We start from the raw sequence: 121,383 nt of genomic DNA, 5'->3' as shown, positions 1-121,383 counted from the left end.
CCTGCCCTTTCCAGTAAAGGAGGGACAAAAGAGGAGAGACTATGGGTAGAGAAAACAACTTCCTGAAAACATGAAGTGATAGAATAAGATGCACACAGTACAATTCAAAAAGAGAAGGTTTTTTACCCACCAGGAACAAGAACAGAGGTGGCGGATGCTCCCCGTGGGTTGCATCCATGTGGTTTCCCCAGACAAAGGCAATAGGATGATCATTCCCACACACTGTCCACATGGTAGTCGTGAAACAAAGACAGTGTGGTGGGGAGCTCCCATGGCTAACATCTCCCAGGCCAAAACAATAGATAATAGTGATAGACAAACCCCCTGGAAGCTGGGTCATCTGAGTGCCGCTCAGTGCCGCTCGGCTACTCTGCCGAGCTCAGCTCTGCGCAGGTGCCTCTGCTGCTGCTTCCAACGCTCCTGTACACCAGGGCAGGGGAGAATGGTCCCACTGGGAATGCCAGCTTTGTGCTGCCCCTGATCACTGTCCCTGCAGTTCCACACATGGGAGCCACACCACAGCCTCGCCTCAGCACCGTATCCCACAAAAGAATCTGGGATGGAGTCCACAGGTCATTTGCTGTCACCCTCCTGCTGGAGCAGGAGAAGCAAAAGTGGCCAACACCCAGTAGGGGCGCCTGGCTTTTCCTGCTGCGTCTATGTCTGGGTGATGCTGTGTTTGGTGTAGAATAGCAACTCAGTCACGTCCACACTGCTAAACTCTCTAACCAGGACAGATCATAACACTCATAAAATGAAGGAAATTGTGTGATCATTGGAGTTGACCAGTTTGCTTTCCAGGTGGAAAGTTTTTGTACCAAAGCCTGTGTTCTTTCCTGCTCTAGCAATCAATATGAGCTTTGCTAAAAATGTTTGTCACTTTTCCCAAAGATAAATGAGCAAAGTGTAATGGCTTTAAAAATTAATCAATGTTGCTAGTTGAAGTAAATGTGAAAATAAAGCAACTGCCATCAAGCAATGGACAATGTGACTGGAATTTAAATAGCATAAAATTGAGTTACTGTACAACAAATTCTAATGCAAAATATAATTTTTGTGGCTTTTACTACTGTTAACAGGAAACTCAAAGCCCAAAATGTCTAGTTGTTTTTCTAGCTCAGAGAAATATTGTGCTAAATCTTTGCAAGAGGCTTAATTTACAGTTTGATAGGACTGCAGTGAGAACTTATGAATCTTCTCTTATACTTAGAAATCTGTGTGAGCACTGAAGGGCAGATAGAGGAGAGAATTTAGGAATGATGTTCCTAGTATGGTAACAGCCATACAAATTTCCTTTGTGCTTCCTTTTCTTGTCTCTGAAATAGGAAGATTTGGTCTAAATCTAAACTTGGTCTGTTGGCCTGTCATTTTACTTTAGCTGCATACATAAATGCAAAAAAAAAACCAACTCCAAACAAAAAAACCCAAAAAAACAACCAACCAAAAAAAAAACTCAACAAAACACAAAAATCCAAAAAAAGCAACAAAAAAAACCCACACACAAAAAAAAACCAACCCCCCAAAAATCCCCTAAAAAACCCCAAAACAAAAAAAACAAGAAGGAGAAAGCAAGAGCAGAGGCAGGTAACCAACTCATTCAGCATCAAATTTCTGCAGAGGCCTGATCCTGGAGGTACTGACTTCAAACAATGTTAGCATTCAAGAGCCAGGCAACCTCAGCTGTTAATTTGTGTTTTGTCTCAGATCTCCAAACCTGACTTTGAACAAGGATATTCAAAATAATAAAGATAATAACTTAAAATGCAAACCTGGTTAGAACATGATTAAAATATTAGAAAGAATTACTGTATTTGTATTCTGTAGCAGAGAAATCTAGTGGGGTTATTTTTTTGAAATTTGAGCACCTTATTCAAAACTTGAATTCTCTTAATTATTAAGGAAGATTAAGTAAGCTTCCATGAACTGATAAAAAATGGAATACAGCTGCCAAGAACTTAAACAAAAAAAAGATCTACTTAGAAGTCCTTAATTAGTGATCACCTCTCAATACACTGACTACTTTTACCCAGCTAGAATCTCAACATGAGGAGCTGGGTCTATGTGCAGTCTGTAATGCTGCTGTCCTTCACGGACACCAATTTATCTGCATGCACAAGTACATAGGGAAGATTAAATATATAGAACTCAAAACTTTTATGCCATTTAATGCTTGTAAAGTGTTTGTAAAATGTGTGTTCATGTTAAACTCTTTTGCTCTATTAAGTTTACAAGGGAAATAGTGATTATTTAGGTAAAAATACTAGAAAATTCACATAAACATTGTCTTTAGAAAGAGCCGATCATCTGAAATTGTGTTATGATCAGGATTGTTTATTTTTTCTTGCATGCTAATGTATGAAGTTGTAATTTTCCTCAGGTTTTGGCCTCTTCTTTGCCCACCTCTGAGTCATGACAGAGCATACAGGACTGGTTTCTTTCTGGCTCTTGCACTGAAAATCGTTGCTCAAGCACGTGGGGAATAACCTGTTTTGTAAAAGAAACATTTTCATCTTGCAATTTGATTTGTATTAAGAAGATGTGTTAATGTTTGGGTAGTAATAAGTTGCTTGAGTCATGCTTTAAAACTTTCAGCCTCCCTGAGGTGTTTAAATGGCTCTTGAGGTTTTGCACAAAGGGAGCTGGTAGGTCCCAGTATTTACTGCAGCCTGGGCTGGTGTGATGGAAACACAGCCACGATGGCCCCAGCGAGTCTGTTCTTGGGGCAGGCTGTGTGAGACAAACAGGTTGCTCTGACCTGATCCAGCTGAAGATGTGTCTGCTTATTGCGGGGGGTTGGATTAAGGGCCCTTGACAAGGTCTGTTCCAACTCAAACCATCTATGATTAAAAAACTATTTTCTTAAGTAGAATTTGTATTTCTAGTCTAGGCAAGTATTCATGTGAGTTTTCAAGTGAGTATTCCTGCCATGTTGCTTGTTGGTTTAAATCCATCACCAAAAAAATCGATCCTAGGCCTGACCTCTTAGTTCTCACATATTCACTAGGTATGGCTTGATCCCATTTTGGGTTTTTTCAGAGTCTTGCCCTTTGGAGAGCTATACTCAGTGAGAAGTGATGGCTAGAACATTTCTTTTCCCTTGGTAGGGATTGATGTTTGCCACTGATGAATTTCTCTTTGTCAATGTTCCCATTGCTCTGATCTCTCTGGATCATTTGCATTTTGAGTCTGCCTCCCTTGTTTGCTCTCAGTCTGACCTGGGTGCCAGCAGCAAATTTGGTGGGTGTTGAATTTAAACCAAAGAACCCCGTGGCACGATGAGGCTCATGGCTGGGTCTGACCCCGCTGCAGCAGCCCAGCAGGGGCAGCCCCGGAGTTTCTGCTGGGCACTGAGAGTCAAAACGCTCCTGCTTCAGCTGTGCCGGCATCCAGCTGTGACAACGCCGGGCCCAGGGGCCGCACCAGCTGCTCTCTGATGTACCAAGAGCACGGTGAGAGGCACAACGTGAGGCTGGGTTACAGGGTTGTGTTAGGACACATTTTGCATAAACTTCACATGAGAGAACTACCGCCGGACTTCTACCTGTGACCCCTTCAAGATGCTTGTCCACACTGGCAGAAAAAAATTCCTAGGTAAGGAAGTTGAAAATGTTATTTTCTTTAGGTTAGCCTGCAGAAAAAAATTAGAACTTTTTATATCTTTATCTCTTTAAAACTGTCGGGGTGTAAAATCCACACGGGTGTTTTGAGATTAAGAAGTCGTAATCCCGTCTGCCCTGGGAGCTTTTTGTGCGAGGGAAAGATGAAGGCAGCGGACAGCCTGCCCACCCTCCTGAGCGCCTGACCCGGGGTCGGGCTCGGCGCTCGCCTCTCCGGGGTCATTTTGGGCGTTGTTGTGCAGGGGAGGGCACAACCCTCCCCATGGCCCCAGCTGCTGCCCGCAGCCCCAATTGGGAGCGCAGCCGGGGCTGGAGCAGGGGCTGCAGGCACAGCACGCTTCTTGCGGGTGTTCGGGTGCTTCCAAATATGCACAAAAATGTTTTGATTTGGGTTAATTCCATATGCTTTCTCTTTGGGGGATCCGGCTCTCAGAAAGCCGATTTTAGAAGCAGGAGGAAGATGAGCAGCGGCAGAGTTGTCCTGCCGTGCTGTGTAAGTGCTGTGCGCAGCGCGGTAGCCATCCCCGGGTCCTGTCCAGCCCTCCGGCCCCGCAGCGTGCTCATGGCCATTTGAGTTGTGAGTCTTCCTCTACCCCCAACAGACAAGGATAAACAAGTACAACTACTGATAAGGTCTACAAGGAGGTTAGGAAATGTTTTTTTCTTTGCTGGTGGCTCTAAAGCAGATAATGCAGAAGTGAAAAATACAGTTTGTGGTAAGGCTTCATCACACATTAAGATGTTTCAATATTATTTGCAAATACTCTTTGAGCCTGCTTTGGCATTGTTTTGTGATCTTGGCTACTTTTGCTGGGCAGTTTTCATAAATCTACTTTTCCATGTGCACAAGTGCTGTGCATATTACAGTAACCAAAATTATTTTGCATATTACATAAACTAGGACAGCAGGATCTAGAAGCAACTTGAACACAACTGTGGTGAATTGCTTCTGCTTGCAGGCTGAGTATTCCACTCCAGGAGAGAGCAGGAGCTACAAGAGAGGCTCCTGCAGAGCAGAGTGGGTGAATGCTGCAGTAAACCTGGTACTCTGAGAACACCTGTGTCAAGGACACAACTCTCAGATTTCAGCACGTTTTAGTTCTGATTTGAAAAAGCCTCCCAGCTGTAAAGACAGTAAACGTGCTGCTCAGGTGAAGATCTTGATCGTTTGGGGAAGGAGGAAAGAGTCATGAATATGCACTGCTATGGTGTTCGGTGCCTATGGGAATGAGGTGATGGCAAATCCCTTCTAACCTAATGGTGGGACTGTGGCACATTATCAACCTGGTACAATACTGTAAGTGCCTTCAACCTGAAAGAAAAACCCCTTAGTTTTGTCACATGTGCAATTATCACTGAATCCAAACAGAGTATTTTTGAGGCCATCAATCTGGTATGCCAGACATGTTTAACACGCTGAATCAGTTGACAAAGCAGCACAACAAATTTGGTTTATGGACAGCAGTTTTTTACTTCAAATTGGACAACCAAATTCCCAGTTACTTTTTCTTTTTTTTCCCTCTCTGTTTACAGACAAAGATGCCTATACAAATCTTAAAAACAGGTTTTTGCTTTGTCTTGTGAGGCAGTCTACTTCAGTCTTTTATTAGCTTTTATAAGTACCGTCAAATTTAACGCAGTTAAAGTGGCCTAAATTAAGTGTGCTCTAGCTGTAACCAAAATGCCTGAGTACAGATTATACGTTATGTTATAAACCAGCAAAGCAGCCTGAAGGAAACTATTAAGTACTACACACCTAGCAAAGCTCACAGCTACCTATTCTGTCTCTTTTTTAAATTTTTCTCTTCCTCTTTTCAGAGTAGGGAGCAGTGATGTGTCTTTGACGAAACTTCCTGTTGGAATGCCTCACATCAACGCAGCTGCTGCTCTGCGGATTTCCATGCTGCTCTTTGCTCTTCCTGCACAGTATTTCATATGTCAGTGGTATGGAACGGATTCTGCCGAGCGCATCCAAATAACAGAAAGGTTGTAAGACTCACCTTCCCTACTGCATTTATTTGTAAGAGAGTTCTTTTCTCATCCCTAATGACACTTTGTCCTGGAAAGCTGGAGTGTGGGTGGATTGGCTGTTCCTATACAAAACCAACATTTAAATCATATCTCAGGCATTTTTGTGGTTTAATATGACTGTATTTAGTTTCAAAATTCAAACAGCAATTATTGTTTTCTTCACATAAAAATCTTAATAAACTGCATGAGCACTTTAATCTTATTCTTTTTTTTTGACATTCCAATATATGTTACTAAGGGTTATGTCCATTTCAAAAGATGAAAATTAAGCATTGATTAAGTAACATTAGTTCTGATTTTCTGTCACCTTTTGACATTTACTGTTATAAAATATTTTCTTGCATAGTAGACTCAGTACACTCTTAACCAACAAAATCCATTCACAGTAAATTACTTAAGGCAGTGACACTGAAGAGAGTTAAGTAAGGCATGCCATTTTGTCTATGAATTAAGAAGCTGTGTATTGACAGAATCCCACACATGTATCTCCACATAAAAAGTGGAGACTATTGCATCAGATGCAAATTCTTGATAGCATTGTCCATTGGCAGACATTAGCATCTTGAAAATGAACCATGCAAAGAGAGACTCAGTTGTACATGTGGCCTGTGCAGTGTGCTCGCTGTGTGGTTCGTCTGTGGAACTCAAATACATGAAGCAGGAAGAGCAAAAGATTGGCCTGATGAAAACTAAGAGAACTAAGTTGAACTAAGCTTGGCTTATGCATAAAGACCCAGAGTGAAATAATTTTCAGGCCTCATAGCATGAGCCAACCACTTATTATTTAGATTTATGCAAAAACCTGCAAGCTTTTTTTAATAGTCTTTTGATTATGTACACCATTTTTAAAATATCTCATGCTCACTAGTCTCAAATAGCAGTTGAAGCTGCAGAATCTGAATGTAATTTAACAATTCCTGTGGTCTGAGTACAGGAAGAAAGCAATCTTGTAATGAAAAATGGTATTTTCCAAAATTTACATATGGTTTACTGGTACAAGTGATGACTGAAAGAATATTAATTTGCTGTGTTGATATTAATCTTGAGGAGAAATCGTTCATGGTCACTGACCCTTTCTTCCTTTTTGCTACAGAAGTGAAACTTCAAAGTTTAAATATTAAAAATCTGTGTAAGAATACTAGAGAAGGTTTTAAAAACAGTATGATGATGATTTTTACTCCTAAAGGGTAATTGCCTCTTGGAGCATCTCAACAAGACCTTACTTGGCTCTGGATGAGTGGGCAGATCATTTAAAGCAGTGGCTCTCAAAGATAAGGTAGGGTGTTACCGTCTGCACTTAAAGAGGTTTCAGACATGATCTGTTCTGAGCAGGAAGGTGTGTTGGTGGTGGGGGAAATAAGTGACAAAGAGAAAGTATCTCTCATTTGCTTCTTGAGACTGATCTGGAACTTTCTACCAGTTTGAAGAAAACCTTGTGCTTTTATTTAACACAAACATCAAAACTGAACTCCATGTGAAACTAAACGTAACTCATGTCATGGCAGTAATCCTGTACATGTTATCCTTGAAATTTATCTGAAGGCAGAACACTTAGCCAAATTAATGACTGTAAGCAACTACATGTTCGTAGGATCAGATGCTAAAGCACCTGGATGGGTATCTTATGCTGTATATTGTAACTCAAGAAAATCTGAATTAGGAATCAGACAGAAAATCTGTGGGCTAAGAAGAAGTGCAATTTTGATATTTGGCCATGTAACAATGACTGGTCTAGAAAAAGTAAAATTATATCTGTTTATACATACATACATACAATTTTAATTTAAGAAGATTGATCATGGATTTCTTTTGGTTCATTGAAGGGCTTATTTGTGAGATTTAATTCTTGTAGAGTAGAAATACTCCAAAGGTTTTACTTTGCATGGACCTTCAGAGGTTCTTTACTCTCGATGTATGTACAATAATCAAGGGTGTCCAGTCCTCTGAACTGTGGATGATCCTGATGTAGTTTCCTAGCAAAACCCAGGGGAATGATCTGTGAATGGAATTAGCAACTGTGCTCTTCTTAGGTTCACCATAAATTGCTTTTCAACTTTGTGGAAAGCTCCATGCATATCTAAAGATAAAGCCTACAAAGATCACATGATCCACTGATTATTTGTATATAGTTGGAGCTGTTTGTGTCTTCTGAATATTTTAAGAAGAATTGGTTATCCTAAAAATAATGTCATTTGAGACCTTCCATATTAGCTGCTGTTTTTAACAAAGCAGTTGGACGTTAAGATTTTTCCCATACCTCTTTTTGTTAAGAGGTATTTGTCAGCTTAAAGTCTTTTTACACATTTGAGCTAAACCAAAACTTCTGTAAAAAGCATTGTTTGCACAGGAACCTGCTCTCACTTTCTTCCAGGCAGGGTGAAGGGAGTTAAGACTGAAAGACACCATCAAGGAGTAAGGAGACTTGGACAAACCTGTAGTTCTTTGGCACCAGTGATTTGCTGGCTAGTAGGGATGGAGGATGTTACCCAAACACCTCTGTTCATAGACAGCTGCTGTTACCTTGCCAGCAGAAGGAAATGTTCCATTTTCTCATTGTTTCTTTACACTTTCACTTTTTCACTATAGCAATGAAAAACATTAGCCATTTCCCCTCTCTAAATATGTCCCCTACACTGCCTCCACCTTTTAAATTCAGATGAAATTCAGTCTAGTGCAGAAGGAAAAGCTATGCCTACTGCAGCCTTAGGCAGAGACTCATTGTCCATACCAGCATAAACCAATTTTTAAAGACTTTACAAAAGATACTGAAGAATCATGCTGTCAGAGTACAGAGTAGTGTTTGCTTACCTCTATAAAATTAGTGGGTTTCCTCTGATATAAAAATTCTAATGCAACTGTAGAGTAATGTATTCAAAGAGATTTGATTCATACTCATTTTTTTTTTCCTGTTGGAACAAATTCCTTTCTCTAGTGCATTCCCTGGAAGTGTTTTTAATGTAAAACTCATGCAGGCTTCAAATTGTAGAGAAGTTTGTATCAAAGGCTTTGCAGTATTCTGCTTAAGACAATTAACCTTTTGATTATTACTAAAACTCGGCTTCTAAAGAAGTTTTTTATATGTTGAGTTATTAATGTTATATTTTAGGAATTGGTACTATGGAGAGAACAAAACTAAAAGTGGTGACAATGAAGCAAAACCCCATCCTTATTTTGCAGGTATTGAAGTTTTTGCAATCCTTTAGTATTTTACTCATGATGTTGTCTATAAGGCTTCTATAGTGGATTTCCATACTTAATTTGTAAATGGCAGACTGTTTCTTTTTTTCATCTCTCTAAATATGATTTATAATACTCAGTAAACAAAACAGAAGATATAAAATTTAAGGCCTTTCCCCCGTGGTGTGTAATAGTATTAATATGATCTAATTATGTGCATGTATTTTGTATTGATCTATGAAACAGTGGTACAACTTTCACTTGATTCAAATGAACTGATTTAGATAAATTTCATAAAAGGAAAAATAAATAGTTGACCACTTTGTTCCTAGAAAAAAGTACCTAATCAGACTGAACAGAAGAATTTTGTGACCTAAACTGGCAAAAAATGTCAAAATAAGTAACCACATGTAAGCACTGTAATTACTGTGTGTAAGTAATTAATAAGTAATTGTCAATGCATACAAATAGAAAAGTGTCTTTCTTAGTGGGTATTCCTCTGTAAAATATCCTAATTAATATTCTGGGGGGAAAAAAACTGTTCTTCTTTACTTCCCCTACTGATCTAACTGTCATTTCTCTTCAGGTAGAAGTCAGAATAATGTCTGTTAAAATGTTTACTATAACTGATCAAACTTTTATCCTTTCTTTCTTTGTTAAATTAGAATCAACTTATGTTCACAGTCCAAAACCTGAATATGTTAAGTTCAGTGTGGGCCAGGTAATAATTCACAGAAGATTTGGTTACTCAGGAGTCACTGTTGGATGGGATGCAAAACCTAATGCTCCAAAACAACTACAACCCAGATATCCTCCAGTGAAACAGGTTTGAATGTACTAAGCTCTTGCTTTATTAATATATACACAGAATAACTCAGGTTAAAATACCCCCACAAACCTGTTACAGACCAACTTTCTGCTATCCTAGTGGAAAATACTCCAGAGTTCTGTATCACCTGTGCAGCTGAGTGGTACTGCTGCTTCTGCACGGTGGTCCCAGTACAGCTGTGCTTTTATACCACTGAGTGGCTAAGCTTTGCTGCTCAGGGCTGTAGTGGACATACCTCAAATTAAAACTACTCGCCTTTTATACACAGTGTTGTGTTTCAAGTACCAATGTCTGGTACTTCAGACATCTATGATGTCTAAATGGATTTCTCCTGCTGTGTTACTTAAGTTGAGAAGCTGCTAAGTCCTTTATCTGGTTAGCCATAATTGGTGGCATCTTCACTGCACCTAAGAAATGCAAGTAATCCTCTGTGTTTAATGAGTTTCAGTGAGAAAGCAATGTTTTTGAGGATCTGGTTACTTAGACTGTAAATCTATTTAGAAACACATCTTTGTTAGAATTCTTAAAGCCTTTGAATTTCTCTTGCTTAAGTCCTTGTATTTGAAAATCAGATGCTAAATCTTTGTTGACAGTTCTAATCTGATAATGCAGTGCTGCATACTCTGCATACCACTAACAGGCTCCTTAAGTGGCAGGAAGACACTGTCATTAAGTCACAGGACTGAAAATGAGGAAAACATGAAAATCTTCACCTATAGCAGAAAATTCATGTTCAGCTGGGAACTGACATTCAGTCCCATTTTGTGCATTTAGTTCCTTCCCTGATGTAATTTTATCCAATTGTTGCTCATCTTTGGCTTCTAAAAGACCTGCATCCTTGCTTTCTTTCCTCCTCTCAGTAGTGTTATCACCAGCTGAACCTCCAAGAATTTCCCAGCAGACACAGATTCTTTTTATGTACCTTACATTGTTCTGCTGTCCCAGTGGCCTTGTGTTCATCTTTATTGTTTTAATTTCAAGAGCAATGACAAGGTGTTTTAGTGTCTTTTGTTGGTTTTGGGGTTTTAACTGCCCTTGCTTAACATGTCATAAGCACCTTGCAAAATGCCTTCTGACATCTAGACAGCACCTTACTAAGCTTGGTCCTTGTAAATCCCTCAAAACATCAGCCCAACTCAGTTTTGAGCCCAACTTTTCCTTGCCTTCCTCTGACTTCCAGATCTTTATGAAATCACTGAACAGAGGCCACTGCCTGTTCATTGATCGATACTGATTGCTTCATAAACTCCATCTGTATTCATCCATCACTTTTTTGTGTTCAGATTGTGGGTTACTTTGGGCAGGAATATTTATGGGTAGCAGCGAATATCCCTGGTGGCCTAGGGTTTGTTTTCATAGGCGCTTCTCTGTTTGAAGATTCATATATATATATACACACACGTATAGAAGTTGCCTTAGCTCTCTCCAGGATTGGAGCCATGGTTGTTGGAGGTAGCGTTGTGATCTGAACTTGTCTCTTCCTCTCTGGAGTTCAGTTGTCACTTGTGAAGGAAGAAGGGTGGTAGCAGATGGCCATGGGGCCTATGTACAAAAAGCAAGGATATTGCCTTTGAAATATCTTAGCTTTGAAATGATAAGTCTCATTTCTTGCAAGGTCTGTGGGAAAAAAAAGGTTAATTATACTCTTGCTTCTTAAAAAACATTTTAGGTATGCCAAGAACTTTGTGTTGCAGTTCTAATTGCTTTATATTTAATTCTGACATTGGTAAAATCATAAAAAAGAACTGGTTGTATATACACACACATACATATATATATACACACACACACACATATATATATACATGTATTTTGAGCAGATTTAGGTTCTGTAAGCCCACTGAAAGTTAACTGATTATAATATGTAATCTTTAGTCATCTTCTCTCTTTGAGGCTATTTATTTTCTTTCTATTTTTGCAGGATCTAAAAGATACTCCTCACTATCGAATTCTAATTAACAATGCAAATGGATCTGGCAAATCTACAGCTTATGTTCCTGAGGAAGAGATAACAGTTATTATGGGATTAGAGGTAGTATTTATTTTTATTCAGTTGCAACTTGATTGTTATCCTGTATGTTTAAAAGTTGGCTGACCTTTGGCTTAATAGATACTAGCTACGATGTGAAGTTAGTGAAAATGAATACAAAAAGCAGATAAACAAATTACTGCTGTACTTTCAAGCATAGGTTTTTGGAAGCTGAAAAATGACCAAACTCAGGTAATACCACTTTAAAGTATCCAACTACTGAGGTTTGTAGTCTTTGAGCAACTTGATTCCCATTATGTATAGGCTGTTGCAGACACAGACTTTTGTTTTGTGATTTCTGGGCATCCAGAGCATGTTGGTTTCAGTTCTGCTCTGAAAAACCTGCAAGTCAAACAGCTCCTCCTCAGCTGCTACCCAGACTGAAGAATGTCTCCTTTCTTACCTGCAAAACTCTTTGAGAGCAAAAAACTCTGTTTTGTGTATCAGGGTTGAAGTAGCTTTTGATTCCCAGCTTATGCAAGGCACGCTGTTTTTTAAACTAGTCTGAGGCTCTGATCCAGAAAACAGCCCGCAGGCATGCCTGCCACTTACATGTGGCTTTTTGCAAGGGACCCCTATGCTGCTGTGGATGCCTTCTTTGTGGATAGTGGCAGGGTGTATATTTAAAATAACAGCAAGTAGGTGAACTATTCATCTAACAGGAGATGCTTGGTCTAGTCAAACAGAGCAGATTCAAATTGGGATCTTCTGCCTTTTGGGAAAACCTCCCAAAGGAGTTGTGTAAGTCAGACTGGCCTGAAGACTCTCATGCTCTCTCTCAAAACTGTGCCGTTGCACATAAAGGACCCTTCTCAACCACAGTGTGACACAATCACCTTTTATTTGGGAGAAGCCTTAGTTCAGTCCATTCTGTTTAAGCCACCAACTGTAATACAGACTATGCCAACATGCCTGAATTTAGGAGCACAGCCGATGCTGTTCCAGATGAGTATCATAAATAATTAAAGCTGGATTCTGCCCACATTGTCTAAAAAATGCACCTTTCACTATGCCAGTTAGCTGGCTACCTTCAGTCTCCTTTATATTCCATGGAGAGAAACAGATACTTCATCTTAAATATTTACCTTGTGGAATTAGCTTTTATGGTATCAAATTGCTTTATTCACCTGCGTGGCAGGTTAATTCTCCACACAGACTATTAGAGAAACTGCTGGTAACAAGCTCACAAAACCAGGTCTTTCAAAGTTGTCTCGCTGAGATTAATAACAGATGGTGAGTCATGCCTCAAGTTCAAAAGGTCTGAAGACTGTCCTCACTCAGCCTTTTGTACAGCCTAATAGACACAGTAATTACTTGAAGAGTTGAGAGATCAGAAAATGCTCCAGACTTGTCATGACCCTTTCCCAGCTGACAGTTCTGAGCCGTTCCCTGTGGGCTTCCTGCTTCAAGACGAGGCTTGTACTGTACTTGGTGGGTTTGCATCTCCATGTTGGACCTAAGGCCATCACCTGGCTCTGTCTTCACCATTTCCCCCACTGCTTCTTTACTCTTCCTGCTGCCTCTTGGATTAGATAACTGATCCAGCTAAAAGAAATACCAAATACCTCTAACAGCAACATGAGTGGGAACTACTTCAGCAAGAAACAGTGCTGATTTTAAGCACTGACGCTGGTGTAAATCTAGCTTGTAACATCTCATGAGATCTGTTCAACATTTGGAGAGAGCTGCTATTCTGATGACAGAAATTTGGTTATGGTACACAGAAAGTGGCATTGGAAGTACCTCTGTGTACATTAAAAACTCATCAGGAGTTCAGGAGTTTTCAAACAGTGTAGTAATTTCAATAATTTGTTTAAGTATCAGTTTATACTTATTGCCAATTCTGATGCTTCTTCAACTTGAAATATTTTTTTCCCAGGTGTATCACTCTGATATGGAAACCTACTTCAGTGGATACGATGGATCAAAATACATTATGCAGCCATGGTTGAAAAAACTCTACCCTCATGACTGAGTACTTCAGAGCCTGTACATGTAATGTATGTCCAGATGACAGATGTCCTTTTTAAACTTGAGCAAACAGACACCAGGATAAAATGTGTATTTTTTCCTGTAATTAAATAAAACATTCCTAAGCAGGTTTTATGTTGAACACTCAATTTTGTCAGAAGTGAACATGTTGCATGTTCAGTTTGCCATGACTCAGCAATGGGGATTAATTTCCTTCCAGTTTTGGAAGGAAAGGTATAAATGTAATGCAGGTTCAGCCAGGAGTGCCAAATGTTTGGCACATCAGGTATCTCACTGTTTTACAGGGACTAGGGGACAAAAATAAGCAGCTGTGAGCCGTACTTTGAGAATTAACTGTAACCTTAATTTTAAGGTATGGACTTAACATAAGTATGAAGTAAAAAACCATCAAAAAGCACAAGAAAGCATAAAAATTTTATTGAGAAAATGCATAGGATTTGAAGGTTTCTAGAGCATCTTGCTTCTCCTGTTTTCTTTTCCCTTTATCTCAAACACAGCAAACACTCTACAAGAAGCATAAGCAGTAGCATTCTGGATTCTTTCCTGCAGAGTCTGTGAATCAGCAGAGTGTGACAGGTGACTGTCTATGTGGCCTCCCCATTCTTTTGTTTCTTCTTCTTTTATCAATAAAGGCTTTCCCAATGCCTGGCCAAATAGTCGACATACTTCCTGGGCTTTCCGGCGCGTGTTTCCAACGGCAGTGACACATACTTGACGGCTGAGAGGTAGAAGCAGCAGCACAATAACATGCAGGTCCAACTGATGTTAAAAAAAAAAGCTTGGCAGGAACACTGGTACATGGTGGGTTTTGTAACTGCAGAGATGCTAAGGCACACCACCTTCCCCCAGCTTCTGGGCCACAGCTTGGGTGAGGGGGGAGAGTGTGTGGAGGAAATGTCAGCACCCTCACTAGTTCCGATGAGATCAAGCATTTCTAACGCCTGTATGCTGCCGGCATCCACGCTGAGTCGTGCAGAGCAAGAGTTCAACCCCTGCTCCGGGCATTTCAGTGGCTCAGCTGCAAGGCATGCTAACACCTGCTTAACCTCACTGGCCATATTTCCTGCTCTCCTGTAGATACCTCTGTCATTCACTTTTGGCATCTCTGGAACCTTTTACAGCAGCTAATTAAGCTTGCTTCTTGGACCAGGCAGTTCTATTCTGAAAAGAGGCAAAACCCCAACCAAGACTTAACTTCCTGCTGTCCCTCCCACTCAGTGGGAGCAGCCTGGACTGTGAATAGTCAATGCTTAAAAAACAGACCAAGATTGTGAGCTTCAGGGCAGGATGTTTTGATGCTGAGGAAGTGCCACACATAGTTCTTTCCAGATCATGTCAGCAGCTAACAGTAATGGGAGTTGGCAAGGGTACTTAAAATTATCTACACCTGGTAACACACTTGCAACCTCATGAATAAATACAAATGAAATCTACACATGATGATGTAATCAAGGCCAAATTCTGTTGACCTAAGATTCACAGCAGATTATACGCCAGTGGAAAAATAATTTTTTATTACATTCTGCTTTTGCAAAGACACAAGAACAAATTCTATCTTCTAGGCTGAACAGCATTAATTTATAAGTTATACTTAAATACTGAAATCTCTAACATAAATATTAATAGGTGTGAAGGAAACTACTTGCTCTCATTGTAAACAACATAAATTATGTATTAACTGAGGCTGTAAGATTTTTGGCATGTGTGAAAACTTACCGAAGGGTGTCTATGGCTTCCGGTGTATGGTAGAAATGAGGTGGACTGATGGTAACAGAGGTTCCTAACTTTTCAGTGAGTAGATTGCAAACATTCTGCATTTTTCCAAAATCACTGAATATGATACAGACCTGAGAGTGAGTGAACAGACATCACATGAGTAACATTTTCCATTATGATTCAACACTTTTATTTAAATCAGTATAAGGCCAGACATCCATATGGTAACTAAACATACTAGTCCTGTATACAACTCCAACATTTATGAACTTATAAGACTTCCATATAGCCCTAGGGACTAGTATTAGGTTTGCAACAGAAAGAAGTTCATTAAATGCTTTAAAACTGAGGATTAAGAAATCCCTTTATGAGGAAATACGGCATTCTTGGAATGCAGGCAACCTGAAGAATGAACGTGCTCTTTGGTGCACATGACTATACACATCCTGGTTCATCACTTCTTAGATTGCTAGACACTAATTATGCAGAAGTGCTCAAGCAAAATGATGTGGAAAACTGTGCACAAAGGAAAACTACATTTTAATTCCAAGCATTAGGTTAAAGAAACCTCAGCTATGAGATTAAGCTAAACCAAGCCCAGTTCAGGTTGCAGTGGGCTCCAAATCCTTTGTTGTCTGAACAGACTCACTGCAGTGCTTAGAGGGAACTGGGCACTTCAGAGTTGGATTAAAAACAATTTAAACAGCCAGTTGTCTCTGGCTTTAAGAAGCATTAAATAAAGATGCATTAGGAATTCAGCTCCTTCCCAAATGCTGTGAAGCAGGAATCACTATCAGCCCTGGATCTAGAGCCCGGTAGTTTTCCTGGTGGAAACTCCAGCCAAGTAGCAACTTTCCAGGTAGGAGCCAGCTTTTCTCTGTGGCAAAGCACAGCTGCCATGACTAAAGGAAGCAACAACACTAAGCTGATACAGCATTCAGCAATCAGAAATCCTGGATCCCTGACTCTACATTTAGAAAAACTAAAACCTCACCTTCCAGTACAGTGCTCTCACCATGAGTCAGGTTCACCTTCCCTCTTATCCCCAGCGCCCTTCTTTTTGCATACTAATACAGCTTCCACAAAAGTCAAAGAAAAATCCTACAGTAAAGAAAATTCGACTGCTAACACCTGTGACATACAGTTGTCCCTGTGGCTGCTGCAGTCTATGGATCACTCTACCCCAGTGAAAGGGTATGACACAGAAATCCAAGTAACAGCGTGTCAGATGCACTGCAGCAGCTTTCTGTGTGAATACCAGAGATCTACCTTGTGGTGAATGAGATAATTCAAGGAAGCCGAGTCCCTCAGTGAGTGAGGAGGGAGATACTTCACATACAGAGTAAAGTAAAATGTATTCATTGGCAATTATCACAAAGTAATTAATGCTCTCATCTTGTTACCCTTGATAACCTTTTGATGCAGTACCTGATCCTGGCTTGGATCCTTGCACTAGTTCAGTGGCTCTGAGAGGTGCAGTGTCAACTGAACAGAGACTGAAGATGGATCTACACCTACAGTTTTTTTTCAGTGGGAGTACTTGCCATACATATAAAAAGCATACATCCCCCTGTGATGTTTTTCCAGAAAACTGTCATAGCTGTATTTTGTGGAAAGAGTCACTATGAGGACTGTCATTGTATTTTCCAGATTGCCATCAGCATTTACAAGATCTGTTCCTTCCAGGAGATGAAACAAAAGAATGATGAAACATAAGAACTATGGGTCTTAAGCAGGAGATAAATTGCTCAGACTGGGGCACTTCTGGGCACTCAGGAACTTCACTTTTGAAAAAGAAGCACTTGATCAGGTACCCTCAAGGGCAGAAAACAACTGAGCTACTTTATATAAAATAGCTACTTTAGCTGTTCCCCCTCCTACAAAAATCACAATTTTCATTTAGATTTACATCTAATAAATTACATTTACAATTACAGAGAATAGTTGAACATTAAAATGCGAAGAAGTGTTTTAACTTCATCAGTTATTAAGGTTAAAAAGTCTGAAAAAGTAACATGAGGCTATGCAAAACTATTAGAGAAATTCCAAGGTTTCGATAAGGCTGTAAATGACAAGAAGTTATGGTTTATAAGGAGGCAAGTGTATTAAGAAATTCATAAAACCAACATAATCTTCCTCCCATGAGAACATCATGCAATAAATGAACTATTATGATAAAGATATTACAGAGCTTTGTGATCTTATATGCAACTTCATTTTTCTGCATATTTTCCTTTGTTATAGCATGAATTAAAATTATCTCCTTACAGTTGAAATAGTATCTTCAATTCTTCATTATACTTTTAAATAGCTATTTGCCTGGGAATTTTTCAGTCTTCTAAAATCTTTTTACAGGAGACAAATGGTGTAGAGTTTGTAGAATGAAGCAACACAGGATTTCCAAGACTTTACATGTAACACAGATATAATGGCAAACTCTTTAATAGAGAACTGAGTGGAAGTCAGTTTTAAATTCATTTATATTGCTAAAGTAGGCAAACATGTTGGCCAACAGAACTTCATTGGTTTATGAAGCTGTACTAAAGAAACAAGGATATACATAAATGGAGAAGCAAGGAGAGACTGATCTCTGCATTAAGAGTGGCCACACTGCTACCTCAGTGTGCAAGGCAGCCAAAACGGCAGCACTGTGGCTGGATTCTTCCAGTTCCAACTCCCAGGTCCCAGGCAACCACACAACTCTGCAACAGCAATTACAGCTGGTCCAAGCTGCTTACAAATCAACACTAAATCCAAGCAATTAGCTTCCCACATTTAATCCTTGTTGTATAAAAACTAATAGCAGAAGGTGGATAATTGGTTAAGTTACCATTTAAGACTGAAGTTGTAAGTCTAAGCTTGTCTGTAGCCTAAACAATATTTCATATAATAATTAATAAAAGAGTTTCATTATTTTTTAAGCAGAGGTCATCTAAAAAAATGGTGATTTAAGCTCTCAAGGTAGTAGGTGTCTCCATGAGAAAGCTGAAATCATTCAGAACATGACACTGAAGCACACCATTTAAGTATCTAAATCCAAATTTTATTCTCCAAATTTTCAATCTTTTCTGCATTTATTGGTGTTATTTAGATGACAATATGCCTTAAAGCAAGCAAACTAAGGAGACTGAACTTGTTTAAGAGGACTGTAAACCACAGCTCTATAAAGCAGCTATCATTTTATTGCAGGCTTCTAGGTTTACTTTGAAAGAATCTCTAAACTTGCTGGGTAGTGATTAAAGTTTTATGATCTAAAAAAATACATTAGCTGAACACACATAATTTCCCTCAGTGAATGTTTCAAGAACAGCATTTATTTCCCTACTATGGCATGAATGTGCAAATATATACTTTCTTTAGCAGATACTGAAGTAAATGGGATTATTCCCATAATATCTGCATTTCACAGAGCACTTTTTACCCACAAAATTCTGAGCCAATTACCCAGAAACAATTAGCTTTACTTTACTCAGAGCAAGCTGATGGCAGAGTTGTATAGAAAAGGCCAAAATCCAGGTGCTGTGCAGCTGTGGTCTAAGCAGATCTTGCATTTGCTCCCAGTTCAAGGAGCTAAAATAATGGAAAAAAAAAAAAAGAAAAAAAAAAAAAAGAAAGCTGAGCTGGGAAAAAACAAAAAGGGTTATTAACTGGGGCTTTCTGAACTCACCACCTCCTTGCAAGAAGCAGAGGGGAGGAAGGGCTATGGGTGAAGGAGAGTTAAGAATTGTTGGTTTGCTCACACTGCCCCAGAACCAAATACATCAGTCTGTAGCATCAGGTAATATTTAAAATGCACACATTCATCTGAGAAGAAAACAAGTTCTGCACACAACAGAGGACTGCAGCTGAACTCTGCTATAAACTGCAGCCCTCAAATAGTTTTTCTGGACTATGCTGCCATTATGCTCCTTGGTCTGGGAAAAGATAGTCTACAAATTTTTACAGGTCACTGACACACTTCTTATACTTTTGGTTAGGTTGAATACATACCTCTGCTTCCATTTGGTAAGTATTTTCTACTCTACTAAAATCTTCTGTTACAGTCATGTTTTCTTCCTAAAACAAAGTAGAGGAATATAACCTTAAAAGACAGAAATTAAGCATCTGCTGTATGTACATGGTGTCCTATGAAAGCTGAACTGTTTTGGCATATTACTTATGACTTTGCAACAGAAATTTTGAATTTTCCAAGCAAATATCTTCAGTTAAAAACTAGTTGGATGCTAAAGACTTCTTGCATTATTTTAAGTCAATTATACAGTAGTGCTATGATGTGATTTTGCTGCTATTCCCTTGAAGAGAACAATTAGGTCATAAAAGTGGCTGCTAAGTAGAAGCTGTGTGTATTAGAATGTAGCTGTAAATTCACTTGGTACAAGAAATCTAGAAGCTTCAATTGCTTTCAGAAAGTTAGTATGTGAGAAGTGCTTTTTAGACCCTTATTTTAAGATATTTTAGCAGCAGCAGCAGCTTGTAGCAAGGTCATATGAACAAAGACTGAACAGCTATTATTCTGGCATAATGGTAACCCTTGGAAAAGACTGTTCCACCAGTGATACCTCGGCATCAACAGCAGCTACACTGGTCAACATAGTGGCTGCACAGAGCACTAGCAAATCCTGTAGGACATATAAATAAGATACTGAACTCAGGAAGATACAGAATAACAGTGGTTACTTGTGACTAGCTTGCTACTGGTCTAGCAGTCATGTATCTTTCACCCACTTCACTGCAGCAAACAGTCTGAACGAACAATTTATTGTTTAATTACTCTAGCACAGCAAAAAAAAAATCACAGCCTACAGTTTAATTGCAGCTTTGCATGTAACACCCATGAACTGTAGTAAAGCAGATACCCAGCCTTCCAGTTATTAAAAAAGTTTTATTTACTAAATTCATTTGCATTGAAATTTCAAAATTTGTATTGTGATTGATTGGTAGTGCTCAAATTCAAGCACGACAGTCCTATTTTTAGATATTTTCAGAAAATCTCTAGTAAGGGCAAGGATTAACAAGGGCCAGTAGTCCATAAAAGCTGTATTTTTTCTTTAATGTGGCTGGCTGGAGTTTGCTAAAGAGTGATCAAGACAGTCTAGCACCAACAGCTCATTTAATTTAAAAAATGGGGCAAATCTTACTATTTATGATAGAATCCAATTACAATTGCCAAGAAAGATTTTTTCCCTAGAGGTCTCACACGTCTTATAGGAATTACCATGCAGAAAACACAAACTTCTACAACTTGTATCTTACAGAAATAGCTGTGCTGCAACACAACTGTAAACACAAAAAAAAAATGCATTTGCTTTCCCCTGTCCCCTCTCCCTAATCCTTTTTAAAAACAGGTTCTCTTTCCTGCTGAGCAAATCCAAGCCTTGGAATTTGGCTGTGCCCTCCCAAGGTTCCTGTGTATTTCAGGACACTGCCATCCTGTGGCACCAAGCACCATGGCAAGATCGATACTATGGAGTGAAAGATCATTTTGCACCATGTATTACAAAATTTCCTTCAGAGCTAATTTTAATGCCACCAAATTTGACAGTAGCTGTATGTGCTACTGAAGATAAATGGAAGAAATAATTGTTGACGTCATAACAAGGTGGCCTTCTGTGATACATTTTCTGTTAGATACTTTACTTCCATTTGTGACTGTGTTCACACAAAGATATGAAAAAGATAGGTAGGAGACAACAGAATTTTAAATTGGAATCAAGACTGAGACTAATTCAAAAGCAAAATTTTTTCTTCCCTACTGTTTATGCCTCCTATTCATATTTTGGCTAAGGAAATACCCATTTGATTGCAATAGCCACAGAAGAAATATTTTTCACTGTGACTTAGGGAAAGCTGTACTTCAGGTGTTCTGGACATCTGGAATAACTTTCTCCATTTTCTAAATCTGTGGGCCAAGAATCACAGAAAAAAAATAAACTAATATAACAATATTGGTATCTCAATAACCTCAGAAGCCATTGAACAACTCTTAACAGAATCACACTTGAATTTTGCTTATAAAGCCCGTTTTTTATGTGGCATCACATCACCGCTGCAGGCAATCTACAATAAACAAAGATGAAAAAGATAGGCAATATCCTATCAAGCATATTAAGTCTAGAAATATGCTTTGCTTTATATTTTTACTCTTTTCAACTGAGCACAACTTTATATAGCCCTTCTCCTATCCGCTACTTCTGAACAATGTCTTCATCATGGGCCCATTGTGCCCACCCTCATGACACCGGCTGTTTATAGGAATGAACTGCTTTTTTCCCTAGAAAAAAACTCAAAAAAATAAACGAGTAAGTTAGCAAAAGCACACTTCAGGGAGACAAGTATGTAGCAACACACTAAGAGAACAGCCCATCTGCACATAAAATTATGTGTTCTGCTCCTGGCTAATGACTTACCAAAACTATGAGATCTTTTTATGACATACAAGCCAAGCCTGAGCAAGGGAAAGTGTTTATAGTTTGGAATGTGTGCTAATGCTCATTGAGTAATGTATTCTGATGTGTAACTGTAAATAAAAAAATATCTGGAGACACTTGAAAATGTGTCTACTTGTATATTTGAGCTGATATATCCAGTATAATTTTACAGTATGAAAAATAAAGATATCTGAACAATCAAAGAGTTAGCTTCTCCCTCTGTTCATGGCATTTTTGTTCTTGGCACTATGGAAATGGCTAATGAGAGTCTTGAGATATACTCCTGTCTCCTCACAGTCATCCAGCATCATCTCCAGATAGTTAAGGATGATGAACACCTTCTTATTGGTAGCTGTGCTCCAGCCTCTCATTCCCTAACTCTGTCTGGCCTGCTTGGCATGAGATGACAGAATGATAACCCAAAAATCTACAGTGAAAAAGTTTCTGCTGCTTAATGAAGAAATAACAGAAGTCTATGTAACAGCTATTACAAGAAAAGACAAAAAGCACATTTGTACTCAGCAAATGAAGGGTACTCTGGGTACACTATTTCTTTAAATATGTGGCAATATAAAAAAAGTGATGCCTTACACAGGTTTTTACCTTTATTCAGGGATATATTGACATTGGAAGATTTTGCAACTGAGTGAGCAAACTTTAAAACCTTTTTTAACTGATTGTATGGATGTGCACCCATTACTGTGACTCCTGAATAAGTTTTGAAATATGGAGAATACTGCACATAAATCCAAGGGAGATATCCCAGTTCAGACAATCTCTAACCCAGAGCCTACCACATATAGTTTGCTAGATGGTGTGCTTTGTCCAATAACACTCTGACAGGTACAAGAAATATTATCACTGTGATTTTAAACAAGGTGCCAATGCCTGCTGTTAGATATAGCCATTAAAGAAAACAAGTGTCATCTCCACACCACTCCCCAAATAAATCATAGGTGGCAAATATAAAATCTGTTTGCTTTTAGAGAAAGAGAAGAAAATGTTACTTTTGAGCAGCTGGGCTGATTAAGGGAGATTGCTTTGAAGGCTGCAGGGAAAGTAAAATCAATGGGGAAACCACATTCTGTGCTCTGAAGTGTTGCATATACTTAGAGCATTCTATAAATAAATGCCACTATGTGCATCTATTTCTGATTAAAATCCTGTGTAAATGTATATGGAAATCAGGTGCTGCCCCCAGGCATCCTGAGAAGCTGCTAATGCAAGCTCCTGCTGCTGCAAAGGTTATGCACTTCTGATCTCACAGACTTCCTACTATAGCAACAATAATGGTTAAGGAAATTGTTCAGTGGATTAATTAAAAATAAATATATAGCATAGTGTAGTTAGATGATTTCTAAAGAGGCCTTAGATAAGCCTGCAACAACTAGAACCATATGGAGATTGTGAAGAGAGATTAATTTTACAGTTGTCTAGAATGGTATTAGCTGCAAGTGAAGTTAGCAAACGCAGTTAAGAACAAATTGCCAGCAGTGAGAGTTGTTAGTGGAAAAGCTGCAAGGCAAATAAAAGCTCCAGCAGCAGAGTGATTTAAAACTGGATGGAACAAAGCACTAAAAATTATACCGTGGGGAACTACTCTGAAAAAAAAATAACTTCATGTTGTTTTTCTCAGAGTTCCCTAGAGCTAACACTTTGCTAACACTGAGAAACCCACAACTCAACCATCATTTCACAGTCTCTCAACTAAGTGGAAAGAACATTTCCATTCTCCAGCAAACAGCATCTCAAAAACAGAAAAAGATTACTGTGAAATTATTGTAACTATAATAAGACACTGAATGCTCTCGCATTGTAAAAACAGCCCACTCTCAACCCTGCTTGTCTGCTCACATTATATTTCTGAACCTGACAGTTATAAACCCAAATAAAACCATTTGTCTGTCCGAGTTGTACTTCAGTTTACAATCCTTTTGTCTAGCCTGGAGTAGTACACACAGCCCCTCAAAAGCAAACACACCTTTTCTAACACCCTTCTTACTCCTGTTGTGTGCCAGCCACCACATGTTGGATGCTCCATGCTATCCAATTCAGTCAAAAATTTTGTCTCCAATCAAAATGGGAATTCAGATTTTCAGATTCACTGTAGGGTAAATACCTTCAACTAACTTTTCTAATCTGGCCAAGCTCTGAAGAGCTATTTAATTACAGTCAGGAAAATGCCCCATAATCTGACAGCTCACCATGGTGGTGTGTACAAAGCTTAGTATTTTCTCTATTAATAAGAATGAATGCATGCTGAATTGTTTTGTCTCTCCTTCCTCTTAAAATCCACCACTTTAAATTCCTGCAAACTCACTTAACAGAAACTGAAGGCATTTAACCTGTAATCTCTTCTAAAAATGCACCAGTTTTGGCTGAATAAGTCATCCTGATGGCAATGGAACCCATGACAAGTGCTGCCCGTGACAGACATGGACCCAGCCATGATCAATACCTAGCCTAAAGCAGCCTCCATGTCCCCTTGCCATCTAGTCCCAGAGCTGCAATATGAGGTTTTTCAGGGCCTAAGTGGTCTTCTTTATTGCCTTCTTTATTCCTGAACAATTTGTATAGATGCTACAGCAACTGCCTAACAGTTAAAAAACCCAAACAAGTAATCCTATTTTGTTTGGGAAATGAAAAACTGAAGCCAGTACTTATCTTCAAAACCAAACAGCATCTGAAATGTAGGCATGCAGTTTTACTATGGGCACATCACTGTTTAGGCTGAGTAACTTACTCTCTTACTTTACATTTACTAACTCTGACTTGCACTGTAACATCCTGCAGTATCAGGAAACCCTCCTGCAATTCCTTTTTACTCCATCGAATAATCTGGTGCTCATAGCAAACTCTATCATCTCCCTTTTTCCCCAGCTTATCTGTTAAAATAACTCAAAAGGCACAAACTTCCTAGGGAACTTCAGTAAGAAGTAACTTTTGAAAAACTGCTTATTCCATAAAAGATCACCTTCTTTTTCTGTTTTTAAGAGCCCTATGTGTGGAACACTGTCCAAAACTCTTCCGTGAAATCCAAAAACATCATCAACACAATTGTTAGGACAAATAGATCCCTTATGGAGGATCTACTGTTTGGCCAAAACTTAAAGGCAAGACTGTGCTTTTTTCATTGTTACAAAATTACTTCCAGAGGCTAAAAAACTCACTGTGGTAAAGGAATTTTTGGGTCCACAAGGGGCTTCTGTCACTTCAGCTATCTTGATAATAGCTTGTGTTTTTCAGAACATCTCTACTTAAGCAGAACAATATAGAGAGACGAAAGAGCTCTGTTTTTGTTGCTAAACTCTGCTAATCACAGTTAGTCTGACGCACACAGTATGCTGCGGTATATAACTTTATCAGTTTCAACCGCATGCACGGGCGAATGCTGTACTACACGAACAAATCACAGAATTAGGTTGGAAAAGACCCCTGGTATCATCGAGTGCAGCTTCTGACCCAACACCACCGTGCCGACTAGACCGTGCCACTGCGAGCCACGTCCAGCCTTAAAAGCCTCCAGGGACGGCGATTCCACCGCCATGGGAGCCGAAGCAGGATGGCTTTCGCATGCTGAACAAGCAACCTGTTGGAAGGCCCGGGTAGCGACATTCCACCTTTTCCGCTGGGACTGGCATGGCTGCAGCTTTCCATAGACAGGCAGGCTTTCCCAGCAGTGCCCCGCGGTTCCCGGGGCAGAGGACCGAGAGCTCCAAACCCGTCACTTCCCTCCGGCACCAAGGCCCTCCACGGGCGCCTTTCCTCAGGGCCGCTCCGGCGGGACAGCACCGCACCCCGCCGGCTGCCGAGCGGGACCGGGAACTGCCCCGGGAACCGGGAACTGCCCCGGGGACCGGGAACTGCCCCGCCCGCTGCCCCCCCTCGCCTTTCCCCGGGGGACGCCTCGGCGTCTCAGCGGGCCACGGGCGGCGGAGCTCACCGGGACGCCGCGCAGGCGGGCGCTGTGGGCGATGTACTGCAGCCGGCGGGACACGCTGCTCCGCGCCTCCGCGGCCGCCTCCTTGCGGCTGCCGAGCCGCATCGACACCCGTGCCCGGTCCGGGCGGGCGCTCAGCTCCGCGCTGCCGCTCACATGCACCTCCCGCCCGGGCAGCACCGGGGTCCCGACGCGTCCATCCGGGACCGGGGACGGGGCCAGGTCGAGCTCGGCGAAGACGCGGGAGGGGGCCGGCGCGGGCGGCGCCATGGCCGCGGCTATGGCGGCCCCTCACGGCACCATGGCAACCCTGGGGCGCCACGTCACAGCGCCCGCCCGCTCCCGCCCGCCGCCGCGCGGGCCCGGAGCCCGCCGCTCCCGCCGGGGTCGGCGTCGTCACGGCGTCCTTAAGGTTGGAAAAGAGCTCTGGGTTTATCGAGTTCAACCTGTGACCGGACACAACCATGTCAACTAAACCATGGCACAGAGTCTTCCCTAAAACAACTCCCGGGACGGTGACTCCCCCATCTCTCTGGACACTCCCTTCTTTATAATAGTCACCCTTTCTGTGAAGAAGTTCTTCCTAATGTCCAACCTAAAGCTCCCTTCTGCAGTTTAAGACTTTGTCCTCCTATCCTGTTCCCTGGGAAGGCCCTCTGCCGTCGCTGAGGGGACACTGCCCCGGCAGTGTCCGAGGGAGGCACCCAGCCGTGGAAGTGGCTAAGCACAGGACAAGAGAACAAGATTCATGCCCCGGCCCAAGCAGGGTCAGCCAGAGCAGGTTGCCTAGGTCCATGTCCAGTTGAATTTTTAATATTTCAGAGGCTGGAAACTCCAGAACCTCTCTGAGCAACTCAAGTCTGACCATACTCAGAGTAAAAAGAGAGGGTTTTTGTGTTCACCTGGGGTGTCGTGTGTTTTAATCTGTGTCCGCTGTGTCCTGCCACAGGGCAACACTGAAGGCAGCCTGGCTTCTTGTCTTCCATCTATCAGGCATCTATGTATAGACTTCTAAGTGCTCCCCGATCTTTTTCTAGGCTGTAGTTCCACCTCTGTCAGCCCTTCCTAGTAAGAGAGATGCACCAGTCCCTTCATCATGTTCAGGGCCTTTTGCTGCACTTTTTTTGTATGTCTATATCTTCCTTGTTTTTGGGGAATCCAGAAAACACTCCAGGTGTGCCTCACCAGTGCTGAGCAAGGGGGAAAAAATCACTTCCCTTGACCTGCTGGAAACGCTTCCCCTAATCCAGAGCAGGGTGCAGCTGGCCTGCTTTTTTATCGTGGCGGGTCCAGGATCTGCCTGTTGTCCCTTTCTGCTTTCCAGCCAATGAAGCCCCCGTGTGCACTGGTGCACAGCATTGTTCCTCCCCAGATGCAGGTTTTGGTGCTTCCCCTTGCTGAACTTCATGAGATGTTTCTCAGCCTAGTTCTTCAGCTGGTTGGAGTGTCTGAAATGAGTAGCTCAGTGATGAGCTCTGTGTGTCTGGTCTTGTTTGTATGAGGATTTTTGGGAAGGACTCTGGATATGTCATTGCTATTTACATATGTGGTACCTTGTGTTTTGATTACCTGAAATCTGTAATCTAGCACAGAGGCTGCAATGGTACTGTATGTTTATACAAGGTCTTGCAGCCTTCAAAATTCATATTGCAAATGTTGGAAAGTCTGTGTTACGTGATATAGATAAATATTGTTATACTCTCCTCCTAGGTAAAAACATGACATGCAAAGACCTCAAGATCTGATTTTAACACTCAAATGAAGATTCCCTGGAGATGTCAGGAAGCAGAAATATTGAGGGTGTTGAATCTCTGTCTTTTTCCCCCTTCATTACTCTGCTTGGTGTGTGCTTCATGTCCTGTCATTAGACAGCTTCTTCTACAAATTTCCTTTCTCATCATTAATATCACAATTGCCTTAAGAGGTGTCAGGGACTTCTGCCTGCTTCATGAGTACTGGAGTCTTCTGCCTTTGAATCTGGTTTTCTCTCCATATTTGCTGAACACTTAAAGCTTCAAATGAAACAGATTGAACCTCTTAGGTATTCATTACCTCTGGAGATGACACTTCATGTTTCTCAGCAGGAGCAACCAGAAGCAGAGACTCCTAAAACTTTGAGTGCAAGTGACTTTGATCAAAGTTACATGACAAGATGAAGTCTTGTAACAGAATCCAAAAATATCATTGCCTAGTCACTTAAGATAAATCAATTTGAGAGCTTGCATGAATAAATTCTGGGCACTGCTGGCCTTAAGAAACAAAATACAAAAAGGAAAATGAGTACAGAGGAAATTATAAGTGTATATTCCTCAGAAATCTTTCATTAAACAGAGTTAAATGCTTTTGTAAGTAGTCTGTCACACTTCTACTTACTTTTTTTTGTTTTTGTTTTTGTTTTTTGTTTAGCCAAGATGTTTGTAGAGGAATTACTTAAATATGTAACAGTATCAATCGACATACTCTAAGTATTGAATCTTGCTTATCAAGTAATCATTAATAAAGCTTTTAAAGAACTCTTGGATATTGTAATGAAACCAAATTGTGTACTCTCAATTTTTTTTCCCATGTTCAAGATAACTCTGATTTAACCATTGATTAAAAGTGATTTGCCTTTTTATGAGACAGCCCATAGCAAACAAAATCTGTTGCAGTATTTATGCTCAATACTAGATAATATTGCAATGAATATAGATGTGCAATGAAATCTCATAGGTATTACACACTTTAAAATTCAGTGCTGTGTGATTTTTAAATTTTGAGGAACACAGTGTGTCTTGTAGAAATATTACATAAAGGTACCATATTTAAGAGCTTAATTGGCTGAATCCCAGAAGATCTTTCTAAGACCAGATATAAAATTACCTGAAATGCAAACTAATCTATGGAAAAAGACCTTTCTGTGAAACAAGGTCAAATGTGACTGAGTGGTTAGTATGCACTATAAGAACATCATACACCAGGGATTGTTTGATTACTATAGCCACATTTTTGCTTTGCACTCTTTAAAGGCACATTGCAAAGCTCAAGTTTAAGTGTATTGAGAGTCTGCCACTCAGAATTTGAATACAGAGCCAAATCTACAGATAATAAGCTTTTCCTGACTTACATTTTGAGTAGGAGGTGTCTTTTGAATATGATGGATTAACCCATTGTTTTAGAGTTGGAAAAGCTAATTTAATTGTGGATATCATTCTGCTAACTTATCATTGAATTAAGAAATTGAAAGCTTAACCACAGACTGAAGAAATAGAGCCATGCTAAACTGTGTGTGGGATTTGTTTTTTTTCCTTTGGAAACAGATGGTTTTATGTTTGGATCTATTTCTGTATGGTAGCAGTGAAGTGCTACATTGCTTATGACTTTTAGCAATGGATCTGGATTTGTTTAGTTTGTTTAGAGGTAAGACTTTTAAGGTTTAGAGTGTGTGTGATGAGGAAATCTCTGTTACAGCTGCTGCCAAATGCTGTTTTTGTGAAAGGACAATTTGCAGTAGCGATGTTGACTGATGTCTTTCTGTTGTCATGTGTCTCAGCTCCTGACTTAGTGTGCTGCAAAACATTTAATGAGCAGAGGCTCTGTGCCATATTTATGTATACTTGGTTATTCCTTGCCGTGGTTTTTTGCGAAATCAGTCTGTCACTCACTTCTTACATGGCACTGATAATCGCTCTGTAGGGCAAATAAATATCCCCCATAAGCCTGTTTTGTTACCTATTCAGAATCATATGAAACTCAAAATTGTGAAGGTAAAATCCAAACAAATGGAAAATACTGCTTCAAAATTTAAAATTATTTTGTCAGAATTCTAAATTACTGAATTCCAAATAACAAACACCAGGGAGCTGTAAACTTTTCCTTGAGTATCTTTTATCTTTTAAGAAGAAACATGGAAGAAAATCAGACCAATGCTAGTAGTTCTGTCCCTGTTGGTGTTTTATTTTCAAGATCAACATTAACTGGATAAGATGGAGCCAATGTAGAATTTAGACAATTTCTGTAAAATCTCCTGTATTAAGGAAATGTGTTTCCTCTGAGGGCTTTTTTCGCCTCATGGACTAATAAGAAAAACAGATTTGCCAAGGTTTGAGAGGAACATCCTAGGTTTAAAGAGAAAGGGAAATGCCTGCAGACCTCTCACTTTTGCTCTGCCTCCAGAATTTCCAAGGGCTGTAAATGATTTCTGTAGCTGAGGATGTCAGTCAGTGTGTCTCTGCTCTGGATGTCACTTGCTGGAAAATATGCTCCAGAATTTGCAGAGTAGAGGAAGTATCTGGAAAATTTTCCAGTATTGCTGGAAAATATGAACAGATTCATCACATTTTTACTTTACTTTAAACAGACTTCCTCCTAAGTAGTAGTTTGACAAGATAATTTGTTTTGGACGTAACTCCATGCAAAGCTACTGTCTCAGGCTGAGTGCAGATGTAATTTGACTTTTTTTCTGGTTTTAAATTGGTCTTATTAATACAAGTGGCGATTTCTTTACTCTGCTTTTCAAAGTGAACTTTAACATAGCATGTGAGCAGTTTTCTTGTCCTATAATTGTAGTTAGCTGTTGGTGTTGATTTAATCTACTGATTGAAAGCTCACAGTACAAAAAAGAAGTAATTACGTCATTCTTGTTCATTTCTGCAAAACTGTAAAGGACTTAATACAATTGCTACTAAAATCAGTTAAGAGACTTGTTGTCTTCAGTCATGACTGAATGAAGCCCTAAATCATGGAACATACTGGTATTTATACTGCTGTCAGAGGGAAAGTTAGGTTTGAGACTAGTAGAACTAAGACTTAAATGTATTGCCTCTGGTAGACATCTATGAAATGTCTTACGTTCTGTGCTCAACAGCAGCTAAATTTGTGAAAAGTCACAGTCTCTGTTCAAGGGCATGAACACTACAGAAAGGCTAAGTGGCTCCTTGGAGTGGTCTTCAGCATTGCATTTGTAGGAATTATTCTCTGTAAGCAATAAAACTTTGCTAAAAATATGTGTGTAATATTAAAAAAATAATATATAATTATAATAATAATAAAAATAATATTTAAAAATAAATGATAAATAAAATCATAACTTGAAGACAGTCTTAGAGAATGTAGTAATTACAATGTAATTTTAAGATACTGGCTTATACTAAACTCTTTTATAGTAAATTAAAATTTACATGCCTAATAATTTTAATACAATTTATTTAAAATGTTATCTTAGCTTTTGTAAGTTTTAAAGGAAAGAACATATATTTTCTCCAGTCTATAAATTCATGTTTTCTTAGAAGCCCATGATAACTGTGAATAAACAGACATGTATGTTTCTCATATAAAAGTGCTGCTAAACATCTGGGTATTAATTTTCCACAAATACTCCTTTTTAGCAAGGCAATACATCTTGGTAATTTCACCACCGAGAACCTGACAGTTACAGCAATTATATGTTCAGCAGGAACACATTAAAGAAGCTTTGTGGAGGCAGCCATACAATTGGGGAGAATTATGCAGTGTTGGATTTTAAGAGCAAAACTCCTGTGTTCTGACCTCGGTAAAAGGTCACACAGCTTTCAAAAGTTTAGAAGTAAATTTACCTTCTGAGGACTCTGCTGTCTTGATGTAAAGATTTCATGTTATGGAGTGCCTCTTGATTTTCTTGGGCAGATCTTTATTGATTAATTATTCTGATTGATAAAAGAGGATAAAATTATACACCACCTGTAGAAAATGCAGGCTAGAAGAGGTTGGGAATTAACAAATCTATTCTTTTCCAAGCAGCCCTTGGCAGATTTTAGGCTACCCACTTCTAAAAAGAACCTCTGATATTACTGATTTTTTCCACATCCTTATCTGTCCTCACCATCTCATGTTTGCACGTCTTTTTGATTCAAGGAATGCACTGATTCAGCACTTAATTATAATCAGCATTAAGGAAGAGACGCTGTAGTTCATAGTCTCCCTCTGCACAAGCAGAGGTCCTTAATATAAAGCAAAATTCCTTCTGCACCATTTCTGTGACTTCCCTCTCTCACAACCAGTTGCAGAGACCTTGGTCCCAGCTTTGAAATGCAAAGGGAAGGAGTTTTTATCCCAAATAGATTTCTTTCTGGGACTCAGTTCCTAGGCCCTGTTCTTTGCTGATAGGTATAGTCTGATTTGCCAACAAGCCTTAAAGTTTGAATGGTCTGGACCCAGGGCTGTTTTTTCCCCAGGTCATCTTTTATCAGTCCTATTTGTAGAATTTGTCTGCTCATTCATAAGTCTTTTAATGTAATGCAAATGACACAATAGAAAATAGGTCTTTTAAAAATCAATACTTAGATTTGTTTATTCAATCTTGAATTAGGAAATACTTCTAAAAAAAAAAATTAAGAATTGTTCTTTCCTTATATATTATTTAATTAACTATACTGAGCCTATCCCACTGTCACATTACTGTGTCACAGAGAAAAAACAACTTTTTTTTTCTGCAGGGAAAGTTAGTTTCATGTCTTGAAGAACAAGATTGATTATGGGATGCAACAAATTTTGACTTTAATTAAATTACCCAGGTACTACCCCAAATTTTGAATCTCCTGAATCGAAGAAATCCATATTTTGATGCACACAGACTGAAGATTTCCTTTCCTTAGTCTTAGTCCAAGGTATCAATTTAGAAGAGATCTTGCTATTGCACAGTTGGTGGATGAAGAAGTAAAGAGCTAGTGGCTTTAAATCTAGGCCAGTCATTGGGTGATCTTCACCTTTTCTGAGAGGAAAAAACAAAAGAGTACATGGCCTCACATCTTTTAAATATTTGCAATAAGATGTAACTTTGGTTTTGTTATGGATCTTCATAATGACTTTAAGATTAATGTTAATTATGCCTATTGATCTGAAATAATTAATAAACAATAAACCTGTAGAGTTGCATGTGACAGATACTTCTTTCAAATATGCACATCCAAAGATCAAGCTGTAGATGAAAGAAAGAGATGTGAGAATTGCTTTGGGAGGTGTGAGGATTCAGAAATTAGCTGAAATATGGTGTGCAGGAGTTTAGGTGCAATGTGGTAGCAGAGATAGGAGGCTCAGACCGACCAGGGCAGCTGGCAGAATAAGGCTGCATTTGCTTTTATGTACTCAGGTAGATGAAAGTTAGACAGAGAACAGGTAGTGACACAGTGACAGCCTTAAGAGAGTAAATAGAATGGTGTTATGAATGTCTTCCTAACTTTTGGGCCAACACTTTTTTATTCCCACACATTAGAAGTTACTGGAAAAGGCAACAAAAATTCTTTCTCTGTTTTTGGCAAACGTTCATTAGTTACCTCTCAGATTTTCCTTGGTGAGAGTCCAAATTCTCACTTTTGAAGACTGAATTTTGTCTGTGTCCTCTGGGTTTTGCTTCCCTCCATTTCCCTGCTCACTCTACTCAATCCAACTGACATGTTTTTCATCTTCTTCTCTACCTTTTACAGATTTTACTCTCTGTTCTGGAGTTCCCTCAAGGACTAAATTCACTGTGTTACCACCCTCTTATTTATGTCCTTCCTCAGAAAATGTTTCCCTGGAAACCCTAACCCTGTTTTCTCAGAAAAGTTAATCCGTGCCATTTTACTCTATATTTACGCTTCCTCTTTAATAAGGTCTTTAATTAATTAGGTTCAGATCTGTGGAGAAAAAATAAAAGCTCCAATATTTTGAATGACCTTGAGTATGTATGACTGTAATATTTGTATTTTACAGGAGGGACCCTATTTTGCACCTGAAATGATGAATTAGAACTTTAAAAAGACAGACCACAGGGACACATACAAACACTAAGGAAAACAGATAATTGCAAGATCAACCATATGCTTCTGTTTATACAAATCTGGCATGTTTTGGGAATTTTAAGGTTAGATTCTTTACTTTTTATCTTTGCAAGTAAGCAGAATGCAGCAACCTATAACTTCAGATTTCACCACACTGTAGTGTACCCCAGAACAGAGGGTCATATCAGGGCCACAATCATGGAATCATAGAATGGCCTGGGTTTGAAGGGGCCTTAAATATTGTGTAGTCCAACCCCACTGCCACGGGTACGGACACCTTTCACTAAGCCAGTTTTTTCAGGGCCCCATCCAACCTGGCCTTGAGCTCTTCTAGAGACGGAATATTTTCAAGAGACTTCTGTGTTCTGGTGCCTCACCATCCTCACAGTAAAAAATTTCTTCGTAATATCCAATCCAAACCAACTCAGTTTAAAGCCGTTATCACTTGTCCTATCTTTACAGACCCTTGTAAAAAGTTCCACTCCAGCTTTCCAACAGACCCCGTTAAGATACTGCTAATGAGGTCTTTCTGGAGCCTTGGCTTTTCCAGGCTGAGCAATGCAAATTATCTCAGCCTTTCTTCAAAAAAGAGGTATTCTGTCCCTCTGATTATCCCTACAGCCCTCCTCTGATCTTTCTCCAACAGGTCAGTGTCCTTCCTATGCTGGGGAGAGCAGAGCTGGATGTGTAATCCAAAATGGAGAATATCACATCAGTTCGTCTTTTTTTTGGGTAATAATTGTCTCTCAGGAAACCGAGCATGGAAGAAGGTAATTTTACTTTTAAATAGTAGGATCCTACTACATTAAATAACTCTCCTGTGTATGTATTACTGAGATATGGTAATTGCTACATTTTTAGGGAAAGCCAAATATTGAAATATTTTGCAGCTCTCATTTGACTGTACTGTCCTTGAAGGTGATCACTGAAGTGTATTAAAAAGGAGTTATTGTATCACATACTGAAAAATAAGTACAAATGTTAGTTGTCTTGCAAAGCTGTGCTATGGGATTGCAATAAGTAGGAACAGTTGAAGTCAATGCATGTAACAAAAATGGAGTTTATGTGGCATAAAATATATATAATGCTCATTATAGACCATTATATTTCCTTGTGCCTGACTCATTTTGGTGTTCTGTCATTTAGTGCTGTTTCGATCAGCAACTTAAATAAATTATTTTTGTGCCAATGATCTATACCATGAATCTGTTTTCACCAATTGTAAGGCATCTCTTCCCCCTCCTCCCCCCCCCCCCCCCTTTTCTTTTTTAACAGAAGGAAAACTACACTCCTTTCTTCATTCATTTCATAATCTCTGAGCAGTACTGGGAACCATGGAGCCAATCAGTGAAAATGAGTCAAGCCCTGTATCTGAACAGCAATGAGCTACTGAAGAAATAGTTTTGAAGGGAAGACCTTTTTTATTAACCTTTCTAGTGCCATCCTCAAAGGTACTGGGGATTCTCAGTTCTCATCAACTTCAAGGACAATTCAGTGTTCAATATTTTCTTGCAGAACTGGGGGTGCAGAGATGAGGGCTAGATGATAATGTACTGATGGGATCACAAACACTTGTGAAAGGCAGCTCTATATGTAAAAAACCATTTTTTTGGCCAATTTTTAGTATGTCATGGGTTGTGCAATGACAAAAAATGGCATAAGATGGCAGTAAGAGCTTGCAAGATACAGTGATTTCACATGTTCCAGTGAATCAACCTACTGCCTTGAAATAAGGATGATTGTATAACTGGTGATAAATGGGGATTTCTGGGCTCCTTTGGGACATTGTTTTCTAGCTTTCTTTTTCCATTTTTCTTTTCCTCAGAGGAATATCTCCAGTTTATCTGGCTGTGAGAAACCTGAATAGTTTTTCACACTGCATTGCCATTTGTGTGGAAGTGCTTGAAATTCACTGCTCATACTTTTTAAATCTGTGCTGTATGAAAATCACTCCAAATTTAGCATTATATTAAAGATGGTACCATGTGCTGGTAGAAACAGAATAGGGCGAAACAACCATGTCAGTAATGCACATGCAGCTTTATAGCCTTGCTAGGGCAGCAATATGGACAAGGGGCTGTTTAGTTTATCCACTGCTAAACTCCAGCAAGGAGAGCAGGCTACTGTGGACCCTGACTTGTGCTGGCAGCTGTAGTCAAACCCCAGGAGCTGGTGGAGCTGTGAGCCCTGTGGGAAGTTTTGTTAGGGGTTTTCATGACACCAAGGCTCTAGGGTCATCTCATAACTTTCCAGTCCAGGGCTATAATTTGGAGGTGCAAAACTACCTTCTCTTGGTTAGAGAAATTACTTTTGAATACATAAATAAATACTGCTTGTGATACCTATATGAAAAATTGAGAGCTTTATTTCTGGAGACTGATTCCTGTAAGATTTTTCTGATTTAAGAATTACTAAGATAGAAAATGTATGGATTATTTGCAAAATTATAGGTGTGTGATTTCTCAGTGCTAATGATTTCATTAGGTCTGTGTTGAAACTTTCAGTAACAGTTTTACATTAGTATATAAAGCTATGTTCTGCAGCCCCAGTGCATACTTTAAGTTCCTCTCAAACAGAAAGATTTACATTTTCTGAATCCTTTCCAGTGGTGATGATGATAGCATTTTTAGCTAGTACTTTTTGTCCTTAGATCTGTAAGTGACTTATAAGTGTACATACCTCTGACCAGAAAGGGCTTTATGTGATCAAACAAAGTAAAATTAACATCAAGCAACAATGAGCAATACATGTCTTCTACAGTGACTGGCAAGGTATTGCCTAAGCTCTGATTAACTGGGGAAAGGTAGATATGGAAGAGACCTTTATGTTTGTCTAAGTTCATTATGACTTTCCCTCAACAAAATTATTCTTTTTCAGCATCTGTTTTAATGTAATTGCTGGGGAGTTAAGTGGTTATGCAGGATTTTTATCTGATAGCTAAGCCAGAGGTTAAAGCAAAAAACTGACGTTTAGAAAGTTGATGTGGATTTGTTGTGCTCTCTGAAGGCCTTGGTCTGTAAGCCAGGAGATGGATTACAAGAATGAATATTTTCATCTTTCACTGCAGTTCACATGTACCCAATTACTTCCAATGAAGATTTCAGCATTTTACGAAATAAAAAGAAAAACTCAATTGATTTTATTCAGCATTTTTTTTAATAATGATGTTCCAGGAAGGTCAAGTGGACATTCTGTTATATGTCTTTTCAGGACAGTATTTGATCATATGTGGCATAGGAGCTTCTCTGCACTGGAGAACTGGGTGCACCATTTAAAATCTATGTGTTCATTAAAAGAGAACTAGTAGGAAAAATGGAGTACAGCTTGAAGTTTAAATCATCCATTTACTCCAAATTTGTAAGAAAGACAGAGTAGTTTTAGAAGTAATGTAGTTCTTTCTTTCTTTTTGTTAATTTTTTTTTGGTGTTAAAATCCTCCTTCATTATAATAATAAATTCAAAATAATGAAATTACAGTAATGGTACCTTTTATGGCATCTTTAGCCAGTTAATTCTAATGAGAATTAATGATAAAGTCCCTTAGTTTTGACTGAATTGTGTAAAAAACATCGAAGTTTGGACTACTGAAGTTCACATTTTTGTGTTTAGCTCACATGGATTCATAGGAGCCATTTGCATTGGTAAACATACCTGAACTAAAAGTGTGAATTGTTTTCCTTCAATATGCATAGAAATGATGTTAAATTGTGAATAGGTTTTCTTCACAAAATTGCTATTATTGTTGACATGGTAGATTTTTGAAAATTCAAGTGCAATGCTGCTTTTTATTCTTATTCTTACCCTTTTGAATCCGCAGAATTGGAAGCTCTCAGGTAGGCTTCCATGGCTTTTTAGGATTTAACTGCTTACCCATCTTTACCCAATAACAAAGATGTTTCCGTATTTCAAGTTTGTATTCTGATAAGAACTGTCTTCCAGTTAGAATTCTGTTAATATATGGAAATAAGAAAGTTGTCTGTATGACAACGTTTTATCATATGTGAGGAGAGAATGGATGCTCTCAAGTCAAGATATTTCTTTTTTTTTTTTTGCAATTTTTGTCTTTCAATACATTACCATGATTGACAGCTTCTTTCTGCTAATGACATGTTTTCAGGATCATTTTAGCCTCTCGCTTCTCTTCCCCATAATTTTGAATGATACAAGATATTTTGAAGCACAACACAAACTATTTCTGATTTCAGTAAGAAATCCTTGCCATTGCTCTTGCAGTGGAAAATTTGAGTTTTCATACATTGTCACTGAATGCAGCCTCAGGATGATTGCTTTATTTGTGTACTGCTGTATGATACTGGAAATAGCTGACTGTGGTGAACTGGTCCTCTTGTCAGAAGAGGGCAAAAATCACTAAATTAGTCATGTGATTTCACCTCAGTGATAAACATGAACATCTGTTAACAGCAACATTTTAATGTATTACCCAAATCTATTAACTTCTGATGAATTCCAGAACAGAAGGAATTCTAGAATTCAGGTTGAAAGTTCATTTTTCATCAGACTATTGCAGAAAAACTCTTGCAATACAGTATTCTGAGTGAGTCTTGCACATTTCTTTGGCCTTTCTACTGGCCAGAAGTGAATGACAACCGTATGGAGCAATTTTGATGCAGTTTATCAGGTTATGCATGGCAGCACAAGATATGAAGTCAAAAACTGCTAGAAAACTGCTGAAGTGGGATAAGCTATACATTGGCCCTGTCTTAAAGATTCAAAGGAGAACTTTTCCTGCAATGACTGGACTAAAACGTTTTGCTATTCTGTCATGATCTTGATAAGTGCCTTTGCCCTCATATTGATTTTCCCTTAAGGTCTGATCCAAAGATCGTTCACAGAAAAGAGGATCTTCCAGTGGGCTTTGGCTCATGTCAGTGAGTGGGGTCAGGTCAGGCATCACAAAGCTTGGCAAGAAAGGGAACCAGGTCACAAAGACCACAAAGGCATAGAAAATCCACAAGCGACATTTCAGAGTGGAGTGAAAAATGACACTAAGTCAGAATTCATCTTGACAAAGTCAGACGTCGAAAAGTTACTTGTCATATTTTCTTCATAGCCATAGGATAAGAAAGAAATGAGCTAGTGATTCATCGAACCTGTCTTAGATATCTACTTTAGGTTGAGATGAATTGCCTCCTAGAGATGCCTCTTTCTCTCCTTCAGCTATAAAGGAGCCCAGAGGACTAGCTGACATTTAGGGAGCTGACTTTTAGGTAATAAAGTTAGAAAATTCCTGTCAAAGGAATCTGTGGAAGTATCTCTCTTTTTCTCTCTACTTTGCTTCCTCCTAGCTATTAAGACAATATTACAGGTAGGTCTTCTGGCTTGAAAAGGCACCCTCCTGAACCTCTGGTATGTCTGGAGACTATGCTTTCCTCTAGAAAAATCTCAGCTAGGAAACAGACATCTCATAATTTGACCTGAAGTAAGTTTTCCTTTCTCTGAAAATCAGGATTTTTCCAGTTCAAGAGTAATAATTACAATTGAATAAACATCTTAGATTACTTAAAGTGAGAGTAGAGCTCACGATTCAACTGCACTTCTGTTTTCTTCCTAAACAGTATAAATATCCCTTATTATTCCATCTCTTCTAACAATACATTAGCATGAATTTAAATAAGGTTTTCCTATATCCCAGCTGCTGCTCTAACTACTACACTAGAGGCAGGGTCCAGGTAACACATTCTTGTTGAAATCAAAGACTCAGTAAGTTGACTTTGTATTTAATGTGTGTCTTTACAAATCTGGACCAACATTTATCTGGATTACATGCAGAAATAATTTTGTTTCTTTCCTCATATTGTTATATAGAACAGAGTATAGCTGTGTCCTTCACAGAGAAAGAAAGCACTTCAAAACAAAATGTATCTTGTGTTTAATGCTGTAGAGGAGAAAAACTGACAATTCCTCCAGACCATTTTTTTACTGGGTTGGGCTGAGTTCACTTTTTTCACATTTTCAAAGGAGGTGTTTTACAAGTAGCTTGAATCTTAAAGGTATTTGGGTTCAAAAAATATGTGTTGCTCCACAGCAGGTTTTTTTACCTCATATTGCCTTTTTCAGGACTAAAATATTTGGTAATTCATAGTCAATGACATTTAAGCATCTAAAATTAATTAAAAATGTATTTAGGCTATTAAGGGAGTTAAATTTTATATGCTTTTGAAAATTTAGATTTATATATTTGGTCAATTTATGATTTTGTACTCAGTTTTGAAAGAAAGTTATTTGATTAAAAATACTGTTTTTTTAAGTGGACCATAATTCTTCATTCGGGTGTTACATATTGGTTCATTGCAAACAAATATCTTCAGGAAATTAATAGTGTAAATGGAGGCATTTCTTATAAGACACTCATGAGCTGCTTTGGAAATGATTGTCGCTTGAGATACAGACTTTGGTTTCTCTACTTTTTTCCCATTTCTTTTTAATCACTGAAAGAGAGAGAACAAAGTGTTTGTTACAGCAAGGCAAGAAAAGAGAAGAAATAACTGCAATTAAAATGGATCTGCTCATGAAGTATGGTGAACAATGTGGTGGAACCATATGTATTTTGAATTTGGCAATTGCTAAAACATATATGGACCCAGATTCTCCAGAATCAGATATGTAATTTAAAGTCACTGTTTTTGTAGCAATCCTACCTATGCTACCTATTAAGAAAAGGTTGGCTCTGGAACAAATAGAAATATTACTTTTATTTTTAGTTACATGTTCATTGTTTGATTCTGAACCTATGGATACACCAAAAAGTAGAATTTAGATTTTTAAATTTAAATTTAGACATTTAGTATGATTGTGAAGACATGCTTCTTCCTGAAGTTAATATGAGCTGTCTTCAAAATATGGAAGCAAAATATATAAAATTTAAAACAGAAGTCCATTTTGTATTTTAAAATATTTTAGAATATTATTATAATTAATTAAAATGATTATTAGTAAAAGAATTTGCCAAACATGAAATTAAGTTAGTTTCTTCCCAGTGCAATTCACTTCTGGGTTAGCCAGAATTTTAAGCATTTTAAGCGTTTCTGGGAAAGCCTCTGTGTTAAGATATATGAAGGTAAGTTTTGCTTTATCTGTTTCATTGTCTTAAGAAAATGCCTAGATTTCTGGTCTTCAGAAATATTTTGATTAGTGCTCATAAAAAGAGTCTTTTAATATCCTTTCTGAATCCCTGCATTAATTCCTCCAAAGCTTCAGGATTAGTTTGGCTAATAAACTCAGCTCTGAATAAACTTACCATTGCTCTTCATTGCTTATAAACCTGTCTGTCGACAACAATGAATCAGCCAAAAGCAGGAAGGCCAGAGGAATATTAAAATCCTTTCTCATATTTTATCAAGAAGAAACAATATTTTGCTTTCTCTCTGAAGTTGGTTTTGAGGCTAAGTCTTGAAAAAGTGCTAACAATTCTCCCTGGCGATCACACTCTTCCCTGTAATCCATGGTTTCTGAAAGAGAGAATTACAGAGCAAAGAAGACCATAATTTACAAAATTAACTCTGAAAATTACATACACATTTTCCTCCTTGGGTTTGATCTGGAAGCTAGAAATATTCTTGTGTAAAACAGTTATAGCCGTTCCTGTGTTGATTTGCCTCACTTTACCTTTGGTAAAGCTGGTGCATAGTCCATGCCATGTTCAGTGAGAAAATTTAAAGACTTTGCAGACTGTGGTTGTTTCTCTCTTGCTGGATTTGGATGACAAATACAAACATTTTATTTAAACATAAACCTGGCACATATCTCCTGCACAGAGAAAAATGCAGTTAAATAGTTTATTAATAATGTGAACACAGAAAGTAAAACTGATTCCAGATGGCTTTGTAAACTTCAGTAGCTCAGGGAACATTAGATAAATTGTTCTGTTCATTAGTCTCAGTAGATGAACTAAGCTATTAAACAGGAATTCGTAAAAAACCCTTATTATACATATAATTTTGATCTATTCAGAATTTTAGGCTCTCATGCTGAGCCATTATTTTAATGCAAGTGCAATATTCTGATGAGGGGGATAGAAGACTGACTCTGCTAGCTTAGTTTTGGATTTCATACTGGTACAAATAACCCTGGTTCATAAGAGATAACAATTTGGAGTACAAGTCACAAAACAAGATATCTGAATATTAAAGTTGTAAACTCCATGAACCACAACTTTTGTTGGTGTTTGCAAAAAGCTGGGAGTGAGTATGGCAGATATAATTTCCACAAGCAAACATTGTTTGCTCTCCCAAATATTGAATGGGGCTTCATGTACTTTTGTTGTCCTTAGTCATGTTTGATATAATTCCAGCAGTATCTTCCCAGATGGAAGGTTTTGGCATAAATGACCGCTTCACTTCCTGAAGGTGAAAGAAGCTGTTTTCTCTTCTGTGTTCCCTTCTAGGAGCACATTCAGGCCTTTGAAATGCAATTTTCATCTTTTGAATGCATAATAGGAAAAGTGTCCCTTTGTCTTTGGTGATGTATATTTTACCTTTAGACTGCAGGCTGAGGAGTGCTCCTCTGTGGGCATTTCTTGATACCAATGTAGCCACTAAATTTCAGCTATTCCTTTGCTGTGCCCTGGTTTAATAAAAGTAATGTTATATCAAGTTTCCAGGAGCAAGAGAAAGTTCAGACAAGGAGAACTTGGTAAGGGACTGTCGTTTACATCAATGATCCTGTCTGATTCTGTCCTTGCTCAACTGAGAGGTACCTCCAGGAAGATTTCCCCCGGTGTGTACATTTTTTTAGGATCGCTTATTTTCTGCTATTGGGTGAGTTTGTGGTGGGTTGCAAGCTTGGTCTGGGATGGCATTGTTTTCCCTCTCCTTATGACTGTACTTCCCATAACACGTAGGGTCTGTGCACAGGGCACAAAGCCATCTTGTGCCAGATAGCCCAGGTGAAGGGCTGCAGTTTCCTGGACAGAATGGCTGAGATGATGTGGGAGCCGTCCTTGCTGAGGAGCAGAGTATCTAGGCTATGGTAATGCTAATATGATCTCACTGTTCCCAGGGACCAGGCTAGGCTGATAATTTGGGTAGCATGTCCATCTTAATTTGTATGCTTATTCTTTTGCTGTTTAGAATGGCTGAAGGAAATTCCTGTTTGCAAATCCAAGCATCAGTAAGTTGTCCACACATTAATGCATTTAAATAAATGTTCTGTCTTAAGTATGAAAGTCAATCCATTGAAAGCATGGTTGCTATGGCTTCTTTCATGGATTTTGCACTTACTGTCTGTAAAACACAGTACCTATCTGTGGTCTCCACACAAGGTGTCTCCAGACTCCCAGGGAAGTGATATTCAGCAGTTTGTGAACAGGCTGGGCACCCAAATCCTGTATCATGTTTTACAATGGACCCAGTGTTACATACCTGTCCTGGAAATACAATTCTTAAGCTCATGCTATGTACTTAATTTTGTTCTGAATTTAATAGGGACCCTTGGGTATGTAGGATTGGTATTAGCAATAGACAGCCCACAGAGGGACATTGAAACAACCTGTGGAAATTGAACTGTCTCACTACCTCCCCACCCTCTTGATGCTGGGGTAGGAGTGGGATTTGTGTCCTAGAACTATTAATGAGTTGGATAAGAAATATATGTGCTTATTGGGGAGGAATAGAGGTGCTTTTCCTATTCATCAAAATTCAGCTCTCAGCTGAATGGACAGCACTCTTCTGCTGGGCCAGTAACCACTCTAAGAAAATGCTCTCTGCAGTTGTCCCATGTCAGACAGACCAATGAATATGCAGGAGTGTAAACTTCCAGGGATGCAGGAAAAAGGGACCTGACACAGGTTGGGTAATAGTAAGAGCCAGTTTGGCAGAAAGGTGTCACTTCTATCATTACTCTTGCATTTTATCTAATTGCTTTCTAGTTATAGATGCATAAATATTGTTGGAATAGAGATTATTACCTAGGACTCTTGGACTCTTGACTCTGTTCTGGTTTAACCCCAGGCATCAACCACACAACTGCTCTCTCAGTCCCCCATGCACACCCCCATGGTGTGTTGGGGAAAAGAATCAGCAAAACAGGTAAAACCCATGGGTTGAGATAAGAACAGTTTAAGACTTCAAATACAGTAAAATATAATAATATGACTAATAATAAGCACAACAACAACAACAACAATTATTTATGGAAAAGGAGAAAGAGATATAAATAAAACCCAACAGAAACAAGTGATGCCCAACACAATTGCTCTCCACCCATGACTGCTGCCCACCCCATTCCCAAGCACTGACCTCCCCCTCCTGGCCAATTCTCTCCAGTTTAGATTCTGGGCATGACATTCTGTGGTATGGAATATCCCCTTGGACAGTTCAGATCAGCTGTCCTGGCCTTGCTGCCTCCTGGCTTCTTGTGCACCTTCTCATTGACACAGCATGGAAAGTGAAAAGACACAATCATAGAATGGATGGGGTGAAAGGAACCTTAAAGATCATCTTGTTCCAGCTCCCCTGCCATGGGCAGGAACACCATTCACTAGACCAGGTTGCTTAAAGCCTCATTTAACCTGGCCTTGTTATTTTTTTTTTTTTAACCTGAGAGTTTATTACTGCAGAAGATAAAACAAAAAATGAACTGAAATGGACACATTTTGTTTCATTACTCAAACACAAAATTGTTGGGCTATCAGGGAATTTACAAAAACATATTATTTCAAAGTAAACTTAGAAAGTCCTAAGCATTTAGAAGTTCTAGCAGAGGTGACTTAAGAGGATTTCTTTCCATTGCAATCTTTTTTGTTTCATTTTTTTTCAATTTTTCAGCTGCTGTTTGGTGTAAATAACTTTTTTCATGTATTCTGGTTTGTGAGTGCAGAAGCTGCTGATGTGATGTTATGTCCAGAGACACTGGCAGTCTATCCAGATAAAATACTGCTGGACTGTGAGGCAGAAGTTGCTACTGCTGCATTAAATGTTCTAAAGGCTGTAAGCACAGTGCTTGAAGAGTTCACAGCAGAAGAATTGCTTGGCAAGGATGTAGCCTCAAAAGCAGAAGGATTACAACCAGCAGAAGTGCTCTCAAAAACATCAGTTTCTAGATGATGATGCACTGGCAAGACTGGAAATCATTGTAGAGAAGAAACTGGTAGCACTGTTACTACTGCTCTCCATGAGAAAGCTTGGCAGCCCAAAACTTGATGTTTGCAGCCCTCCAGATTCAAAAGAAGGCAAGGGTTGAGTGATTGTGTTTTTTAATTCAGATGACACAGCTTCTTTTGTCAATGCAGTTAAAGCTTTCAACTGAGGCAGCTGATTTTTCCATTGTCCATTCTGCTGGACAGAATTTATATAGAGTTCTGAATGTTACTGTTTGCTCTGCAGTCATTATGCTTCAGATGGAACTTCTCTGGCAAGAAATCTGAGAAGCCTGAGACATTCAGCTTTTCTTTCAATGGCAAGTAAGATGAAACTATCCATTGTCCTGAAGATTCACAAATTTTCATGTCTTTCACTACACAGTTAAGAAGTCTCTTCATCTTTATAGCCATCAGCAATATTTTGACTGTTCATAAATGCAGAAAATCTGTTCTGCAAAAAGCCCTTGACCTAGGGTAAGAACTAGTTAGCAACAACCAAAACATCAGTGTGTTATCAATATTATTCTCATACTAAATCCCAAACCACAGCACTAAACAAACTACAAAGAAAATGAACTCTATCACAGCCATAACCAGGACACTCTCAGAGAAGTGTAACTTTACGCAAGTTCTCTGGCATTTATGTTACGGTGTCATCATTCCTGACATAAAAATAGTAACTGAAGAACAATGATTCAACTGGGGGTAAGATCCATTTCTTTTAATGTTAATTGCTTTGGAGTTAATTGTTGAGTAAGAAGAAAGTGATCTAGGCTTTTAATTATTGGACAGAAACAAATTGACTCAGCCCATCCTGAAATGGGATATGCTAATGAATCACTGAGCAGAAAGATACCTACATCAAAAAATGCTCTTTTGAGTATGGAGGAAATGGAGAAGGCTTGTTTGCCAAAATTGTTGAGCTTGAGGACAGATGAAGTGGTGGGAGGCAAATTGCATCCTAGGTTTGCTATAAATCAGGGTTTGGGTTCCCTGTGAATCATACCAGGAGCACCTTAATGGGATTGGTTTTAAAGAGCAGATGGGATGTCAAAGGAGGAGTCCAGTTCTGTGAACATAAAACTGTCCAGTCTTCCTCCTGCATATGCGAAAATTAAATGATTGTATGGAGGAGCTGTGCACCAAAATAGCCTGAACAACATGGGATGCAATTCTGGTGCATACAATGAAGCTGCAACCAAAAGCCCAGGCAGCTTTCAGAGGTCTGGAGAGCCTTCTGAGATGCTAGCCCTTCATGTAAATTCAGTATATATATTTGAGGTGAAGAAAGCCATTATGGTTATGTTTTATTCATATTTATCTTCTGCAGAAAGGTAGCAGTTTTAGAAAATGAGACATGCTGTGCCCCCAGGGGAAAATCCTCCTGTAGATATGTCCTGTACAGGCAAGGACAGAGCAGGTCATCTGGTGGGCACACTGTGCATGTGCCTTGCTTGGTGGAAAATTGCAAGTTTAATTGGGTTTTTCTCCTGCTGTTTTTTTAACAGTATTGAACCTGTCACTATGCAAGGAACGTTGTATATGAAAAATGCCCAAAAGAAATTAAGGTAAGTGACATCCTAGTGTGTTGTTTAGTGCTTAGGGCATAAATGGCAAATCTCAAAAGACTCTGACAACAATAGAAATAATGTGAAAAAAAACAAAGCAAAAATTACCATACCGTATAGCTTAGTTGTATGCAAATCAGGCAGCGTTAAATGTCAGTATTCTAACATTTTTAAAAAAAGAAAACACAGAGCTAACAAAGAATGTTAAGCTTCCTGGTCCCAGTGGTGACAGAAATCCTTTCAGTTCCCATGTGGCATCAGCAGCAATGTAGATTTCTGTATGTTCTAGTCTTAGTGTGTCAGTGTCAACCTCAGGGGTTCTCCAGGAGACACAACACAGTGAAGTGAGCATTGCTCTGGGTCCACCAACACATTTGGGTGCTGGAAAACTGTGTCACTGTGCATAGTCCAGCTTTAAGGTTCCTATTGCCATACAGGAATTGACAGCCTTACAATGCCTGTCCTCTCTGCCCCACCAAGGATTTTATGTCTAATAAGGAATTCACAGTCAGCGCTTGGAGGGGAAAGTTATCTCAAATCACTTTGAGGAGCTATGGTAATAAGCTTCCATCCTATCCTCATCCTTGCATGGACTCAAAGTCATCCTGCCTGTGCCTCCTGAAGGGTTCTTCCTTCTAGACACACTGATATAAGTAGAATTTTTTTTTAGAAATTAAGTAAATAGAAATTGTCCTAGAAATTTTTTTTAGAAGTGGAATAGTAGTCATCTGTAAGACATAACCAGAGGAAGTATCAATGACTTCCTTACATGTAATCTATAGAATATAATTCTGAGTGGGCAGAATATATGGGATATAATTCCATTCCCTTCTCCACCTGAAATAATTCCAGTCACCTTCTGCCACCTAGGTGAATGTCCCAGTCAGCAAGGTATAGATGCTCTGGCTAATGTTAAAGGAAAGAGAAGGGAGAGAAATAGAAGGAAAAGGGCTGCTAGATACATTTTTTTAAGTGTTACCTAAAATTGAATGGGACCAACTTAATTTTTAAGATATTTCTGTAGGATAAGGGTCCAGTGAAAGCAAAACAACTTGTCCAGCCTGGGGCCAGCCAGCCAGGAGTCACACTTCTGCATGAAAGGCAAAGTTCTTTTACACTGTAGTTTCACCTGCCCAAATTAAGTGAAAACTTTTGAAACATATCCATGTCCTCACAGTTAGAAGATCGTAAGACTTAAACCTCTTCTTTTACAGTCATTCCATTTTTCTGGCACACCTTGCTTGGAAATACATGCTGGTTAGGTCTCTCCCATGTCCTCTCTCTCTGTGTTTTCAGTGTCTCTGCTATAGCTTTTAGCTGTTCTTCCATTCACAGAGCTGTCTTTGATGTCTGTTTATTCCTGGTACCATGCAGTGTCACATAATCAGATGCAATAGCCTCACTGGACAAATCCTTCTTTCCAAGCAGAAAATATTTCATGCTGTTGGACCTAGATAAAAGTATTCTCTCTTTTTCAGGACCCATATTTCCAGTGTCATTTCTGGACAGCTAATCCCATAAGGCAAATTCTAGGAGTCATGGAAATAGCCCCAGATAATTAATTTTTTTTTTTTCTGATGCAACAGCATTTTTTCCTAAAAAAAATAAATTTTGCAGGTCCAATGTGAGAATAAAGAGGTCCTAGAGACAAAAGTAGAATTCACACCAGTTGCTTTATTTTTTTTTATTACATTATACTTTTGTCTTTATATTTTAAATGACCTAGTAGAAAAAATTTCTTATTAAATGTTTAAATAGCTGCTATGGGTCTTTTCATAACTTCATGCCTTTGACTTATCCACAGGTCAGAGCTTAGTGGTATGACAGGTGTCATCAGCTACCATAACTGTGTTTTGCTCCAGAGAGTTGTTAACTAATGACAGAGAAATAACACCATGATTTCAGCATACATTCTGCACAAACTTAGGAATGTATTTTCTAAGTTAGCTGCAAAGAACTTATTATATTTGGGAATCTTTATAATTTACAATGTTCTCTGCAGTGGGTACAAACCTGCAAGAGAAATGGATATTATTAGAAGCCTAAACACTACTTTTTGTCTGTAATTACGGAGAACTTTAACTTTGTGTTTACTGTGTATTTGCAATTTAGCAACAATTGATAGCTAAATTAATGTACCTACTGCATGCTATATTACAGGAATGTTAAAATGCTGGGAATTTTCATCTGCAGATATCTATCACTCTCTGAATGTATGTTTATACCCATATGGTTCAGCCATTTGACTTAATGAATTTTTTCATAGACAACATTGATTAAATTTGGAATTTCACTTCCTTCTCTAACTTGTGCTGTTCTCAGATGATGATGGCTGCATTTGGCAGGGACTGACAGCACATGCGTTTTATTTCAAATATGCCCAAATGTAACCATAATTTGGTTTAAGGGGAAACTGTTACAAATACTTGTTTGACCTGCTATTTCTTCATACATGACCTCACAAAATAGGCTGCTAATTAATGGGTTTAATTTTTCTTATTGCATTGTTTTCCTCTATACTTTTGTTGACTTATATATCAGTTAGAATCTCTGTTAGGCAGGGAGTAGTAAGTTTTTTAGGCTGCGCACATCTTGAGATTTTTTTTTGAGATTATCTGTGACTTTATTTTTGTAGCTCTCAAAATAATAAGCATAATTTATAGCACTTTCCTGTGTTGTAAGGTTGAGTTATTCCATCAGATCTCAATGTGAAAGTTACTTCAAAAGGAAACTGCTGGTTAAGAACACAGAGATTTGTTAACTTGTGAAGTGGTTTGACTCCTGAAGAGAACCTTCCTGTTTAAAAAATACTTACATCCTTTTGTAGTATTTTTTGATCTTATGTTGAAGATTTTAATTTGGCTTTTGAACCCATGCGCAGCATTTTCTAGAGCTGCATTAATTGTAAGTTTTATGTTTTCTTTTTCTTGAAAGATTATTCAGTTCCATTTTCTCCTTATAAAAATGCCATAAGGGGCTCCTGTGAGTCCACAAGAGAAAATGAAAGCTTTCAGTTAATAAAATGCATTTACCTGTGTGTGTAAGCTGTGACTGACTGAACTTCCCCCAGCACTGCTGTTATTATATACCATACATCTCCCACAGATATACAAGACTCAAGGTCAGTGGGGAACAAAAGTTTTTGTATGAATGCTGGCATGCAAGAATCCTTCATCTTCTGAAGCTGTTGTGCCTGAAGTGTAAAATGGCCATGAGAAAAATTGCTAAAATAAGTACTGTTTGCCTGTATACTCAGCTGCTTCTCCCAGAATGACACTTGCAGCTGCAAAGGATTTCAGGTGCAAAATGGTTGTGGCTCAGCCCACAGAGATTTTATAGTAGAGGGAAATAGAGAGGAAGGGAAAGGAAGGGTAGGGAATAATAGAATGGCTTGGTTTGGAAGGGGCCTCAAAAACCACCTCATTCCAACTTTCCTGCCATATTCAGGGACACCTTTCACTAGACCAGGTTTCTCAGAGTCCCCTACATCTTAGCCTTGAACATCCTCATGGACAAGGCATCCACATCTTCTCTGGGCCACCTGTTCCAGTGCCTCACCACCCTCACCATAAAGAATTTCTTCCTAATATCACATCTAAACCTACTCTCAGTTTAAACCCATTCCCCATTGTCCTATTACTACAGGCCCTACTGAAAAATCTTTGTCTTTCTTATAAGCCCCTTAAGTACTAAAAGGTTTCTCTGGAGCCTTCTCTTGCCCAGATTGAACAACCCAAATTCTGCTAGCTTTTCCTCATAGGAGAGATGCTTCATTTTGGACTTGTGCTTTAGCAATGACCAGTAAACTGAGGTTTTCTGTGGAAGGAAATGGGTTCCTCCTACTTATCAGCTGAGGCTTGTTTTAAATTGCTCATGCTGCTTTTAAGGACAGGACTGCTAGTGACAGTGCTCACTTTTTCTAAGAGATGTGTGTTCCAGTATCACTTTGTCTTAGAGATGATAACTAATGTGTACTTACATTCTTTTTAATTCCTCAAACCTCCTTCAGATTTGATGCATCTCAATGTTTTTATGTCTTCCAGTCTCCCACACAATCATCTCCTGATTACTAATAACTTAAATATACTAAATAGAACTGGCCCTCTACAGCTACCTTTAAATTCTTACCATTTATGTGCCTAAATTCTCTACCTTTGTATCTTTTAATCAGTTTCAAATCCCACCCAGATGATTTGACATTTAACCCATGACTAACTTGTTTGCCTAACAGTCTTAAAAAGAACATAATGAAAATCCAAATAAATTATTCTGTACCAACCTATTTTATCTATTATTTATGTTGTAGACATAATTTTCTTAAGCAGAATTGCTTTGTCTCCATTGCCTTCCCTCTAAAACACACAGAGTGGAAGCCACACTTTCAGCATCACTTAACTAATTTCTTTGAAGCTGTGCTATTTTGCATCTATTGAGGACTTGACCACAAACCCACAAGTCTAAGAACCTCATCAAGCAATCCCTTCTCAAGCAATTAGTCCTTAATTATGTGGGTAGCCCCATTTAGGTTAGTAGTAAGATAGAATCATATGTTTTGGCAGCTGCAGGCTTTTGTGCTGAGGTGAGTCACAAAAAGGTGCCCAAATCTGCAGGAGCACATACTTAGGTGAGACATCTCAGTGCTGCTCCCCCAGTGCTGGTAGCTCTGTGAACTCCCAGAATTTTCCAAGCTCAGTTGTTGTCTGCTCATGCTGCTGAAGGATGAGATACCTAGAATGGAGGCCCTTCTGCCCACCTTTGGCCTTTCTCTGAAGGCTTATCTCAGCCAATGTTCTTCATTAAGGAAATGGGATTCCCCATCCTAAATACCAGCTGCTGGGTAGCACAGCTACCCTCTCAGTGCATGCAGCCTGGGGTATGCCTCTGACCCACCTCTGACCCAGGGAAGTGAGCACTTAAATGTGTGTTCCTGTGATGCCAACTATGTGCACGCTATAAATTCACTGACACTCATGTTGGTTTTGTGGTTTTCCTGTGAGCTGCCTTAGAAGCTTGCAGGTACACACTAGTTATTAGTGGTGACCAGACTCTACTTGCTTTCAAGATAGCTTTTCTCTGTATTAATTGTGAAAATCTTCCTCAGGGTTTTATCTCAAACCAAACCTGCAAGCAGCATGCTAGTTGTTGGGTTGTAAGAGTGATGTAGTGTCAAGTGAAAGGGAGATGTTTCCTGAACCCTTTATATTTGAGCAATCTATCAGTGCCCCCAGGGAGGATGAGACCCTTGTGCATGACTAGGCTGTCAGGCCTCTGTTATGGGGACCCTAATAAACAGCCACTGTGTCAGAGGGTGGTGTGACCAATAATTCAGGGTCACACACTGAGAGTGTCCCCACTCTTTGTCGGATTTTTATCAGTTTTGTCAAGCATGTCATCCACTGCCAGAAGCTGCCAGCACCCTTGAAGGACTCAAACTCACACTTTATGGAATAGCACACTATATTATCAAGCACACTGGTAACAGAAGACTGTGACAGGTTAAGGTTCAGAGATTGCCATCAGTACTATACTGACTGCAAAAATGAATCTGAAGCAATATCCAGACAATCTCTAATCACCAATGAAATCTTGCTCAGCATAATCATTTGGTGAACATAAAATAAGGTTCATACCCACCTGGCAACACTACGGGGACAAGACAGGTTCAGCCCATCCATGGATCCCAGAAGTTACAATGGAGTCTTATCTAACCTTTACCCTAGTTAATGTATATTTATATTATTTTCATTGCAGGAGGAGAAAATGTGAAGTTTCATGTTTAGGTAGTGTAGGTAGTGTTTGAGTGACTTTACTCATTAGCTTATGCAAGCCGTGAAAAGTAATATATATACTTAAGTTAATAAAGCAAAATTCAGCTTTTGATTACCATCTGGATAATTCCTTTGGCTTAGTTCCCCTTAGCTGCATTGTTTTCAACAGAGCATAACTGCTTGCTGCTCCATCCTTTGTTTCATATGTGCATTGATTTAAACAGAGCACGACTGCAACACCTTGGTGTCACTCTGTCCTTTGTTTCAGGGCTTCCTTGGAGGGATAGACCCACCTTCCTCAGTGTTCCTGCTTCTAAGGTGGGCAGGCAGTTTGTACCTGGTGAACTACAGCCAGTGCATGCACTCCTTGCTGAACTTTGTGTTTTGGTTTCCCCATATATTATGTATATATTTGTGTGTCTATATATGTTCTTCTGTCCATTGCTATTTGTTATATACTTGAGTGTGCTCAGGGTAAGAAGTAAGAGCTGTAATTTTGAGTTGTAGATGCCTGAGTGGTGACCCAGAGGATTCATCAGCTTGGTGGTTTTGTGACTCAGGCAGCCCATGATGAGCAGAACCCCATGTGGACTTCTTGCGGGGCATCCCAACAAAAAATGTTTTGTATTATACAACAATATCAAATAAAAATATCAGTTTAAAGCCATAAGTTTCTCAATAGATAAATATGTCTGAAATTATCATCATTTTATTTTTTAAGAGGCCTGGGTAAAATGGCCTTTAGAGTTGATAGGTCTAGACATAATGCTGCTAGAATGAATGTACTTAAAAGTAAATGGTTGCAAATCCTGTTATTTATATAAAAATATTTGGCGATGATGAATTGTGAATAGAAATAGTTTGTCAGCTTCATTATCAAAGCAATATCCAGTGTTGATAGCTGGTGAAACAAAAAGTATAATTAGAGAGAGATAATGCTGTGTTTCTGTTTTTGTAAGTAAGCACTGAAATGGTGGTGGTAAATTCAGACAGAGTATTTTGTGTAGTTACAAAAGGATTCTTTAGTGTTTTCATTCCTTTCTGTTGGTCCACTCTACAAATGGCAGCCAAAATATTTTCACAACTGCAGATGAGCAGAGGGCATATGCCATGAAACCTCTCAGGCAGGAAAAATAACAGCATGTGGCAGTATAAATATGACATTAAACATTTACTGGTTGCTCAGAGACCCATGATAAACCCAGAGCAGAAATATAAACCTTCCTTCTTCATTTAAGACTATACCTAAATAATGTAGTCTCATCTTCTAAGTTAAATAGTTTTTTTGGTTTTATTTTTGAGGGAGGGAAAGGGAACAACTAATTTGCAGAAGAGTAAAAGAGCTAACTGTCTTGAATTTTTAATTTCTGCTGTTATATTTGAGGTGACTTAGGCATAGAATGCTATAAAACATGAGGCTGTATAACTGATCATGTGTAGGCAAATAAGGGCCCTTTTTTCACTGCTCAATATTAAAAATAAAAATCTCATAAAGCATGAGACAGAAAACTCAATCAAGTTCATATGTACTGTAAAAACTCATATGAATATGAATACTTTTCTACCAGTAATAAAAGTCAAAAATGAAGAGGTATGAGCTAGAGTAACTGATATTGAATGAAGATACTGACATCTCAAATTCAGCAGGAGAGAATTACAGGGAGCCCAGAGAAAGCAGGGAACTAAGCTTAAAATAAATTCTTTTCACTGGCATTCATTGGGGAATATGCCCAACCATAAAGCCTTCCTTTATAGGAGGTAAATCTGAGGAACTGCCTCAATGTAAAAAGACAGCAGAAGAATTTTAGAAAATTCAGTGGAAAAGGAAGAATCAAACTGATGGTATCAGGCAGTGTGAGCCAAGCGTACACCTGTTGAACTCAGGGTTGTTTGTTGAACAATTAGTTGTAGGTTCTACCTTATTGTTTAAAACTATTTTTTCTTTTGGATGGTTCAGGAGTGGCAAATGTAACACTAGCTTTTATCAAAGGGTTGCAGAGAGAATTCAAGGAACTACAGAACAGTACCTCTGACTTTTGTGTTGGACAAATTGGTAGAAGCTGTAACAAATGCCAGAAAAGAGTAGAGAGGTAAAATACAACACAGAGGAGAAGGGTCAAAGCAGATTTCATAGACTGAAGTCATCCTTCACAAATCTATTTTAGTTCTGTGAAGAATATGTGTGTAAGGGTGATGCAGTTAATTTTTTTTAAAAAAAGGCTTTCAGTGATATTTTTAACCAGCGTCTTGATGATATTAAGACATCACAGATTAATAATTGGTTAAATGAAAGAAGCCACAGGGTAGGAGTAAATTATCTCTATTTCACAATAGAGAGGAGTATGCACAGCTCCAGCCTCTGTTCTGTTTAGTGTATTCATTAATGATCTGAGAAAGGGGATACATGATGTGGTGACTGCTGCTTGATCAGACAAAATATTTCAGAATAACCAAATGACCTACTGCAAAGAGCATTATAAGGATTTATTTTTATTAACTGACTGTAAAATAGAAATGGCTGATGAAATCTAGGACCCAGATATTTTAAATAATGCACCTGGGAAAACTAGTCTCAAGTATACATATGAAATTTTAATTTCCCTATTAGCTATGTGAATTTGAAGTTATTATACATAATTTTCTGAAAAAAAAAAAACCAATCAATATAATTATTGATAACTGAAAAGCAAATGGGATGTTAGAAGTTATAAGGAAAGGAATAGAAGATAAAGTATCTCTTGGTCACTGTTACATATATGGAGTGTTGAATAGAGAGCTCATTTCTGATCCCTTAGTCTCAGGGTGATGTAGTAGAAATAGAAAAGATAGAGAAGGACAATAAGGTTAACCAGAAATTTGAAATGGCTTCTGCACATGGGGGGATTAAATAAGTTATGGTTTTTAGCCTGGGAAAGAGACTACTGAGATGTATGTGGTGCAGTTCAGCTGGACATGATCATTCCCTGTCTCCCCCAGCCTGTGCAGTATGGACAGTGTAATGGCGCTATTAGACATCTGGCCTAAAACAAACAAGAGGAAGTACTTTTCCACACAGCCTGTAATAGAGCTCAGGAGCTCACTGCTACATGATGTGTCAGATGCAAAAGTAGAAATGCAGATTGGATGGATCTGGAGAATGAAGGCCACTGAGAACAAACTCTGGCACAGAGCAGCCTCAAACACCTGCTTGCTGGGGATATCAGCCGTGGTCAGCAGGGCTCTCTGCGTGCCATGTTTCCTGGCGGGAGCATCTGCTGATAGCCACAGCCAGAGGCTGGCTACAGGAATGAATGGACCTTTAGTTTGACCCAAGTGTCTTAAAATATTTATGGTTATAGCCATTCCATCAGATATATGGAGTTAATGCTGTTCTTCACTGTTGACTGACTGATCAAAGGCTGGCCTGTGTCAGAGGACTCAGGTGGCTGCTGTGACTCAAAACCTTCTACTAGCAGGAGGTTGTGGCTGTGCTGAGCTGAGCCCTGCTTTCAGGCTTCCCCAGCACTTCTGCTCTGTCACTCTCCTGGAATTTCTTTTTTCCCTCCCAAGCCTTGATTTTCTTCAAAGATGGGTTTTAAGTTTTGATCTTTGTAAGGAATACAAGTACATGGTGCGCCTTGAGGAGGCACATGAGCATGATTCCAGCACATCTGTGTGTTGGTCTCATAGCAAAATACCTTGTGTTACTTCCTGGCTTGCAGTGAGCAGCTCTGCTGTCAGGATCTTTCTCTGCCTGCTTGCTGTGGAGGAAGGAAAAGTGCCCATTAATGAGACAGGTGATTCATTTTGGCATGAAACAGACTGACTAGGGCTCCTTTGTAAATAACTTCTGGCTGTGTTTTCTGTCAGACAGGTGGAAGCTTCTTATTTGTATGCAATAATGACATGTGCTTATCAAAGAGTGATAATGCAAGGAACAAACAAATGACATATTCCAGTATTAATATGTAAATTACATACTAAGAAAAAATGATCAAGCACTCCTGAATTACAGCAGCAAGCACTAATTGCATTCCTTTCCCTTCAATATGCTGTGCATTGTAGATAGCTCTTTTCCCTAAATGAGCATCTAAAACTTTAGGTTTTTTTCTGCTTCTTCATGCCTAAAGATTTCAGATATATTTTTCACTAAATTTGTTGCACTGTTTGCATATACTGCTTCATTGTACCTCATAGAAAGGTGATCTGACCAAAGGTTTGCTAGAACAGCCTTTGTGTTCCCTAGAAATGTCTGTAAGTTATTCCTAGCTTGGAAACAGCAGGCAGAGTGCTGAGGTGGATTTTTGTGTGAGAAACCATTCCAAATAACTCTCTTTTGCAAACACATCCAGCCCCATCTTGAGAAGATAGAACTGCCTTGATTGGCGGTTTTTGTTTTGTTCCTAGTACATTTTTTCTGAAAATCTGTTCCAGAACTTCAGTCTCCAGATGGCTGGAAATCTCATTTCTTAGTAATCATTTTCTTCATATGTCAACACTGTCCATGAATTTGGAAAGGTCTTCTCTTGTGTTCTCTCCTTGAAGCATTTGTAGCACAGTTGCACCTTCTATCTGGATGTGGCATCTTTGCTTATTTTTTCGAGCTGAATAAGTAATTTTGTAATAGTGTCCCTTTATAAGATGAATCCCCATTTTGCCAATGTTATAACCACTATTCTCTGAACATGTCTGAGCTTCTTTCTTTAACATTAGCTGTTAGGAAATGTCTATATTGTGTGAGCTGGGGCCTTCCTTATCAGAACTTAACCCAACAATGCTGCTCCTCCACTGTCTGTACATAAGAAGTAGGATGACTATGAATCCTGTGGAGATTATGAAGACTTGTACAAAATATCTTTCCAGATCAAGCATCTCCGAGTAAAAATCTCCTGGTAGAATAGGAAAGAATACCTCAATATTCAAAATAAATTACATGTAGAATATCCAGGGATGAACTGAAGGAACTTATGTAGGACAATTCAGGTTCATCTTCGTTCCTGTCCAAGGCACTTATGCAAGCCCAGACTGTGACCACCCAGCACAGTGCTGTTTTGGGTGACTCATGACTGGGAATGTGTAGTATGCTTTTTCCCTTACTCTAGCTGTGAAGAAAGATTACAAGGGGGAAAGATTGACATCCTCTTCTAGCAGCTACTTTTGTTGGCAGAAAGAGAGAATTGCAAATCATTTCCCAGCTCCTGTATTCCTTTGCCTGGTCATTGGCATTCGCTATGGAGAACTGGTAGATAAGGAAAAAGAAGGGCTTGGTGGGTGAGACTTACCAGAAATCTTCCCTGTACAGAGAGGGAAATTTGTATTGAAGTTTTAGTTATATTTTTACATGATACCCTGCTGTATCTATTGCTGGAAGTGGTATAAATTAAAGAGAGAGGATTCCTACATGCAAGTAATAATGGCAATTAGGATTGGCAATAGCTAGTAGCAATTCCTACATGTAAGACACCTGAAATGCTACATCAGCCTTCACTTTCTGCAAATGTGAGGTACTATTTGTTCTCACTTGCAGGAGGCACAGCATTGCAATGTAGTGGCAGCTGTGCGAAGGAGTAGATTGGACACACCTGGTTTAAGGTAGTTTTAAAGCTCCTTAAAGCTCAGTCAACTCACCTGTACTCATTGCACTTGTGTTTGCTCTCTTAATTTCTTAAAGATGGCTTTTACACTAATAATTGCCTTTTGCTTTGAAGTCCTGCTTCTGGATGTAGCAGTGAGGTGCTAGAAAGGGCTGGGGAGAGTGTTTTATTCATCAGGAAGCTAAAGGGAGACTTGAGGTGATGTTTCTGCCACTGATGAAATTAATTTCCTTATCTAGAAGCTCTTAAATCATCCCTGGCAGAGGTGACATTATAAAAATAATTCTGAAGAACAAAAGTTCTTGCCCTTGGAACACACTGCATTGCACCAAATAGTAGGTGTTTATTGCTTTTTTTTTTTTTTTTTTTCTTTTCTTTTAGGGAGTCTAGGTGGATGCTTCAGTTTCCTTTAGATTTCTTTATTCAGTTTTTGCAAGCTAACAGGTGATTTTTCACCCCTCAAATAAATACCTTATGAAATGAACTGCACAAAAGATAGCTAGACTAGTGACTGAGATTTACTTGGGGGGCTTTGGGGAACTCGGCCTTGGCTTGCCATTCACCACCTCTGAAGTGGTCTGATGGCCTTCCTCTTTCTGGTAGTATAAAAAGGTGGAAGCTGACACACTCAGGTAAATTTGTTCATAGAACTGAGGTAGTTTATTGGTTTGGGTTTTTTTTTTTTGGCAATGAAAGAAAGACTTAAGGTGTGCTAAAGGTGAATTATGTGCAAAAGGATTTATGGAAAGCCTCCTAGTTAGAAGGACACTAACTTCTGTCTCTTTCTGTGGATTATTAAAAAAAAAACAACCCAGACTCTGGGAGACAGCAAAGAAAGGATGAAGATGGTGAGTCTATGCCGTTATATTTAATGAGGACCTAATTCAGCCTGGATAGATTTATGTACAGATAATGTTATTTTGAAGTAACTTCTGTTGTTTGTAGTGATTTTTAAGGATGTATTTTGGAATATCCCTTGGTTTGATTTGTTTTGGAGGTATATCAAGTGTGGTTTAATGAGCTTGTTTAAATTCTGGTCAGGAGTTTTTCTCCTGTATTATAACAGAGTATTTGAACTCTTCTATTATGCAAAATATTTAGTGTGTGAAAACATAGTAAATAGCTTACTGGTTTAAATTTTGTGTGTCACTAGAGACAGAAAGGGGTTTTTGGGTGGCTTAGGTGTCCAAGGCACCAGCTCAGATTTTAGTCAGAAAGATGAGACACATTTTAAAGAAAATCCACAACTTAACCAGGAGATTTGACTGCAAATACACCCTACGATCCAAGAAGCAAGTAAACAAGTAGAATAACCTGATCTCTATAGTTTTTATATATTTTAGATCACCAGCTTGGTGCAGCTTTCCTTTTTTAATTTTTCTTTGAGTATACTGCAATGATTTCTGCCGCACAGTTTTGATTATGGTTTCCAGAATACCACAAATGGCTTGAAACAGGAGCTGAGAGTGACAATGTCTCAGCCACAGCAGCTACTAATATCCTCTAAGCAGCTGCTCAGTCTTAGTGACAGCTGAGGGCTTCTGATAAAAAAGCCATTTTATTGTGTACACCTGATTCATTTGCCTGGTTTACAAAATGTGACAAGTAATCCTCACCTTCAGATCACTTCTGAGACACAGTAAGATGTTGAGAGGCCTTCCAGCAGCAAAGGTTTTAGCATAATCTAACATACAGTATGGTGTTCTCTTTAGCATAACTTAGCTTTACAAATTGTCTGTTTCTGACCTTGATACTCTCTCATCTGGACTGTGATAATGGTGAACTTCAAGAGTACTCCTTGTATCTGATAAGGGAAATGCTGTTTGGGAATCTCAGGGCAGTAGTGATCAGAGGTGTCTCCTCTACAGACAGCTTCCTGCTGTATGGAGAGTGTTAAACTCACTTGGGTTTGTTGTGTTTTGTTTTTTCGAGACATGATGGCCTCTTCAGGGAACTTCTGAATAGGATGAAATCATTGCATCAGTTTTACCTGCCTCCTGGTTGCTGGTTTGTGGGTTAAGTCCTTGGATATCAGGGTGGCTTTGGAAGGAGTGAGCAGGGAGGCTTTTCTGACATGTATGGGGGCAGGAGAAGGCTGTTCCAGAGGCTTTCTAAATCTCTACTGTAACCCCTAGACTGTACACATCTCAGCTTCACTTGGCTGCTTTTGTTAAAAAACTGCCAGTGATGTAGCATTCAGCTGGATGTGGCACTTTGAAAGAGCTTTCAGGTGGGGAAGGAAAGCAGTACTGTGTTCAAAACTGCCATCAGGAGTCTATCAAACCTAAAGCCTTCATGGGGCTGAGGCCATGCTGCTCTGTCCTAAAGGAGATGTGTTCATGCACTGGAGAAAAGCCACTGACAGCCTTCTAAGGAAGCATGGGAAGCTGGACATCCAAAAGAAGAAGCTTGTGGTCTTGACTGCAGTAGGTTCCATGTAGGGAGTAGCCTGTGGAGTAGTGCAGTGCACTTGTGAGTGAACTGGAACCTTGCTGTGTCATCAATAGAACTGCTCTCAAAGATACTGGTGACCTTACTGGAGTCCTATATACACATGGGGCCACTTGTGTGAAAGATTTCTGTCCCAAATGTGATAATGAGCTGGTATGTCATTATTGTTTATGTTTAATTTTTCCATGCACCAGCGTTACTGATTGAAGTCATCAAGCCAGATAATGAAACTGAGGCCTGAGACCCTGGTCTGTGTCCCAGAACAGTGGTTTGGACAAAGTCATGGTGGCAAATTTCCATCTGAATTCAAAGAAGAAATTTTCATCCATAGCAACAAACTATCCCCATCCCTAGCACTAATAGACTAAAACCATTATCTTAACTTGTCATGCTTTACCTACCTCTTTATTATAAAATGTCTTTCATATTGTAAGCCATTCTACAATATATATAGAGAGGTAGTAAAACAAGCAGTGATTCTGCTAAAATTCACTTAGAATGATGACATATCATTCTAAATTTTATTTTGTGTGACTTCCAAGGGGGGGGAAAAACATTAAGAATTTTTAAGAATTTTGTGTTTGAACATTTTCCTTAAAGAGTTTCTCTGACAGATGTAAGATCTTATTTGATCCTGCTATTTTATTTTTCAAATAATGTAATTCCATATATTTAAGGGAACTAATTCAAATCACTTAAAACCAAAATATTCCCCTCATCAGATACTAAAAAATGTCTTAAGATTATTTTTCCTTGTTTGCTTTTGATTTCTAAGGCTTAAAAATGTAAAGTGTGAGTCGTTGTGTGTGGAAGCTCTGTTGTAGGAAGGTCCAGGTAATTTTTCTGAGAATGGAGAGGTTATGTGTGGAAGTGCAAGGCAAGTATGTATATACATACACACACACACATATATACATACATATATAAACACACATACATTTAGGACAGGTCCTTGTAAAGAATATAACAAATAAATTTAATGAGGAAGGAGACAATAAGGGAGGAAGGAAGGTGGGAATGAAACCACAAGATGATATAAATTATCTGTAGACTCAGCATGGTGTTTGAGTCATTGCAAAACACCTTTAATAAGAGGTGTGGGTTGTCCCTGACTGCTGTTAACATGTGAGGATTATTATCTGGCTGATAGATGTCACAGCAGAGTTAGGTCTTGAGGAGAGATTTGAAAGAGAAGATTTCTTTCAGATCTTTTTCAAAGGGTACATTTTCTCCTTTACATCTGTTGGAGTTCCCAGAGCTGAATCATTAATAAGCATTTTTTTTCTGATGAAGTTCAGAGACCCACAGCACTGAGAGTGGGATGAAAGTAAAGCTTGAGAGATTTGCCATGTACACAACCCCACAAGGGCTCACTCTTCCAATAGTTGCCTCATGTTTTCTGGAGAACTGTTGTGCATAGATGAATCATGGCCACGCAGTATAATTCCCCTGCTCAGCATGTTCTTGGAGTGTTTTTCAGGATAACATGAGACAGGCTGCAGTCATGGGAGTGACCTGAGGAGGTTGGTGCTGCCAGCCCTGACAAGCAGAGGACTGAACTGGTGCGAGTCCTGCAGCAAATCAGCAAGTCTGGATCCATGGCAAAGCTTTTAAGTACTTCAGGAAGGAAAACACCATTTTGCTAAGCCTGATTTCTTAGGTCTGTAAAAACCCTTTCAGAGTACATGTATGCTGCACAGAACCCAGTGGTACTGTTCTTACAGGATTGTGTCTCAAGAAGAAAAGTTGGTTTAGTTCAGTCTTCAAATCCCTGATAAAAATTTGACTTTTATGTCAAGTTAATAAATTTTAGTTAGAGATGGATGGGACAGGTAGGAATTTCTTTTAAAATTGGTTTGTTTCTTTTAAATAGGGTTTGTTTTTTTAATCTCGTATGCAGGATCTCATCTGTACAGCTTTAGGGATCAGAGTTTTACAGGTAAATATCTACATAACTTGCTGAGGATGGTATAAGGCAGGTGCCTACCTATCACTAAGGACATGGATTACAAGTAACACGTTCCTTCCTTTCTGTGGACAAAGACAGGAGATCCACTTGGACCCATATCTAGCCTTTTATACCTTAACCTACGTCTGCTCATTCTGCTGAAGGAAGGATTTATGAGCACCCTTTTTGTCATGACAGCAATCATGCAGTTAAAGTAGGGGCCTTTTCTTACACTTGCCACTTCCATGGGATGTGAACTTTTTTTTTTCTGAGCAAATATGAAAACGTGCTGGTGATCAGTTGTCTGTAGTCCTGCCAACACTGGCCTAAAACATTTTGACACATGAGTTGATTTCATCAAAGTTTGCCAGAAATGTAAAGAAAAGAAAAATAATAAACCCCCAACGAAAATAATAAACCTCTATATGAAAATAGCTGGTAGAGGAGGCAGAGGGTTCATCCCCCATCATGGGGGAAACTGATGAGAAATCATGTTACTTAGACATCAGATAGTCCAGAGAGAGAACAGAGACATGTTTCATCATCTCTGCTGCTTACAGAGCGAGGGATTTGTCTTTCCTGAGAGAAACTGTTCTTCTTTACTCCCAGCATGTCATCGGTGCATTTGAGTATTTTATTTATTTATTTAATTATTAATTTCTTTATATATTTATTGAACTGTCAGTTATGATTAATTTAGGTTTTGTTGATGCTGCTTATTGCATAGAAAACTTCTGACTATGGCATCCACAATGTGGAGTCTGTCACCTGATTTTTCTCTGCTATTTTTATGTCTGTTCACGTATCAGAGAAGAAATAATGGCTGTGCTCCTAAGAGGGAAAATGACTACTAATGGATTAGGTTGTATCAAATGGATTGTGAGAATGAGATAACCAGCCATAACAGGGCTGAGGTACCCAACACCAACTACAATAAACCTGAAATTTATTGGCAGCAGATATGAAATTCATAACCCAGAGAGGAAGGTAAAATTATATAGACTCAAATTGGCTATGGAATAATAGTCCCATTCCTTCTTATGTTTTCTCTCAGCTAAGAAATAAACCTTTAACATCACATCTTTTTCAAAACATCATTCGAAGATAAAAATAAGTGATTTTGTTGACATAATGTCTATTTCCATTGAGAGCTCTAGCAAAAGAGATCAAGTAGATATCATCTTTCTGGAAAACTCAGATTAAAATCTACTGTCTGCCAGTGCCTTCCAAATGGAAGGATGTGTTAAAGCGTAAGTGAAGATAGCTATGAATTTACATGCTTACTTTAACAGGGTCCCTAACTTGTGCTTCGGAAAAAGGTGGCAGTAAAGCTTTACTGTATCAGAGTTATGGGGACGTATTTCTTTGGTTCTCCCTGGACAAACTTTCAGCTTCCATGGTGTCAGACTTGGTAGGACTAGTAACATCTAATATCTAAAATTTTCATAAAGTGTTGAGGCTTTAAAATGCTACAGTAATTATTTTCTTCTGTCTCAAGATATTTACAGTAAGTTTGTAGCACATGGCAATGATTCAGCAAGGGAAGGGTGGCTTCTCCTGCACAAACTATTAATGAGCTGAGTTTATCTTTTACTCACATGTTTGACTTCTCTCATGAAGTATTTTTGTGGACAACCTTTTTTGGCAAACTTCAAGAGATCAAAAAAGAGGTAGGAAACAGGGAATATGTTAGCGGAAGGAAGGATGAATAACACTGGTTGAAGCTGGTAAGAAAAAAATAGCTGGAGTTTTTTCCCTGAATTTTTGAATTTTATTTATTTTGCAGAAAGAGGGCGCCATATCAAAATATCACACTGCAAGCTGTCTCCCCCTGTGACTTCTATGTCCATTAGACAAAACTATTCAAAACTCAGCTGTCAAAGGAAAAAAAAACCCATGAGCCGTAAGTGGGAGTATATTCAAGTCTTAAAAATGTTTCTTTTGGTCATAGTGCAAAATTAATATCTCAAAAATGATTTGGATTAAAAATATTTAGAGCACAAGCTCAGATAAAAACGTACGACGGTTTAGCTTAAATTTGAAAACAAAATATTTGAACACAGGTATTTTAACTTTATTCCTCAAATAAAACCTAACAACAATTTTTAGCAAGTTAACGTGGGAATCATTAATTGAAAAATGTCTCTCCTGCTCCACAAAGGAGTCTTTGATTGCATCTGTGAACAACACTCTCTGAAATGGAGGAGTTGTGCTCTCTGCTCCTCCTATCCTCTTTGTGAGAATGGCTACTGCATGCTCAGAGCTTCAAACAGCCAGTGCTGTCACTTTCAAGAAAAAACAACAAATTTAACTGCATCATTTATCAAGATATTATAAAAAATTCAAAACCAAATTTTTGAATAATGCTTTGACTCATGGCTTCTCTATTGTGAACTTAGTTTTATATGATACTGAGCACTAGTTAAACTGTTTGGAGATGAGGCAATAAAAAGTTATGGATTACTAAGGACTCTGCATAGCCAGACATGTTTCCTTCTTACATACCCCTTGACAGTTCCATTGTCAAGTGATAATTGCCAGTTCTGCTGCCATGTATCCATCTACTTAATGGTTATTTCACATCATCATGAGCCAACTTGCCCTGTCCTAGTGCTGCCCGAAGGTGGAATAAAAAGGCAGGCTCACACTTTTCTTTTTGTTCTCTTTGGAAAAAGAAAGAGGAATTATCTCTGGAATAAGAGTGACAGGATCAAGCAATATTGCAATGGTCACAGTCGAAGTGGAACCACTGAATGTGTCATTTTGTCAGTGTGCACTGTCTGAAATCTGTCTAGCTTTAGAGCTGAAATAAATCCACCACTAAAATAACATCTTATACCTTAAAAACTTTTCTGGCTGTCAGTAGCCCAGAGGAAATTTTTAATCTCAATTTTATCAATCATATCAAAGTGATATGAAAGTTTACCAACTACTGTGTGTGCTTACTAAAGCTATTCTGAAGACTTTACTCAGTGATTGGAGGAGAAATAAAAATACATTAAATCTGTATAATCACCATGTTGATATATTAGCTGATACCACATATACATATATGTATATATTAACACTTCTTTATTGATGTAACTGTCCCTGCCTGAGCAAACTGCAGTAATTTAGTTAAATTAGTGTTGCTATCAAGGCAGCTAAATGAAGGTAGAAAAAGTAAATGCTAGACACCGAGAAGGGCAGGTAATTTCTGTCACTCCTTTGAAAAGTGGCTTTTCTAACCAACAGCAGATTTCTGTGAACAGAGTAGGCATTCTTACAAGACTTACAATAAATGAAATGTCATTTTTATGGATAATTTTGCTGTTTGCTCTAGAGAATCCTACTTCTACAAGGGCTGGTTCAGAACTTGCTGGTCTTCTCTCCATCAACCTTGTGTACCTCTGCATCAAAGATGTTAACTGAGTCCTATAAAGTAAATATTTAAGGATCTTGGGAATCATTCCCCCAAAATTTTGCATGAGCTTTTTCAGTAGCATCACTTTTTTCAATATGTACTTGCAGTACAAGAGAGGAATGATTTTCCCCTTGCAAGCAAGGAAGCCTTAAATTATTTTTTTTTATTCTGCCCTTGATAGAGCACAATGTTTTTTAGGCTTTGTGTGGACTACATTTTTACTCCCTGAGAGCACCCAGACCTGCAGAAAAAGAAACAGCATTGCACTAATTCAGTTTTCTTGTTTCCTTTCAAGTTTCAGCATCGTGACAGTGCTTAAGCAGCTGGACCTGTTTGCACTTCTGTCAGGGGACCAACATGCTCCCACACACTCTTCCTCCCCTCACCCCTGCCTATTTCCTCCTTACCTACACCCAGAAGTGACTTTTCTTGAGAAATGGGAAAGTTATCAGCATGTCCCCCTGCTTCCTGGGCAACTTGCAATCTGCCTTTGCTCTCAGAGGTGGGTGACATCTGCTTTCTTTTATGGGCTGCTCAGAAAGCAGCAGGCAGAACTGACTGCAGGAAGGCTGGAGCTGTCCCTGTGCTGTGTGGGTAACACAAGGGCATGGCTGTGGAGGAGGAGTGATGGGAGGTGGTGGGTGATGGAGCAGAGCCCAGGGCCACCCACCGCCGACCTGCTCAGCTGAGACGAGCCTTGAAAGGCTGTAAAATCTTGCATGGTCAGTGAACGCTGGCAGAGAAAGGGAAAGGCATCCAGCTGCTGTGGCTGCTCTCTTTCTGGAAAAAAAACAACCTAAAAATTCCAGTTGTGCTTTGAGAATGACTTGTTGTTGCCCTGTTTCTCTGCCTGTTAAAGACATTTTGTTTCTCTGCCTCTAATAAAAGTATTCCTTGGTAGGCCATTTGTTTGCTGTTTGCCAGTGGGGACAGTTTGCTCCCCGAGTCCTTTCCTCTGCTCACTGCATCAGGATAATTTTTCCTGGTTTCTGGGTGAGGACTCTTGCTGCTCTAGCAGTGATTTACTTCAGATGTGAACCCACCTATTACCATTTCCACCCCTGGTAGAATGGTTAAGACGTGGCTCATACCAACCACAGTGTTTATCCAGTACCTGTTTAAGAGGTAATGGTTGGTGTTGCCTTCCAGACTCACCCAAACTCGAAGTGACAGCTGGAAGGAGAAAGACTTTGTATCCTTCTACCCAACTGAGGTTGGCGGTCTGTGCTGGGGGGAATGTATTTGGGAGACAGCAAGACCCAGCACCTTTGAAGGTGATGTTTCTCTTGTGCCTAGTCCTGCTTTACCTGCTGAAAAACTTTCAATGAAACAGTTGAAAAGAGTATGTTAATGCCCTTTCACAGTGTGACAGAGATTTAAATCACAGATTTTTATTTTTTTTTTTTAATAAACAGAAGGTTGTTGAATTTCTGCCAAAGCTTCAAACCCTGCTTAGAATTTCAAAACCAGCTTTGGACTGGAAAAAATAAATCCAACAAAGGAAAATATTCAAATCCTCCCCCACACCCCCCCCAAATAAAAGGAAAGAGGAAAAAAGTGATATGTCACTTTAATATTAAAGTTAAAAGGCTTTGAGAGAGAGCAGAACTTTGCAGAAGAGAAGATGATGGGGGTGACAAATTTTTAAAGTAGGGAAAACGGAGTACTATTTTTAAAATTCTTCTATTCTATTCAGATTGTGGTATTTTGTAGAGCCTTACAGATGACAAAGCAGCTGCTTCCCCTGAGCCTCACAATGCTTTCTCCACACACCACTGGGCTGGTGTTTTTTTTTTCTTTTTGTGTCACATTGATCTTTTCTTGTTGTGCTGCCTCTAACATGCCATTAGATGCCTCTGGCTGCCAATAGTGAGGAACATCAGGTTCTTGTGGGTAAACTGCCATTAGGCTCTTCCTGACATGACTTAAAACATTAAAGTTTGTGTTGACTCTTTGAAGATATTTTGAGAGGTTAAGATTACCTTGTTACTGTTTTTGCTACTTGTACTGGGGTTTCTAGGGGCCCTTGTCCAGATCTATTGTACCGGAATTGCACAAATGGAAATCAAAAGGCAGCCCCTGTCTCCCAGAACTTGCCTTTGAATGAGTAAGACACAAAAAAGGGAATTATTATCCCAAATTTACAGTAGAAAGTTTTTCACTGCTGCACAGAAAAAAATTTGTACTACAAGCTCCAGATAGAAGTAATATGGACAAAGGACAATAATACTACATCTATCCTAAAAAACCCACCTTCGTACAACCTTTAAGGTGAAATGATATGTTAAGGCATAAAACAAGGTACCCACAGTGGCTAAAAACTGCAAACAGTTAATCAGTCATGTGAACCAGCTTGGCAGCTCTCATTCATTCTTAAGATGTTGGTTGCTGCCCCTGGTCCCTGAAAATCAATATTACTTGCTCGTCTCTTTTCAGGAGCACACCAAAAGAGCTCATGCTGCCCAATGCACTGCAAAGTAACTTCTGTAAATATGTGCAAAACAGCTTTATCGTTCCCCCACTTGGATCTTGCCTTAAAATATCCTTCTGTGTCTGTAATTCCTGCCAAGACTTGATGATGATGTGCCACTGGCATGTGGATGCTGTTGTCTGTCTCACCGATTGATTCTGTCTGCTGGGTTCCTATCTGCCTGTGAGGGCCTGTTGTCTCTTGCTAAGGCTGTGGGTGGCCAGGACAACCAATGTCCAGGCTGTAGAGCTCTTCACACAACAGAAATCTAGTAAATGTTGGTTTCCTAGGTCCTGAAGTAATACAAACAATAATTAATAATAATAAGCTTCGAGAAATCTTTCTTTGACTGCATCTCTATGCTCATACATTCAAATACCCTTCCCCTGCCCCTGATTTCTGCCACCCTGGAACATGCTTAACAAAGCCTGCCATGTGTGGGAGCAATTTGCAGCCACTGATATTAAAGATGCCTCTATTTAATAATTGAAAAGAATTAGCATAATGCTTGACTCATTGAATTTCTGTGGGGAAACAGTAACCTCCAGTGGTCATTTAAAGTCCAGTCATGTTCTAACAGACTTCAGTGAGTACAGTATTAGGTCCTTAATTTATACCTGGCTTTAAAATTTTCCTTGAAGCCCTAAATTATACATTCATAAGCAATTTCTCATAGAACACATAGATGCTAGAACTGTGCTCTTCAAAAGGTTTATTTTGCAGTTATTTACCTTTGCCAAGGGCCTTGAGATTCAGAAAAAAAATTGCTGTGAAAATGAGAAATAATACAAATTTTCAGTGAAAAGTGAAAACTTTTTAAAGGAAACAGTACAATCCATATAGTGTCTGAATTTGGCTTAGGAATGTCATCTCAGTGCTAAGTGAATAGATCTTTTTAAAGTGGGAGACATCCTTCAGTGAGAGGAAAGGCTAAGACAATTTTCTTATGCATTTTAAATTGGTTAGAGGTTAGAATCTGAAGTGGCTCATCCATTTAGGGATGCTCTAATTTGACCAGTCAGCAATCATAGGGAACAGGGGTGGCAGAGACCTTGGGAGGACTCCTACCCTGTGTTCTTCAAGGCCAGGCTATCCCTGGTAAAACCACATTACTCCTCAGCTTCCTTCAGGCTGCCATCCCACAATACCGAGGGAATGGGAAGGTCAGTAAGGTTTTATGCTCCCTTGTGGTTCCTTCTTGTATTAAAGACCCTGACTGATTCTGGCATGCTACTGGAGCTGCTGTGTGTTGATAGTGATGAAAGGCTTGCAGGAGCTGGCACAATTGTTCTGTTTCCTTCAGGGAAATTACTGCCTGAGAGCTCAAGAGGCTAAATCTTCAGAGTGCTACCTGGGGTTGCAACACATTAATCTGGCCTAGCACTGCATAATTAGCTTTTCTGTGGCTGTGTTTTCAAGCGGCTGAGGGTACACTGAATATGGCTTGGGTGGGGTCACATGTACTCCTCCAAAGTTTCTAATGTTGATTGTCCACAGGGTGAGGTAAATTGTTATCATCTCCATTTGAGAACTGAGAACCATGCATGTGTTTTTATTTATGCTCCTGGTTGGGCGTTGTCTATGTAACTACTGCAAACTGCTCAGAGCTTCGAGCGGGCCAAATCTGTCAAACTGGGAGTCAAATGTATGAAGCTCTCTGCAATTTAGCAATTGCTCTCTTTGCAATTTAGCAAAGGTGGCTGGAAAGACAAAGGGAGAGCCAGCAGAGAGCCATCTTGTCTGATGGAGGACAGCCAAGATGCCTGCTCTCTCTGTGCCTTCCCAGGTGCATCTACCTCTGCTACCTTACTCCCATCTCCGGCGTGGACAGTCATCCACTTGTGCTTTTTGAGAGTAGTCAAGCTCTTACCTGAAGTCCACAGGCTCATCCTTGTTGCTGACACATCCCGTTTGTCCACCACAGTAAAAGAATTCTGCTGTGAAGCTGAATTCTGCTCATGCTGGAGAGACCACTTGAGCTGAGGGCTTGCATGAGAATGAGGTGGTGCTTAGCTGAAGCAGGCAAACAAAAACACTAACAAAATTAAATTTAAGAACAGATAGCAGATGAAAGCAAAAAAAACCCAAAAACAACAGAAAGGTAGCAGGCTGTGATTAATATGGGAAGTAAGTAACAAAAAGAGAAAAGTTAAAACATGAGTAATTAAAAAAGACCACAGGCAACACAGTCAATGTTGTTTATGCTGCAACTGGTTTTGCTCAGGGAGAAAGCAAAGGTGAATCAGATGAGCTATGAGTGCTGATCTCTCAGTCGTTTTCTTTCAATTAAGGATTATTTCTTATCTTTACTTTTTCTAACGAGGACTGCAAACTCCAATTGGGGATTTACCAACAGTTTCTCTTGTCTTTTGTTGTTTTTCTTGTCTTTTTTTCTCTATGACATTGCGATACTTAACATCTTTGCCTCTCCTTTAAATGAGTCATTTGCAGGAAAATTACAATACATGCCTATCTGAAATACCAGTGAATTGAACACTCAGAAGACAGTAAGTGATGTTCTTCTTAAATGTAGACTATGGGTCAAAGAAAGCAAAAAGTACACTGGTGAGATTAATGGGGTAGGTGAGGACATATTCTAAATTAGAGGCTAGTTTCAACAAGAGGTGATGCATGGTTCAATTACATGGGGTTTTTTTGAAGTAAATTTGTAGTTCTGATTTACTTTTTAAATATAAGAATCCCTATGTTGTCCAGCAGGAAATTTAGGTTTCATTTCTGCAAAGATGGGATAGAGTTTAGCATCTGTGTTACTAGATGCTACATGAACCCTGGAAACATGCCTTCATGTAGGTGGTCTTTTCCTAAATTAAATAGGTTGGAAATAGGCCACTGTGGAACAAAAAACTTGGTACAGCTGCACTGTACATGTTAGTTGCAAATGGGAAGAAAGGTCTAAGAATCAGCCTTTCTAAACTGTAAAGTAAATAGCAACTGTCTTCTTCAAGACTGATCTGGAAATGTGCTGAAACAAACTGATTATATTGATGTCCTGAGAAGATTCCCTGACACTGTCCATGGAACCCAATAACAAGAGTAGTTAGAAAGCTAAGTGTGAAAATCTCCTTGGACTGTTACAGGAATCCTATAGGTTTATTGAAGTCCTACCCTGTCTTGCTCTCTCTCTCTTTTAAAAATTACTGCCTTCAGAATTTAATTTCTGTATATTAATGGAATATGTGGAAATGATGGAAAATCAATATGGTATTTCTGGATACAAGGACATACATAAATATGAGTTTCTCCACAGTTAAGAAAGATTTATATTTATTCAGTCTGTGTTTCATCTTTCTGCTCCCTGCACAGTCCAATGGTAGCATAAATAATATTAAAACAATGTACTGACTCACTTTCATCCATGTTTCTGGTTAGTTAAATTATTAATAAATGCTTGGTGCAAAACTGATTCAGCTAAATTTAGCAGTCTGCAGTGCATACATTTATATCTGATTTAGCTTTTTAGGGTTCCCTTTGTAGTCAGTGTGGGCAAAAAACAATCCCAAAGAGTGATGCACATCGTGAGTTTTTGCTTCATTGCTTAAATGAGATGAACTATGCCCTAAAACACTAGTCTTTCTCCAGCTAGATCTGTTCTAGATGTCTTCATTTGTAGACATGAATTTTACCCTTTGTTCAGGTGGTGTAATTTCTATGAGTACCTGGATCATTACCTACAATCATGTCTAGCCTGAGGTAACTGAAGGCACTCCTTTGGCATGAGGTGCTGGCTGATAAAATAGCCACTTTTTTTTATGAGTTGTCCTTGGTTGCTTTTGTGAAGGCATCTAATTCTGCTCCTACTGTGTTAAATATCTATCAGATTCAGTCTTTCAAAAAATGTGGCAGAAGCATGCTCAATGCCATGACTCAGGTCTCCCTAGTGTGGGAAAAGGGTTTGAGAAGCTCCCACTGAGCAGAAGCTGGAGCAGCCCCTCAGGCACTGAGTAGACTACAGTAGATAGGAGGGTGCCTTGTGATTGTGTCCAGGGTTAAACCATAGCAGAGATGGGATTTTATTTTTTAAATTTTTAAAAATAATTATGGATTATTTGGAGGTCTCTTAGTTTTGCCTCAGCTTCATGTCAGTGGCTCAAGTTCTTTACTGGATGTAGCTGTTAATAATATTTACAACACAGGGATTTATAGACACATTTATTCTGGAGGAATCTAATCACTGCATTGCTTTCGTAAATGTAGCTGTATCAGAAGCAAACAGTGCATGAATTATATGTCTTGGCAGGATTGATCACGCCCTTAGGAGCTAACAGCAGTACCCAGAGAACAATTACATTCTCCTGCTTCCAATAATGAAGTATTATTTAGAAACAGAAAGTCATTATGTAAAACTTTGAGAAATTATACAATTACATTATATTACACATACTTTTGTCATAGACCTGGCTTACTACATAAAATTTAAATGCCTTCTGAGAGGGAATTCTGTAGTGCTGGTTTCCTGCTCTTGTTCTCCCAGACTCTTTGCCTGTTAAATGATGAAATGGAACTGTTTAGGATTGGAAATATCATATACTCTGAAAAATCTAAAATCTCACTTATAAAAAGAAGTAGCACTTGAAAACAAGCAGTAGTCATATTACTATTCAGTCAATTTCATATTAAAAACCTGTTAATTTGTCAGTATCTATTTCATCTTTTGCTTTACCATTTTATTACAGCAATATGTAACTCAAGGAAGTGAACACAAGCATCATTATTTCTAAGGTTATCCATCCTGTACAGTGAACTTGATTTCTTATTTAAATCTGTAATTGTTTACAGATTTAAATTGAAACCATAAGTTGTTTTTTTTCTATTTGCATAATAGTTGGTCTTTGTTTTGCATGCTGGTTTCTACTGATGCATGGCAGGAACTGTGTAATGGGAAGGAAAATGAGCTATGTTAGTCTGGTTTGTGCAGCATTCAGTAGTCCCAAGGCAAAGCTCTGCTAAGGGGCTGAAATGGGGGGCTGGGGCAGATGCCACACCTGCATAGAGGCAGAAGCGGGAAGCAGGCAGCACCACCCATGGCCAAGATAGATCTGCTCTTTCACAACCTCTTCTGCTTTAGCTATAGCAAGAGAGATTGGGGAAATAGACTGGTAGGAAAGGCTAACACAACATTTCTAAAATATCTCAGTAACACTTCTAAATCTTAAGGATTTTTACCTGAGGCTAGAACCACAACAAACATGAATTAGTGCCTGAGCAACCTGGCATTGTCTTAGTGCATCTCATTGCCCTCACTAGCAGGTTTTGTTTACACCAGCTTTTTCTTGAAGGCTCCCCTTCATGTTAGGCATATTTCATAACAACCTTCCTACACCTTTTTATCTAGGACCCTGCCATAGTGTGAAAAGAGTTCAATGCTTGTTTTTGGAGAAACTCCCAGGACCCAGGAAAAGCCATAGGAAGTTTTGTCTTACAGGAAAAAAATAATAAGGAACTGTTTTAAATGCATCAACAGTCTATTATTTAAAGGCAGTTGTTTCTGCACTCCTATTTCTGTCTCAGTAATTGATTGTGGATGGTTTCAGCAAATGTGTTGCATCAAGAACTCACTAACATGAGTGGAATTGAACCAGGCTTGATTTTTTTCACACACCATGTCCTAGTATTTTCTAATGGGTTGTGTTGCATGTTACTTTTTAAAATAAATTCTGTGGCAACCACATTACACTAACAGCATGTGTGTGTGTGTATTTGCACACTGGGAGAGTGGAGCTCCATCAGAAAACTTGTGAGAAGCCTGAAACTCCAAGGAGATCTGATGAGACCTGGTTAATAATTTACATGTTTAAGATTTTCTGCCTAAGTCTTACAGCACAGAAACACTGAAGTAGTTCCCCATCATAATTACTTACTTCAGGAGGCTGCTAAATGCCCACAGCACTGGAATAATACATAAACCAGTCCACCTAACCCTCCCAGGAGCCATTTTCCAACATTTTAGTCACAAGCATTGCTGAGAGCTCTAAAAATGTATTAAAATTTTACATAGGTGGAAGCCCCCACAGATTTGTTATGAAAACAGCATGGTTGCATTTTGACAGTATTTAACCTTTATTTCAATTATTTTCATGAGTATAAAGCCTTATTCCTTCCTAGATCCTATCCAAACTAATAAATTGTTGAAAGCATTACGTTGCAGAAGGCTGTCATTAGCATCTCACATGAGCTGCATTTTTGATGTGGCAGTCAAACTGAATTAAACCAAGCACAGACACAGTGTGATATCTCAGTGACTACCCTCTTCCTCGTTGTCCCAGGGGTATGAGATTCAGTGCCATAGAGCTCCTGACACCTTCCCATTTGTTTTTAGTCCAACCCTTTCTATGAGCCCAGGCACAGAGATGAGAATTTTATATACACTCTTGTTTCCTGGATGTTGACACTCTCTGCACAAATCTTTGTTCCCAAATTTCTGATGGTCAGGGTGTATTAGAGCATGCTCAGGTCCAGCACTGCTGGTGACCAGCAGTGACACCCAGAGCAGTTCCAGATGCTGGTCAGCCCTGAGATGTAGGAAGCTGCTTCATTCCCTCAGCTGCTGAGTGGTGCCTGCTTTCCTCTGTGCCTGCTAACAAGTGTGAGATCGTTTTTGTTTTCTTCTATCTTGTCTGATAAAATGTCTGTGTAGTTCCCAGTTATTTCTGGAAAGCTGCACTGCATTTCAAAATTCCCAGCTTGTTTATAAAGAACAGTAGTTTTCAAATTAGGCACTGGTTTGTTTTTCCAGTCAAAAGATTTGCTCAAGCACACAACTCATTGCAGGAGATTATTCACTTAGTTTGGAAAGAAAAAAATAACCCACAAACAGTTATTAGTTTTAGTGGTTGCAGTGAAAAAGCCATAAGTCATGACTCAGATTACCCCAATGGCAAATTAGAATGTAAGTAAAAATTATGCAGTATTTATTTTTTTTTCAAGTCCAAATTCTAACAGAATCATATATAAAAAAAAAAAAAGGTCTTTTGTCTGCCTCATAGTCTGAATGTTTGTAATTGATAGGCTGAAGTTGAAAGGATAGTGCTACACAGGACCACAGACTCCTTGTAGATGGTGATGTTAATTTTTAACCACCTCATCTATCTGTCTCCTAGGGAAGCACACTGTGTCCTGGGTAACCCTGTGGTCTCATTTAATAGTGCTGTAGATCCAGATTCAAGAAAAAAAATGTATAGACTGAAAAGATACCTGAAGCTAAATGTAGTGTGATATGTTCTTGTGCAGAAGCATTCAGAAAACTTGTATAGAAATGACATGGAAGATCTGATGGCATCCCTGTCATGAAAGATTTTAACAACAGGTGTGACAAACTCCTTGCAGACATTGGGACAGTGAAGCATTTGGGCAGGGATGGACTAAGTGATGCCAGCATATTTTCCAGTTCTCTCTTTATTTTCTCTTTTTGGACTTTCTGAATGAGTTTTGTGGGACCCTCTGAGTTTTTTTCCCTCTGAAGATAATATTTAATCAAAGACAATCACAAATTTTTTACATATTATGTCTATGTACTTTAACCTACAAATCGTGTATTAGAGATATGAAACTGGGTTTGATAGCAAGCTGTTTCCCATAAAGCCATCTTGATGGACATTACTTCTGCATCTGGTTTTTGATTGTTTCATACCTTCCTAAATGGCCCTGTCATTTTGCTGAGCATCATTTTATTTCTGCATTTCTGCTTACCCTTTGGGATAATGGTGTACAATTAGCGATTTTCCAATCTTCTGAAAAGCCCTTCAGTGATCCAAATTATATCAAATTCATATCCCCACATAGGTTTCATGGCTTATTTTCTAACTGTTTGTATGCAATGGCTTTTTTCTAAGTAAACTTAATGGAATCTGTAGAAATCCTGAGTTTAATTCTTGGAAAAGTGAGGTGGAATACCTGGAAGATGGGGCTGTTTCTATGCACACAAATGAAATGCCGTGCTCAGAAATACCTTACTTTCTTGTGCTAACATAAGAACTTAAAATTTCAGTGAATTTTGTTCTTATATACAAGCTTAAAATTTCTTGTGAAATCTGTTTTACAACAAAAGTTACTGCTTTTTCAGTAAACAACAAATGGAAATATTTCTGTTTTGTTTTAGAGAAGTGACGGTCTTGAAATCTGTGTGACAGCACCAGAGAAACAGCTTTCATTTTCTGTATTGCTGAAGGGGATTGCAGTAGTAAAATAGCAGAAATCAGTTATAACAGTTGTTTTTATTAAAATGGCATTTACCTTGCTGCTCTTTCACTGACTATCAATCTTAACTGGATTAAAACCAATGCAGTGGCAAGTATTTATTATTAAAATAATTTTCCTGGTATGTTCAGTGAGATGAGCAACTGTATGTGCACCATGCCCTCTTTGACAGCAAAAATTATATGAGACTATGCATAGTTGCTAATTATTTTTATTTTAATAGTGAGCTGGTATTAAAGGGAAAAATATAATTTTCTCTTCTGCCCTGTGTAAAGACTATAAGTCCATTTCTTAAGACATTTCACAGTATTGTGACAAAGGAGCTGTTTGTCAATAAGAAATTTTCAAGAAAGACCTATTTACAATCTTCAAATCTTGGAGTTGTTTTTCCTGATCTGAGGGGTTGAATTTGGATATTTTTTTCCTATCCATATTGATACATTTTTCTAGGTGATTGTACTTTATTCAGTCTGAAAACCCACAGACATCCAGGGAACTTGTAGGTGACTTGTTCAGGTTTTGTGAACAACACCAAGAAATTGACCTTCTGTCCAGAAGAGTTTGTGTAAATAAAGCAGTGTGATTGCGTATGTATGAATTTGGATTGGAAAAGTAACTGTACAAAAACTCTAGGATATCAAGAAAAGGTAACATTATTAAAAAAAACTTAGCGTATTTAAATTCTCGTTTGTTTTGAATGGCAAAAAGAGCAAACAATGAAAGTGGAGAGTTAGAAGAACGGATATCAGTTTGCAGCTGGTGTGTAAAGAAAATGGTGTCAAATATTGGATTTAGACATCACAAAGATAGCATCCCATTCTGCTCCCAGCAGGAATGTTGTGATTGATCTCAGTGCTAATAGGATCAAACAGAAATACAAAAAAGCATGTAGGAGTGGATAAAAGCAAAGTGGAAAAAGAACAAAATAGGAAAAATGGCCTGCACTGATACAAAAGGATGGCAGTTCTTAGAATCAGGCTTTGCAAAAAATGCAACACTGCTGTTCAAAATGTATAAACTGCTTGTAAAAAGGATTGATGTGCAAAGTGCTCTACCTGCCTCATGACTATATTAATAACTGGGTTATATAGATATGTATATGGCTACAGCTCTTTTGTGTTCTGCATAAAATAATTGTTTGTCAGTAGCCTTTCTAGGAAATAAAAAAGAAAATTTGAAGTATTTTGCAATAAAATAGACCATACCATTCTTAATCCAGCAAAATCTTTCCAGGGCTCAATGCAAAACAGGAAGTCCCACTCATGAGATGCTTTTTAATTTATCATTTGGTGGCACACAAGCAGATCATTAACATTATTCAACATTATGAGAGCAATAGTACCAACAATAAAAGATAATTAAATAGGATTTTTATTTAAATTTAGTTTTGATTAATGATATTGTTGTAAAATTTTACCACAGATGAATAGATATCAGCAAATGGAAATAAAAAAGGGTGATCTTTCTTCAGTTCAAATCTTGAGAGAAGACTGAAGGAGGCTTCAGTGAAAGGCTTTTGAATAAGAATTTCTTCCTGGTGTAGAAGGGAATGTGTAGGCAGACATTTTTCTGTCTTGGTCTTAGAGGAAAACCCATGTGATAGGGATCTGAAAGATGTGGTGGCAGTCCTTACCAGGGAAAAATAAGGGAATGATGATTCATTCCACCTTAGAAACTTATCTTGGGATGAGTATTAGTCTCTAAAGAACCCAATTGTTCCCATGGAAGATGAAGCTTCCTAACTTAGATTGAAAGTCAGCCTGCTAAAGTTAGTGTTTCTCAATATAATTTAATGTTATTCACTTTAGTGTTAATTTATGCCTCATTGCCACATTTCCTTCTTGCAGCAGAGCTTCAATTATCATGTTTGTCACCTGGCTGCTTCACCCAAGCCTCTAACATGAAGGAGAAAGAAGCCTTTACCACCTCAGGGCACAGAAACACTGGATTCCTTGTTTTGGCTGGAGGCTGTTTCCATGGGATTTGCTGTCTCCTACTCACCATGTTCTCTAAATGATATTGGACTAGTAGCTTTGGGTTTATTCAGAATTATGGTTGCTCCCACCTCTCTCCATACACAGAAAACTTTGTTTTGAAATCAAGTGGCAGAAGATATGTATGCAGCATGGTTTAATGAATGACCTACTTTGGGAGCCAGAGTCAGAGCAGCAGCCCTAGTGCAGAGAGGTGAGGACTTTGGCAAGGTTGGATACCTTAGTCTTGTGGAAAGAACAAGCTGATGCTTGTATCTCTATGATTTCTTTGGAACTGCTTTGGGATTCTCTATGCAGCACTGCACTTTGTCAAGTAGACATGTTGGTTAAGTTAATATATGCCTAATAAGTATATATGCTCAATGAAGACAGATGAGATAATTTTATGTAGAGAAGTTTCTTAGAAGAACTGTGGAGCTTGTGACAGAGAAGCAGTTAATTCAGCTGAAAAAGTGTATCTAAAAAGGCACAGCATGTGTTTGGAGAGGGATGTTCAAATTGTGTTACTTAATCAGGCATCGTGAAATGATTATTTTTGAAAATATTTTGGCAAGATCTCCTGACATGTAACAGATAACTTGCAATTTCTATTCCATGCACTCCAGTTCTGGGAGGAAAAATCTCTGGTTTAGTTAACAAAGTTCACTTTCTTTGGAATTCCACTTTTTCCTGGGTCACAGGAGTGATGATGAACAGTGTTGAAATAAAAAGGTCCAAAAGACTGAGACCAAGAGTAGTTTCCTTCCCCAAATTAGGGAAAGGAATACTGTCTGTAAGTTTGCCACAGACCCAAGGACAGCATGTGTAGAGACTGACTGAAATGTATGAGTCATGCCTAGATATAAGATTTGGGATAGTCTCCCAGACCTCCAGCTATGGCTGGTGGAGACATGGGGGTCCTCTGAAGGTAATTCACAGCTGGAGCCTAATTTGGATTCCTGAATCCCCACCCAGAAGCAGCTGTAGAAGAGACTTAGTCCAGACCTTCCTTTGGCTGGCCTACAAACCTCAGTGGGAAGCTGCAGGTTAGGAACTGTGCCTATTTCCATTGTCCCTTTTATGCCAACATAGTAGGTTCTCCATATGTAGACTGTCTTCTAGGTCTGCTGATAGTGCAGTGATTCTTGGCCTTGACATTTGCAGTTCAGGGACTAAATCAATCTCCTAAGACTAAATCCATATTCTCTGCTAAGAAAAACCTGTTGAAAATGATGATTTGAAAAACTCAGGAATCACAGGGGAATGAGTTACTAGAACTAATTTAATGTATTTTACAAAAGTTGCCGAATAAGAAATTAAGAAAAAGCAGTAATCTCAGTGTGCAGGGTCACTTCAGCATCCTCTTATACTATTATAGGGATGTAGAAGTCATGACCAGTCCCGTGGGCTTATGAGCCTGCTGCTTGTGCTGTCTCAGGCAGTATGAATACTCCATTTGTACTGCTAATCATAGGAATCATTGTGCAGCTGAGTAGAATAGAGGAAGATTACTGATTAATAAAAACCTTCTGTAGCTAGGTATCCAAGGAACAGAAAATTCCTCTGGTCTTTAGAAGGATATTTGTTTTTACTCACAATAAGGGCATCTCACAGAAGTTGCATTTATTTTCCATTTTGCAATGCAAAACTCTTTCCCAAGGTGTTCATGTACTATGATCTCATTAGGGAAGTAAAATTAATGGTGAGCTAGATAAGCGAAGTCTTCCTTTGAGGAACCTAAATCTTCCTCAAAGTTACATTTCTCTCTAAACAGCACCTTCCAAGGAAATCTTAGGTACTAGTCTTCAATAGGTCTGGAAATAACTTTGATTCAACTTTCTTGATATTTATGTTTGTACAGGAGAAGGATGAGAACAATATAGATAAGAGTTTTTGGTTTTCATTCTTTTCCTTTGTTGGTACTATTTATGCCAAGTACTTTTCTTGTGAGTTCATAATTTTAAAAGAGACATTCCAACTAGATATCAGTTTGTGTATTTGTTTATTTGCATGTACCTCTCTGATGTAAGAAAGTGAGCTAAGGGAGAGAGAGCTGAAGTGCTCAGAATTGTTTATCATCATTAGATTTTGCATCCTAAATAGCCTTCTGAAAACTTCTGCCCAGCTGCTGCATAGCTTGGAGTTGTTGAAAAGTCTGGAAGCTGGTCAAGGGTAAATCTGCTTTAGTTTGATCTCTCAGCTCATTTACCAGGTTGTGAACAGCACAGGGTCCTACATCTGGCCTGATAACTCTGGGAAGGCTTCCAAGAGAAGTCCCACTCCCCCCTGCCTTTGCAGTGGGCTCGGGAAGCTAATTCCTTAGGAACATGCTGGGATGGAGTAGCAGTCACATAATGGGATATTGTAATCTGGAGAAAGTTGTTGTAATCCTGAGTTGTCCCCTGATGGACTGGCCAGGGTAAGTAGTGTTGGAAGAAAAACATGAATTACTGAAGTTGTTCCCATCCCACATGAAAAACTGACTGTAGTTTTGCCCTTTTCATGGTGTTGGAGGAGCAGTTTTGCCGGGAGTTTGCAAGGCCTGCTAACGGAGCAAAGAGCCCACCACACACTTCTGGTGCAAAGGGCCGTATAGGAGGAACCAGGGCTGGGGTGTTCTTCACTGTATCTTAATAAGAGTCTGGCTAGGAGGTAATCAGCCAAACCTGAAACACATGGTAATTGATGCTGAATCAGAAAAGGCAGTATTTCTCCCATTGTAGGCAACATTCTGAGGGAGAATACACAAATTTCCTGTATTGTGCTTTGGATGGAAATATAGAAGGTAAACTAATGATTTCTCATTATTCTCTTGGCCTTTTCAGTGTTTTTTTTTCTATTTGCACTAATTTAGTGAAGGCAGCTGGTAGAACACACATGTGTTTGCACAAGCATGGACTGAGCCAAAGAGTGAGGGCCAAGGTGAGCTGTGACCCTGCTGAGCTCTCTGCTGTGCAATTGAAGAATGGCTTGTTAATTGACTGTGGTTTTATTTCACAGCTCATTTAAAGAATTCAGAAACTATGTTTTTTAGTTGACATATTTTCTTCCCCCAATGTAGATTTCAATTTTTTATCAATTTGCTTCTCTTTCTTTCAGCATCCTTCCTGATTTTTTTTTTTAAACCAACCAAATCTGACAGCTGTTTTAAACAGGTTTGGAAGCAGGCTATTGCTTCTTTGCTGTCAGCACTGGAGTCTATGTGCTTAAAAGTATATATATACACATATTTATTTATATTTACACATATTTCATTTTACAGCATGAAATTATAAGGCAGAAACCGTTCATGTAATATAACAAAAATGCTATGTGCAACTCTTCCACTATATCATAAAAACAATACATGGTAAATCACATATATTTGCTTGTAAAGGACAGCCTATTTAAAGCTGGAGTCTCACCTACTTCAGTTTCAAACTAATTAAAAGTTGTCATTTAAAACTACTGAACTTGTGTTTTGGCCCCACAGTAAATCAGAGTTTCAAGGTTATGTGATTTCAACTAGCATAGAGTGTGAATTATTTCTGAACTGTCACAGAGAAAGAAAAGCAAAAATAAGAAGAAATATTCTGTAATTAAGTTCCATTACGTGTCCCAGCTTTTATCTTTCCTCTCACTTCAATGGCTTTGGAGTCCATGAACTGCTGCTAGACCCCAGTTTTAGCTCTTGGCTCTATTTGCAAATAAATACTTCCACAGTGTGGACCAAACTGTAACTTGGTGTCCCCTGGCAAAGGAAGTGATGAGTAGTGCCCTGAGCGCCTACTGTGCAGTGACTTCCTCAGGCGCTCACCCTGCAGCAGGGAAGGAGAGGGGATGCAGAAGACCCTACAGCTGAGTCCCCTTGAGTGCTGGCCAGTAACAAATGAGATTAAATGCTCTGCACTTCCCAGATTTCCATTTTATATTTTCTCCACCTGATAAATGGGTGGTGTTTCATCATGGCCATTTTGCTCTAATTTTCAGACCACTTGTTGCGTTCTCTCCTGATGGAAGAGCAGTCGTTCTCAGCATCAGACTCTAACCTCTTCTGGCTTTTAATCAGGAGTTACTTCCAAGAACAGGGCAACAGGCTGGGTGAGTCCATGTAGTGGCCTTGCTGCTGGAATGCCAAATGTGCCAAATAATGTGCTGAATGTTATATTAATTAATGTGAAGCCTTTGAATCTTTTGGCAGGTTTATTTCAAGCAGCTTATTTTCAGCTCTGCTTTCAAATATATTCATTATGTTTTAACAGTGCATAATTGCCCCAGATGTCCCCCCTTAACTTTAATCAAAAGCATCTGACACACCAAATGATACTTTCATTATTGATATGATATTATTAATGGTCAGTTATACTTTTTTTTTTTTATGGATTGGGAAGATCAGTGATAGGACACATTTCTTGTGTCCTATGGAGAGGAGGAATGTCAAAAGGCCTTTAGTGATGGGTTTCTGATAAAATATTTTGACTTGACTGGATTCAGGCATGTGCTCTGTGCTGCTGTGCTGGCTGACTTTCAAAGCTCTTAGAAAATGTGCCTGTGCCTCTGAGTTCCTGTGCCAGTTCTCTAGCTGTTGTGCAGATCAGAAGGGCAAGTTTCAGGTCTTCTGCTCTCCATGTGCAGAGTTGTAATTTGTAGTGCAGGCCAAGTTAATAACCTGATTAATTTACTTATACCTGGCCTTCTGCCACAGAGTGCAAAACATGAATCCTGAAATAGGCATCGGTGCCTTTGCTTATGAAACACAAGTCACAAACTGGCAATTGTTTTAAACCTAAATTCAATATCAATATTGATTGGGATGGGGAGGAATGATCAATACCTACGTGTAGTTAATAAGTAATTTAGAACTCCAGAATCCCTCTCTAGTGAAAAGCCATCATGACTAACTTGTCTCTCAAAAAATTAGATAGAAATAGAAATGTATATTGTGGGCATTAGGGCCTAGCTCTCAGTTATGGTGAAATCTTAAGAAAAAAAACCTTAACATCTTCAAAGTTTTGTGCTGGATATGTTAGCTTAACTGCAAAACATTTCCCTTTCTTGAAAGCAATTTTATTTTGCTTCAAGCCTCATTCTTTGTTACTCCTAGGCTTCCTATCACTGCAGTGACTTTCAGCAATGCGTGTCCTTTAAGACCAGTAAACACAAATATCTCTGCTGCCAAGATAAACTGCATCTTCAAAATCCCAATTTTCAAAGTTTTGCACCCTCTTCAATTTGCATATGTGTGCATCTATGCGTACATGCAAACTCCTAAATCCTTTTTGACACACTTTTAAGTTTCTTCTTGAATTTTTCTTCCTGGTAACAAATATTTTAATGGCATCAGCTATGAATACTTATTCAGTTGATCTTAGATTTAGCTCAAAAAAAGATGAATATTTTAAAGCCAAAAATACAGAAGGTCATTGCTTCTGGGAGAAATGGATGGTGTGTAAAGCATAGCAAGATGCTAATTCTTTTCTCTGTCACTGGCTTTCAAAACCTGGACAGATTTGGAGCCAGAGGGACTGGCTTTTTATGGAAGCCTGCTGAGCTACCACCTGTCTGCTGAGCCACATCTCTTAGTTCATCTAATTTGCAAAGTCAAACATATTAGCCAAAAGGACCACAAACATGGTGAAAACAGAGGACAAGAAGACAGTCTTCATTTACAAATTTCAGCTCTTTGATTCAGGGCAGAACAGGGAAGGTTACTAAAATGAGTATGGGGGATGAAAGAGCTGCAGACTATCTTGGGACTTCAATTTGGGAAGGCTTTGGAGTTTATGGCTAAAGCTTACAAAATCATGGAGATATGGTTAAGGTGACTACAGAACTGTTATTTCCCTTAAATACAAACAATTAAATACTTAAATTCTTGGGGAGGTCATTGAAACTGGTGAGAAACTATTTTAAAGGATGTAAGAGAAATTATGTCTTTATGTAGTGGGCATAACCTGGAACTCATAGCCTTGGAAAATAAAGGAGGGAGAAGGTGTCACCAGCTTCAAAGTGGGACTAGAGAAAAAGGAATGCTGTTACAGGTCATAGATAGAGATGTATACACTTTTGTCTGTGTGCGTCTGGGTGAGTTGATTATGGCATGAATGTTATCTTGAATCTACAATTAAGTCACTGTTTTAATTATAGTAAATTCTATTGAATCACTTTATTAATGTCAAAGTAGTCAGTGATTAAGTTCTTGCTAAACCCTTTTGTACCCTTATCTTTTTTCATCCATATCATTTGCACCCTTCCTGGTTGCTGTGTAAATAATTTTGAATTGATTTCCCTTTGTGGGAAATATTAGAGTGAACCTTGCCATTGAACTTTCACAAATTTATATTAAAATCTGCTTTTCACCAATGCTTTTGATGGTGATTCTCTAAGCCTCCCAGAACACCCATTCATGACAGGACTGCCCCAAAAGGAGGGTCACAGCTCTTTGCTGTGGGACAGGTTAGTTTGTTAGTCAGTGACAGCCATGTGTGAGTGTCTTGAGGGGAGACACAGCCTGTTACCTGCATCTGTCCTGATTTAAGCTGCTTGTTGGCTTGCACCATGCAACTGGAAGAAGAAAGTGGGCTGAGGAGCAGGGCCAGGAGCCAGGCAAGCTGTGTCTGGATTTCAGATGATGAGCTGGACCAGTCTCCAAAACTTGGTTTTCTCTGTCTTCCTGGTGGGACAACTTTATAAACACTTGAAACTGCTCCTCCCCATGAGAGTTTATGAAGGGAGAGTTTTTCTGTTTGTTTGTCTTTTGTCTTCCCTTGGTTCATATTTGTATTTCTCACAGTGTTTTAAAAATAGGTTCAATAAAAGCTCAGAGTCCACCTGCAGAGTATCATAATCTCACAAAATTTCTGCAATGCTGGAAGCCCTGTGCAAGACACCTAAAATCTGAATCTGGAGAACAAAAAGAGAATTCTCCCCCCTGTGCTTTGTGGCTGCAGGAGACATGTGCTGGCACAGGATACCCCTGGGCAACCTTATTCTGGGGACAAGGGAGGTCCATTTACAGCACTGGATGAAAGCCAGCAGCAGGAGGAGCTCTAAGGAGTTGTGACAGCTTATGTAAAGATGAGCTGCAACCTCCAGGGAAATGAAACAGGAGTTCACCCACTTGTTCTCCTGTAATCACACATCTGTAAAGCATTCTAGAAATGAAAGATGAATGACAGCTCCCATGTTGTGCTGCTCATCTCCTGGTGAACACAGAACTGAACAGCAGCTGAAATTTGATGGACAGATTTCCCAGAAATAAGAGGATAGGAAACAAAACTAATAGCTTTGGATGAAGGCATGGCTGTGAGTATTTTTCATCTGAGCTCTGTTTTCTGTGGGTGAATATGATTATTCCAAGGTTTGAGGCTCACATCATTCATACTAGCAGTGTATTGAAATCATACAGTTCATTGATGTGGCCAGGCAGAATGGGATAAATGATTTCAGGCTACCAGCTAATGGCTGTCTCTTCCTTATGTTCCCAAAGAGTTGGGAAAAAGCCCTGTGAACCTTTCCTCTCTGTTTGTCAAAGATTACTTTTGTGTGTCCACTGGGTCTGAAATATTTGATGAATGCTTTGAAAGTATTGTCAAAATGAAATGTACGATTGTGTTTAATTCTGCAGATCATGTGGTGTTATTTCTGGTGGCTAACTGACTGATGTGTAGAACTAACTTTCAGCAAGATCACTGATGTCAAAGTGCAGATAGAAGATATTTTTTTAGGAATTTATTGATATGAGGTTAAACATAGTTTCTTTGTTTTTTTAATTATCCAGACTCATATAATTTTAGAAGTATTTACACAAAATTAAGGGGCATTCATACCGTGAGTGTATACATATACATATGGGGAAATTTAACATGTTACCTAAGGCCCAGCAGTAGCAACTTGTATTTTGTAGGGTAAACATCCCACCAAAAGATCAGCAACATCAGTGCTCTTAAAAACACTGACTTGCTGACATCTTATTTTCTGTGAGATTCACGTCCTGCCTACCTCCTGGTTTCTGTTTCTCTATTCTAAGGTGTCCAGATCTTGGAGATCATGCTTGGCTCCTGAATAGGCTCAGAAGGGATGGGGTCCCATTTGAGGTGTATTGGGTTTGCTTGACATAGCTCCAGAGACAAGATACCAGGTGCTTGCAGGCTGTGAGGACTCCCTGGCCAGCGTGGCGGGGAGGAATGCATGCACATGTGAGAGTCCTCAGCATGACATTGCACAATCTGCAATGGCTTCAAATGTGGAGTGTGAAGACCAGGAATTAACCCCATCTCAAAGCTCTTAGTACTCACTGCTCAGCACAACTTCTAGAGCAGCAGGCTCCATGCCAGACAGCACTGTGATTTATTCCTCACTCTCAGCAGGGCTGGCACATGGTGCAGGGCTGGGTACCCACAGCTGCATGCTCTGTCTGACCTCTCCTCTCTTCACCCCGTCAATTTGCTGCAGTAGCTCAGGTGCATGAAAAAATCCCTGAGCTAAGAGGATTAGTGCCAAAGCCTATAGCTGATGGAAGAGCTGTGAGCACTGTCTATGCCTCAAACCTGGCAATTCTGCACATCCTGACTTGCATCTTCCTGTGGACATTGATATTGTTCCTGAAAGAGTTTGTGTTCCCCTGACACCACACCTAACTGCCACAAAACCACACCCAGTTTACTTCTACCATGGCTCCATCACTTCTTCATCCATCTTCTGGAGTCCAGGCCCAGAGCTTCTGCTCATCTCTTAAAGTAAATGATTGGTAAGTGAAGTTGTGTTCAGTTGCCAAAAAACTGTTCACAGTAGTTCCAGACAGAGCAGCAAGGGTTAATAGCTGTAGGTTGGGGTTCAGAGGTAAAACTATAAGAAAAATTACTTCACTGGAAGCATAGTGAAGCAGCTCATAGGGGCTGCTCAACCTTGGATCTTTTCAAGATGTGGCTTGACAAAGGAATGACAGATCTGAACAAGTGAGGGTAATGGCCCAGTTTCAAAGAGGAAGCTGAATTAAGCCATCTTCAAGCAATATTTCTACGTTTTTGTGACTGTCCATGCTCTTAAATCATTGGAATGGTCCTTTGAATGTGTTTGGCCTGGGGCTAGTATCAGTGTCCTGAAACATCTCCAGGTATCACTTGGGAATTAGCCTAAGCCATTCCCAATGAGGTTTAAATGATGCTGCCTTGTTTATAAGGGAAACTTTTAAAGCATGTTAATAAGCCATTCCATACAAGTTGTCCTCAGTGTTCAAGAATCCAGAAAACATATAACTATTTAAATTTCCTAGGATAGATGTGGCCTATCAAGGAATGTAAAGTGACAACCAATGCAATTGTGTTTCCCACTGGCTTTGCCTCTGGTAAAGGCAATCACAGTGTGACCATTTTGCTACCTTTGACAGAAGACTAACAAAATGTGCACTTATTTACTGGAGCACTAGGATCACCAGTTTATTACTTTAAAAGTTCTTTAACACATGGGAATGACAATCATTTATCATTGCTGTCAAGAGAATAATCTAGTTGTGATCTAGCAAAGATGTTTCTGAAGACTCTGCAGCAAAATAAAATTTATCCTTGTCTTTCTCTATAGAGATGCAGTGTGATGTTAAATGCAATTAGGATATACAGTAAGAGGGGGTGCTGTCACATAACCGTTTGATTTCCAAGACCTGAAGGTTATTGTCTTGAATTCTTGGAGAGGGCTTTCCAATCAAATCAGCATGAGCCTCTGGCAATCTTTGTTCAAGGTAGTGTAGTTCTTGGGCTCTAGTCTAAGTGTATCTGTAAGCAAGTTGGTAATGCAGTGTTTTCCCTTTAAAATTTAGCTATTGGTATAATTTTAATTCTAGGATGGATCATGAGAATTCTCTTTCTGGATCAGACCACGGTACTTAGTCCAACATTCTGTTGCAGTCACCGTCTAGGCTCAGAATCAGTAAGAGCCTGAGATTCTGGAAGCCAGTGGACACAAAAGTTAGTAGCAGATGGTGAAGAAAAAAATGCAAATAGCCCTGCAGCAAGGGGTCTGGAGGGAGAGATAAGGTAAACTCACAATCACCATATTCAGAGCTCTTTTACTGACCTTTACTGTGGGGTTTGTATTGCATCTGAAATGCCTCCTCTGTTTCTGTTCACGTTTCCATTACCAGATGCAGAATGCAGAGGAGCTCTGTCTCTAGGGTGCTGTGGTCAGGATAAGAGGAAGGAAAGTGCTGTGCCTTGAGGCACAGCTGGCCTCCATTTCCCTCATGGGGAAGGGAGGAACACCAAGCTTTGCCCTGGGCAAAAGCTTGTGCAAGTAAGTTGGTTCTCAAAGCTATGGGTAGAGCCTGTACAGTCCTGCCTCAGATGATTCCCAAATTGCCATTTGGGACTGAAACTGGGCAAAGTGGATGTTAGCACAGACACAGAATTAGCCAGATCTTCCTCCTAAAACCCTCCCAAAACAGAAACTATTATTTCCACTCCAGAACTGGTGATGTTTCAGCAGTGGGGTTGCACTTTCTCCAAAGTTGCATGAGAATTTAGTGAGAAGTGAGAAGGTTTGAATTAGAACCTTTCTTTTCTGCCTTCAGCCCTGAGTTCAGCCCTGCAGAGCATGCTGCTTTCTTCTCAATTTCCTCTTTCCTTTATCCCACCACATCCAGTTGGAGAATGATGAGGATATTGTGTCTCCTCTCCAGGCTCAATCCCTGTATATTCATTCCATTAGTGTGCAGATTTGCTTTTGATTGTAATACAGCATTCAGCTCATCAAGGCTATTTTTTTTTTTTTTTCTTTAGCTGTTTTAGTATTTCTAAAATAAAAAGAAGATTTTTTGTAGTGGCACTTTGCAAAATAAGCATTTAATGGTAACACATAATTACACTTTATAGTTGTCAAACAGTACAGTGGTTAAGTGGCTGTCCAATAACAGGCAGCAGTAAGGCTATATCAGGTATTAATGCTGCTTACCTTTTAGCCACAGTGTAATTATTGGTATTTCAGTCTGCATTTATTCCCATGTGAAAGCTGCTGTAATGTGGGAAATTATTCTTAAATCATAATGCTTATCAAAGTTCGTGTGCATCCGAGTGAAATTGAAAATGTCACATCACTTAGAAAGTGGAGAATTGCTCATACTTTCTAAAATCAGTTGTTTAAAAAAAATGTGGGACTGTATTAGAGGCACCTGACTCTTGTGTTCTGGAAAAAGTTCTGCAAACATGTTGTCTTCCCTTACTTTATAGAGTAATAGAAGGGCTATAAAAGAACATGGTGCTTGAACATAGAGGGCAGTAGAACATAATAAAGGTCATTTGACATTACTCAGATTGGTAAGTGGCTGATAGTATTCAGTTCAGCATGTTTTTTATAGCACCATAAATCAAATATCCAAAATTTTTACGAGGTTGTGTTTGAGCCCAGAAAAGAATGCACTGGAAAAGCTAAGTCATCTCTTAATTTTTTGAGGTCAAGGTGTGTTTTTTGTAGTGTTTTGAAACCTGGATGCACTGAGAGGTCTTAGCAAAGAAAGGCCCATATGTAAGGGTTTTGGGCATCCTAAGTACATGCTTCTACAGGGATTAATTTCCTTCATCAGGTTAAGAGTGTAGGAATTTGGGGAATGCAGAGTTCTCCTCAGACAATGCATTTCTTTCCTCATCATTTGACAACACTTGCAGCCTATTAATCTGTAATAGGCCAGGCCAGACTGAAAATACACCTTTCCTAGGTTATTACACAAAAGCAGAGATTAAAAAACACAAGCAAATATGACAGCAAGTAAAAATGGCCCACACTAGAAGCATAGGGAAAAAATCCTGTGAACATCCCTTAAAATTTCGAGTGGTTGCTCATACAAAGTGTTTCTTTACTAAGCATTTCAATGAAAGGGTACTTGCCAAGAAATGTCTTTTCTATGTCTAAATACCCATATTCATGTCAAAATAGTCATAGGTGCAGAGGGAGAAGAATGCTGGCTGGTTTTAGATGGATGTTATTTGTCTAGTGTTGTTGTGCTTGAATCTCTAACAAGATTTGCCTGGGGAGCAGCAAAAGTATCATGTGAAATGTAACCAGTCACATGCCAAACAGAGATTAACTGCCTATTTATGGATTACCTGAAACAGGCATTTATTTATGTATTAAATTTCTCTTGTTCTCAAGAATAACTGACAAGACAGGACTGTTTGCAAAGAGGTTAATGGCTAAATGTGTCAGATTTATTCACAGTGAATCTTTCAAAACAACCTGGCTCAGGTTTTTTCCCCCCCTTGGAATAAGGAGGTGCTGATAGATGGAAAGGAAAGCTTACTGTCTAAAAGATGGAGCACAAGATACTGGCTGGAAACAGCTGAATCCTTTTGTATGTATGTAGCTGCAGTAAATGTGCAGAAGTATTATTTGGTACATTTATTTCAGAGGTACTTTCAGGTTCTTTTAGATGGCAGCTGCCTGCCTTGTTATCCAATGTCCTGAAATGAGTAATGCTATCTGTGAACCCCAGCTGTGACCTGTATATTCCTAACAAAACATGAGCTTTTTCATGGCTTTAGTAAAATGTGGTGAATATTCCAGACCAGCAGTTGAGTTTTGCACTTACTAAATAGTGGCAAGCAAACCTTCTTTGGTGTTAATTCTTCTAACTGCAAACATTAGGTAAAATCAGAAGCTGACTAAGCTAAACAAAGTGGTCTCACCTACTGAGTCAGCTAGTAGCTGGTGACAGCTATGTTTGTACGGGATGAGCAAATTCTTTCTCACAGGCTTCAGTTTGAATCATAGAGTTGGAGAACACAGATAATGTAGCATCCACAGCTTCTCATCCTGCCAAAGAAGGGATGATAAAAGATCTGAGAATCAGAAAGAATTAGCAGAAAATTTTCTGGTTGATTTTCTGTCCTTGAAGCTTGTGGAACGAGCTGTTGCAGTTTTTCACTCAACATTAAAGTCTGATCATACCACAGTTTATTTCCCCACCTATGACATACTCAGATCAAAACTTCCTGGTAAGAATCACTCATAACTTCAGCTCAACTTCTTTTTTATTCCTGAGGAGTCTTTAAAACTTCCAAATTCCAAGGAATGTGAGCTTGCTGGGAGATCTTTTCACAAGAAAGCAGAGTCACTCTTAACCCTTTGGCATCAATACCCTCCTTCTTCCCTCCACTCTGGTCGATTACTTTTCTCCTCAGCTTGGATGAAGTAAGCATTTGGCACCAGAAATTTGGCACTCCAAATTGCCGTCAACTGGCTTTGATGAACAATGGAAGACCAAATGCCTTGGGGAGAGACACCGGGGAAAGAGATCTTTCTGCTTTGCAGTCCTGACCTGAGGCTGGCTTGGTTCTGTAGGGGTAGAAGTTGACACAGGTTTTTGCAGACAGTTGTCTGGCAGAGTCAGCCCTGAAGTATTAAGTGCAATCAAATATAAGTCAGCAGGGCTATATAGTTCATTTCACAGTGGTAATCTGTTCAATCATGTGCTTAATGTTTTGATATATTTCAGAAGCATGGTAATAAAGAGATATATCTGTGCAATGTCATCTTTCACTCCTTTCAGTGCCACTCTAGGCAAATTCAGTATCATCTGTCCAAAGTGAAGCACAGAGTAAAATCGACCATCTCAAAACAAAAAAAAAAAAAAAAATTAAATGCAAAGTCAGACATAATTCTGAGTTTGGACTGATAAGTCCTCATACTTGGCACATAAGTTATTTCAATAGGTGATTCAAATATGAAGAAGTCCATGACCAGAGCCTATTAAAAAAATCAATGATGAAGTAGTTTATCCAGCATGCTATTTACTTCTTGGGCTTTCATATAATGATTGATTAATTAAAAAAATATGTAAACCAAAAAAATCTCATAATTTAATTTTTTTTTTCTTAATGGCTGAACTGTGGTTTTTTCCCTTCTTGTAACGATTATTTATTGACTTCCCTTGTGTTTTGTTTATTGAGGTTTGGCAATGACCCACTTGTATTGGTTCTGATACAAGTTTTCTGTGTTACAATATCTGCAACTTTTCCCCTTAATTGCAATACTGAAACTCCCTGTAGTTCAGCAATCAGGGCTGTGGAATAGCTCGCGGTTTGGTGACAATAGTCCCAAGTGCCTCATGCTGATGTGCATCTTACAGCTGCAGATTCAGGTCCCAGAGGGACATAAATGACTATAGCATAAAGTTATCAAAGTAAGAAAAACATGCATTATTTATTTACTAGGGCGGAACTGGAAGAGTAACAGTAAGGTTAGAGAGTGTCTCAGATATATCCTTATTGTCTAACCTCAGTCAAAATTATACTGGCATCTGTCCCATTTGAGGAACTAAACTTGAATCATGATTTGACAGCAAAAGAACATTCCTATTGACCAAAATAAGCTTTTTTTTTTTCATTTCTGCAGACTCAAGTGATTTAATAAACATGCTGGCTTAACACAAGCATGGCATGGAGGTCTGATATCTTCACAATGACTTCTTCCATGTAATGAATCTTGGTTACAGTCTTGGGTCTCATCTTTAAAATGCTTCTTTGAAGCTTGGATTTAAGCCAATCTGAAAGATTGTATGAACATTAAAGACAGAAGGTGGTTGTAAACACAGTTCCTTTAGCATTATAGTGTCTGTGGAGGTGACATGTCCTTTGCTACCTTCTTCAATCTCATCTAAGGTCCATTATGTGCTCTACAAGCACAGCTAATTATTGCATTAGGGACACAATTTTGCCTTTTGTCTGAAGTGAGTGAAAAGAGCACTGTGTTGCTTAATGCAGTAGCAGAAGGGATATTGACATTCTGGGAATGATAAGGCTGCAGGGATTTCTGCAGAAGAGAATGAGTGGCTGATCACTGCTCCCAAATCCCTCAGAGCTTTGTACATGCAGCTGCTGAGGTTATGGTGATGAGTCTGGTCCATTAAGAAAGGTTTTCAGAAATGTCACTCAGCTTTATTTAACAAACAGGGTTTACTGGCAAGTCTCATAGCATAAGAGAATGGGAGGTGACTGAATATTACCTATGAAAGGCTTTTAGTCTGAAAACTGGGGTAAACAACAGCAAAACAGAGAGTATTTGAGTGATTGAGATCCAAACCATACAACCAAGTGACTTGGCACTGCTGTCTCAACAACAAATGGCTGGCTAGCAGAGTCAGCCCAGCTGGTGTTCAGAGTTCACATGCCCCTAAAACTGATCCCAGAAGCAGCAGCCAAGAGATCTGACCTATTTGAAAGTGCCAGAAAACTCTTGGGCTTGGATGGCTTCACACAGAGCTTGTTTCAGCAAGAGGTGGACAGAGCTCATGGTTTCGCTCTGCAGTTTTTATGTACTAAGAGTGCCATTTTGTGTCCTGGGATTTTGGATGCAGGCTGACTGATTAATTTAGCTTTTTATGCGACTTTTCATGCATTAGCTGTCATGTTTGTGACTTTTCTTCTACCAAAAGAGAATAAGTTCTGACAGCTGTTACTTGGGCACCATCAGCATGGAGGCCTGTTTACATTGCTTGCTTCCGTGTCTCAATCTTTCTGGTGGATGTTCCCAAGCTTCAAGATGTTCAAGATCACAGAATTACAGAATGGTTTGGGTTGGAAGGGACCTTAATCTTTTTCCAACCTACCTGCCAAGGATACCTTCTACTAGACCAGGTTGCTCAGAACGCCAACCTGGTCTTGGACGCTTCCAGGGATGGGGCATCTAGAACTACTTCATAAAATATGTGCCAGTCCCTCACTACTGTCTTATTCCCTTTTAAGTTCACTGTGATTACTTCAGAGAAATTAATTGCTGATTAGAAAACTGACTAGATGCCAAACCTGTTCTTATACTCACATGTAGGTGCATACCTTTTGGGCTGGATTTTCTTTTTAGAAACACAGATAACAACATGCTGAACTATTTTTACCTGTGATTCATGCTAACAATAACGTATTGTTATTTTCTCTCTTATTCCCTGGCCACCTATTACCACTCTGATGTTTGCTAGTCCCAATATACATGGAAAACAAAAATAGTGGGACAAATTCAAGCGTAGGCAGAGAGGCAGCCATCTGTGGTAACAGTCTGTAAGCGCTGCTAAAACCGTGGTGGTGAAGGAAAGCCAGGATCCTGCCACTGACTTTGCCAGGGCTAGTGCCTTGGAGAACCAGGCTTGCTCTTGAAGGATTCATGAGGGCTAAGGAGGAAAAGGTCCTACTAGGAAAAAGGAATCTGTACTCTAGCTGAGATTTTTCCCCCTGATGAGAGGAGAGAGATCCCTGCCCTCGACTTACCACCAAAATGCACGGAGCTCTCTCCTCCAGCCTGGCCCTCCTCTGCTGCTCTGTTGCTATGTCCCAATTAATTTTGTTGTGAGAAGTGGTGGGCCAGTTTTGAGAAATCACAAGTTCATCCAGCTATATTCCCTGCTAAATTTTTCTATCTTAAAATACCTCAACATTAAGAGTTCAGTCCTGTTCATCCTGAGTCTGTGGTGAGAGGAGCCTGGCATTGTTCTCAGGACGTGGTCTGCAACTCAGATGTCTGAGAGCACATCTATTAAAATGCAACTTACCACCACAATGTATTAACAAGCTATGAAAGACTATATTTTCCTTGACTTTAATCGGTAGCCTTAATGTGATGCAAGTATGACCTAATGGAAAGAATATAAAATCCTATGGATTCTCAAAGTCATTGTGGACTCTGGCTTTGCTGCTGAAGAGTTACTCTTGTCTATGGCTTCATAGTCATTTTTCTGGCTCTTGCAATACAGGATGCATTTTAAATTCCTACCACAAATCCATGAAGAAAAATATTTATAGGGCCTGTGGAAGGTAATAATTTCAGATATTTATTAAAGGAAAAACAAACCCCATGCAATTCTTCTTCTAAAATAAGTAAATTTCAACCCTATACTTTTTTTTAAGAGTAAGCAGCATCACAGGGAATTTTGGCGTTTAATATTCTATACTCATAGTCTTACCGAAAATGGCAAGAAAGAAAACTCTCTAACATTATAATTTTCATATTAGAAAGCAGGTATTCTTTATTACAATGCTGGATACATGAGGGGATATTTCCACCAAAACATAATGCATGTGGATATAGAGAAGCTCCTGTGTATATATATATACACACTATATTTTACATATGTATTCATTAGTTTTCACAAAAGAAACCTATGTATGATAATGTTTTCCCCAGAAAAATTAGCCTACTTCCCCTCCCATTGGTGCATATGTTTTCTTCTACTCCTGGGAGTCTCTCTGGTGGGTTTCAGTGGGCATAGACCTTAAAGTTATAGTTGACTGCTTGATGAACTTGATGTTACCTCCCAAATATGGAGCTGAGTTGGCACAACCAGTCTTAATCATTCATTTGGAGATCCCTGACTGATAAAGTGCATTCTCCTGTTCCTCTCCTTGATTTGTGTATATCTGGAACTTCATCTTAAAAGATTATTTAAAACAAAGCTTTTCTGGCTGTGGATATTCTCAGAAATTCTAAAAAGTAATGGAAACATCTACGTATTTAACTGAGAAATAAACATCCAGCTGGAATCTCAGAAGAAATATGTACAGTTGTATACTTTGGAGAGTTTAAGAGATCTGAAACTATATTCTCTGTGTGTTATTTTTGCATCTCTGACTACAAACAAGGAAACATTTCCTGAATTTTGCCCATTGGTGGAAGCATTTGTGCAATGGCTGAACAGGAAGATATTGTTGTAGTAGCATTATAATTGTTATATTTTTATAGGCTAGGTAGTGCCAGACTCCCAAAGAAATGGATCCATTTTTATTACTTAATGCAAAGCTTCACTTTGAAAGAACATTTGTAACAAGTTCCAGTTCAGATTAATTTTACCTGGTCCAAAACTCTACAAAATGACTGGACTGGGCTGTAGAAGAGAGGGGAAAATGGCTGTGTGCACCCCAGTACCTCTGCAGAAGATGGTGCTTGCCTGGACATGCGGAGAACTGTATTTTGTTATGTCAAAGATGAATTAATATTTTTCAACCTTCCCATTGTCTCTGAGCAGACCAGCTGTGGGTGCTGGACTGGTCTTGAACCTCCTAGTTGCAACCTGAAGAATTTCCTCTCTTTGTTGGTCCCTGAATTTAATATCACTGTTGCAGAAATGGACTCTCTAAACCACAATTGACTGCAACTGGACTTTTTCATATAACTGAGATGCTAATGGTAATTTTTTATTTTGGCTTTGACAGAGCAAATTTTTGATTATCAATCAAACTCTGACTCTTGAAGGAAAAGAAGCAAAATTATATCATCCACAGGTAACTGGGCTTTCATTTAGAGAAAGACAACATTTATAACTTTTTCATTTCATTAGCAACTTCTTCTCCTTCTAAATATCTGCTAAAGGGTTTAAGCTCTCCCCCACCCCAAACCACTGGCAGGAAATAATATAAGAATTCCAGACCTTGGTTTTATAACTATGACAGCTCCATCTGGGTAATTGGATTTATCAAAAATTACAGCCTTTTCAAACCCCCACCCTTACCTGTCTTGCCACTGAGCATTTTCTGTGGTCATATGCCTAATCATGGATGACAGAAATGCTGACTCTGTAGTGTCATGAGGAGAAATTGGTGCAGGAATGCCTCAAGGTACCAAAGTGGTCAGGGAAGCACAGGGGATGTGGGTGGAATAGCCCAAACATCTGCTATACCATACTGACAATATTGCAAAAAACAATGTATTTCATATGGGTTTTCTGAGGTGTGAAATATCTTGGGCAAATGGAGGCTGTGAGACCTTTCTCAGCCGGAAATATTCTCACAGCCCTTGTGTAAACAGTATATTCTATGTAGGTACTTCATTCTTAAGAAGAAAGTAATAGCAGATTACTCATAACAACTATCTTTCTAGTCCTTTAAAATTTCTTTTTTTCCTTGGGAACTTGCACCAAAGCAAGTTAATCTCTGGAAATACTGCTGGTGTTGTGGTATGACTAGATTCAATGGGAAAACAACAGTTACTGAGGCACTTTATTTTTCTCTGGGATTTTCTGAGGCTCATCTGGACCACAAAAGTGAGCTTTGGTACAGGCTATATGTACTTATGTCATTTTGTCAGATTATGTGGTTATTTCTGAATTACTGTCCTGCAAAAGGAGAGGATATGCAGGGCTGGGCTGTAACATGCACAGATTAGAGTAGCTCCCTTTCCATTTGCCTGTAGGGAATTATGTTGTAACTCTGGCCTAGGCTTAATTAAAAAGGAGTTTAAATTCTACATAATTTGAATTATTGCTGGATTTAATTTACATACAGGGTAGATCAAATATGCTTAATCCATCCGTGGTCTGTGATACTGACACTTGTGGTCAGATAAGTAACACTGAAGAATGAATTCACTTCCTTTGCCTGTCACAAGACAGAGATGTGGATAGAGCAGCAGAAGAGAAGGAAGAGGATAAGGTGTGGAAAAGGCCATAAGGTCTGTAAGACCCATCACACTCCCTTGTCAGACCCTCAAATATTTTTTTGAGATGAGCTCCAAGAGCCTGCAAACAGAGTTTTCATGATCCACAGGACACACTTTCTTCCAAAAGCTGCTGCAAATAGAAGCCTGATACATCAGCATATTTTGAATGTCAGATACAATTTATGATATGAGGCTTCAATTCTTATATCCTTTTATTACTGAATAAAAGATTTTCATATGCTTATTAAGGTAACCTGAGAATCAAGAAGGAAAACAATGAATCACTCACAAAGAAGAAATGAATCTTTAAGAGAATCCTAAAAAAGAAGCATTTATCATTCATACCTTTTCACTAATCTCCACAGGCTGAGTTACAGTCCCATCTATATGACTGATGCTGTCTCTGAACAGTGTTTTCCCCCACGTCCTGCCTTGCCTTTCCCTGGTTAGTCAGGCCACCCACCCATGTGGATAAATTGAGTAGCTGGAGCTTCTTCAAGGTGATACAAGTGTTTCTCTCCCTTCCCCCATTGCCATTCATATTGCAGCTAGTTCAAAGAGTGAACACAAATCAATACCCTCAGCTGCTGAAATCAAGTAAACCTTATGGGTTGTTCTGTGTTGTCTTTCATGATTAAGTTGTTTTCCAATAGTGGTTTCTTAGGCTGCCATTACAGGAAGAAAAAGAGCAATTTCTCCAGCTGAAGAGTTGAAAGACAAAATCAAATGACATTGTTTGATCCTGGTCTTCACCCAGAAACACCTACATGTAAAGCTGCAAACTTAAAAGCATTAAGACCTTATTAGGTGGTGTGCATGCTTATTGCATGCTTATGACCAGGTCAGAAGTAAGGTCACTCAGGTGTCCTTTGCTGAATAATCTGTTTAATGTGCTCCATCAATTTAATTTATTTTCCACTTGAAAACTATTTTGTTCCTACAAATCTCTCTCTAATTACAAAAGCACTCCAGAGAAACAAATTTCTAGCTGTACTCATCTATATGTTAGCTCAGAGATTGATTTTTCCATCTCACATCATCGGTAACAAACTGAAAATTTGGTGTTTCTGCAATGCACTAATGGATCTACTCTTCATCCCACTCTGCTGGACTGGACTAGTGTTGCTAGTAATTAATCTAGAGCTGTGTTTGAAAAGTCAGGAAGAGAAGTGGAGGTCTAAAAAGTTATCTGTCCACTCTGAGAAGTTGTTAGTTTCACTTTCTGTGAGTAGTAGTAGCTCCAGTACTGGAACTGGAGTCTGTCTGTTTGGTATGGAATTAGAGAGAGGACTATCAAAAGTACTATTTATCACGTTTGATATTGAGCTTAGGGATGTGTACAGTCAGGGAGGCATTGGGACCCTGGAATTTCTGTGAATGTTCCTTGGAGATAAGAGACTTCCTGTGTATTCTTTTGGATTTGGAATAGGTATTTAAATTGCAATTAAATTACTATAATTCTGAAAATGAGAACTAAAACCAAGGTAGAGGAAATATTGATTTGGGGAAGAGCAATTCAGCCTTTTAGAAGAGGCTTCCTTTACATAGAATCCCTATGTAAGCATTAGATCTTATTTGTCTGAAAATGACCCGGGGGGTTTTTGGGATTGATTATCTTCCAGACTGCACTGGTTATTCTTTCTTTAGCAAGAATTTTTATATCAGACATTGGCGCACAACTCCTGTGTGGTGCACACACACACACACACACACACACACACACACAGAATGGCAAACCTCTTTTATTTCCAGAACGTTACGAAGCTATCTCCCAGTTTGTGACAAAGACTGATCTGAACTAGTTTCATTTGTTGATCCACCTATCTTCAATACATCTCCCCTTAGTTTGGCCTGGCTTCTGCTGTCAATATGTAATTATCTACTGGACAGTGTTTCTTTTTAGAGTTGCCAGAGGACAATAGAGCAAACACCCACATCTTTGCCCAAGGCCATAGATTAAATACTAAAGTCAAGCCAAATTCTACCATAACATTAACTGGTGGTGGCTTTGACATGTAGAACTACAGAACTGTAGAAGTTTGCAGGACACTAGTGCAGCCAAATAGATTCTTTTTGTTGTGATTTTATCTACTTTTGACAGTGCTACTATAAAGTAAAATCTCCTGAGGCTCAATCTGGGCTCTGTGGCAGACAGTCTATGGCCCGCTTCTTAAAGCTTTTAGAAATTTCATGTACAGAGGCAATGGATAAAGTCTGTATTGAGCAGAGTTTATCTGGGCCTGTGTTCTATTGCCCTTAAGTTAGTAATGGAGCTGTTGGTTATTTACTTGCATGGGATTGAGATTCAATTATACCTGTTTTAAATGTTATATAAAAATGAGAAATATTTTTATTAAAACAGTATTAATTCTGTTGAAAAGCCAGATTGAATGGCATGCTAGCACAACTGTGAATTAAACTCCCCCCAAACAATAAGCAAATAGTCATATAGGAGATCATATTTCAAAACATATTGACTGTATTGATTGGACAGAAATGGGCAGGATGAGAGAAACTCCACGTCTTCAAATAGAAGAAAAGCAAATTATGGCAATTTTCGTTCATATGCTGCAAAGGCTCAGCTATACTTTAAACTGAATTGTTTCTGCTGTATTTTTAAAATACTGAAAGTTGTAAAAAGCCTTCAGGAGATATCTGAATTATTTACTTTATACCAGTATAGATTTTATACCTATACTGTAGCCATCACAGTCCTTCACAAGACATTACACTGATACAACATTGTGTCCTAAACCATCACTGATAAGGTATTCTTATATTGTAGTATCATTTTCTTCCTAAAATGACAAAACGAGAAAAAAACAGTTCATGTCTTCAAATCAATGAAGTTCTCTCCTTACCCAGCAGCACCATGTGCATTTGTCTCTATGTTTGTATTACTGGAAAGGGACTATCAGAAAGGAACATTTGCAGGAGCAAGGAAGAGTGGTTTTAGGGATATGAAATCATAGCAGACATTCCAGTTATCCCATTAAGATAAGATGTGACCTTTAAATGGAAGACTGATACTTTGGAGGCTGACATTTGGTTTCCCAGTGTGCTCCCAGCATATTGTAATTTGTTACAAAACAATGCGTAGCATTCATTTGAGGCTAAAAGTTTCTTTAGCAAGTGCACAATATGCTGTGAAAACAGCAATTGAGTTTTATGACTTGCCAGGCACTCTTTCAATGTGCTAGTGAAATTATCAGAAAATAAATAGAAACAGGTTTATGAATATTGCATGAGAGGAGCTGCACAAACAAAAAATCTATGGTTACAGACATATTACTCCTTTTGTTAATGCAGTATTTACTCATACATTAAAAAATCACATTGAAATATTAAAGAGTTTGGTCTAAACTGGGAAAACTGTAACTAGAACTGCTTCAATCTCTATATTCAGTGTCCTCTCCCTCACCACTGTACAGTTCATACTCTGCTGTGGACATAACTCTCCTTCTGGATGTGGCTCTTTGTGTTGTGGGAAATCTTTATAAATACTCTGCCCAGCCTCAGCTCAGGAAAGGAGCTGTTACTTGCAGATCATGTTTGTTTCTACAAAGGATGGATGCTCAAAGCTCTAAAGAAAGGTGGAAAATCTCTGGGGACAAGAACTTGTTTGCTCCTGGAGGTGAGCAGAGGTGAGGTTTTGCCTTGCAGAGCTGTTTCCCACTCGGAATACTTTGGTCTTACATTTCCTGTGCCTCTTGTGTGGCACTTCCAGGGAAGAAAATGGTACCTCCTTGCAGGGATGATGCTGTGGTTGGATATGTGCATTGCCAATGCTTGCCTTAATTTTTTCATCCCATTTCAGCAAGGCTGGCAGATGACTACTGCATTTTACCTGCTGCCTCACCAGCAGGCAGCCCATCCCCTGCAAGTCCAGCTGTGCTAGTGCCCTACAGGCATGGCAGCCCTTTCCCCAGGCTCACAGCCTCCCAGGTCACACCTTGACAAGCTGATCATTTGCTGCTCTGAGACACCTACTATGAGATCCTCATCATCCCACCATCAGTATCTTCTTTTTAGAAATTCAGAACAGGGGATTAATATTTTGCACCTTTTTTTTTGTTGTTGAGTTTTTTTAATGGAACAAGCCCTGCAAGACACAGGTTGTCTCACCTGTGAGAAATAGGGCAGGCTGTGTTTTAACCCCACGTTCCTGTGATTGTCACTGGGGACTGCAAGTCAGTGCTCTTCTGCTCGTAGTTTGTGTCAGCAGCCACTCTCCCAAAATTAGCTGTTTACACCAGTTCTCTTGCAGTGAAGGTGGAGCTCATGTTCTTCCCAGCAGTTTCTTTATCTGGTGACTGAATTATTAGGGACTGCAAAATGCTCAGTGATGGACAAAAGTGGGTTATTAGAAGCTATCCCAGTTGGGATTCAGCACTGCTTGTGTCCCCAAAGAGCAGATACAGAACCCACAGGCTCTAGGGTGTCCCCGGGCCTTGGGCGGGAGCTGAGGGATTAAAATTAACAGCAAATGGCCACTGAGGGCAGGTAAATAGAAAGAGAGCAGGATGGGCATATCCATCTGTGCACACGCTGTGCTGGGGGTGCTGGAATCAGGGAGAAGTGTAGATTACTGGGATAGTATCCCAGTGGATAAATCCACACTGGGATTGGAAAGCAGCTGGTGTCTGTAGCAGCTGTAGGGACTACAGGAAAACAGAAAGAGTTTCACTGAATTCTATTCAGTCTTTTATTTTTATTTTTTTGGGGTTTTTTTTCTTTTTTTTTCTTTTTTTTTCTTTTTTTTTTTTTGTATTTTATTCTGGGGGCTAGTTGGGGATCTGTTTCAGGAACATTTAAGGGAAGACAGAAAACTGGCAGAATACAAAGAATAAATGCAAATGTTCATTAGTATTTTGCATCTTTGTCTTGCAGAGTGCCAACTGTCAGCTCCAGAAGGGTGGGTTTATTGTTGGCAGTTGCTGGCATTGAAAGATTTTTCCAGCTTTATCCACTGAGACCTTGAAAATATATCAGGTTTGCTGAATCTGAGTAAGCTGGCCACACCTTCTTGGCCCATTAGTACCTCCACGTTTTTGAGAGCCAAGGATTGTTCTGTTATTAATTTTCCATCTCTACACTGTTGTTAAATTCTGTTACTCAATACAAAATGTTTCTCAAAATGTTTCTGGACTTTCATTAGTAATACTGATTTTCCCAAACATGCAAAGGAGAAGCTAGCCTCAGTTTCTCTGGAATTAATACAAAAGTAATTATATTAGTTCCACTTGTGCCTAACAGCATTTACATTAGGGGTTTTTTTTTGTGTGTCCAGTCCAGTTATTAATTTTCTTTAATAATTCACATTTTGATTGTCATTGTGGCACCACTTTGCTTTGTACCTGGGAATAATGGCACTGCCACCAGGAAGCTGGCCAAGAAATTAGCAATAACATTTAAAATCTGAATCCATGACTAAGAAGAGAATTTTGAATGAAATTCACAAACTGTGCCAGACCAGACTGCCAGGAGGGTGAGACCAAATGCTAGATGTAGAATTTCCCTTCACTGCATCTCTGTTGGCTCCAGACTCATTCTATTTAGGCAATACAAAATTGACTAGATCATCTAAGCCTTAAGTCTGCTAAGTAATAAAAAGTACATATCGACCTTTGTTATATGGTTTAGCCTTTAAAAAGAAATTTTAGACAGAAGGTCAACAGCTCATAGTGAATCTCCTCTATTCAATTTGTGCTTTGACACTAGGGAAGAAGTTAATACAGCTTTCAAACCCCTACCTTCCTATGTTGTTCTATACTGCAGAGTGAATTGTTTTTCTTGTCAGGAGACAGTTTAAATGATCTGTTAGTAAACAGCTGTCCTTCTTATTATTGTTATTATTATTATTAATCTCTATCTCCAGCGGAACCAATATATATTCTCCTTTGGTTTTAACAATTAGAAGAAGAATGATTGCAGACTCAATCTGTTAAGTATCTTTTTCTCTGTTAGAGTTGAAACACTGTGTATTATTTCCACAACAATGAAACAGAAAAAAGAAGCAACAAAAAAGAAAAAATGAAAGGAAAAGGAAAGGAAAGAAAAAGGGCAAAGAAAAAGGAAGAAAAAGTTTTTAATTTTCACTCAGGAAAACCTAAACGATTCCAAGACCATGTCTTGATTATGAATTTATTGATGAGAAAGCAAATCTCTAGGTTTTTGTTAAATTTTTACATAAGAAAATGACACATTTTGCACAATTTCAGTAAAGTTCCCAGGGGCAAAACGTGATTCATGATACTGCCTTTATACCCAGTAGAGGGCACTGGAGAACTAATTCCAACTCACTGTGCATTGCCAGGACACTGTACTGGAAGCACCAAGGGCTGGGTTTTTCACATGGAGTCTTACAATCTGAATGCATATCAGAGAAATCTGTATGGGCTGTTAATAAACATCTGAGCATTTTTATCTATGTGCAACTTTACACTCTATTTTACAAGTTCTTAACTAAACTCTGTAGGCTTGCAACTGTTGAATACCATTTCTGTTGAGTACCAGTTCTGTAAGGAGGGCTAAACTACCTTTTCCTTTTTGTTTCTGCAGTCCCAGCTTCAATGAAAACGTTTATCATGGAGTGATGCTACACAGGGAAGCATTAATTTAGATATGCCTGCTTCACAGGAGACTTCAGCTTGTCTCTGATCATTAAATAACCCAATTTATATTGCTTTTCAGTAAATATAATGGCCACAACATTTTATTTGAAATTTTTTGGGGAAAATGTGCTACCAAAAATAATCATAATATTATTTTTAGTTTTGGACTGATTAGACAAATATACATTATAGAATTTTTGTTCATCAGATTTTGGATAGTTTTGACACCTAATTGAAATTCCAGTCAGATTTAACTAAGATTTCAGATTAATCCTTCATTTTTAATTTTCTAGTGTCATTTGTGTATTCATTTGTTACTAGATAGCACTGGGAACAAGGCTTTCTTTAAATTTTAAATGCTTATTTTCTGGATTGTTTGTGTTACATATCTTATGTATTTAACTTAGAATGCAATTTTTGGTGAAATTTTTCCTATTTGTGAGAGACGTATTTTTCAAGTTGGTTTTAGGCTAGACTTCCTTTCTCCAACTCATTGCTCCATAGAGGATTGATTCTAGCCTTGTACATGGAGTCTGAGGTTGAGATCCTTGTTTAGCCCACAGAATTACAGAGTAACAGCTATTGAGATGCACATTTAACTCATTTTGCCAACTAAAGATTGGTCTGGTTGAACATAAACGTGTTCCTCTTGCTGAGCTAAGCAGAAGGTGGTCATTCAAGGTAAGCACTATTTCTCCTCTACCCTTTTCATTTTCCAAGGAATAGCTAACATAATTAATTAGGCATTTCTCTTCTTGCTTTGCAAAAGCAGATGATGCTGCAGGCATAAACAAACAGCTTCTCTTTTGATAGAGCTTACTAGTTTGGAAACACTCTCCACAGTTAGCATGAGGAATGTCACTGCTACCAGCAGCATTGCTCATTTTCAGTTGGGACCAGTGCTTACATCTTACTGATTAACTCATAATTTAACCAAAGAGGAGCTTGAGTTGCAAATGAAAATGGATCACAATGTGTCTTCCTCTTTCTTTTGTTCTGCCTTCTGTTCCTCGTGCTCCCCCACCAGGTTCTCTTTGCCCCTGTTTTTCCAACTCTGTTGTTCCCTCCATGTAGCCTGCTGCCACCACTGTGCTTTCAATGCTGCCATGCCTTAAGCAGCCTTCACCATCACACCTCTAGATCACTGATGCCAGTGAAGGTTCTCCTTGATCTAATTCCTCTTGTAATGTGTTCCTGTAAAATTGCTATATTTTTCTCTGTTGTTTCTCATTCTTCCTATGATACCCCAGCCTACCCTGTGGTCATCCACATTTCCCTTCTCCAGGGGCTCCCCATTCTCCTCCTCTGGCTCTGCCATGTTTTCATCAGAGTGAGTAATTTCCCTGTTCCTTGCTGAACGCTGTTGGCTCCTTTTGGAAAGGGGTTTGCTCTTTATAATATGTGACTCCAAGGAGAGCATGCACATGTCCTTTGACCTGCCAGTCAGCTGCCTGCCAGTACAGAGTTCTTAGTCTACTGGCCAGAAAAACCCATGTTCTGCCTGGAAACCTCATGTCACTGGTGCTCTGCCTTATACCCTGACGGAGTGGACAGCATACATGTGCAAGCTTTCCTGAGGACTTGCTTGGCAGCAAGAAGGGATAAATTCCAAATGAAGCGTGTTCCACCACAGAGGTAGTATTTCAGTGCTTACCAGAGGTCTAGGAAGATTACACTAATACCTTGGTGAGGAGTGAAATAACTGTATTCACTTGCAAATACAAGTCAAATGCCTTCACCACCAATATTTTTGCTATTGGATGGAAAACTTTAATGTGATTGATAGATAAACAGGATGGCAGCGAATTTGTGATTGTGTTACATTATTTGACATTTTCAGTCTTTCCTCCATAGGGTTGGCCAGCTGGTGGTCTTCCCCCATCTGCAGTAACTCTTAGCTGCAGTCTACAGTTTTAAGTCTTGCTCCATAGGAAGGCTTCATTTAAAATGAGCTAATGTGTTGGTGTTCCTGCCCTCTGCTCCTTCTCCTGCAGGCTGCCCTGCTGTAACCCCCTTTACCTTTGCTTTCTTCTGGCCTCTCTGCATTACTATTTGCCTCTCTCCCCTAGCTGTTCCCAGTGTCCATGCTCATACCATCCCATACTCTGTCTGACAGCCTCTCCAATAGCTTCAATATCCATCCTTTATACGCTGCACAGGATACACTCACAGCCAGCATTCCCACCATTCTCCTGTGTCTCAGCTTATAACACACGTGTTCCTCTTATGGGACCAATTGCTTTAGACCAGCAGGGCTACAAAAGTTAGAGCTTGTTTGGACACCATTAACAGGCTTTAGGAGGCTGAAGGCACCTGGCATTTTCCCCACTTCACAATATGACTCTCTTTTGGGAGGAAAAACATCTCCTCAATAAAAAGCGAAGCAGAGTGAAATGCGAAAGTGTCTGGTCTGAGCACACTATGCTTCAAAAACCTGCTGGGAATGAAACTTGCGAAGTAGAATGGGGTGTGGAAGACAGGTTATTTAGGACTAAAATCTGCTCCATCTGTATCTTCTGGAAAGGGAGCTGGGACAGCTCAATATTTTTGACAATTGATCCAACAAGGTCATGTAATTGGTCTACTTTTTCTATGTGATCTGCCTTTGCATTAGGAAGTTTTGTTACATCTGACTAGCATGTTCTGGCTGGTGTTGTTCATTTGTGACCTTACAGTTTCATGTTTGCATTAATGCAGTAAAGCAAGCCCCAAGCAGTGAAAAAGTTATGAGCATTCTCTAGAAACGCTTTATGGGATGAAATGGGAACTTAATTCTTTCTGTGTTTTATTTTTCCTCTCAGGCTGTACTGTAGCAGAAAAAGAAAAGTTTAGCGTGAGATGTAACTAAAGTTGCAAAAGGATAAGCATTTTGAATTATCTCTGTTGAGCAGCCCCATTGCAAAGAAACACCACCCTGCATTATTGTTCTCTCTCCAGTCCTAAAAGCTCTCCCTGGCATTTAAACAACAGATCAATCACTTCAGCACTTCAGCTTCAGGCTAAGAAATCCTTCCTGGAATATTACAGGGCAGGTAGGCTTTAAGCTTGATATTCTTTTCAGCACAGTGATTGCAGCTTGCAATTATAAATCTAATCTTGCCTTATGAAACTGTAAGAACTTATTCTGATGCGGAAGTCTAGATGCTAAAAATTTGCACTTATGAAATTCTTACGAAATACCTGAATTTCTAAGCAATGCAGCTTTATTGATATGCAAAACCATTCTGATGAAACATGATTAATTTAGAGCTGGGAGAGAATGACTTTCTGCAAAAAATAACATATGCAACACATGACCTCCCTTTACGTTCATGGAATGTAATTATGAACATATCCTGATTTTTTTCCTCTTAATTTGTTATTCCAAACAGTTCCACTGTAAATTTAGTTCTGTTGGTCTGCCTGGGATCCATGCCGAAGCCTGGTAGGCCTGGCAGAGAGACTGCAGCTGGGATTTGCTATTGACTTACGACTGGTTAGTGAACTGAATGGAACTTCCTTGGCTTCTCATGAGATCCATACAAGCACTTCCAGCAGGAGGGCTCACAACTGCCAGTCTATATCCTTGTTTGTTGACTGGTTGTGAAATGTATTGCTTTGGATTGCCCTGCTAGGAACATAAGTGTTTTCCATGCTGTGTTGCACTGGTGCTCCCTGTGACTCCTGCAGGTAGCCAGTGTCCAGGGTTTGTGGGCAGCTCCGCCTGCAAAGGGGAATTGCTCATCCTTCTTTCTTGAGAAAAAGTATTCACCAGATCTCACCTGAGCAGGGAAGAAACAAAAGTGAAATAATTTATTCATTCACAATTTTAAGCTTCTGTAGAGGCAAAACTGTATCAAAATGCTTCTTTGAGGACACAATTTCCTTTTCTTGTTTGGTGTTTTGTTTTGTTTTGTTTTCTGTAAGCTTTCCTGTAGCCGTCTGTTCACAGATACACACATTGCTCTCTAACAGGACCCGTCTCGTGCAGCTCAGTTTCTGAGCAGCCTTATGCAGGTTTGTTTTGGACTGCTATCTCCTCCTGCAAGCAAAACAGCAATTTCTACTCAATCCTGCGTGAAGGAGATGTGTCTAGCAGTTCTCTCTTGCTCCCCAGGGGAATAAAGGTAATGCTTTTGACCTTTTGAAGAATGAAAAAAATTCAGACTGTGACCAGAACAAACTAATTTAGTCTTTCTCTGCTAATTCATTCAATATTCAGATGTTGATATTAATTGCTACTGTTAGAGGTGTTACACATTATTTTTGTGATTCTGAATAAAAAATAAAAATTCAAAGTAAATAAAAACAATGAAAACAAATATTCAAAAAATGTAAAGCATGTTCACCTGTCGATGAAGCTTATAACTCAGTTCAATTCAGTGCAATCCAAACTATCCACGTAGTGTGGCTATGCCTTGCAGAAGGCAGTTCTGCACTCCATTTTGACCAATGTTGTTTAACTACAACAGCAGAATGCTTAGGAAACTCTGAAAGCCTGACTTGGAGCATTTTGTCTTAATATGTCTAATTCAGGAGAAAACTGATATTTTTAGAGGATGGAATAAAAAATTGTTGCAAGAATAGTCAAGGAGTCAAATTAAATTGGTTGTTTTTCTCCTGCTTTCATCAGACAGCTCCTCTAGAATTCAAAAGATACACTGCAGTATTTGCACTTCCTGAAGTTTACTTTTCTGCATATTTATGGTCCTGCTTTTGATAAATGAATCTTACAGAATTTTTTTTAGAGTAATACACAAAGTAGGTGCTATAACCCCAAAGTAGCAGTATTTTACAGGCTAAAGCTTGAAGGAATTCCACAAGATTGGACCAATATATTGGAATTTTCCTTTCTGCAAACTGTCCAGCATTTGTTTGTGTAAACTTCACATTTTATTCTGTCTTCATGGCAGAATGCTTCATCTTAGATTTGAGAAAAGGTGTTCAGCAAGAAATATAATCCCACCTATCTTAGGTGTGTATGCTTGTATCTTTCATCGAGAGCTTCTTCTACAGTCAGTGACTAATAAGGATAACGTGCCCTATAAAATAGAGAGGCTTAAACTGTAAACAAAGAAACTGCAGATTAGAATTAGTTAGAATTGAAAAAACTAAAATCTGAAATCCCATTTCAGCATTAGGCTTCATGTCTGTCATGATTTTTCAAGGCATTTTTAAAGGTTGTCTTGATCAGGTATTTGTGCAAATCAGAGAGGAAGGGAAAGAACTGTGGTTTGGGTTGTAGTTCAAAGGTTCTAATCTGATAAACTTTCAATGTAAGCTTTGCAAGATTTTATTTCTTTGTGTCTCAATTACCATTTGAATGACTCCCTGTCTTGTATATACTATAATGGTAAAGATTTAATAAATAGAAAGACATTGTATTTCCATGATAAATATTATATAGATGAAATCACATAATAACGCTTTCCCAGCCAGAAGACTGTCTACTATGAAAATCAAACCTTGGACTACAAACTACTGTGAAGGTAGAGCTCTTCCAACTTTTGTTTGGGTTTTTTTTTGAGAATAAGGCATTCATTAGCTTCCTCTCCATTTACTGAGGAAGACGGATTAATTTCTATGTGATCAGTTATTACTACTGGAGGTCTTGGAGTTGAAAAGTTGAATCTGATTTCTCACACCAAGTGCTTTGTCTCAGTTATTTTGTCTGTATTTTTTGTTTTGCTGTTTTTTTGCCTGTGAAGGTTTTTAGCAATGAACACATCAGATTCTTGGTTCTAAGAGGGAACGTAAAATAGTGTATATACTTTAAGCTAAAGGGGATATCAGGAATACCTAGCTGTAATCTATACTAATTAAAGATTATTATAGTTAGTGCATTCATGAAGCAGCACAGACTTAATGTAAGGAGCAGATGGGCTTAGTGGTGTGTCCACATGGATGATTCTAGCAGTGGGAAATGAGCTGAAGTCCCTGAAAGGTATGAGAGGAAAAAGGTCAGATAAATCTTAAGGGGATTTTCCCTTGTTTTTAAATTCAGAAACCTTTTCCCAAAACATTTAGATTTAGAGGCAGATGATACTGGGATGAAAAAGAAATATGGTACAATTTTTCCAAGAGATCTCTTCCTTTTTTCTCATGCAAATTAAATATAGTCCTACTTAAGGAAAAAAAGTGTGTTGTAAAAGACATTACAATTGCTGCATCCTACATTTTCTTTGGTGTCTTGATGCTGTCTAAAGAACTTGTGGAATTTGTTTTGGCAAATGTGTCAAACGATTTTGAGTTGGCTGAGCCCTCAGCTTGATGTGTCCATATGAGGGACAAAGAATCAAGAGACAAGGATGGGACACTTAGGTCTTTCAGGAGACAAAATTATTTTTGAAGCTCATCATGCTGACAGAAAACTGATGGGAATGAGATGGACAGCATTGCATGGAGGGTCATTTCAGTACCACCTGCATCCACAGGACCACTGGTTGGGAAGGGAAGACAGCAGCATGGCTTGGTGTTCCCAGATCTTAGCCTGAGTCAGCAAATTATCTTTACACCAAGATATGAAAATCTCCTGTAAATCTGCCATTACTCTTCATTGCCTTTATTTTTTAAAACCAAGTTGCTATAGCTGGTATGAATTTAACTACAGGGTGTTGAAAGTAAACCATAAAAATATCTGAAAATAACCTCAAGTAACTTACAGACCTAAAACTTCTCATGCTTTATTCTGGTATCTCAAGAGATCTTAACAAAATAAAATTTCTGCTTGTGGGACCAGCTTGGAGGAGATGTAAGGCAGAGTCTGAAGTTTTTTTGATGTTATGGAAATTTACAGCAACCCTCAAAACATGGATCAGGGCTAGAAAGAGGTGAGGGATTTGGGTGATAATGATATTGGTTGTTGCGACGATCTGAAGTCCAGTCTGCAAGGATGGAAAATTTCTGACATGTGTCTCAGGTAAGGTCAATGTGTTTGTTGCCCTTCTTATACACACTTTTCACTGAAAAGGCCTGCTGAAATCAGGCAGCTGATGCAATTATCATTAAAAACTTAGGGTAAAATTTCAGACAGAAAGTGCATGGAAAATTTTGAAGTTTACTGTTCAGCTGTGTCTGCTGATCTGCACACTGTAGCTTTTGAGGCCGAATGAGCTGCATCTGACCAGCCCCAAATGCATTTACAGTCAGTGGCCTTGCGTGTGCCCGTGTGTGTGTGTACTCACATTGCTTGGGACTGATTAGGGACCAGAATAAAAACACCATAGAAGTGCTAAAGGCAGGAAATAGTGACATATTGAGTATGGGCTGGTGGTGATATCTAAAAACCAATAAGGAAGAGAAAAAATATTCTGGATATTTAAAATTAAAATATCCAATATTTATATTGACTTGATTGCTCTTTACAGAAATAGCTTATTTGGGGAAATTCTAATTTTGATTGCTACTTCTGTCTTCTGAGGGCATTAATATGGTGCAACTATCTTTCTCAAGAGGCCATTGTTTTAGGCCAACAAAAACATTTTTAAACAATTTATTAACTAACAAGATAATTAAGGCAAGAAAATTCCACTGAAGAGCCAACTTTTGTCATCATCTTCTGATCCACATATTTCAGATGCTGCAGGATAAGGACAGTCAGTAAGTACTGACATTAAAAATAATGACCATTGTAAAATGATTTTCTGTTCACTTGACTCTATGAGGCCAGTAATGTGTTGCTAATGAAGCACCCAGGGTGTATAGCATGGCCTTTTCTGGGACTCTGAGAAACAGCCACCCATATGTACAGCAAATCTCTTTGGCAACACTCTGTGGTCTTAACTGGAATTTCTGTGCTATTAGAGTTTTATGACTCAATCATAATATTATTTAAACATCATTTTTCTGTATCTAATTTATTTATTGTCTCTAGTGGTAGACACAGAGACTGGTGAGCTAGATTATATTAACATTTCAGAATAATAATAGAAGAAAGCAATTATCTTTGGGCATAAAAATAATTTTAATTAGACAGTAAAGTGGGAATGGACAGACAATGATGAATTATTATTCTGTAGTTTAATCAGACAGACACAGAGCTGGTCTGCAAGAGAAGCTTACAATCAAGAAAATGCTTTGGCTGATGGAGTCAAATGTAGACAACAAGGAGAAATGGTCAACTCCCTTGAGCATATTTGCACTACCAATAAAAAAAAAATACATTAGCCCATCATTTCTTAGAAGTCTCGATGATGCCACAAAGATCTAAACATGAAACAACACACTTTCAAGACAGTATTAATAGAGGCAGTTATATAAAATCTTCTCTGGAATTGGAGGCCTCCAGGAGCAAGTGTGGAAAAATTCTCACATGATATAGGCTGAACACAGTTTTATAAGCTCAGCAAATTAGCATAATTGCCAAGAGTCCCCAGTTAGAAGCACAGGTGATAAGGTAATTCTCCCCCTTGGTCCAACCCTTTTCTAGAGCCCCTCTTTTGCTAGTTGTTCATGAGAAAATGTCTTGGCAGAGTGGCTTGTCCTTAGTTTCCAGAGGAAGCAAGATAGGATAGAGGCCTTTAGGAATGTGCTTTTCCTTTCAGGGTGGGTAAAATCTTAGCTACAAATCTATGTAATTATACCATAATAAGCTAGAGATCTACAAGTACATGTGAAGAATATTTAAAAGTAAAAATCATTTTTTTGGCTTCAATGGGAAGACTTGGAGTTTGCTAAAAGTTAATGAAAATATTTTCTTTATCTTGAGATCCTATCAAACCAAAAGTAACTTGGTATCTATGGACTGTTCCTCTGACTGTTCACTGGCTTGCCTTCCACTCTAGGTCAGTATTTTTCTGTCACATGAGAAAATTTGAATGGACACTCCTTCTATGGCAGTGTCACCTGACTCTACATCCAGGTAAACCTGTACATAATACTAGATTTTTGCTGTGGCCTACTTGGTACTTGCTGTTTTCCAGATCTGAAGAGGAGAAAAGAAATTTTTGTCTGAAACTTCATGTGAGTGAGCAGAGCTTACCACTTCAAACTGCATCCATGGCCCTGCTCTATTCCTGCGCCAATTTTCAGGTCAAATATAACATAGCGATCCTCTAATATAATGGAAGATGAAACCAGATGGCATTGCAAACTCAGTGTAATTTAGGTGCTACATTACATAGTATCTATCACATGATAAACAAGACCCATTTGCATATTGAGAGTCTTGATAGCTCTACGCAGAGCCAAAATGAACTGGATAATTCATCGTGATTTTTTTATCAGCACACAGTGAGGTGCAGACTGATGCAGCTCCAGTGAATACGTGCTGCTCAGGCAAACAAAGGCTGACCCACAGCTCAATAGCACCTCCTGAGCGCCAGCATTTTGAGGCTGTGTGCCAGGGCACAGCAGGCATGCTGACTCCTGTCATGGTTTAATAACAGCCAGCAACTAAGTACCACACAGACGCTCCTCACTGCCTCTCCCTGCAAGTGGGAGGGGAAGGAGAATTGGAAAAAACATAAAACCCATGGGTTGAGATAAGGACAGTTTAATAACTGAAATAATGTGAAATATAACACTAATTAATAATAATGAAAAGAGAGATAAAAATACAGAGAGGATGAAACCCAAGAAAGGAAAGTGGTGCACAAAACAATTGCTCACCACCTACTGGTGCGCAGACTGTCCCTGAGCAGCAAGTAAACTCCCACAGTTTATACACTGGGCATGGTGCTGTATGGTATGTAATTACCCCAGCAGTACTGTGTAGGGCAGGAAAATTCCTGCCTTTTAGATGTGCTGACATCCATTGGGGTGCCTTCTCTTTGTCATGTGGGGTGCCTGGGCACCTTGCCATAACACATGATAAAGCAGGGTATCTGAAAACAGTGAGCATGCTGAGTTGAGAGTCTCCTTGGTTAGCCAACAAAAACCCCTGGTTGTAGTGGTTGGGAAATATTGGCATCTCACTGTGTTTTGTAACCTAAAACCCTTGCCAGAGTGGGTCACCCAGATTAGAGCGTTCTGAAAATTGGTGGTCCTTTCTGCAATTTCCTTTCATGAGTAGCATTTGCCCTGAAAGCCAGGCTTAGGACCTTCTAGATGACACTGGTTGCCACCAGACTAGTATTTTTGGACTGCTGTTCTCCATCTAGCCAGGTGATGACATTTCATTTTCCATTCTATTTGCAGTGGGCTAAAGAGATTCCCAGAGTAGCTGGAGTAAAGATGCCAGCTCATTTGGAGGAGAATGGTCACTTTCATGTGGTACAACATACATACAGGGTGAAAGTGCTCAGAGTCTATGCAGGAAAAAGATGACCACTGGGAGATGCCTACTGGTCTCTGTCCTTGTTGTCACCAGTAGTAGTTTGAAAGGATTAGAACAATCCCCTAAAGGAAAAAAAAAAAGTTAAATCCCAGTTGAAATCCATATATTTTTTGTTTTCCATACCTGATGTTTGAAGATATATGTCAGGTCCATGGATACCCTCTCTGAAGGACATCCTCAGGGCATCCTCCAGGTACCTGGATGTCCTCAGGTACCAAAGTCCTGTAGAGATCAAATCTCTCCCACTGGCACCGCAGTGGCTGCTTTCCCCTCTTGCTGTGTTTTGCAAATTAAATCCCCAGGAGAAAATTTCAGAGGCAGAGAAGGGCAGCTTGGCAGCTGACAGAGAGGGCGTCTGAAGACATTTGGTGAGTTCCACTGAGGGCAGATCTGAGAGACAAAAGTTGTCTCTGAAAGCAGAAGACATATGAAGTGTGGAAAGAAGAGTAATTATGCAGCTTAGAAAGAAGATGTTGAACATATTAGTCATTAACTCCTAGAGGAGGTACTGGAGGTTGAAGGGAAATTGAACTCCCTTTCCAGTGATATAAATTGATATAGGTATACTCAACTTTATTAGGGACACCAAAAGAGAGAACTGATGGCTGACTTTCAGACAAGGATTACAGACAAGCTTTTTTTATTCAATATTGAGGCTAATCTGACCAAAGACAGCTTTTCTCATGTGACTACAAGGAGGGCAATTAGTAGCTCCCACAGTCTAACTCATCTGGGAATAGTAAGAAGGTCATGCCGACAGAATCTCCAGCTGAGCTAAGTACCACAAATGAATTTTACCTGTATTTCTCAATGAGTTTGTGAGAAATCTGAAAAACTGAGAGCTTTTAACCCATGTCTGTTAACTGATGTGGTGGCCATAGGGTTTGGGCTAGCCTTGTTGCTACCCCAGCTTGGGCCAGATGGCCTCATGGAGGTTCTGGGGCTGGGCCTTGCCACTGGGGCTGGTCCCACTGTCACTACTGTCCCTTGTTAGGCAGCTGGCCTGCACTGACTGTCCTTGGTAGCTAATGGGGTCTCATGGCAGTGAATGAGCTCCCAAAGGACATCACAATGACTGTGGTGAAGTCTCTGGAGCTAGTGGGAGATTCAGTTAATGTGTGTGAAACAGCCATTAGCCATTCCAAGGTTAGAACTGCTAGGGAGACCTGATCACTAATGTAATTTGGTTCTGTTTTCTATTTGCTAATTATCTGATTCCTTTTAATTTATTCCTTATGCATTGAATAATTTCTACAAGTTCTTAGTCTATAACTTGCACAAGAATTTGCTGTTTCAGCAAATGCTCCTTCTTAAACCTGCAGGCTAAACAGGCATAGAAAATTATGGTAAAATGAGAGTGAAAATACCAGAAGAGGATAAAAACAGTTTTTCTGATGATATTTGTATTTGTTTCACCCTCACAGGCCAATCTATGAGGAAGAAACACAGGATCTTGACTGGCAGGAGAGCAGCACCGATGTGCTTGCAGGGCTGCTGGGGAGACTTCTTTGCTGCAGCCCAGCACAGGTTGTGATCTCCTGGAACAGCATAAAAGCTGTCTAGTGCATGAACAGGGTCAACAGACTGCTGAATATTAGGAAAAAAAATGTCCCCTCAATTTCTTCTGGTCTTTACTGTGTCATTACTGTGGAGTCATCTCTGATGTGGTCATGTTTGCATAATCTGCCGGTCCTGTCACACAGGCAGCACCTGAAATTCCTCACTTGAGTTTGATGTCATGACTGTCTCATTCCTAGCAGCTCATGCTGGGCATGCCCGTGTGCCCCTCCTCTGCAAGACTCAGCACGAGGCTGCACAAATTTGGCTATATTGCCAGATGCTTTTTTCTCTCCTCTCTTTGCATTTGCTCACTCTGTTATCGAGCTTCACTGCTCAGGCACTAAACAAACACTAAGTATTCAGCACCAGCCCTTGGTTTCTGCACTTCCAGCACATAACTACCTGTGGGATCAAGACCTAATTGAAGAGTATTTAGGCATGACTTCTTGGCGATTGCTTTTCAGGACCTTACTCTAAGCCCCTTCAGAAGACAAAGGCAGCTGAGGGCATTAAGGCTCAAAGATGGTGCTTGATGTCTCATAAATTTGGATCTTACAGTGACTAAGCTTTCTGAGAATTACGTTTAAATCAAGTGACAAAACCAGCTTGGAAGTCAAACTGTGATTAAGTCTCTGCTCCCATATCTGAAGAGGCTAAAGAACTCAGCCAAGAAGTATTTTAAAATGAATTTAACTAGTTTTTGCACACAGTAGAAGATGAGAAACAAGGAATGCATTTTGGAGAGGATGTTTATCATATTTTCACACTTATAGCTAGCAGGATAGCTGGAAGGAAAAATACTTGCTTATTCATCCATTCAAGTTATAAATGAGTGTGGGTTATACAAAGGGACTTGGCTGAAGCATCATCTCTTCTCCCTTAGCTCCCCAGAGCTGCTCCATATTGTATTGTCTGTATTCCTTCTCCTTTGCCTCCATTTCTTATTCTAATCTTTACTATTCCTTACCTTATTACCCTCTAGCCCTGATTTTGTGTGCATATGCAGGCTGTGAGTCCTATGTATAAACACCAATTTACAGTACTCAGATGATGTAAATTGTGTGCAAGGCAAAATGGTAGAGAAGGTGAACAGTGCTAGGTGCTTAATGTACAGGAGCAGACTGGTGTATGCAGATTGGAGGTTAATATTACTTCTCACAGCTGACTATAAACTACTGGTATTTACTGCTGCTACAGGGTTTTAAAAACATAATTAAAGATTAACGAACCTTAACAAGATCTCTGCCTGCCAGAGGAATGTTAATAGAAATGCAAAATTCTGCGCACTGGTGTAGCTTAGGCAACCCTTTTGCAGCTAACAAAGCTGAAATGTTGGAAGTACTGAGGATGGTGGCATGCTTACTTTAATGGCAGAAGTTAGTCAGCTCTGTTCCTTCTGTTTGTGCTTCTCAGACCATTTAGGTGTAGATAGTTTAGGCCAGAACAGAATGGTGTTATTTATTGTGTCACATCTACTTGTTTCTAAGAAAAATTTGGCTGGTCACATGCATGGTGTATGCACACTTCAAAACCAAAATAATATTAGCTGGTATTCTGCCCAGTCTCTCTTTTCTCTCTCTGCTAATGAATCTCATAAAGTTACTTTTCACCCAGTTCCTGACTATTCTATAGCAGGGAGAATGATCTTCCCGACAATGTGAATATGTGAATTGTAGCCAAGATGGAAAGAGATTTCTGTTATAGTCAAAGAAAAATATTTTAAAAGCGAAATTCTGTTATAGACCCACGATAACATTCTTTTTCCCACAAGAACCCACGATTTGTTTTCTGCTTCACTTAATGCATGTTATAAAACACAGCTTTATGAGCTAACTTTAAAAACCAACAAAAAATCTATGACTGTATTTTAAGCCAGGCTTTGAGTTTTCCTGAGTGGTGCAGATACCTCCGCCTCCAGCACCATACCTTTTCCACAATGTCTGGTGGTAAAAGTATGTATATGAGGAGTGGGAGCCAGAGCTTCTTCTCTAGCCAAGGCTTTTTGACCATTTTCCATATCTTCTGTGGGATCAAATTTTTTGAAGAGCATCTTGACTCATTCTCTCCCAAATTGACAGCTGTGTAAAGAAGGTAAAAGGAGAGAGTAGAAAGAGATAAGCAAAAGAAAGGTATAAAGGAGATCTGCATTATCCTGAAGGATATGAATTAAATGGGCTTTTCTGCTTTCTGTATTTTTCCTGACCAGTGAAAATTCTTATCGGCTATACACGTTATCCCCCTCTTCCCTGCTGTCTGGAGAAGAAAGTGGCTCTTGATTGGCAATTCTTTTCCCATGATTTGCCATGGGATAAATCTGACAGTTTTTATGCAATCAGAATACACCTGGATTTCTTTTCACTGTAGTTGTCTTATCATCTTATCATGACTCTTCAGATTTTTCTAACCCAGTTTTTTTTCTATAGTGATGAAGTGTATGAAAAATCATATTTATTGCTCATTAATTGGAATTCCCCATTTCTGTTGGACAATTAGTGTGAGCAAGTGCTGGTGAAGCAGATTAGGGAAGCCTATTGGGCTATTTTCAACTCTGGAAATAATTATCTGCTATGTAATGGATTTTACTGTGTCCAGTTCTGGTGCCCCCAACATAGAAAGGACATGGAACTGTTGGAGCCAATCCAGAGCAGGGCCATGAAGCTGATAAGAGGACTGAAGCACTTCCCCTGTGAAGACAGGCTGGGAAAGCTGGGACTATTCACCTGTAGAAGAGAAAGTTGTGTGGGGATCTCACAGCAACCTTCTGGAGGGGGCCTGCAGGGAAGCCAGAGAGGGACTCCTTGTCAGGACCTACAGTGATAGGACAAGTAGTAATCAGTGAAGTGAAGGAGGGGAAATTTAGATTAGACACTGTGAAGAAATGTTTCACTGTTAGGGTGGTGAGGCACTGAAATAGGCTTCCCACAGAAGTGGAGGGCCCCAACACTGGCAATGTTCAAGGCCAGGCTGGGTAAGGCCTTGAGAAACCTGGTCTAGTGGGAGGTGCCCCTGGCAGGGGAGTTTGGGGACAAGATGATCTTTAAGGTCCCTTCCAACCCCTCAACAATCTATGATTCTATTATTATTTCTCCAAGGGAGAGAGAAAGTTTGCCATATGCAGCTGGTCTGAAATCAGTATGAAATATATTACTTCTGTCACCACCACACCTGGGAGGTCCAATACAGCATCCCTAACTCAGAGCATGTACAGAGGCTGCTCTGAAGTGCAGAACAAATAAAAGTAGTGTGAGTGGTCACTGTAAATGGTTGCTGGTAACATTACTGTCAGGAAGGCAGACTTTGGTCTCTTATAGCAGCAGCCCAAGTGCTGTTCAAGATCCCTGTGGTCTTGTGGCAGAGGAGGGGATCTGTGCAGTGCTGTGGCATGGCTGATTTGGGCACCTCTGTCTAGTGAAACAAGCACTGGATGTACATATTTCTTTCCTTCTTCCTCCTGTTCCAGTGCCAGTGCACATCCAGCCTGTAGGCTGCAGGGAAGTGGCTCTGTGTTCCTACCCATTGCAGTAGTGCCAGCTTTGGGGAAAAATATTTTTTCTTTTTTGTTCTCGTCAGCTGATGGAAAGCTGCTGCTGTCCATCCGCTTTGTCTTTTACTCCTGGTCTCCCTTTATATGCCAACTATGATTTCCCATATTTTGTTTTTCTTGCACATGAAAACCATTTTCTTTTCACTTAGTGGGAGCAGAGCAGATATAACAATTTAGCTCTACCTAAGCTTTGTGCTCCTCAAGTGTGTATGTCCTGAAAACTCTCCTTTAGAGTATCGTGATTTGAAATGATGGCCAAACAACAGCACTTTTCAATTTAAACCATAACCATTGTGCATAGAACATCTGTGCTCTCCTATTAAAAAGCTGTTCCTCACAGTTGCACTTCATTGTGCCAATCTGTTGGTTTTATTTTTCTCACAGCCTGAGCATTTTAAAGAGGCATTTGCAACTTAAACAATGCTTGTGTAACAATGTGTAACAATGCTAGGTGTGGAGTAGTAAGGCCAGCCTTCCAGCTACTATGCCTAAGACTGAGTTTTGCAGGCTGGCACAATCTGGAGGAATTTCTCAGAAGGACATATAACTCCTACTCAATTAATGTACCAGTGCATCACTTCTTTGCAATTATAGATTGTAATTATTTTCAGATTTTTCTGTTTGTCTTAGAATATTCAAATATTCTATTTAATTCTCTACTCCTAGCTCAGCTCTGTGTTGTCATCTTGTAGTTACTTTATTAAGACAGGCTACCTAGCCTTGGACCCACTTAGAAATACAACATTGTTTACAGCTACCCCTCTGGTGAGTTACTTCATTCCTAGGCTTAGGTTGGAACCTTTTCGATGGCTGTTCCTGAAATAAAAACATTATATTGGTGAAAATGTCTAAACAGTAGAGAGTGGGTTGTTCCCAGGTCAAATTTTGATGGTTGTTTTTCCTTCCCACTTGAATCATATTCTCTTTTATTCTTCATTAAAATTCTTTAAATTCATTCCTTCTTTAATAAACTCCCAAAGGAATAAAGATTTGATGCTCACAGTGTTCTCTCAGTAGCTTGTCTTCAGCCAGGTTTGTAAATTGTAGGAAGTGAAAAGCTCTGAAGAGGCAAGGGAACGAGGGAGATTTTTTCAGCTTTAGCAGGTCTAATTGTTTGATCTTTCTGTTACAGGTCTGCTAAAGGAAAACAATTGCTGTATCTACCATACCTCTGTGTAGGATGAAATCCCTGTGCATAATGTGCCTGGTACTAAAGGATACCATTACTCTGTACCAAGAACTTTGACCTAGTGTGTGTGTAGGCAAAGATCTCTGCAATTCTTGGTTTTACTTAAGTTGGTGTAAAGTTGTGTAAGTTATCTTGAGAAGGAATCCTACTTCTCAGAGCACCCCTTCTTCCCAGTTAAAATCATAACTGCAACATGCTGGACAGCAACATTGAAAAGCTATGTTAAATGGATTGCAGTTAGCAGAAGGCAATGAGGAAATGGTGAAAGGAATTCACTCACAGAAAACCCAGTCACAAAACTCACTAGGAATTTTGAGTATTACAGAATCAAGACTTTTTAAAAGGACTTAATTCAGTGCTCTTGACTGAAATGTATTGAAAATGCGATGAAGTTTTTGCATGGAAAACTGAATAAGGATTGAAGTGGTTAGTATAATACATTTTCCTCATTCAAAATGATTGTGCTCTTGATGGAGTTTCACCAACTGTAGGGGTTAACATAGTCTGTGGTACTCTCTGCTTACTTGTTCCTGCAGGTAACAGGCATCTCACTACCACATCTTCCCCATCCTATCTCTCCCAGCACAACACCTGATTGCTTCTACCTGCTGAAGTATGAGTGTGCTTATGAGCACTCATCTGCAAGGTGGGAGGAGACTGTCATGAATCCAGCAAGATCCAAATGTGGCAGAAGTCTGGGTGGACTGACTGACCTCCTCCCTGCCACATGATACGGTGTGGTTTTTGGATTTTATGTGAATGATAAAAGTCTTTGGGAAAGTTTCCAGGAAATGGAAAAAAGTTGCTCTTAGCTTTTCTTTTAATGTGGGATTTCAGAA

The 121,383-nt window shown here is 39.2% G+C and overlaps 2 protein-coding genes, 2 long non-coding RNA genes and 1 pseudogene across 9 annotated transcripts; 3 read left to right on the top strand and 2 right to left on the bottom strand.

Annotated features, from left to right (window-relative positions):
- Positions 1-5,063: 5,063 nt before the first annotated feature.
- On the bottom strand, positions 5,064-28,024 carry IRAK1BP1 (interleukin 1 receptor associated kinase 1 binding protein 1). 3 transcript variants are annotated; one of them, XM_086876354.1, is made up of 4 exons: positions 25,440-28,024; positions 19,382-19,447; positions 15,392-15,522; positions 5,064-11,271 (listed from the first exon to the last, which is right to left on the bottom strand). In XM_086876354.1, exons 1-4 carry the CDS (start codon positions 26,223-26,225, stop codon positions 11,256-11,258), a joined length of 999 nt encoding a protein of 332 aa, XP_086732480.1. In that variant the 5' UTR covers positions 26,226-28,024; the 3' UTR covers positions 5,064-11,255. The 3 variants fall into 3 exon arrangements, with proteins under 3 accessions (XP_086732480.1, XP_086732482.1, XP_086732481.1); XM_086876356.1 differs by lacking the exon at positions 5,064-11,271 and adding an exon at positions 14,077-14,434 and having other exon boundaries at positions 25,763-28,024; XM_086876355.1 differs by lacking the exon at positions 5,064-11,271 and adding an exon at positions 14,077-14,393 and having other exon boundaries at positions 25,763-28,024.
- On the top strand, positions 5,479-13,785 carry LOC111925792 (uncharacterized). Its single transcript, XM_023922335.2, has 6 exons — positions 5,479-5,603; positions 6,835-6,924; positions 8,755-8,825; positions 9,491-9,651; positions 11,576-11,686; positions 13,563-13,785. The coding sequence occupies exons 1-6, from the start codon at positions 5,479-5,481 to the stop codon at positions 13,656-13,658; spliced, it is 654 nt and encodes a 217-aa protein (XP_023778103.2). The 3' UTR covers positions 13,659-13,785.
- On the top strand, positions 26,105-36,667 carry LOC111925793 (uncharacterized). The gene is made up of 4 exons (XR_002862456.2): positions 26,105-26,171; positions 33,467-33,617; positions 34,181-34,304; positions 34,810-36,667. It is a non-coding gene; the product is annotated as an uncharacterized LOC111925793 (long non-coding RNA).
- A 7,561-nt stretch (positions 36,668-44,228) lies between these two features.
- On the bottom strand, positions 44,229-45,736 carry LOC147654714 (nucleoporin NUP42-like; annotated as a pseudogene).
- Positions 45,737-57,572: 11,836 nt separating this feature from the next.
- LOC111926075 (uncharacterized) lies at positions 57,573-120,044 on the top strand. Of its 4 annotated transcripts, XR_015282976.1 has the most exons (7): positions 57,573-57,679; positions 57,780-57,875; positions 107,951-108,102; positions 109,411-109,464; positions 112,683-112,758; positions 112,897-113,005; positions 115,676-119,284. It is a non-coding gene; the product is annotated as an uncharacterized LOC111926075 (long non-coding RNA). The 4 variants fall into 4 exon arrangements; XR_015282977.1 differs by lacking the exons at positions 57,573-57,679; positions 57,780-57,875 and adding an exon at positions 80,719-80,784 and having other exon boundaries at positions 109,415-109,464; positions 115,676-120,044; XR_015282978.1 differs by lacking the exons at positions 107,951-108,102; positions 109,411-109,464; positions 112,683-112,758; positions 112,897-113,005; positions 115,676-119,284 and adding exons at positions 58,356-58,388; positions 63,726-63,842; positions 65,638-66,240.
- The last annotated feature ends 1,339 nt before the right edge of the window (positions 120,045-121,383 follow it).

This window comes from Cyanistes caeruleus, chromosome 2 (genome assembly GCF_971803275.1).
Source record: "Cyanistes caeruleus chromosome 2, bCyaCae1.hap1.1, whole genome shotgun sequence".
Classification (NCBI taxonomy): domain Eukaryota; kingdom Metazoa; phylum Chordata; class Aves; order Passeriformes; family Paridae; genus Cyanistes; species Cyanistes caeruleus.
This window is presented reverse-complemented; position numbering and strand designations above follow the sequence as displayed.

Bases quoted from the DNA above. Each gene is read 5' to 3' on its own strand.
- LOC111925792 (XM_023922335.2), top strand. From the start codon at position 5,479: ATGCCTCACATCAACGCAGCTGCTGCTCTGCGGATTTCCATGCTGCTC. The intron at 5,604-6,834 runs GTTGTAAGACTC...TTACTCCTAAAG, and splicing joins CGCATCCAAATAACAGAAAG to GGTAATTGCCTCTTGGAGCA. The intron at 6,925-8,754 runs GTAGGGTGTTAC...GTTATATTTTAG, and splicing joins CAGTGGCTCTCAAAGATAAG to GAATTGGTACTATGGAGAGA.
- IRAK1BP1 (XM_086876354.1), bottom strand. From the start codon at position 26,225: ATGGTTGTGTCCGGTCACAGGTTGAACTCGATAAACCCAGAGCTCTTT. The intron at 19,448-25,439 runs GTGGAATGTCGC...ACTTTGTTTTAG, and splicing joins TGCCAGTCCCAGCGGAAAAG to GAAGAAAACATGACTGTAAC. The intron at 15,523-19,381 runs GTATGTATTCAA...ACTCACTCTCAG, and splicing joins CTTACCAAATGGAAGCAGAG to GTCTGTATCATATTCAGTGA.